General features: G+C 36.0%; 3 protein-coding genes across 4 annotated transcripts; 1 reads left to right on the top strand and 2 right to left on the bottom strand.

Moving 5' to 3' along the window:
• Positions 1-3,989: 3,989 nt before the first annotated feature.
• LOC123530549 (uncharacterized) lies at positions 3,990-5,183 on the bottom strand. Its single transcript, XM_045311323.2, has one exon. It carries the CDS (start codon positions 5,181-5,183, stop codon positions 3,990-3,992), a length of 1,194 nt encoding a protein of 397 aa, XP_045167258.2.
• A 31,302-nt stretch (positions 5,184-36,485) lies between these two features.
• On the bottom strand, positions 36,486-57,846 carry LOC123530011 (uncharacterized). 2 transcript variants are annotated; one of them, XM_045310691.2, is made up of 3 exons: positions 57,811-57,846; positions 44,597-46,568; positions 36,486-39,471 (listed from the first exon to the last, which is right to left on the bottom strand). In XM_045310691.2, the coding sequence occupies exons 2-3, from the start codon at positions 45,558-45,560 to the stop codon at positions 39,311-39,313; spliced, it is 1,125 nt and encodes a 374-aa protein (XP_045166626.2). In that variant the 5' UTR covers positions 45,561-46,568; positions 57,811-57,846; the 3' UTR covers positions 36,486-39,310. The 2 variants fall into 2 exon arrangements, with proteins under 2 accessions (XP_045166626.2, XP_045166627.2); XM_045310692.2 differs by having other exon boundaries at positions 44,597-46,565; positions 57,811-57,844.
• A 682-nt stretch (positions 57,847-58,528) lies between these two features.
• Positions 58,529-119,523, top strand: LOC123530012 (uncharacterized). Its single transcript, XM_045310693.2, has 10 exons — positions 58,529-58,717; positions 90,352-90,520; positions 95,016-95,161; positions 98,577-98,694; positions 100,882-100,940; positions 102,782-102,898; positions 111,422-111,508; positions 113,819-113,882; positions 118,078-118,164; positions 118,449-119,523. Exons 1-10 carry the CDS (start codon positions 58,610-58,612, stop codon positions 118,502-118,504), a joined length of 1,011 nt encoding a protein of 336 aa, XP_045166628.1. The 5' UTR covers positions 58,529-58,609; the 3' UTR covers positions 118,505-119,523.
• Positions 119,524-144,179: the final 24,656 nt, after the last annotated feature.

Here is a 144,179-nt window from a genome sequence, read left to right as displayed (position 1 = left end):
CAAATAAATTATAGTTGACAAGTATCATTTTTCATTTGAGACAATAATCTAAGCTTTTCTCCACCTATTCTCGGCCTCTTCTAACTTGCATCTAGAATACGAGTTGATATAGTTTCAGTTTCAGATTTATTGGCATATCGGCATATACAATATACCTTTGGCCATTTACAGAAATAAAAAGGATGGCCAAGATATCACAAAATTACAGTAAAAAACAACTATAGGTTCTAAATATATATATTAATCATTAAGAAGCAGCAATATCTGTAAGTTTTTCCTTTCTTAATTGCATAGCATAATATACATATTTGGCTGTATTTCTTATATTTTTATTATTACTTGAAGATAATGTCCTTGTAAATGTATTTATACATGGAAATGACTGAACAATACCATACTTTTGACGAAGATTTCTATAAATTGGACAGCATAACAGAAAATGATATTCAGATTCTACATTTTGTGTACAAAGTTTACAAACACGTAAGTTTCTTTCAACTCCAGAAAATCTTCCACTTTCAATTTCAAGATTATGAGAACAAAGCCTAAAACGAGACATTTCTTTTCTATGTAAATCGTTACCTACTACATCTAAATATTTTTCAAATTTGTACACCGTTTTAAACTTTCTATAATAAAACAATTTGGACTGGTTACTTATCACATCATTCCAGTCTTGTACATACTGGTCACGTAATCTTTGTTTTAACATTGGCATATAATTAATATCATAGTTCTGATTATTCCACAAATAACTATATCCTAAGATATCCAGTTGTCTTTTAACAGCTGAAGCCCAAGTAGATTCAATATTGTTATTTAACAAATCACACTGTTCTATAAAAATTTTGTGTACAAGTGACTGGGGAGTTTTCATTATATTTAACCAATACTTTAGAGATCGCTCTTTACATATAACAGAAAGAGGGAAACGACCAAGCTCACCAAGAACAGCCGCATTGGAAGTCTGAGGACGAACTCCTAGAATGATTTTACAGAACCTGAGATGAATTTTGTCGATTTCTTTGCAGTTATATATTCCCCATACTTCTGAACCATACAGAATTATTGGAGTTACAAGAGAATCGAACAAAGACAATTTTGTTTTAATGTCCATCTTAATTCGATTAAATACTGACAACAGGTTATTATATGCTTTAAGAGCCTGGTCATTTAGCGTTTTAACAGCATTTAACATAGTACCTGTGTAATTAAATTTCACTCCAAGATAGCAAAAAGAATCTACAATTTCGACATGTTCTCCATTTATAAACCATCTATAATTATTTCTAGATTTTCTCTTTTCAAATATATAAATTTTAGTTTTGTTAACATTTATTTTCAATCCCCATTTGCGTGAATATTCAAAAATATTATTGAGTTGGAGTTGAAGAGTATCAGGATTGGTAGTAAATAATGCAATATCATCAGCAAATAGTAACATATACATATATAACAAGTTTATGTCGTCATTTGTAAGTTGTGAAAAATCAACTATACTATTTATATCATTCACAAAGAGGATAAAGAGCAGAGGAGAGAGTGGCTCCCCTTGTTTCAAACCGAGTGATATGTCAAAATAATGTGAATATGACATTGTATGCAAGTCTTTTATACAGGATTTAACATTTTGATAAATGGCTTTAATCATTTTGATCATTTTACAACTTATTCCAGACTGCACTAGTTTTATCCATAGAGCGTCATGTATAATTGTATCGAAGGCTTTTTCGTAGTCAACGAAGACACAGTAGAGTTTGGCCTTGTTTAACAATACCTTTTGAATAATTGCATGTAGAAGAAAAATACAATCTGTGGTACTACGTTTATCTCTAAACCCGTATTGTACATCATTTAACACATTCTCATTTTCACAAAAAATATTGATACGATTACGTAGAGCAAGAGAATAAATCTTAGCAACAACATTTACAAGAGTTATCCCTCTATAATTAGAAGGATCTTTATGGTCACCTTTTTTATAAATAGGAACTATTGCTCCCTTACTCCATGCTTCCGGATATAAAGAAGAAATGGCGGACAGGCTTTTGCAAAGTCATTTTATTACCTCGCCAGCTTCTTGGTTTTGTTACTTATTACGACTTAACCTTACATTTTGAGAAAACAATTCAAACAACACCTAATCATAGAAAGAAAAGGTTATTTCACATGAAAATTGAACAGCATATAAAACATGTATATTACTCTACACAACAACTGTCAGTTTACTGATATACATTGAATTCCGGAAAAGGGCTGCATAAAGGGGCCACACTTTCGGACAGTTCAGCGCCTTTAAATACTCACCATTTTCAAAGATCCGTTACATATCTTCGTTTCGATGCATTTGCAGTTACATCCCAGTGTTAAAATTTCACGTAACTAGGTACACATAGATATTTTTATTTCTCATTATTAAAGGGAGACAACTTTTTGAGAATATCGTAGAACATGTAATGGTCAGGCAGACTGTTGGTAAAGATGTTCGTTTATCAAATATTTCCGAGTGTGTTTTGAAGACATACTTCTAAACCTTAGTCGGTTTGATCCTGGTAGAGACTATCTCTGTAAATAATTCGAATAATAAACATGATAAAACTCGGCGACTCATAGCTTTTCGACATATTTGACAGGTAAATAAAGACTTATTTCTCGAGAGAAATTAACCCACTGAATTTTAAAAGAAATCAAATGATTTATAATCCCAAAACCTTATTTTTGAAAATAATCTAAAATATCTTGTTAAACTATACCGGGTATAGGCTCTGTCATTGGCACCGTGGCAGGCACTATCATTAGTCAGGCGGACTATCACATTCTGTTTGAAACATTTCGGTTCAGAAATTCTCAGTTAAGCGAACGTTGACTGTCATTCTTGCAGATCAGTACCTGGACCTACGATTATAACAATTCCGATCGGCGATAAATTCCCTTAAGGGTAAGTGTCCTTTGAATTCTTCAATGCTGTTTGCTGTTGAATATCTAATCTAATGTCCAAATTGTGTTCCTTTTTACCGAATTTTTAAGTGATATACAAAAAAAAAAAACAACATTATTAATGTCATGCTTGTTATAATGAGAAATAAAAATGATCGTTTAAAAACATTTAATAGTGTTTTTGTGTTGTTGATTTATGCGGCCCAGTGGATATCTAAAATATGCTAACCGTTTCCAAGAACAACAGAATGGTAATTAAAAATTGTTACAGAATCGTAAAGTCATCAGTGCATTTTGTTTCCGTGTCATGTTTTTAAGAATGAATAGCAGCAATACACGATTGTTTTGTGTATTAAGTTCTGCAGGAGCCCTTCGGATTTAGGTGAGCTCGGCCCTTGGTTTCGGTCATCAACAATCACTCGGGCTACTGCACAATAAATGTGTATTACCCCTTTTACAGCCGTGTTTGTTTGGTGTACCGTCAAGAGCAGTCGATTAAATAGCCAGTAAGGGGCCTATAAAATATTCAGGTATACCAGTAAAGAAGGTGCCGTTTCAGTCAGTTTAATCAGATAACAGCGAATGTTGTTTCCGGCAAGTGTCGTTAGATGTGACATATACTGTAATACCAAATATCGAAATGGTGACGACCTCGTAATTTAATAGGCACATACACAGATATTCTAGAGGTAACTGAGTTCTTCCAAATCTGTATGGTAAACATACAGGTGATGTAATTGTATCATTTTCACATCAGAATCTGAAGATTACATCTTTTTTTCATAAGTAATATGTCTGTTTCAAATATGAATCCGATCCAGTACTTTATAGAAACAATTATCATGTACACAAGATTTACAAAGGTAATTTGATTATGTATTTATGACTCCTTTAGATCACAAGGTTGAATAAACAACTTACCTACTATATACAATGTGGATGCAAACCGGTAAATGTCATTTTGTCACTTGTCAGCGAAGATCAAAGCATATGAATACAGGTTTTCGAGTTCCAGTACGGCTTTCATTTCTCTCTCCAATTATAATCTGTAGTTATGGTTTACAAATCATATCTTTTGCCATTTGTCTGAATTTAGAGCTCATAAGTATGTAAAATATTGGGTTGGTCATGCCGTTGATCAAATAAATTTTTTCACTCAGGAAGAGCAGTCCAAGCGACGGCGAGGCAGTAGCTGCTTTGTAAGCAGTTGCTGACCAGAAGATTATCCATGTACCAATGTAAACTAAAGTAATAAGGAACATCATCATAGTTGTGCGATTCATCAATCGCCGGTCTCTGTCGATGGCAGTGTGTTTTGGTAACGGCTTCTCGTCTCGAATGATCTTACCTGGTAACGACACTTCGTTATTTTCGATAGATTTACTGCAAGATGGTGTAATATGTAGATTTGTTGCTGTTTGTCCTCTCGAATCGTTGTCTTTAACTGCGACAGATTGAACGATGGCGTTGTCCTGTTCATTAAATTGTATCTGTTCATTCTGCAACTTTGTTACCGCTGTGTACGTAGCGAGGATCTTTCTTCCAAACGTCGATGCTTGTGGCATATTATTGTCACCACTTAACGTAGGAACTTCTCTCGTAGTTTTTATAGTCATAGGGTTTGTTTTCAGTTTCATTCGCTGAATTCGTCTGTGATGCCGACGTAGCATAACCGCGACCCTTGTGTAGCAGACGATAACAATTACAAACATGAGTACAAAAACAAGCGCCAAGACTGAACTGAATATCGCTGTCATTGTGCTATAGCCCTTCATACCAGAGCACTTAAGCGTGGTCGAATCCAGTGTTGTCGTTAAGAGAAAGAACAAGCTGTAGATAAAACTTGAAGACAAAATCCCGACACAAATTCGTTTTGCTTTTGTTGATGCATCGAGCGGCTGTTGGGCCAATGTATTTACGGTTCTGTTGTGACGGTCATACGCAGTCGCTGCTAAGAGTGAGGTTGTTGAGATGTTTGTCAGGTATATCGTGAAAATATGCAGACGACAAAACCAGCTGGATGCCAAAAGTTCCCAAGTGTTTGGCTCGTAGCGTAGGATGTAACATGTAGTACTGACACTTGACGATATTAGGTCCATGACAGACATTGAAAGAACGTAGAAGTCCGTGCTTGTCTTGTTGCGTAACTTGAATAAAACTGATATTATGAGAGTATTTCCTGAGATTCCAAGAAGTGCTACCAGACTCATTAAACCAAAGAACGTATATCTAGTCCATTCACGCATTTCAAATTGTACCTGTTGAACAGAGTTGTTTAAAAATGTATTGTTTTCCATTTTTAGAAACAATTTATGATTTCAGTACCCAAGTTCAGATGGAAAATAAGACGACCTCTTTATGGGCTGAGTTTAAATATTCTGGTCTGTGTGAGGCTGTTTTGCTCACCTGAGCATTATTCTCAGGAAAGATTTTACGCAGTTTTAACGGTATTTGCAGTATCAGTCAGTAAACCAGTGTTGCTTGATTCCGTACCAGTACTTTGTTGTTTACTCAAAGGAACTGACTATGTGCTTCAGATTTCCGTTATAGTGTCCCCTATGAATTAGTCCCGATGGGAGATTTTCCTAGTAAGGGAATTTACTTCGTGTACTCTACTTACAGAGCTAATAACAGGGCAGTTCAACAAGGCACTGAATGATAGATTACAAATAATCAAAATAGTAGGGCATCATAAAAATGTTCGACTACTAGTATGGTGCAAATGCATTGGAAATCTATTACATCTAAGAAAAATTGAAAAGCATAGAAGAACGTTAATGATTTTTAAATAGAATTTAAACATTTTCCTAGTGATTGAGTTTTCATTTCACTACCTTTTTTGTATCAATTTTGGGGTAATCTTATTTTATATTTAGCAGTTAAATAATATTGCTTTGCAATATTGTCAAAACTGTGGTCTCCAGTAACAGTTCATCATATTCATAGTTTATCCAGGTCCTAACCAGGAAACACTTATCCCGAAAATGAATTCAATATTTGGCACTATGTACGTGTACAGTTGTTACCTTTACTTACCCATTCTCAATTATTACGGATTATTGTTCTCAAATATAGTTTAGTCGGGAGGAATAAAGACAACTTTTGATCTTTAAACGTCAAAGTTCAGTTCTAATACATTCAGGCTGAATACAAAAAAAATGTATTTGCTACATTTTACATGTGTGTAACTATACTGATATTCGCAATAATGGCTCTTTATTTAAATAGACTGAAGAAAAATCAACATTAACATTACATTTATCTGATATCAGAATTTCTGGAGAAAACCATATTTCAACAATTTGTGATTAGGTGAGCATGCAAGCTATGTACAATCATAAAAGCTAAATAAAATGCCGTTAATACCGTGGTCAATGTTAGATATTTCAATTATTTACCTCAGCAACGAAACTGCTTGAAACAACAAGATTTGACAGCAGGCAACGAAATTTTCTGCTGGAGATTTAACATTTGATTAGGACAGCCATATCCCCTGCCATCGTTTCCATTTTGAACTGGGAAATTAATTTGTAACTATTCAAGATAAAGTCATGAGTATAGCGCTCTTCTTTGCTTTTGTGAACTATCAATATTCCAGTTTTATTAAATTCATTTCAGTAGTAAAATAAAATAAAAGCTAAATTTCTTCTTATTGTACTCTATTACTATGCCATTGGTTACGGAATTCTTTTAGCTGCAATAATGTCTGAGGTTTACTGCAAAAAAATACGTACAAAAGAGGAGATATAAAGCATCATTTCTTTTTTCAGATTGAGTAAAAGTTCTAATGCTTTGTATTTCTACTTAATGCTACTTGTAAATGTATCAAGTGTCAAAGAATTTAGAATTTTCTCACAAAAATGGGTGATAAACTAAGATTTACTAGATAAACTCCATTCGAGAGTACATATAAGAGGGGAGATAAATCACTAATTATACAATGATGCGTTATAGATCTTGTGTCTTTAATTTCTGTTGTAACAGTCTACTATTATACGAAGTTCTATTGCCGCTGCGGGACAGAACATGCATGTTCCTGCAGTAGGGTACAACTCTTCCGAAAATAAAGCTACCTGTTTGCCATAGATAGCGCGTTGTGTCTTTGATGTTGAAATGCCCTCTAGAGACTGTGCAAGGTGATGCTTGTTTGTTCCGTATGTGTGGACTTTTAGTGGTTGTATATGCCATAAGATCAATCAGACGTTAAGGCGTACGAAATTCATCTTCTAATTGTAAGCCTTGGTTAAACAGCATATTAGTATTTTCATATGCGTATACATCCGTAGTTCTTAAAACATTTTCCGAAAGAAACGCTAAACACATTCCAGTCACTTCCTTTTATTACCGTATTTTACTGTATTCAGTAAACTTTACGTTCACACAATTTACTTTTCACTTCATTTTAGTAATACAATATATATTTCCTAGAAAGTGATGTCTTAGGACCAGTTGGGTGGGAAAAATAATTGAGCCGCGCCATGAGAAAACCAACATAGTGCGTTTGCGACCAGCATAATTTTATATTAAACAGAATGTCGAAACAGAACCAAACAAGTTCAAATTAGGAGTATTCCACCTTAACACGTTTGTTATTTTTGACACAATACCTCCACAAGAGCGATAGGACTATTCTGATTGTACATAATTAATGTTAAAGCCTGATGTGTATTGTTCTAAGATATTATAATTGCTTTTGACACCAAGCTGCCTCATTAGTGTTTTCACATCACCTCTGTATTCGCAGTTAATATAAAAAACAACCAAATAACCGCCGACGGTGGGAGTATAGCAGTATCTCCCCAGACTTCGTGACGGTGAGCTAATTGGTTTTGACACCAAGCTGCCGTATTAGTGCTTCCAGTCGTTCAGCATCACATCACCTCTCTGGTCGCAGTTTATACTAAAAACCATAATAATAATGATAATAATAACAATAATAATAATAATAACAACAAAAACAATAATGAAATAATGTTAAATTCTGCCTTGTCCACTAGAGCTATCACTCCAGAAAAACATGCCTTCACTAAAAGGCTTTTTTGAAAAGGTTTCTTTGTAAAAATAAAAAAATTAAAATTAAGTAAGAAAGATCACAGGTGTTTGAAGCTCTATCAATGAAATGTATGTGCAGGTTGGATCTCTTGAAGAGTATATTAGGTGGGTGGGATATGGTAATGCATATATTTATTGATAGAGCTTCAAGATTGCCTTGTAGACAAAATTGTAAGGTTATAAAGGTTACCGATCATGGCCGTAGCGAGAGGTTAAAATGAGTATGCGTATTTCTTTGAGGTTGTTAGGCAAATTTGAATGGTATAAGCATAGTGCCGACGGGGGTAGGTTTGGGAGGGTTTATTATACAGCAGTAAGATTACCTTGTTAAATGGTGGTCACGATTGGGGGTGGACGCACATTTTCAGTGCTCTGAATTTTTGTGTGAATATTATGGAATACATGTTGTTTACGGACAAAATTTTCATTGAAATATGTTGAGTGGCTAATAATGAGTTCATCAAAAAAGAAACAAGAGGGCCCTGAAGGCACTGTATCGCTCACCTGACCTAATTCTAACCCCTAATAACTAGCTTTTCCTTTGATTTGACCTAGTGAGCTAGTTTTTGACCCCACACGAACCAGAATTGACCTTGGCCTAAAAGTCATAAAAATTAACATTCTGACCAAGTTTCATGAAGATACAGTCATAAATGTGGCCTCTAGATTGTTAATAAGCTTTACCTTTGATTTGACCTGGCGACCTAGTGTTTGATCCCATCTGACCCAGATTGGAAACTGACCTTAAGATCATTAAGGTTAACATTCTGACCAAGTTTCATTAGGATATGGTCATAAATGTGGTCTCTAGAGTGTTAACTAGCTTTTCCTTTGATTTGACCTGGTGACCTAGTTCTTGATTCCACATGACCCAGATTCCAAACTTAACTAAAGATCATCAAGATTAACATTCTGACCAATTTTCATGAAGATACAATCATACAAGTGACCTCTAAAGTGTTAACAAGCTTTTCCTTTGATTTGACCTGGTGACCTAGTTTTTGACGCCAAATGACTCAGATTCGAATTCAACCTAGAGGTCATCAAGACAAACATTCTAATCAATTCTCATGAGTTTCAAACTTAAAGTTAGGTCTCTAGAGTCAAGCTTTACCTTTGATTTGACCTGGTGACTTAGATATAGACCCCACCTGACCCAGATTTGAGCTTGACCTAGAGATCATCAAGATTAACATTCTGACCAAGTTTCATAGAGGCCTGTAGATTGTTAACAAGCTTTTCCTTTGATTTGACCTGGTGACCTGATCAAGATTTGAACTTGACCTAAAGATCATAAAGATTAACATTCTGGCCAAGTTTCATTAAGATATGGTCATAAATTTGGCCTCTAGAGTGTTAACTAGCTTTTCCATTGATATGACCTGGGGACCTAGTTTTTGACCCAGATGACCCAGATTCAAATTTGACCTAAAGATCATCAAGATTAACATTCTCACCAAGTTTCATGAAGATACAGTCATAAATATGGCCTCTAGAGTGTTAACAAGCTTTTCCTTAGATTTGACCTGGTGACCTTGTTTTTAACCCCAGATGACCAGATTCAAACTTGACCTAAAGATCATCAAGATTAACATTCTGACCTGATTTTACTTGGTTCTGATTTTGATTTGACCTGGTGACCTGATCAAGATTTGAACTTGACCTAAAGATCATAAAGATTAACATTATGGCCAAGTTTCATTAAGATATGGTCATAAATTTGGCCTCTAGAGTGTTAACAAGCTTTTCCTTTGATATGACCTGGTGACCTAGTTTTTGACCCAGATGACACAGATTCAAACTTGACCTAAAGATCATAAAGATTAACATTCTCACCAAGATTCATGAAGATACAGTCATAAATGTAGCCTCTAGTGTGTTAAGAAGCTTTTCCTTAGATTTGACCTGGTGACCTAGCTTTTGATCCCAGATGACCCATATCAAATTCGTCCAAGATTTTATTGAGAGTAACATTCTGACCAAGTTTAATTAAGATTGGACCAAAATTGTGACCTCTAGAGTGTTCACAAGCTTTTTCCTTTGATATGACCTGTTGACCTAGTTTTTTAACCCAGATGACCCAATATCAAGCTCGTCCATGATTTTATTGAGAGTAACATTCTGACCAAGTTTAATTAAGATTGGACCAAAATTGTGACCTCTAGAGTGTTAACAAGCTTTTCCTTTGATTTGACCTGGTGACCTAGTTTTTGACCCAAGATGACCTAATATCGAACTCGTCCAAGATTTTATTAAGGGAAACATTCTGACCAAGTTTCATTAAGATTGGGCCAAAATTGTGACCTCTAGAGTGTTAACAGTCAAACTGTTGACGACGACCACGACGGACGGACGACGACGGACACAGGGCGATCACAAAAGCTCATCTTGAGCACTTCGTGCTCAGGTGAGCTAAAACGTGAAAAAGCGTATAAAGGGAAGTAGCAGTGGGGATGAATATAAATACGCTCAGTAAAGTGTTCAAAACAAGAGGTTCTTCCAGTGGTTCTGAGTCGGACTTTGATGGACATGCATCTGTAAGTCAAATTTTAAGTGAAACAAATAATGTTTTGTTTGATGAGTCTGTATTTGACGATTGTAAGAATATTAATACTAAAGAAACTATTCCTAAGTTGTGTCTTTCAACATGCCAGGTAATAAAGGTAGTGCTGCCGCCACGGCCAATTCTACATTAAAAGGACAACCTAGGCTGCCTTCAAACAGTGATATTATGGAGTTTCTAAAGTCGCCGGAGACTAGTAAACGTTGAATCTAGGTTGAATAAGCTCGACTCACAGATTCTGTTCTATTCTGTTCTATAAAAGTTTGTTTTAATCGTGTTTTCTGTTATGTAAACATTTATCAAATTAAATAGGTCTGGCGCGATATTCCTGATAATTTGAAAAATACTGCAATGCCATGAGACAAAAATAATCTCAAACACTAATCTGAGTAAACAAGAAATAAGAATAAAAGTTGTAGTAAAACTTGTATAACTGAACTTGTTGTCTAATACGCTATAGAGTGTTACATAATTATGGGCATATGTACAAACTACGATTTTACAAGTGAACAATTAATTTGAACATTTTTTCTTCAATCTATAAAAAGCATATGGAGTTGTGGCATATGTTAAGGCAGGGTTAGAGTGGTCAATCCTGGGAAAAAATGAAATTCTGTAAGACAAAATGGTGCATTTTAAGTTATTTCAGATTTAAAAATCTGAACAAAACAGTTTTGAAATATACACAAGTCGCCTGTAATATTGGAGTACAAGTTGAGATCGGGGGCGAACCTCCTTGAACATTTTTGACACTATACAATGCAAAGCTGTGCGTACATATCGAGTGATTTCAGACAAATCTTAGCACATCAGAGTAAAATAAACACACTACTCCCCTGCATAACTGGAGTATACATAGAGTTGGGTTCGGGGTCCTCCCTGAGAAATTATGAAATTATACAAGACAAAGCTGTGAATTTTAAGCCATCTTCGAAAAAATCTAAGCAGATAAGTTAAAGCACTAGTCACCTGCATACAGGTAAAAATGGGGTTTCAAGGTTTTGAAATTATGAAAGATAAAGCTGTGCATTTAAAGACCTCCTAAGTTTGATAAAACAAGAGCTGTCACTTTTCGTGACAAATGCCCCCATAGCGTGCCCAAAAATGCTACAGTTGTCTGCGCCATAAAAAAATCATGCATCATTTCGTGACCTTGACCCGACTCATAAGCGTGACACACCTCAATACGGTTAACATTTGTCAAATCATTTTCAAATCCCTTGATGAATTTCAAAGGACCAGACAAGAACACATTTGACTTCTAAGTGTGAGCTTCACCTTGGAGATAGGGGTCTGGGTCTTGCGCTTGACAAGTCATCTCAATATAGGGAACATTTATGTAAAGTAATTTTAAAATGCCTTCATCAGTGACAGAGTTATGGACCGGACAAGAAACAGACGGTGTTAACATTTCACCTCTAAGTGCGACCTTGACCTTAGAGCTAGTGGTCTGGACCTTGTGCATGACAGGTCGTCTCATTATGGGGAACATTTATGCCAAGTAATTTCAAAATTCCTTAATCAATAGCAGAGTTATGGACCAGACATGAAACAGACCCTGTTAACCTTTGACTTCTAATTGTGACTTTGACCTTGGAGCTAGGTGTCTGGGTCTTGCGCATGACACTTCGTCTCATTATGATGAATATTTATGCCAAGTTATTTCAAATTCCCTTAATGGATTGCAGAGTTATGGACCGGACACGAAACAGACCCTGTTAACATTTAACCTCCAAGTGTGACCTTGACCTTGGAGCTAGGGGTCTAAGTCTTGCGCACGACACTTCGTCTCATTATGTTGAACATTTATGCCAAGTAATTTCAAAATCCCTTAATGGATGGCAGAGGTACAACCAGGACAATAATTTACACAGAGTCACGGACACACGCATACACGCACAGCGCGATTTAAATAAGCCCACTTTCAGGGGCATAAAAATCTGAGAGAATCAGGTTGAAATGTACACATTACCCGCCTTCATAACTTGAGTACAGATAGAGATGAGGGTTCTGGGTCCTCCCCGGGAAATTTTAAAATTATACAACATAAAAAGGTGCATCAAAGCCGTCTATGTCAAAAATCTGAGCAAATCGGGTTAAAGGGTACCCATACGCTCTAGTCGTCTGCGTACTTTGACTAAAAGTAGAGGGGGGGCTCGGGACCCTCTTAGAGAAATTTGGAATTCAATAAAGCAAAACTATGTATTTTAAAGCCATTTCAGACAAATGAATCTGAGCAACTCAAGTCGACAGGTTTACCATACTAGACTGGTAAATCGGAGAACAGCTAGTGGGCCCAGAAATTGTTATGATCCACTAGAAAATGGTACGTTTTTTTTCAGCCAGTTAGGACATAAAATTGTGAGCAAAACATTATACGATTCACAAGTAAAAGTACAAAATTAAGTGCTTATATGGGAAATGCTTGGAGGGAAATGTGTGATTTTGTTTAGGAGTTAACGTTGACTCTACCACCGCACAAGAAACAAAACTCGATGTCTCTTCCGTAAGTCAGTATAAAATCAAAGCGTTCAAAGCGCTGATGGTGGCTGCTAATCAATGTTTAAAATATTACAAAGAAAGCGACAATGAGGAATTGTTAATATAAACCATAAGAACCTTTTTGCATTTTTTTTAATATTCGGCTTTGGTTTCAAAATTAACCCTTTTCACTGCCAGTCATTGTTTACATACACACTGATTCAGTCTTTAACGAATAGTTTTGATCCTTTTTGATTATTTGTGACGAAAACTACAACATAAATTACATCGAAGATGTTTTACTATGAATAAATAATACAAGCTTTTTCTCCAAATCATTCAGCTCTTCAGATTTCTTTTTAAAGCTTTTGGGTAGTGTCTGTCATGAATTATTATACACACTGATTTAGTCCGTATCAGATAGCTGTGGTTTTCATGAGACTTTTGTGAAAGAAAACAGCCAGTGTGTTTTAGAGGTGCATTAATTATCACCATATCTGTTATACTCAAAAGTTCGCTAGACATAACAGCAGGCTTCGCAAAAATGCTGGACATCAAGTAAGACAAACTTACAACTTTAGTCAGACCGAGAAAAACGTCGAAAAATATGTAACTGGCGAAACGAAACCGTTTTAATTTTTATACATACATTTGTATCAATGCAGATATATTGAGACATCTGCGCAGTCTGGCCAGAATCCATGCTGTTAGCTTTCAAAGCCTATTGCAACTAGAGAAACCGTTGGCGAACAGCAAGGATCCTGACCAGAGTGTTTGATCTGGGTCCATGCTGGTCACAAATGCACTATGTTGTTTTTTTTCATGGTGCGACTCGAATGAATTTAGCTGAAGTGAGCGGAATTTGTCTTGAAACAATTCAATTTTTAAGTTGGTCAAATCTGTTATCCGACGACTGCTACAGTCTGACAGATTGCCGTTTCAAAAAGGCGAGTAATATTATCATCGCTGCGCCCGCTTTCACGGGCTTACAAGCTGATGAAATCGTGATACAGTAGCATCACTTAGTCAAAGCGAGCTCGCAACATTTGTCAGCTTGGGCGGCCTATATGGGTTTCCACGTTGATAATTCGTGTTTTGTCAGACGAAATTGTACCGAATACATGTGTATCTATGCATATATATAGTACCTTATATTGTACATTTGCTGAAGGAAGATTATCCGTGAGGGAATATTATTTAGAAAACATACATGTCTTTGATTCTCACGACAGATCACATTGCAAACAATATCGAATGAATTTCAACTGAATGTTCTTTTATTTTTGTTCACTCTCGTATAGCATGTTTTAGTATATTTAGTTCTTGATATAACGGTGAACTGTGCGCTAATTAGTGTTAATTGGCAGTATCATCGCCTGAGGAAATCCATATCATCGCTGATTATCGATTTTCTATAAATAGCCTAATTAACTTGTGTTCATACTTTTGTGTGCTTGAAACGAAAACGAGACAATGCAGTCGAAAATTCAGTAATTCTTAGATCACTAATTTTGCATTAATATAATATCTTACTATTTGTTATCTATGACGAACATTTAAGTTTGTTCTGACATATTTGAAAAGTGTTACAACTTGCTGGAACAGCTGTCAGAGGTACAAACTGGTATTGCCTATGGACCGGAAATGTTTGGAAACTTTTCCGTTGAAATTCCGTTTCTATTTTTAGCCGCGGATTATTGCTAGCAGAAGTCAATGTTCTTTATCAAATAAAGCCTTAAATTTTGGGAGTTACACATGTGACACTGCGGTTAGGAAACATTTTTAAATTGTCAGTCAGGATTCCCAGGCTAGGTTTCTATATACATGTATCTAAGCTACCTTTTCTACGTTATAAGCTACGTGACCTCTGGGGCAGTACTATGCAATAGCTAATCAGTTCAGGTGACATGAGGTCATCGTTTATTCACGTGACCATAAATTTGCATATTTGGATTCATACATTTTGTTGTTTTAATTAAAACGTTGACTTCAGTTTGTATTGATTTTAGTCGCCGAATTACATTAAAAATGGTATTAAGGCATATATTGTAGCTTTGCATATTCTGCACGTTGTGTAGATAATTCTTTACCTGGAAAGCCAGGAACTATTTTTGGTTGTGTTGTTAGGATGGTCTTAAGAACTGACAAGATTTCTCAAACTGAGTATTCTTTTTAACACTGATGGCAGCAGCCACCAAAAATCAAGCCTAGGTATCATTTCCATTAAAATACATGTGATTTGGGCATTTCTTAACGGGACACATCAAAATGGATTTTCGGTACACTGAAATCCTAAAATAGACAAAGAAATATATACATTACAAAAGTAATATCCACGATGAGGATTTGAATTTAAACAAATTACAAAATAAATTTGCTTCGACTCAATTGTATAGAAGAATATATAGACTGGGTCTGCTAGACCTTGTAGTTCTCTATTGTACTTCCATGAAAACAGAGAAAACAAACAGGAGACAAATCAGGTTAGATATTTGTATTCATGTTTTGTTTAGAGCGAAAACAGAAATTGTAAATTTTGTAGATACATGTATATCAAATGTAACCAAAAAAAAAATCAAGTTGCTTAAAAAACACCGAGGCAGCTGCCTCTGTATGCCTAAACGTAGTTACGGCACTGACTACTAAATACTAATATAGCGGTAAGATTATGCTTGGACTACGGACAACATCCGTATACTATTCCGTACACTCGTATGACAAGAAATCAGGGGAGGTTATAAAATTATTAGGACATACCTTCCTGATGGCCTTGTTGAAGTTCAAGGCATTGTACTAAGGATATTCTATAACCTGTACATAAAGGTCTTCTTTCTCAACGTATTATGAAGATCAGAACTCTAGCTTTGTAGCTGTTTGTTTCTGATCATGATCTTGAAATTGACCAATGAGAAGGTTGCATTCATGCACTGGTTTCCAAACTTTTAAGAACTTTGAATCAGTTCAAGTGATTACCATTTTCAAAAACATGGCATTATAGGAAGGTCAACGGTACTTAAAGAAACATGTGTCAGATGGATGTAAACAACGTGCACACAAGAAAGCCCGTAAAACCGGAAAGGATCGCGACTGGGACAGATACAAAAGCCTGCAGAAAGAAGTACAAAACAATACATGAAAATCTGAAAAAACCGATCTTGCATGATGTTGTAAGTGGTAACCTTAAACAAGACCACAAGCGATTTTTCCAATATGTCAAAGGCAGGAAGCAAGAGCAAGTGGGTGTATCATTCTCGATTGATAAAAGCGGGTACCTGCAAAGTGACACTGCCAAAAGAGACATTTTAAATGAACAGTTTCAATCGGTTTATACTAGCGAGGACCTAAACGACATGCCTAGCAAGGGACCAAGTCCACACCCACAAATGCCGAACATCAAATTCAGAATACCTGGTGTGACTAAATTATTACAAAATCTAAATCCACATAAGGCAGCAGGACCAGACTGTATTCCAACACAAGTATTTAAGATAGCCTCAGTAGAAATTTCACCTGTCCAGACGAAGATTTTTCAACACTTTTACGACACTGGTACTGTACCAAGTGATTGGAGGGATGCCAACATTGTCCCGATCTATAAGAAAGGCGATAAAGAACAAGCCTCAAACTACAGACCGGACTCCCTCACCTCTATCTCCTGTAAAGTCATGGAACATGTAGTCCATAGCAACATCATGGGCCATTTTGAAAAGAACAAAATTTTATGTGATCAACAACACGGATTTCGGAAGAGACGGTCATGCGAGTCACAGCTGATCACTACCATCCAATGTATCGCCAGCAAACTGCGCTCTGGGAAAGATCAATTTGATGTCATTCTGCTTGATTTTTTCTAAGGCGTTTGACAAGGTCCCTCGTCAGCGATTACTACATAAGTTTGATTACTACTGGGTGAGAAGACCGAACCTTCAGTGGGTAAAGTCATTCCTCAGCTCGAGGAAACAACGTGTCCTGCTTGATGGAATTTCCTCAGCACATGCCAACGTCTCATCCGGGGTTCCACAGGGTACAGTAAATAGACCACTTTAATTCTTGGCATTCATAAACGACTTGCCCAAGTGCACCACATCAGACACTAGCTTTTTTGCTGATGGTTTTCTCTAAAGGCTCATCAAGTCTGACCACGATGCCCAGTCCCTCCAGAACGATCCTAACTCTCTAGAGATGTGGGAAGAGAAGTGGCAGATGAAGTTTCATCTGGAGAAATGCCAGGTCATTCACATCTGTACCATAGGCTCAACTACCTCCATAAAATTAAACATCATGAGGTAGACATTGATCCAGGTGATTTACTAAAGTCGGGCGAATCTCGTACTAGAGGGCCTGGACGAATACTTCAGAAAACTGTCCACTCAACAGTATACCATCAGTCCTTCTACCCAAGAACCATCAGAGTGGAACCAACTCCCGACACGCATCACTGACATCGATTCCGGCGAAGGTTTTAGATGTATAAAATGATGTTTTAAAACTTTCTGAAGATGATGGCTGTCCCATCTCCTTTCACTGGTCAACATTACAGTCGAACCCGACTCCTGACCATTTACTGGAAGAAGAAGACGACGAAGACGGATGAGGGATAGATGGAAAGGCATGACAAATAACTGATACAGCTTTCTGAACATTATATTTTAATGTACAACACAGACTAGAAAAGACGGGAGTATAACATAGAATTCTAAAACACCTAAACAGACAGTATCTGTGAAAGATATAACACATACAACATGTATTCAGTTCAGATAACAGAAATCAAACCTTTAAAGGGGCACATCATTTAAGGTCAAGGCTTACAAAATTTAAAAATATAATTTCTTTTCTATGAGAAAGTGATACACAGTGTTCTAGCCAGTATAAATTTATCTATAAAATAATTGTTTAGTTGGTATATGTAACTAACGTGTTAGTCACAGATGAAGTTATTAGCGAAATATTAATCCTCTCTATAGCATTACTATTTTAGCTATATAGTACAAAAGTTGACGTAACTTAAAAATACATGTATGTAGAAAAAAAAACACAAAATTATTCAACAATAAAAAACAAATTATGTAGAAAAACCTCTCTGAAGAGGACCTAAAAAATGATGCTACACACCATAAACAATCTGATATAAATCTGTAGATGTGCCCCATTTTACATGGATTCTTGATAACTTAAATGACAAAATACTACTTTACTAAACTGTAATCCAATTCTAATTTGCACCCATAATACAGTACACTTCACTTCAATACTTTTAATACTGTAAATATCAAATGAGATTCACCAAGAAAGTGTATTATGCCACATATATGAGTAACATTACATATAAAATTTTCTCTTGAGTATATTTTTTTATGTTGGGTTTAACATCACATAAAACACAACTATAGGTCATACTGTGACTTTTGAGCTTCTGGTGGTGGGGGGATACCCCAGGTGCCCTTCCAGGCATTATTATGATCCATTGTTTTTGTTGTTGTTGGGTTTAACATCGCACCAACACTATTATAGGTCATATGGCGATTTTCGAGCTTTAATAGTGGAGGAAGACCCCAGCTGCCCCTCCATGCATAATTCCATCAAGGGCAGGTACCTGGTTAGAACCATCAACCTTCCATAAGCCAGCTGGATGGCTTCTTCATATGAAGATTTCAATGCACCGAGTGAGGCTTGAACCCACATCAGTGAGGGGCAAGTGATTTGAAGTCAACGACCTTAACCACTCGACCACAGAGGCCCCTATTTCGGTTCTAGGAGGACACCTGGGTAAGAACCATAAAAACTTCAATTAGCCAGCTGTATGACATTGAGTATTACTATCAAGTAACAAATGGTGTTTGCAATTAAACAAAACCATGCATTTATTTCAATTTTGATAAAATATATAATTTTCTCTTGAATATGTATCATGAAGTACTGAACAGACATTAAACTTAATCATGCTTTTAATTCAACATTGATAATGTTAATCGTGTTCTATATTAACTATCATTTTCTTCATCAGTAGTCTGAATGAGGTTTGTTGCTAACCTGTTCGAATTTGCTAGTAAAACATTTTCTGAATTCAGTAAACAAATTTCTTCTTTGAAAATACTTTTTAACAAAATGTTAGCAGTACTGAATTAAAATTATGGTTTATCTGAAACCAAAGAGAGCAACATATAGTTGCAGTTTCAAAATAATATCAGTTACATAGCTGTTGTTACAGTAATCTAAACTTGTAATTTCTCAAGATTGCAAAAGTTCACAAGAAAATATTCTAAATCAAAATGATTAACAAACCATTCTTAACATAAGTAAACAATTCAAAAAGAATCCAAGATCATTAAGAAAGATACTGAACATTAAAGATAATATGGAATGAGATAAATGTTACTGCAACATAGAAGCACAACCTAACAATACTGCAAAAAATGATTAAAAAGGATCTAAGACAATATATTTTCAAAACACGCAAAATTTCTTTCAGACAGAGGACCTGTATTGCCAAATGGCAATTTACATAGCCTCTTTGCTTTGGCCATTCTCCAGTTTTAACAGAAAGTCCTGTGTGCATTCAGCTACATGTACATACAAACAAGAGCATCGCCTTGCGGGTGCTGACGCTCATCTGATTTTTTTTTGTATAATAGAAATATTGTCCTACCCATGATTTTCTAAGTCTAAAAAGGGCCATCACTCTTGCAAAAAGCAGGATAGAGTTATGTTTCTTGATGTACAGTGTCCACTTATGATGGTGAAAAACTGTTGCAAGTTTTAAAGCAATAGCTTTGATAGTTTATGAGAAAAGTTGACTTAAACATAATATTCAACCAAGAAAATGATTTTTCTAAGTCCAAAAGGGGCAATAATTATTGCAAAAAGCAAGATGGAGTTATGTTGCTTGCTGTACAGGGTCAGCTTATGATGGTGAACAAGAGTTGCAAGTTTTAAAGCAATAGCTTTGATAGTTTATGAGAAAAGTTGACTTAAACATAATATTCAACCAAGAAAATGATTTTTCTAAGTCCAAAAGGGGCAATAATTATTGCAAAAAGCAGGATGGAGTTATGTTTCTTGCTGTACAGGGTCAGCTTATGATGGTGAACAAGTGTTGCAAGTTTTAAAGGAATAGCTTTGATAGTTTAGGATAAAAGCTGACCTAAACATAAAACTTAACCAAGAAAACTGATTTTCTAAGTCCAAAAGGGGCAATAATTCTTGCAAAAAGCAAGATGGAGTTATGTTTCTTGATGTACAGGGTCTGCTTATGATGGTGAACAAGTATTCCAAGTTTCAAAGCAAAAGCTTTGATAGTTTAGGAGAAAAGTTGACCTAAACATAAAACTTAACCAAGAAATCTGATATTTTCTAAGTACAAAAGGGGCCATAAATCTTGCAAAAAGCAAGATGGAGTTATGTTTCTTGCTATACAGGGTCAGCTTATGATGGTGAACAAGTATTCCAAGTTTCAAAGCAATAGCTTTGATAGTTTAGGAGAAAAGCTGACCTAAACATAAAACTTAACCAGGCAACGCCGACGCCGACGCCGACAACCGCTCAAGTGATGACAATAACTCATCATTTTTTTTCAAAAAATCAGATGAGCTAAAAATGAAAATTACTTTACATGAATACATAATCATATCGAAATGGTGAATGTCATCTTAAGATAGAAGTCTAAAAGAAATCTATGAAACGCAGCAGACTAGATATAAAACTAGAAAATGCTTTTGTAAAAAAGTGCATGTCTCCCCAAATGCAAAGTCCTATAGGCAAGAAGTCAATAGGGGTCAGGAGCGAAAGTCAAAGAGACACTGATGGTTGGCTGCAATAGGGATCATCTACTTGGCATGTCCAGTCATCCAGCTAAATTTCAACACTCTTGGCCTAGTGGTTCTCAAGTCACTGTTCAGGCTCCTGTGACCTTGACCTTTGATCATGTGACCTCAAAATAAATAGGGGTCATCAACCCTGCATGTCCAATCATCCTATTAAGTTTCAACATTGTAGGTCAAGTGGTTCTCAAGTTATTTCCAAAAAATGATTTTACATGAACAGGCCACTGTGACCTTGACCTTTAATTGACTGACTCCAAAATCAATAGGTGTCATCTACTCTGCATGTTCAATCGTCCTATGAAGTTTCAACATTCTGGGTCAAGTGGTTCTCAAGTCAATGATCGGAACTGGTTATCAATGTTCAGGCCCCTGTGACCTTGACCTTTAATGGATTGACCCCAAAAACAATAGGGGTCATTTACTCTGCATGTTCAATCATCCTATGAAGTTTCAACATTCTGGGTCGAGAGGTTCTCAAGTTATTGATTGGAAATGGTTTTCCATGTTCAGGCCCCTGTGGCCTTGACCTTTAACAGAGTGACCCCAGAATCGTTAGGGGTCATCTACTCTGCATGACCAATCAACCTATGAAGTTTCATCATTCTGGGTCAAGTGGTTCTCAAGTTACTGACCGGAAATCGTTTTCAATGTTCAGGCCCCTGTGACCTTGACCTTTAATGGAGTGACCCAAAAATCGATAGGGGTCATCTACTTTGCATGTACAATCATCCTATGAAGTTTCAACATTCCGGGTGAAGTGGTTCTCCAGTTATTGATCGGAAATGGTTTTCCATGTTCAGGCCCCTGTGACCTTGACCTTTGATGGAGTGACCCCAAAATCAATAAGGGTCAGCTACTCTTCATGATCAATCATCCTATGAAGTTTCAACATTCTGGGTCAAGTGGTTCTCTAGTTATTGATCGGAAATGGTTTTCAATGTTCAGGCCCCTGTGACCTTGACCTTTGACGGAGTGACCCCAAAATCAATAGGGGTCATCTACTCTTCATGAACAATCATCCTATGAAGTTTCAACATTCTGGGTCAAGTGGTTCTCTAGTTATTGATCGGAAATGGTTTTCAATGTTCAGGCCCCTGTGACCTTGACCTTTGACAGAGTGACCCCAAAATCAATAGGGGTCATCTACTCTTCATGATCAATCATCCTATGAAGTTTCAACATTCTGGGTCAAGTGGTTCTCTAGTTATTGATCGGAAATGGTTTTCAATGTTCAGGCCCCTGTGACCTTGACCTTTGACAGAGTGACCCCAAAAACAATAGGGGTCGTCTACTCCAGCAGTCCTACAACCCTATAAAGTTTGAAGGTTCTAGGTCAAATGGTTCTCCAGTTATTGCTCGGAAATGAAGTGTGACGTACGGACGGACGGACAGACGGACGGACGGACAGGGCAAAAACAATATGTCTCCTGGGGAGACATAATTACTATGGCAAGCAAATGCGTACTTCATAAAATCAAATGTCACAATTTTGTTTTTTACCAGTGATCCTGTTATAAAACTTTCTTTTTCAATGATGCACAAAAAGTATTTATATGAATCACAATCTTATTACATAAATTCATATTTCTCACTAAAAAGTGAATTTTAAAAGAGAAATACTTAAGACTCCTTGACAAACATCAAACTATAGTCCTTTCAACTGTAGCTTGTTTCATTTGTCAGCTGTAAGGAGCTTCTGTTCCAAAAAGACCCGTCTGACTCACTGTTTTACCAAAGAATCCTGCCTCATCTCTGCAAAAGGCAAAAGAGTAAAACCAAAACATAGAAGCATTCAGAATGAAACTAGTCCTATCATTACAGGCAACTAATACACCCAGACACCGCTCTGATACAAGGGAAGGAGAATGTTGTGACCATGACCTTTGAGCTTCAAGCATGACCTTGACCTTAGAGACCTGATTTATGCACCCTGCATGTTCTCTTGATGTGGTTAACAATTGATACTAGATTTACTGAAATGCTTCGAACAGTTAACAACCGACAGGCAGACAGACAGAGCAATGAATGGATGGACAAGCATGTGCAACTCCAATACAGCCCCTATATACTTTGTATCTGGGTGTATAATAACTGTGACGATTTGTATCTGGGTGTATAATAACTGTGACCGATTTGTAAAATGAAGTGTCTTTCATGACCGATTTGTATCTGGGTGTATAATAACTGTGACCGATTTGTATCTGGGTGTATAATAACTGTGACCGATTTGTATCTGGGTGTATAATAACTGTGACCGATTTGTTAAAAAATGAAGCTGTCTTTCCACTATTCTATACTGTCATTTTTAGTTTCGTTGACATTAATCTTTTATAAGATTATTGAAATGAATGAGAAATTATAAGCATGTATTCAATATAGAGAATATAAAACAAGTCAACGAGATTAAACAAATGCACAACTACATGATCATGTAAGTTTTAAGATAATAAATCTTTAAGAAGGGTTTGAAAAGTCAAAATTCTGAACAATGAAATTTTTATCAAAAACTAAACATGCATGTCTAAGAAGCATTGTACTTCTTCTGTACAATCAAGCACTTGGTCAGCTTAATTAAGGTAGTTCTGCACATCCGGATCAAATTTTTTCTACAATGCAGAATTTGATTAAACTATAGATTTTTCAAAACTTTGGAATATACAAAGAAAATTCAGCAAATAACAAGAGCTGTCCGTAAGACAGCGTGCTCCACTATTCGGGGATTTGACAGTAAAATGAATATATGTCTCAATAAGAGACCTCTACTTTAAAAGGAAGATACACCAAGGTGCATAATTCCATCAAATACACAAGTTTGAGTTATTAGGATTGTTACAACACATGCAGATGATGATGATAAAGATATATTTGAGTTTCAAGTCATTATCTTATATAGTACCAAAGTTATGTCCAGAAAACGAAGTTTGTAAAAAATTTAAGTATAAAAGGGGCATAACTTGGGCAAAAATACAAATCAGAGTTATGGGGATTGTTACCACACATGCAAATGATGATGATAAAGATACATTTTAAGTTTCAAGTCTTTATCTTATATTGCATTAAAGTAATATCCAGAAAGCGAAGATTACAAAAAAAGTTTAAGTACAAACGGGGCATAATTCTGTCAAAAACACAATTAGAGTTATGGGGTATGTAGCCAAACATGCAGATAATTATAAACAAATACTTTTAATTTCAAGTCATTATCTTTTAAAGTACCAAAGATATGTTTATAAAAGGAGCTTTCGAAAAAATTTAACATGAAAATAATTCCAAGTATAACTCCTTGGTGACTTTGACCTTGGGTATAATTGGCCCAGCCCCTGCACATACTTTGTTTGTATGCTGGACAATGTTTATGTGAAGTTACAGTATGATATAAGCAAAAGTAACAAAGATATGACAGAAAAACAAAGGTTGCCGCAAAACTTTAACCTTAAAAATAACCTAAGTATAAGACCTTGGTGACCTTGACCTTAGGTATAATGGGCCCAGTCCTTATACATACTTTGTTTGTATACTGGACAATGTTTATGTGAAGTTACAGTAAGATACAAGCAAAAGTAACAAAGATATGACAGAAAAACAAAGGTTGCCGAAAAACTTAAACCTTAAAAATAACCTAAGTATAACACCTTGGTGACCTTGACATTGGGTATAATGGGCTCAGCCCCTAAACATACATTGTTTGTATACTGGACAATGTTTATGTGAAATTACAGTAAGAGATAAGCAATAGTAAAAAAGATATGACAGAAAAACAAAGGTTGCCGAAAAACTTTAACCAAGAAGGGTCATGCCGGGGCGAGTAGTATAGCCCTAAAAAGAATAGGGTCGTGTGCTTACTTTTTTGCTAGACTGCTTTAAAAAATTTGGACCTCACACAATTTTTTATAATGGGAGTGTATGGGAAAATTGTAACTTTCATAACATTTTCCCAAATAGAATTTTTTCTAAAATGTAGACTTTAATAACTTCTCACAACCGCAAATAAACATATGGCCTATAATATGGTGAAATAAAATGTATAGGTCAATGTGCTTATTTTTTGAGATATTTGGCCATGATTAAAGTGAACCTCATATTTAAAGCTAATTTTAAGACATTATTTTGAATTATTTACTGTGTCAGATGTTTTAATATCATATTCTAACTTTAGAAACAGTGCCATTTTAATAAATATACTCAAAGGGATACCATTAATTCATAACTGATTTTCATTTCCGCATGCCGTATCCAGGCTTTATTGTACGTTTTCCAGATAAATGAAGTTACTCTATCACTTCCGTTTTATCAAACGGGCAGAGCTACCTTAATACACAATATTTACCCTAACAATTAGACAAGTATTATTACGACATAAATATAGTTAAAATGAAATCTCCGCCTCTCTGAAATAATGAAATCTCTCAAAAATAATTAAATCTCCACCTCTCTACAATAATGAAATCTCTCAAAAATAATAAAAACTCCACCTCTTTAAAATAATAAAATCTCCACCTCTCTACAATAATAAAATCTCCACCTCTCTACAATAATGAAACTTCCATCTGTCTACAATAATGAGATCTCCACCTCTCTACAATAATAAATCTCCACCTCTCTGCAATAATGAAATCTTTCAAAAATAATAAAAACTCCCCCTCTTTACAATAATAAAATCTCCACCTCTCTACAATAATAAAATCTCCACCTCTCTACAATAATGAAATTTCCATCTGTCTACAATAATGAGATCTCCATCTCTCTACAATAATGAAATCTCCACGTATATCTTGATAAAATAAAACAAATACTATTACTGATTATCAACATGGGACTAACTCATTATCCAGGTTAATGCCATTTTCAACAATATTTATGCATTAGTATAATAACACTGTGGAAAAAAACTATTTCCAGGACAAATTGCCTGGAAAAAAATCACTTCCTCTGCAAAATATATTCACAAATTTCATCCATAGACTTAAAGCCACCGTTTATAGTTAGGATGAAAAAAAAAATCTAAAATCTTCATTTCAACAAATTTGTATAATTATATATCCAACATTATGGCATTAAAAGCAATATAAATTAGTATTTACCAGTTACTTTAAAACTTGATCATGTATAATAAGATAAAATTATGTCTAAACTTTCTTTAAACAAGAGCTGTCTCCGTAGGATGACACATGCCCCCGATGGCACTTTGAATGAATAGTTATGGCCAATGTTAGAGTTTAGGACCTTTGACCTACGGAGCTGGGTCTTGCTCGCGACACATCGTCTTACTGTGTCACACATTCATGCATAGTTATTTTAAAATCCATGCATGAATGACAAAGATAAGGACCGGACATGCCCATCAATGCACTATCATGAAAAATGATCTTTAACGTCTAAGTGTGACCTTGACCTTTGAGCTACGGACCTGGGTCTTGCGCATTGCATGTCGTCTTACTGTGGTACACATTCATGCCAAGTTATTTGAAAATCCATCCATCGATGACAAAGATATGGACCGGACACGCCCATCAATGCACTATCCTTTAACGTCTAAGTGTGACCTTGACCTTTGAGCTACGGACCTGGGTCTTGCGCACTGCACGTCGTCTTACTGTGGTACACATTCATGCCAAGTTATTTGAAAATCCATCCATCGATGACAAAGATATGGACCGGACACGCCCATCAATGCACTATCCTTTAACGTCTAAGTGTGACCTTGACCTTTAAGCTACGGACCTGGGTCTTGCGCACTGCACGTCGTCTTACTGTGGTACACATTCTTGCCAAGTTATTTGAAAATCCATCCATCGATGACAAAGATATGGACCGGACACGAAAATTGCGGACAGACCGACAGACTGACAGACCGACAGACAGACAGACGGTTCAAAAACTATATGCCTCCCTTCGGGGGCATAAAAATGCATTTAAAAGTGTCTCTGACACAACTTAATGCCATTTTTTCTCAAGAATCATCAGAGTACAGAATAAATTCATACTCTCAAACATCCAAACCTTAAAAATATGAATAACAAGAGATCATTGAGTGATCTTGGCACCAACCAATGTGCCATTTTTGAGTGTTCCAAATTTCAAGACTTATTGACTAGCTCAAGGTCAAATTTCATTTCGGTACACAACACTGTGCATATGGTCCATGCATGTGGTCCAAATCTGAAAGCTGTAGCTTGAGAAATGTGAAAGTAGGTCACTAGATCAATGTCAAGGACAAAGTTCTTTGTACACAAAACTATGCACGTGCATCAAGTTTGAAGGCTGTAGTTTGAGAAATTTGAAAGAAGGTCACTAGGTCAATCTTAAGGTCAAAGTTTATTTCGGTACACAAAACTACGCAAGTGGTCCAAATTTGAAGGCTGTAGCTTGAGAAATGTGCAAGTAGGTCACTAGGTCAAAATCAAGGTCAAATTTCATTTCAGAACACAAATCTATGCATGTGGTCCAAATTTGAAGCCTGTACCTTCAAAAATGTGGAAGTAGGTCACTAGGTCAATGTCAAGGTCAAAGTTTGTTTCGGTACACAATCCTATGCATGTGGTCTAAATTTGAAGCCTGTAGCTACAGAAATGTGAAAGTAGGTCACTAGGTCAATCTTAAGGTCAAAGTTCATTTCTGTATACAAAACTATGCAAGTGGTCCAAATTTGAAGGCTGTAGCTTGAGAAATGTGAAAGTAGGTCACTAGGTCAAAAATCAAGGTCAAATTTTATTTCGGAACACAGAACTATGCATGTGGTCCAAATTTGAAGCCTGTACCTTCAAAAATGAGAAAGTAGGTCACTAGGTCAATGTCAAGGTCAAAGTTTGTTTCGTTATACAAAACTATGCGAGTGGTCCAAATTTGAAGGTTGTAGCTTGGGAAATGTGAAAGTAGGTCACTAGGTCAAAATCAAGGCCAAATTTCATTTCAGAACACGAAACTATGCTTGTGGTCCAAATTTGAAGCCTGTACCTTCAACAAGAGGGCCAAGATGGCCCTAGGTCGCTCACCTAAGAAACACTCCATAACAGTGTAAAACATGTTTGACATAGTGATTTCATGGAAACAAATTATCTGACCAATTTTCATTAAGATTGGACCAAAAAATTGGTCTCTTGCGATAAAACAAGCATTTTCTTAGATATGACCTAGTTTTTGACCCTAGATGACCCATGTTCAAACTCGACCTAGATTTTATCAAGGCAATCATTCTGACCAAAATTCATGAAGATCAACTGAAAAATACAGCCTCTATCACATACAGAAGTTTTTTCTTTGATTTGACCAAGTGACCTAGTTTTTGACCTCAGATGACCCATATTCAAATTCGACCTAGATTTCATTAAGGCAATCAACCTGACCAAATTTCATAAACAGTCTCTATCGCATACACAAGACTTTTCTTTAATTTGACCTAGTGACCTAGTTTTTGACCTCAGATAACCCATATTCAAAACCGACCTAGTTTTCATCAAGGCAATCACTCTGAAACTGAAACTGGGTTTATTTGCTTAAACGCCTATTTCTACATTTAAAACATATTCAATGGCGTTTTACAAATGTTTTACTCTGACCAAATTTCATGAAGATCAATTGAACAAGAGCTGTCCATAAGACAGCCAAGCTCGACTATTCGAAATATTGTCCCAGAAGCAGGAAAATATTACCCAAAAAGGTTAAATATCAAAAGAGTTTTAAGTTCAAAAGGGGAAATAACTTGACCAAAATGCATATCAGTTATGGGACTTGCTGCTCTTAACTAGTTTTATAACCTTGAAGGCACATGTGAAGTTTCAATTCAATATCTGCATTAGTTTGGAGATAGAAACCTTGCATGTCAAAACTTTACACCACGAATTTTGCTGTAAGTCACAAAGAAAGGTGTGCAGCTTAATTTTGGCCAAAATGAAGGTCAGAGTTATGGGACTTGCTGCTATCAACTAGTTTTATTACCCCGAAGACACATGTGAAGTTTCAAATCAATATCTGCATTAGTTTTGGAGATAATAACTTGGATGTAAAACTTTAACCAAAGTTTTCTAAATCTAAATGGGGGCATAATTTGCTCGAAAAACATGTCAGAGTTATGGGACTTAACCCAGTGAGGTTGGTAATTGATCTAGAAAAAGAAAAAATAAGTTTCAAATCTATATGCCTTTTAGAAATAGCTGTATGTACTTACACGCAAAACTTTAACCAGAATTTTCTAAGTCTTAAAGGGGGCATAATTTGGCCAAAATGAAGGTCAGAGTTATGGGACTTGCTGCTATCAACTAGTTTTATAACCCTGAAGACACATGTGAAGTTTCAAATCAATATCTACATTAGTTTTAGAGATAGTCACTTGCATGTAAAACTTTAACCAAAATTTTCTAAGTCTAAATGGGGGCATAATTTGCTCGAAAAACATGTCAGAGTTATGGGACTTAACCCAGTGAGGTTGGTAATTGATCTAGAAAAAGAAAAAATAAGTTTCAAATCTATATGCCTTTTAGAAATAGCTGTATGTACTTGCACGCAAAACTTTAACCAGAATTTTCTAAGTCTTAAAGGGGGCATAATTTGGCCAAAATGAAGGTCAGAGTTATGGGACTTGCTGCTATCAACTAGTTTTATTACCCCGAAGACACATGTGAAGTTTCAAATCAATATCTGCATTAGTTTTGGAGATAATAACTTGCATGTAAAACTTTAACCAAAATTTTCTAAGTCTAAAAGGGGGTATATTTTCCTCAAAATACATGTCAGAGTTATGGGTCTTGACCCAGTGAGGTTGGTAATTGATCTAGAAAAAGAAAAAATAAGTTTCAAATCTATATGCCTTTTAGAAATAGCTGTATGTACTTGCACGCAAAACTTTAACCAGAATTTTCTAAGTCCAAAAGGGGGCATAATTTGGCCAAAATGAAAGTCAGAGTTATTGGACTTGCTGCTATCAACTAGTTTTATAACCCCGAAGACACATGTGAAGTTTCAAATCAATATCTGCATTAGTTTTGGAGATAGTAACTTGCATGTAAAACTTTAACCAAAATTTTCTAAGTCCAAAAGGGGGCATAATTTGCTCAAAATACATGTCAGAGTTATGGGACTTGACCCAGAGAGGTTGGTAATTGACCTAGAAAAAGAAAAAATAAGTTTCAAAGCTATATGCCTTTAATTGATGGCTGTATGTACTTGCATGCAAAAACTTAACCAAGGTGTGACGCCGACGCTGACGCCAGGGTGAGTAGAATAGCAAGACTATTCTTCGAATAGTCGAGCTAAAAAATACATCCTCTATTGCATACACAATGTTTTTCTTCGATTTGACCTAGTGACCTAGTTTTTGACCCCAGATGACCCATTTTCGAAATCAGCCTAGATTTTATCAAGGCAAGCATTCTGGCTAAATTTCATGAAGATCAGTTGAAAAATACAGCCTCTATTGCATACACAAGGTTTTTCTTTGATTTGACCTAGTGACTGAGTTTTTGACCCCAGATGACCCATTTTCGAACTTGGTCTAAATTTCATCAAGGCAATCATTCTGACCAAAATTCATGAAGATCAATTGAAAAATACAGCCTCTATGGCATACACAAGGTTTTTACGTGATATGACCTAGTGACCTAGTTTTTGACCCCAGATGACCCATTTTCGAACTCGGCCTAGATTTCATCAAGGTAATCATTCTGACCAAAATTCATGAAGATCAATTGAAAAATACCGCCTCTATCGCATACACAAGGTTTTTCTTTGATTTGACCTAGTGACCTCGTTTTTGACCCAGATGACCCATTTTCGAACTCGGCCTAGATTTCATCAAGGCAATCATTCTGACCAAAATTCATGAAGATCAATTGAAAAATACAGCCTCTATCGCATACACAAGGTTTTTCTTTGATTTGACCTAGTGACCTAGTTTTTGACCAGAGATGACCCACTTTCGAACTCGGCCTAGATTTCATCAAGGTTATCATTCTGACCAATATTCATGAAGAAGAATTGAAAAATACAGCCTCTATCGCATATACAAGGTTTTTCTTTGATTTGACCTAGTGACCTAGTTTTTGACCCGAGATGACCCATTTTCAAACTCAGCTTAGATTTCATCAAGGTTATCATTCTGACCAATATTCATGAAGATTAATTGAAAAATACCACCTCTATCGCATACACAAGGTTTTTCTTTGATTTGACCTAGTGACCTAGTTTTTGACCCGAGATGACCCATTTTCGAACTCGGCCTAGATTTCATCAAAGTTATCATTCTGACCAATATTCATGAAGATTAAATGAAAAATACAGCCTCTATTGCATACACAAGGTTTTTCTTTGATTTGACCTAGTGACCTAGTTTTTGACCCGAGATGACCCATTTTCGAACTCGGCCTAGATTTCATCAAGGTTATCATTCTGACCAATATTCATGAAGATTAATTGAAAAATACAGCCTCTATCGCATACACAAGCTAAATGTTGACAGACGACGGACGACAGACGACGGACGCCGGACATCGAGCGATCAGAAAAACTCACCTGAGCATTGCTCAGGTGAGCTAAAAATGTGAAAGTTGGTCACTAGGTCAATGTCAAGGTCAAGGTTTTTTCGGTGCACAAAACTATGCATGTGGTCCAAATTTGAAGGCTGTAGCTGCAGAAATGTGAAAGTAGGTCACTAGGTCAAAATCAAGGTCAACTCATGTCAAGGTTCATCTTGCCACTCAAAACCATATATGTGGTCCAAATTTGAATGTTGTAGGTTATTGACAAGAAGATTTTAAAAGCTTTTCCCTATATAAGTCTATGTGAACCATGTGACCCCCAGGGCAGGGCCATACTTGACCCCAGGGAAATAATCTGAATAATCTTGGTAGAGGACCACTAGATGATGCTTCGTACCAAATATCAAAGCCCTAGGCCCTGTTGTTTTGAACAAGAAGATTTTTAAAGTTTTTCCCTATATAAATCTATGTAAATTATAACAAGAGGGCCATGATGGCCCTATATCGCTCACCTGTTATCATTGCACTTGAGGACAAGAAGGTCCTCAGAAAAAATATCTAGTTCCAAAGGACAGGAACAACAAAGGAAAGAAATTTAACCAAAATGAAGAACAAAATTCTTACAAGGTACAGATATGTCAAAATACACCTAAAAATTGGAGGTACCATCCATGTTGTACCACAGAAAAGTGGTCTTGGTTTTTCCCTACGGCCAATAATAAAAAAGTTACTAAAAATAGGCTATTTATAGTAACGTAAAAGGGAAGTAATTCAAAAGACAATTATTGTAAGTTAACAAAAGAAGGATCTGCCAAATAAATCTGTTGACATAAATGAAATTTCAGATCAGTATCTTCATTAGTTACGGAGATATACCCATTTTAATTTGAAATAAAGGGAGGTAATTTGACATAAAATCAGTCCATACTTATCTACCCTGATTGGCTCGGTCCAACTAATGACAATAATGAAATTTCAAATAAGTCCTGTAAGTACTTACTAATATAAATCCATTTTGACTACAATCAGGGGAGGAAATCAGATATAAAATAACTCTGGAACTATGATTGGATCTGATTTGTCATGGAATCCAAGATTTATTGTTGTTGAAGATATTTTGGAAGTTTGTATCAAATAAACCATAAATGAAGTCTCTATATAGCTGCAAAAGCCAAAATTGGACATTTAAGGGGCCATAACTCTGGAATCCATGATGGAACCTGGCCAGTTTAAGAAAGGAACCAAGATCTTGTGGTGATACAAGTTGTGTGCAAGTTTGGTTAAAATCAAATCATAAATGAAGTTGCTATTGTGCAGACAAGGTCAAAATAGCTAATTCTGGCCCTTTCAGGGGCCATAATTCCGGAACCCATTAGGGGATCTGACCGGTTCAACAAAGGAACTGAGATCTTATAGCACAAGTTTTGTGCAAGTTTGATTAAATTCAAATCATAAATGAAGCTGCTATTGTGCAGACAAGGGCAAAATAGCTAATTCTGGTCCTTTCAGGGGCCATAACTCTGGAACCCATAATGGAATCTCGCCAGTTCAAGAAAGGAACCAAGATCTATGGTGATACAAGTTGTGTGCCAGTTTGGTAAAAATCAAATCATAAATAAAGCTGCTATTGTGCAGACAAGGTGCAGGGGGACACAACTAGGGTATCAATACATCATTCTGACAAAGTTTGGTCAAAATCCCCCTAGTAGTTTCTGAGGAGATGCGATAACGAGAAATTGTTAACGGACGGAAGGACGGATGGACGGAAGGACGACGGACCACGGACGCAGAGTGATTTGAATAGCCCACCATCTGATGATGGTGGGCTAAAAATAGATCAATGTACTTATCTGCCAACAATTAATACAGGTTTTCACTTAATTTGTTTAATTCAAAGTAAGATATATAATACATGTGAAACTGAAAATTTACTATGATACTGAATGCTTCATCCATACTGTGACTGAGTAGCTTTAATTAATGGATGTGTACACAAAAATGCATAATCACAAATACTTATAAATACTGATATAACATAAACACAGAGTAAAAGGATATGGACATCCCTTTCAGTCTAAACAAAATTTACAAGTCTCAAACCTCAGACATTAAATAAGACATCTCACTTTACTAGTTCTCATATCTCGTCTTATCAGTTCTAATTTCTCATTTTAATAATTCTAATATCTCATTTTTCTAATTCTAATATCTCATTTTAATAATACTAAATATCTCAATTTAAAATTTTAGAGATCTCATTTTTCTATTTCTTATATCTCATTTTACACATTTGAATATCTCATTTTACACATATGAATATCTCATTTTACAAATTCAAATATGTATGATGTCAAAAGAATTTTGCTATATCTCTAACCGGTATGATTTTAAAATCTAACCGGTATGATATTAAAATCTAACAGGTATGATATTAAAACATTTATTGCATAAAAAAAGAAACAAATGAACTATTATTACAACACAAAAAGAAATTATTCAAATTGCACAAAATCATAAAATCATTTCAGTCTGTAATGAAAAACATTATTTATAAATTATTAGAAATAGCATTTTTTTTCCTATAATAAAGCACCAAAAAAAACAAAACAATCCAGCAGACCCAAAGCTTCAACACTGGCAGCTCAAAATAAACAATTGCACAATAACTTTGATTCTAATATATAAGAGTAAAAAGCAACATATGCACCATTAAATATTGCATCAAAATAAAAACAATACTACTCAATAAATCTACTTTATAAAAAAAAGAGCAGACGCAGTGGTCTCCAATAGTAACACTTCGTGACAACAATATCAGTTGTGAGTTCAAAAATAACTTAACATTTGCATAAAAGTCCTATGTATGGGTGTTTCACCCCTGGAACATTAAAGAACCAGGGAAGTTTCTGAAATTTGGAGCATCTTCAGGACCTTGCACTATCCTCCCACTAAAATTGCTCACAATCTTCTGAGAGAGTCACCCATATGGGTTAACGGTGGTCTATATAAATAAGCTTAAATAAAAACAAAATTTTTACAAAAAACATGCATCATGAGTATCCCTTTTACAAACAAGCACCCTTCTCCATAGCTAGATCTGGCAAAAGTACCAGAACATATTCTACTTCACATTTTAAAACAAAAATCATAATTTAAAAACATGAAACTAAAAATAAGAGCTATGTTAACATCCAATCATTAAGGAGATATTGCACTTACTCAAAAAATGCTTCTCTGGTGTAGTTAATAAACAGTCTGTAATAAAGACCCTTTTCCTTTTTAGTGCGTTTTCATGTGAACAGGGGCTAACGTGACAAGATTTTGTTTGCAAGATTGCAATTTGCCTAAAAATAAATCATTTTCACCCTTGTAAGTTGTTTCCTTGAAAATGGAAGTTACATGTTTATTCTGTGGACTGACTGTATTTATTTATTTGGGGTTTACGGCGCACCAACACAGTATAGGTTATATGGCGCCAAACAGGATTACAAAGTGGACTGACTGTGGGATAGCAAAGTAATCACATCCTGGAATGTTATAGTAAGTATTTTATAATGTTGATTATTATTAATACTGTATCCCTTAACCTTTACCCTGCTAATTTTCTAAAATAGACTGGTCCATCTGTCAATTTGGGCAGTACCACTTGTTTATCAAAGGGGTGTTCACTGAAATTTTACTGACTGAATACTGATCAGACTGCACGGATGTGCAGGCTGATCTTGGTCTGCACTGGTCGCAAAGGCCAAATCACTTGCAGCCAGCAGGCTAAAGGTTAATAATGCACCTGGGGAAGTTCAATTTGCAAAATGGAACATTTCTTAAGGCCCTATAAAGCCCTATGTTTTTTTTAGTTACTTTAGTTACTATAAACTATAAATCCAATGAATAAATCTTATCAATTAGAACACTACCAGAGTACTGGTATTCACTTATGGCCCTAATCAATGAAAAAGAATTTCTCGTGTTATGGAATATACCGTACCTTTCAAATTGTAACTAACACTGACATAAAATGTATCTGTATTTGCTTTATATGATTCAAAATTACATCATTTTAAGAAAAAATTTCATTTAATTTGTTCTTTAAAAACATGATTTAATACTATGACTAGGCCTAAAATATCAAGAACACAGGCCTTACCCGGGGCCCAAACTCAAGATCCCGCACTCCATAGATCTCCGACAGTTACAGTTTGCTGGAGAAATATCATATTGAAGTATTGTTTATACAGAGATCTCTTTTTCCAACAGATATTGGTTATATAAGCTTTAGTCATTTATTTTTACAAATATTTCTTGATTCTGTAACAGGTTTCAAACTGGTCTTCACAAATAACTGCCAACTTCCCCACATGAATCAGAGTTGCAGAAAAAATGACTCTGGAGTAGAGAAATCAGAATACTCCCAAGCCAGGATTCTGACCTACAAACTCCTTACCAGATGTTGTCTTATCCTGTTTCTAATAAACTAAATGGACAGACATAAAAATACTGTAAGTGTAGAAATATTCGTGGGCTTCAAATTTACAGGATATTCGCGGTGACTGGCAGTTTGCGAATTCATGATTACGGCAAAAATTTCTACTTATAAGTCATATTTTTGCACAAATGTGAACCATCTCAATCTAGTCTGTAAAAGTATGCATAAGCTGTCATTTACATTTGTACCTTCATGATAACATGGTGTAATAGCCATATTTCATATCTTGTAACTGGATGGTAATATCTAAATGAAATTTAGTCACTGTAAAGACATTCAAAATTGAAAACTTTTCACTGGAGATTTTTCAAATTTTATCTTTTTTGGGGGAGATAATCGGTATTGAAGTTAACATTGATGCCTATGGGAAATATATAATTTCTTTGATTATGAGAATCTGAACTTGAGTTTCGAGAAAATGTTGCGGTAGAAAGCTGCTTTATATAGATTCTGGTACAAATATCAAAAAGAAATCAAAATTCCCGTAGGAAAAGGAAAACCACTTTTCGTTAGGGAAATCAAAAAACAAATTATCAGGGAGGTAATCTAAGGAAAATTTTTGAAAACTAGTCACTATTGATTTGTCAATATCACTATTTCTATGTTGACATTTAAAGCTAAAATTATCAAGTGTATGTAAGCTTGGTGAAATAGAGGCTATTACACATGTTTCCTTAATATATACAACTTGTTAGTTGTTGTAATTTTTTAAAATATTGAAAAACCTTGTTGTTTGGTGTTATGTTTTACTAAAACACTTGCAAACATGCACAAATAACAAGAGCTGTCCATAAGACAGCACGCTCCACTATTCGGTGATTTGACAGTAAAATGAATATATGTCTCAATAAAAGACCTCTAATTTTGAAAGGAAGATACACCAAGGGGCATAATTCTGTCAAGAACACAAATTAGAGTTATTGGGATTGTTACCACACATGCAGATAATGATGGTAAAGATATATTTTGAGTTTCAAGTCATTATCTTATATAGTACCAAAGTTATGTCTAGAAAACGAAGTTTGTCAAAAAATTTAAGTATGAAAGGGGCATAATTTGGTCAAAAATACAAATCAGAGTTATGGGGATCGTTACCACACATGCAGATGATGATGATAAAGATACGTTTTAAGTTTCAAGTCTTTATCTTATATTGCATTAAAGTAATATCCAGAAAGCAAAGATTACAAAAAAACTTTAAGTACAAAAGGGGCATAATTCTGTCAAAAATACAATTAGTTATGGGGTTTGTAACCACACATGCAGATGATGGTTATAAAGAATCATTTTTAATTTCAAGTCATTATCATTTAAAGTACCAAAGATATGTCTATAAACAAAGCTTTCGAAAAAATTTAACTTGAATAATTCCAAGTATAACAACTTTGTGACCTTGACCTTGGGTATAATGGGCCCAGCCCCTGCACATAATTTGTTTGTATGCTGAACAATGCTTATGCGAACTTTAACCAAGAAAGGTCACGCCAACGCCAGGGCGAGTAGAATAGCCCCCCTATTCTCTGAATAGTAGAGCTAAAAGTAAAACACGGCATTCATTAGATCACTTTCTATCAACTGTGAAAACCTTCACTATTCAGATATAATTTCTGTTGCTGATTTAATCGGTTTTCAGTTCATTCCTTTTATATACTGCCCAGGTATTTTTGTTTGCATATGTTTTGATGATGCTCGACAGATGCTGACTTTAATCAATTAGTCTTTCATTGTTTGTATTTGTAGGTATTGATTGAAACACAATAACTATTGTTATGTCTATAAACTATCAGAGGCATATAGCGTGTCACGGCTTGGCTGACTATGTACTGTTATGTACCGATGACTGATCCATGACCTTGTCCCGATTCGTCAGTGTTTTACGAGTTAAAACTCTTGTAGTAGCCTCCCTTGAGTGGATATTTTGCCCTGCGCAAATTTATCATTTTAAGCTTATGTCTCCGCGAATTATACACTTACAGTATGAGAAATGCACAGACAAGTATGGGCTCAAATTATTTTGTGAAATTTAATTTGGCACCTGGTGGTAAAATACATCACCAATAATACAAGCATATGATTGTCATGACAATATGTTGAAATTATATTTACTGACATTGTTTTATTCAAAAAGGGGTGATGTGAAATCATTTAATTTTGGGATATAAATTTGTAGATTTTGACCTTTGAATATAAAATGAAAGAGAATTTTACAGATTCACTGGGATTTAAATTTGTGGATTGAATCAAACATGAAACTAAGTCCCCCACAAATATTTATGATTTTACTGTATTGTAGAATTACTTTGAAAACTGAAGATTTTGTAGAATATTCATTACAAAAATACTCAAACAATAAACTACTGACACTGACTGTTGCACTTGACTTTAGGCAGATACCATAACAATATGTGACAAAACAAAACAACAGTTTTACAACTGGCAATTTAGATTAAAGTATCAATATATGCGATTTCAGCATTTTACTGTTGGAACGGAAAGTCATGTACTCGTATGAGCTGCATTATTGTTCTAAGAATGCTGATACATCATACAAGAATACGTGAACACACAGAAACTACAGACTGCCATTACTGGTCCACTACTTTACTGTCAACATTTGAAACTTTTATCCTTACCCTGCTAAATTTCTATAATGAACTTGTCCATCTTTCAATTTGGACAGTACCACTAAGTGTTAAAAGGGATGCTTATACAGAAGATACTGACTGAATGGCGAACAGTGCAGATCTACACTGGTTGCAAAGGCAGAATCAATCATCTCCAGCAAGATAAGGGTTAAATGGAATGATGTATCAACTATCTTTCAATTTGGACAGTACCACTGGCTGTTAAATAGGGATGCTTATAAAGAAGATACTGACTGAATGGCAAATAGTGTAGAGCTTGATCAGACTGCATGGATGTGCAAGTTAATCAAGATCTACACTGGTGGCAAAGGCAGAATTAATCATGTCCAGCATAATAAGGGTTACTACAAAATTAAAAGCATCAGGGAACTTTAAACTATTGCAGAGTAATCTTGGAAAAATCCTGTACCAGAATTGGTCTATGAAACAATAGTTAACTACAGACAATTCTTAACCCCACAAAAATGTTTCCAAAGCACTCCAAAAATGACTATTTGAACTTGAAATTGCCATTATTCCAAATAATGATAACTTAAACTATGGAAGTCTGCCTATAGAATTAGTACATAAATAACCAGCTTACGGGAGTAAAAGTTTCTATCAAGACGATATCAAGATAATAACAAATATTTCACAAATATTCAAGTATTTAGAATAGACAAAATTATTTGAATATCATTAGCAAATCCTATTCAGTTGGGACTTGATTATGGTGATGAGTGTCATGAGGATTTCCATACCTAGGTTCACAACAGGGTTACTTTTCCAGTGATGTCCAGATTATCAAGGTGGAGATTTTCTTACCCAAGTTCATGATCCAGCTATTACTGATCAAGGCTGCCATTTTAATAACTAGGTTATGAAGAGATAACTTTTCCAGCAATGTCAAGATGAACAAGTTTATCAGGGAGATTTTCATATTCTGGTTTCCATTCGGTTAACAATTTGTTCGTAACTTTTTTCACATTCTGATAATGAAGCCCGTCTTCTTGCCAATTTGTTGTAAGTCCAGCATGATCTGTAGAAAACAGAAATGTACAATCAGGTATTTTGTGAGGGTAAAAGCTTTGGCCAATTTCTTGAACATGCACGATGCCATCCTGGAGGCCCTGTAGAAAATTTTCATGTAAAGTAAGATATTTTCACAAGGCTAAAAGGTTTGCTATTTTTTAAGTTTGGATCTGATATATGTAGTAGAATAATCCCCAATATACTTATTTTTGAGAATATAGCAGTTTTACAGCAAACAAAAAGAAAAAATATATCCCTTGCATGAATTTCTGATTTTACAGTTACATATGTTCAAAAAGTAGTTATGTTACTGAAAAACTTTCAGTTTTGTTTTGAAAGTTTGATATGCTTCTTTCTCGTAATTCCGAGCCTTCTAACTGATCCGAGCCTTTGGAAAACTTGCACTTACAGCTATTTCAGCAAATCATATGACAGTTAAACAAGAATAGTTACTAAGAGGCAAATAATTTCATTTATATTAGTCAATATCAAGTTAACAGAAAATGTATGCTATTTTTTGGTGTAGGTTTTGGTGTAAGGGGGGGGGAATGCATGCTTGGGGTGGTGGGCATGACTGGGTGGAGGAGTGAGGTGGGGGAATGGTACAACTTTGTATGTTGATAAATATTCATGGAGTGGGGGGGAGGGGGAGGGTGTGTGACCAAGGCAAGGTTGTAACCAGGTGTGGGTACACAACTTCAGATGTTTATAATAAATGTTCATGGAAAAGAATGAAAGAAGTTTAATGACATTCTACCAATTGGTTGGTTTGTTATGTACAAATCTGTAGATTCTTAAACAATTAAAGGGCAATAACTCTAAGGAAAATTGACCAATTAAAAAAAAAAATGAAAGGCATCATCGAAGTATGTTGATTCATATTTATTTCAAGTTTCATGAAATTCTACCAGCTTGTTACTGAGAAATAGCTGCAGATGTGGATTTTTCATTAAATCAAGGGCAATAACTCTAAGGGAAATTGACCAATCAAAAGAAAACTTGACGGGCATCATCGCAGTATGTTGGTGCATGTTTATTTCAAGTTTTATGAAATTCTACATGATAGTTACTGAGAAATGGCTGCAGACGGACATTTTTGGGCATTTTTCATTAAATCAAGGGCAGTAACTCGTAGGAAAATTGACCAATCAAAAAAAAAAACTTGACGGGAATCATCGCAGTATGTTGGTTCATGTTTATTTCAGGTTTCATGAAATTCTACCGGCTAGTTACTGAGATATGGCTGCGGACGGACGCAGGGACGCACTGATGCTCGGATGGACAATTCCATTTCAATAACCCTCTCCCGATTTCATCAGCAGGGGATAAAAAGAAAATAGAATTACTCACATTAAAACAGAAATATACACAACAGAAAATTTTGGCACAACATTTGCTTTTCTAAAATCGCTGGGGTAATATTTAACCTTCTTATAGAAAACAGAAACCACTTATTGTAAAACTTTTTTGTCTACAAACACAATTATATCTGTTCTTAATTTTAAAAAAGAACCTTTTTGAGAGCTAGTACAAACGATCACAAATCTCGGTTCAATGAGAAAGTATCTGGCTGTTTCAGAGGGTGAGGGTCATCATGTAAAAGCCTGGATTATTCATTGACAACAATCCTTAGAATTTTTCTTCATGGGGATTGTTTAAGTTTAGATGTTGGAGTATCAAACTACACCAAAATCTCTTTTGAAACTTAAATCTGTTACTGACATGAACTGAAATACCAGTTAAGGGGCTTGGAATAATGAGAAAAGGGCATATATGTGTTAGAACACCATTTTTCAACAGTGTTTCAATTATTTTTTGTTTTTCTGATTTTGTTACATTTCACGTCACATTGTCACAATAATTATTATACCCTAGGTCATATTGCGACTTTCAATTTCGGGCTTTTGATGGTGGAGGAAAACCCCAGGTGCTCCTCTGTGCATTATTTCATCAGAAGCAGGCACCTGGGTAGAACCTCTGACCTTCAGAAAGCTAGCTGGATGGCTTGCTCATATGAAGAATTTCAATGCCCTGAGCAAGGCTCAAACCCAAATTGGAAAGGGGCAAGTGATTCTAAGACAGCGACCTCAACCACTCGGCCACAGGGAACTTCTATTTCAGTTAGAGATGCAATACAGGTCCATTAACATCATCAGTATTGTTCTGTAACTGATAACTTCTAATATGAATACATGTACAAAGGGAGGTAGAATTACATAAAACACTGTTTTCCATCAAATCTTAGAGAACACTGGCCTCATCTAAGGATCAACCTTGCAATCTCTCAATGTACAATCTTTCCATTCTACCTACTGAGCTACACATGGTTTTAATGAATACTTAAAGCACAAATGAGCCAAGAGTGATTTGGCATCAAAAAGGACAGTTAAACTTCAATTCATGAATTCACAAACTATAAAACTTCCTTATTTCAAGCAACTGTCTGAAGTTGGAACATTTTACATTATCTAACTCACTTCCTGCATCCTATTTGAGTACATGTATGCTGAAAATGCAAGCCTTGAGTCGGGGATGTGTCAGTCAATGGATGAGTGTTGGTTCAAGGTGGTGTAGGATGGGGAGGTGTACCATCAAGACACACACAGGTAAAAGAAACTGAAAGCATTATACTGTTTAGGGTGGAGTTGGTTGGTAATAAACCTCCAGATACACAACTTCACATGCTAAAAAATATTCTTGTGAAGTTTTATGACTCTAGGTCAGATAATTTTAGAGATGCCTGTGACACAAACTTTTAAGCCCTCAATGCATATTTCTAAGTACGTCAAGGGCAAAAACTCTGGTCTGACTGACTGAAATCTCAAAACAAGAGGGTCATGATGACCCTGGATCGCTCACCTGAGTAATATCAGCTACATGTTTCAAATGTCAAACTGATGCTAAAATATTAAGAAAGTAGGTCAGTAGGTCACATCCATGGTCAATGAAAGTCTGTTTTAAGATCTGTGTGCAAAACTGTATATGTCATCCAAATTTCAAGGCTGTATCTTAAAAAACAAACAAGAGGGTCGTGAAGGCCCTGTATCGCTCACCTGACCTATTGACCATTCTGACCAAGCTTCATTAAGATATGGTCATGAATGTGGCCTCTAGAGTGTTAACTAGCGTTTCTTTTGATTTGACCTGGAGACGTAGTTTCTGACCCTACCTGACCCAGATTTAAAGCTGACCTAAAGAGCATCAAAATTAACATTCTGACCAAGTTTCATTAAAATATGTTCAAAAATACAGCCTCTAGAGTGTTAACTAGCTTTTCCTTTGATTTGACCTGGTGACCTAATTTTTGACCCCAAATGACCCAGATTCTAACATTCTGACTAAGTTTCATGAAGATACAGTCATAAATGTGGCCTCTAGAGTGTTAACAAGCTTTTCCTTTGATCTGACCTGGTGACCTAGTTTTTGACCCCACCTGACCCAGATTTGAACTTGACCTAAAGACCATCAATATTAACATTCTGACTAAGTTTCATAAAGATATAGTCATAAATGTGGCCTCTAGAGTGTTAACAAGCTTTTCCTTTGATTTGACCGGGTGACCTAGTTTTTGACCCTACATGACCAGATTCGAACTTGACTTAAAGATCATCAAGGTTAACATTCTGACCAAGTTTCATGAAGATGCAGTCATAAATGTGACCTCTAGAGTGTTAACAAGCTTTTCCTTTCTCTTGACCTGGTGGCCTTAGCTTTTGATCCCAGATGACCCGATATCAAACTCGTCCAAGATTTTATTGAGGGTAACACTCCGACCAAGTTTCATTGGGCTAAAAATTGGGACCTCTAAGAGTGTTAACAGTCGAATTGTTGACGACGACGGACGGATGACTGATGACAGGGCGGTCACAAAAGCTCACCTGAGCACGAGCTAAAAAGTAGGTCAGTAGGTCAAAGTCAAGTGACCCCAAATTACTTAGGATCATCAGGTAATTATAATTCAAACAGTCTAGGAAATAAGATCAGAAAAAGTTTTGAAGTATTTTTCCCTGTATAACTCATATAACAAGTGACCCCCAGGGTGGGGCCTCTTTTCACCCCAGGGGCATAAGTTGAAGAATCTTGTTAGAGAACCACTAGGCAATGATACATACTAAGTATCAAATGCCTAGGCCTTGAACTTTCAGACATGAAGATTTTTCCTATATAAGTCTATGTAAAACTTGGGACCCTGGGGTGGGGCCTCTTTTCATCCAAGGGGCATAATCTGAATACTCTTGGTAGCGGACCACCAGGCAATGCTACATACCAAATATCAAAGACCTAGGTCTTGTGGTTTAAGACATGAAGATCTATGTAAAATTTGGGACCCCCAGGGTGGGGCCTCTTTTCACCCCTGGGGTATTATTTGAACAACCATGGTAGAAGACCACTAGATGATGTTATATACCAAATATCAAAGCCCTAGGCCCTGTGGTTTTCAACAAGAAGATTTTCAAAGTTTTCCCCATATAACTTGTGTCTTTGTAAACCATGTGATCCCCAGGGCGGGGCCATATTTGACCCTAGGGGAATAATTTGAACAATCTTGGTAGAGGACCTCTAGATGATTCTATGTGCCAAATATAAAAGCCCTATGACCTGTGGTTTTGGACAAGAATTTTTTTAAAAATTTTTCCTTTCGGTTGCCAGAGTTCTGTAAGGAATTCAATTCTTTGATTTTTTTTTTAAAGAAGACCATCCGAGGAACATCCCTGTGAAGTTTAATCAAAATTGGCCTGGTGGTTTAGGAGATGTTGTTTAAAGGAAAGTGTGGACAGACGACGGACAGATGGTGAGTGATCACAATAGCTCATGTTGTGCTCAGGTGAGCTAAAAAAAAACAAGGTGCAAAATTTCACACGCTGAATAATGTTCTTGTAAGGTTTCAAGACACTAGGTCAAACAGCACTAAAACCTAACAAATTCAATCTGGGTTTACAAGTAATTAAGGCTGGGTGGTTAAGGTTTCTTAGTTCAAATAATTGGCTCCTCATGGATGTGGGTTCAAGAACTGCTTTAATAATTAATTTCTGTTGTATAAAGAAACTATTATCAAATTGATTTTTTCTGCTTAAGTCTTGCAGCCTAGAAAAATAAACATGTTTCACATAGTATCAGAATGTCTCCCTTACCTTCAAAATTACTGTAAAGTGTATATTCATTATTCTTCCAAGCATAGTGTATATGCCATATTGACCACATACCCTGGGTTTTACCCTCCTTTTGGAAAGCCTTGTACCAGTCTGTAACAACATTATCCGGCACATACGGCTGATAATTTTTATCATTATGGGCAACGGGAAACCAGTCTAAAAACTTCATCCAGTTCTTGCGATTCGGTGAAAAACCCCAGGTACCAAGAACCGGGTACAGATAAACCAAGCTATCTTTCGGTCCCTGTAACCGTGAATTATCCTTATTGGAATGTTTAATCGATGAACCCTGCAATGCATAACCGTTCACATCTGGATATCCATCATATTTACGATGTACATTTTTTAAATATTTGTAAAAATGCGGGGACACTGTCAAATCATCTTCTAAAATAACAGCTATCTCAGAACTATTAATCTTTGGCTTCCACGTCGTGAGCCACTGTCCATAAAGACCAACATGACGTGGATGAGGTATGACACTATACTGGCCGTGGTAAAATATAAATCCACTTGCACTCTGAAATGTTAATGTATCTAGAGTCTGATCTTGAGACCTGTCAATCCAAACTTCAAGCTTCACTGAATCCGAGCCATATTCTGCTTCGTTTAATGACTTCAATAATCTCATGAGTGAATGAGCTCTATTATATACTATTACAATAATACGTAAGTCATACTCTCCATCTTGAGTATTATATGTTTTTGTAATCTTCATGCTGACATCACTGTTGCTCATATTTACTTTCGGCACTAACTGAATGTAATCATCTGTCCTTATTGCAGTGAAATTCACTTGTGTATTTTTCATGGGAACCATCTCCCAATTCAAATATACAACAAAACACAAACAAATTAGCAACACTGACCCAACTCTGAGGAAAAACGGTCCAAAATTCTTCATTTTCTTAAATAACCTCTGTCTGTAATTACAAAAGCTCATGGATTTCAAATAACAAGTGGCACTTTCAACCCAACCATCTGTCAATACTATAGAATAATTTCTTTTTATTTCATTTTCCCATTGGTAGCATGACACTGTTTATCCAGTATGCTGAATAATTCAAAACATTGATTTTCAAAAATATTCAATACTCAACATAGAACAAAGATCTAAAAAAACATGTCAGTGCAGATCCTGTTACCACAGTAATACTGTACGGCATGGTTGAGTAGAGTATAAATTGTAGATTATAGACTTCCTCATACAGGCAGTAAAACAATGCTATGAAATCAAGTTATATATCTGCACACTCTGAATTTCTATATCACAAAATCATTGTTACTGCTTGTCTTGAAGGATCAGAGCTTCCGTTGAAATTTAATTACTTTATGACTTTCAAGTGCCGCTGCACTGAGTGTCACCTGTGCCGAGTGTCACATGCACCGAGTGTTAACTGCACTGAGTGTCACCTGCACCGAGTGTCATCTGCGCCGAATGTCACCTGCGCCGAGTGTCACCTGTGCCGAGTGTCAATTGTAACTGCATACACTGAATTAAAATCACCTTGTCATACTGTAAACTTTTCTCTCTAGATCATGTAAAGCATGTTTACCAAATAAATAACTTAAGCAAGTTCAAGTGATGTATATCAAAGTATATTCATTATCAATTTTTGATTATCCACTACATCATCTCTTTCTTAAAAACTTTCATCCCACATAGATGTGATTCTGTATTCAGCTATTTCATGTTATCATTTTTCCTTTCTACTTTGTTGATTAATCCTTTCCATGCAGTTTTTTTCTATCACTTCAAGTTCATGTAGCATCTTTCATTTACATTTTGCTGATTACTTTTTTTCCATACAGCGTTCTTTTTATAAATATTGCTGATTTCTTTTTTTTCGTGCTTTCTAACATCTTTCCTCTTAGTTTACTGATTAAAATCTTCATACAATTGTCAATCCATTTCTATCAGGATTTAGGTTGGATAAGTTACCATCAGCTGCTGAAAAAAATTAAAAAATGCATAATACATCTATGTACAAAGTATACCAGTGTAATCATCCTTTGAAGATAATAAAAGTATTTTCTTTGGTTCAACCATTCATCTATTTATGGAGGTACATATATTGTTTATGAATGACAATCTCTTAGTCGGGTGATATACTGATTTTGTGCTGCCTGTCACCAAAGTTTGTCCAAACTATTTCTTTTTCACTACTTGTAGGATTTCAACCAAGTTTGGTAGAAATATTCAGTAACAAGGCTAAGTTTTGCATATATCATCTATGTTTTCCAGCTGAATGATTTCTGGCGCAGTTGTTATAGACCCTTGACTCTTATTATGCTGGACACGATTGATTCTGCCTTTGAGACCAGTGTAGATCTTGATCAGTCTGCACATCCGTGCAGTCTGATCATGATCTGCACTGTTCGCCATCCAGTCAGTATCTTTTTTTACCTCTTTTAACACTTAATGGTACTGTCCAAACTGAAAGATGGACAAGGTCATTATTGAAACTTGGTAGGGTAAGGGTTAAGCTTCAGCACTTCATTTCTTAACCAATCATATCTAAACAGAATGTCTATACCAATGAGATCCCTTCTAAGTTTGATAACTGGCCAGATCAGATTAGTAGGCTGAGAGTTATGTGCCCTTGAATTATCATAAAAATGCAATATTTCACTGTTTACAATCTAGCACCTTCATTTTCAAACAAATGCTTATTACATTTACCGGTACAAAGAATGTGTATACTTGTAAAAAACAAGTAGGATTACTGGTGAAATCAGACTACTGATTGTGGAGTTATGAACTCTAGATTTAGTAATAATTCCATGTAATATTTATATGCAGTGTAACTCTTGTATTTCTACATACATAATTATACAAGAGCTGAGTAAGTTACTGTTATATCCATCAAGCGCTCGATGACAAAAACTTCATTTAAAGGTTTTTCTGATTTCTAGCTTTGGTGAACCCTAAAAAGAGCCAGGCTAACAAATTTGAATAAAGTTTATAGAGGACCGTGCCAGGATGCTACTGATCAAGTATGATGCAATTTTGACCAGTAGATTCAGAGTAGATGTCATCTTAAGAAAATTGTGGACAGACTGATAACAGGCTGAGAGTGATCACAATAACTCTCCCACAGCACTTCATGTTCAGGTGAGCTAGTAACAAATCCAGAAATTATACATGTTTCAGTGTAATCATGAAGGCTAAACTGCCTTGGTAATTGAAACTTTGTTATGCTAATATATCAACTGAAGAAGCAGAATGAAGCATCTTTCACAAAAACAGAAATTAAATATTACAAATGTACACTTGTTTAACACTAACTTTGCAAGGAGATGCATGTCCTGCCCTAATATCTTATCCGAGAATTACATGGATATTTGAAGTATTTTTTCTTAAAAACTTGTTAATTTACACTCTATTTAGCTCTTATAACAAAACAATTACTAACATTATTTATGACTTTCATTAAAACAAGAATAAATTATTTCATACATGTATGTTACATGTATTTGCACAGGATTTTTGCCCAGCACTAACAGCAAATCAAGAATTGAGTACTTTCTATGCAGAGTTGTTAATTTCAACTTTGTTATGCCATTATAGTTTAAAGCCCTGCTCGTGCCCACACTTTAGCACGCAAAACCACAGGACTGTATTTTATATAGAATTTTATATTTTGTGTGCCATTATATTCCGAATCAACAGATAAAAACACAATGTCAACTTTAATTATCAAGAGATATTATTCTTATATTACTAGTGCAGAATGATTTACCCAACGAGCAAGGCAGTTCCACTACACATTTAAGAAATGTAAGTAAGATTGCCTGATTGTGCAAACTGCAAATTGGTTATCTAGGCTGCACAATTTACAAAATGTAGCGATAATTTCGTTATATGAGCCGAAGTGACTATTTGCACGGCAGGCATGCAAATAATTTCTCAGGGACGCGGCAGTCTTTGCCTGTTGTTCCTTATTGCCATACCATACACTCGTACTCGAGAATCATCAGATGTGTGGAGAATGGCAGAAAAGTACAGATTCCGCAATCTAATTTTTAGATAAATTGTTGTCTGGCTGTCAAGAATCTTGTTATTATATATATTGTTTAATTTGTTATTTCCAGTAATATGAAGTTTTTCTTTCGCACCTTCAAAAGGTAGTCAGGATCAATTTTAGTGAATTTGCTGGTGGTTGAATATAGTTTGTGTAAATTTATTTTGTAAAAGATGTGTACTTTGAATAAAGTGTATATTATGTAAATGTGTATTTTTATACACATTCCCGAAAATAGTTCTGCAGTGCAATTGAAAGTAGAATAGATATGGTGATAAACAACAGCTGTCACAGGAGACAGCCCACTCGACTATTTTGATGCTGGATAGTGAAACTGGGAACATCTGAGGAAGCTGGAGCTGTCACTGGAGTGTTTAATGACTCAAATGGTGAATGAAGATATATCACTTGTAATATTAAGTAATAAGAGAGATAAAGATCAAGTGTATCAAAACACTAAATAAGTATAATTCTAAGCAAAAAGGAGGCATAATTCATAAAATATTGGTGCAAGAGTTGTTGAAGTTGAAGAGTTCAAGTTTGAATCAAGTCCATTTAGTAATAACTGAGATACAATGTATAGTGAAAATGCATCAAAATTAACCTTATATTCTAAGTAAAAGGGGGCAAAATTCATTAAAAATTGGTGCCAGAGTTATGCATCTTGTGTCATATATATAATGAAGGTGATAAGGTGGAACAGCTATTTAAGTTTGAATCAAATCCATTTAGTAACTAGAAAATGCTTTTTAAAAAAGCGCATGTCTCCCCAAATGCAAAGTCCTATAGGCAAGAAGACAATAGGGGTCAGGAGCGAAAGTCAAAGAGACACTGATGGTTGGCTGCAATAAGGATCATCTACTTAGCATGTCCAGTCATCCCACTAAATTTCAACACTCTTGGCCTAGTGGTTCTCAAGTCACTGTTCAGGCTCCTGTGACCTTGACCTTTGATCAAGTGACCTCAAAATAAATAGGGGTCATCTACTCTGCATGTCCAATCATCCTATTAAGTTTCAACATTGTAGGTCAAGTGGTTCTCAAGTTATTTCCAAAAAATGATTTTACATGAACAGGCCACTGTGACCTTGACCTTTAATAGACTGACCCCAAAATCAATATGGAGTCATCTACTCTGCATGTTCAATCATCCTATGAAGTTTCAACATTCTGGGTCAAGTGGTTCTCAAGTTATTGATCGGAAATGGTTATCAATGTTCAGGCCTCTGTGACCTTGACCTTTAACGGAGTGACCCCAAAAACAATAGGGGTCATTTACTCTGCATGAACAATCATCCTATGAAGTTTCAACATTCTGGGTCGAGAGGTTCTCAAGTTATTGATTGGAAATGGTTTTCCATGTTCAGGCCCCTGTGGCCTTGACCTTTAACAGAGTGACCCTAATATTATTAGGGGTCATCTACTCTGCATGACCAATCATCCTATGAAGTTTCATCATTCTGGGTCAAGTGGTTCTCAAGTTACTGACCGGAAATGGTTTTCAATGTTCAGGCCCCTGTGACCTTGACCTTTCACAGAGTGACCCCAAAATCGTTAGGGGTCATCTACTCTGCATGACCAATCATCCTATAAAGTTTCAACATTCTGGGTCAGGTGGTTCTCAAGTTACTGACCGGAAATGGTTTTCAATGTTCAGGCCCCTGTGACCTTGACCTTTAATGGAGTGACCCCAAAATCGATAGGGGTCATTTACTCTGCATGACCAATCATCCTATGAAGTTTCAACATTCTGGGTCAAGTGGTTCTCTAGTTATTGATCGGAAATGGTTTTCAATGTTCAGGCCCCTGTGACCTTGACCTTTGACGGAGTGACCCAAAAATCAATAGGGGTCATCTACTCTTCATGACCAATCATCCTATGAAGTTTCAACATTCTGGGTCAAGTGGTTCTCTAGTTATTGATCGGAAATGGTTTTCAATGTTCAGGCCCCTGTGACCTTGACCTTTGACGGAGTGACCCCAAAATCGATAGGGGTCATCTACTCTTCATGACCAATCATCCTATGAAGTTTCAACATTCTGTGTCAAGTGGTTCTCTAGTTATTGATCGGAAATGGTTTTCAATGTTCAGGCCCCTGTGACCTTGACCTTTGACGGAGTGACCTCAAAAACAATAGGGGTCGTCTACTCCAGCAGCCCTACAACCCTATGAAGTTTGAAGGTTCTAGGTCAAATGGTTCTCCAGTTATTGCTTGGAAATGAAGTGTGACGTACGGACGGACAGGGCAAAAACAATATGTCTCCTGGGGGAGACATAATTACTGAGAAAGTGTGAAAGTGACCGGAAATTCTAAGTAAGAAGGGGAGATAATTCATTAAATATTGGTGCAAGAGTTATAGCTCTTGTGTCATATGATGTGAGTGATGATGTTGAACAACTTTTTTAAGTATGAATCAAATCCATTTAGTTATAACTGAGATAGATCATAGAATGAAAGTATACCAAAACTTTAACCTGAAATTTCAAGTAAAAAGGGGGCATAATTCATGAAAACTTGGTGGCAGATTTATGGACATCGTGTCATATGATGTGGATGGGGATGTGGAACAACTATGTTAAATTTGAATCAAATACATATAGTAATAACTGAGATAGAGTGAAAGTGCACCAAACTTTAACCTGAAATTCTAAGTAACAAAGGGCGGATAATTCATGAAATATTGATGTGAGAATTATGACTCTTATGCCAGATAATGTGGGTGATGATGAGGAATAACTATTTTAAGTTTAAAGCAAATCCATCAAGTAATTACAGAGATAAGGAGAGAAAAGAGAAAGTGTAAAAAAAACTTTAACCAAAGTGGGGATGCAGAAAGACGCCAATGCCAGGGTGAGTAGGATAGCTCTCCATATACTTTGTATCTATATAGTCAAGCTAATAAAAATACATAAATAAATAATTTAAACAAGAGTGCCAGACTGTCACAAGATACGCCCGTCATCAAACATGGCCTAATTTAAGGGCCATAATCCAGGAGTGCCTGGGGCGATTTGAATGGTTATCGAACCTGGCCAAGATATTATGCCCACAAACATTGTCAGCAAGTTTGGTGAAGATCGGATGAAAACTGTTCGACTTAGAGAGAGGAAAGGCTAAATTCGCAGTTTTTCGAGTAATTCAAGGGCCATAATCCAAGACTGCCCGGGGCAATTTGGGTGGTTATCGAACTTGGCTGAGATATTATGCCTACAAACATTGTCAGCAAGTTTGGTGAAGAACAGATGAAAACTGTTCGACTTAAGAGAGCGGACAAGGCTAAATTCACAGTTTTTCGAGTAATTCAAGGGCCATAATCCAAAAGTGCCTGTGGCGATATGGGCGGTTATCAAACTTTGCTGAGATATCATGCCCACAAACGTTGTCAGCAAGTTTGTTGAAGATCAGATGAAAACTGTTCGACTGCCTGCCTGCCATGGGTGTTTACATAATACGTTTCGCTCTTTCAGAGACGGGCATATAATAAATGAATAAATAACACATCTCAAATCTTATATTGTACAAGAGGCATTATATGTTACTTTCTTTTCGACACTGAATATTCATTTTAATATATAATTATTTTTAATGAATATAATTATACTTCCTCTGATACTCGGCCTCTTAATTCAAGTATGCTAATAAAAGCTCCTGGGTCCAGATTCTAGTAAGCTTGTAGAGTGACAAGCTACTGTGAGCTAGGGAAAAAATAATATTACCAAACTGATCAGTTTTTGCCACCTGTATTGTTCCCACCTGTATTGTTCCCACCTGTGTTGTTCAGGAGGTGTTAAATATAGCAACCTTAGGAAAGTGCCCAACACATTTTCAGGTGTTTTTTTTCCTTCTATAATAGGGGCCGTTAATAGGCCCCTTCTCCTCAGAAAATTTCTTTTAAATCATGCAATTTTCCCCCAAAACTGACTTTACATCAGGATTTTTATTCCCATTTGCCCAAATACCGAGCTATTTTTTCCCCAAATCACAGGCCTGGGCTCCTTCCCCTCCTGGTAAAAAAGACCCTGCATGATTTACATAATTCAAAATTCAAGGCCTTAAAATAAATCAAAGAATGAAAACTTATCTATTAAATATAGACTGCAAAATCCGTACTTTCAGCAGAAAAATCCTTTCCATAGGTCTCTCCATTGGTCCCTTATAATTGCTGTCTTGCGAATGTATTCAAAGGGACATGGCTGCCTTGCGAATAACCAAGTAGTGACACGGCTGTAGTGCCCGTAATATATCATTCACACGGCAGCCATGTATAGCCTTGGCTTATTTGAGCACAGCAGATATGGTATCAGACAGTGTCCAGACTTCCCCTCCCCCAAAACAGTTTGGGTTCCTCCCAAGACTTCCCCTCCCCCTCCCCTCAACATTCATTACAGTTCGTAAACATTGAAATCATACCAAATCTGCCTTGCTATGGTCCTGTATTTTCTTCTGAAATTTACAAATCTACAAAAAGACAGTTTACTAATGTATGTGCAGACATTGAAACAAGTCTCATAGTCATACACTTGCCTGACAGATCTGTTTCATTGCTTCTTTCGATCTTTTACCCTTTTCGTCTCAACTATTCGAATAATAGTCCCGAGCTATTCTACTCACCCTGGCGTTGTCTTGCCGCTTCAAAGAAAGCGGATGTCTTAAGGGGGAACTGTCGGGTAGGGAATTATGGTCCGTTATTCGTATCGGACCCTATCCACTGGCTAAAAGAATACACAATGTTATAACATACTTTAGGAAAGTTGTAAAACAAGAGGGCCATGAAGGCCCTGTATCGCTCACCTGACCTATTGACCTAAAGATCATCAAGATTGACATTCTGACCAACTTTCATTAAGATATGGTCATAAATGTGGCCTCTAGGGTGTTAACTAGCTTTTCCTTTGATTTGACCTGGTGACCTAGTTTTTGATTCCACATGACCCAGATTCGAACTTGACCTAAAGGTTATCAAGGTTAACATTCTGACCAAGTTTCATGAAGATATAGTCATAAATATGGCCTCAAAAGTGCTAACTAACTTTTCCTTTGATTTGACCCATTGACCTAGTTTTTGACCCCACAAGACCCAGATTCGAACTTGACCTAACGATCATCAAGATTAACATTCTGACCAAGTTTTATTAAGATATGGTCATAAATGTGACCTCTAGACTGTTAACTAGCTTTTCCTTTGATTTGACCTGGTGACCTAGTTTTTGACCCTACATGACCCAGATTCAAACTGGACCTAAAGATCATCAAGTTTAACTTTCTGACCAAGTTTCATGAAGATAAAGTCATAAATATGGCCTCTAAAGTGCTAACTAACTTTTCCTTTGATTTGACCCAGTGACCTAGTTTTTGATCCCACCTGACCCAGACTTGATCTTGACCTAAAGATCAACAAGATTAACATTCTGACCAAGTTTTATTAAGATATGGTCATAAATGTGACCTCTGGAGTGTTAACTAGCTTTTCCTTTTACTTGACCTGGTGACCTAGTTTTTGATCCTACATGACCCGGATTCAAACTGGACCTAAAGATCATCAAGATTAACATTCTAACCAAGTTTCATGAAGATACTGTCTTAAATGTGGCCTCTACAGTGTTAAGCTTTTCCTTTGATTTGACCTGGTGACCTAGTTTTTGACCCCAGATGACCCGATATCGAACTTATCCAAGATTTTATTGAGGGTAACATTCTGACCAAGTTTCATAAAGATTGGGCCAAAATTGTGACCTCTAGAGTGTTAACAGTCAAATTGATGATGCCGACGGACGCCGGACACAGGGCGATCATAAAAGCTCACCTTGAGCACTTTGTGCTCAGGTGAGCTAAAACTGAACGGACATTCAGTCCATCAATGCCTAATAATCTGCCAGACTGAAAAACAATTTATAAGCCAGACTGAAAAAAATGTCAGTACTTTTCTCCATCATATAGGTTTGTTTGTTGTTTTTTTCGGTTTAACGCCGTTTTCAACAGTATTTCAGTCATGTATCAGCGGGCAGTTAACCTTACCAGTGTTCCTGGATTCTGTACCAGTACAAACCTGTTCTCTGCAAGTAACTGCCAACTTCCCCACATGAATTATCAGAGATGGAGGATGAATGATTTCAGACACAATGTCTTTTAATAAATCGTCACGGAGAACATACGCCCCGCCCGAGGATCTGTAGACCAATGCTTCCCTACTGAGCTAAGCGGGCATATAAGAGCCAGCAGGGGTTCCCAGGGGTCTAGCTAGGTCCAAATTTTTGGGAGAAGTCACTTCTCCCTCAAGCTGATTTAGGGAGAAGTGGGGAGACTTTAGGGAGAAGTGGGAAGACTTTTTCTACTGCAATGATGTTGAGTGATTCGATAGGTGGCTGTAATTTTCTTGTTTCTTGATAAAAAACATTGATGTGACCATTCATTTTCTTAGTTAGATCATTTCCCATACAGTGGTTATCGTTTTGTTGCAAAATTCTGAAAAACGTCGTTTTCAAAATTCAAGCGGATGCTATAAATGTAACACGCCGAATTTTGGTTATATCTTGTACATGTATGAAGTGTTTATTATTAACACCGAGCAAAGAAGTAGAAGTGTATTTATTTTTTATAGCTCTTTGCACCGAGTCATTCACTGAAGAATGTCAGTATCTCACTCGAAATATAAAACTGAAAGTAAAATGTGTACAGTAATCTAGAAATACATATTCAAATAAATTCATCGATGGAATTCAATTTAACGTAGTTAATACATTACATGTCGTTCTTTTATCATAGATAACAAATAATTGTGTACCATATTCCAATTAATCGCATGGTTAATCAGCAGTTTCTTTAATAAAATATTGTTGTTGTTTTTTGCACTAGAACATGTTGACAATAAACGCGAAGTGTCAAAGACGTAAACGCGGCGCTGATTGGCTTAATACAATAGACTGGTGTATCGGATAATTTGATTCGCTTTCAAACTTCTCAGGATAATCTCGCAAGTACCTGAGGTAGGCGGAGCTTAAATTATGCTGCCGGCGTGTGTTTGTGTATTCGACACTCATTATGACACGGTGCAAATTGTCAACAGTCTGGGTAGCAGTAATTAGCAAGTGCGGAAATCAAAGAAAATCGGGCGACTTGCATTTCGCTTTGAGGTTAGATTTGAGCGAAGTTTGAAGTTCTAGAGCGCCTATTTCGCTCAAGTCGCCCAGTCGCGAGAGCCTTGGTTCCATTTGACCTGGGATCCCGGGTCCGGACCCGGAAGATTTTCAAAAGACGCTTAAATGACCCAGCATGATAATTGCCTGTGCATCACTCGGGACCCAGAGGCATTTTCCTTTGATAATCCTTCCTCTTATCATTCATTTCCTACAGTAAAACTATGTCCACAATAAACACGCGTATTCAAAATAAACACTCGCGGTCATGCCCTCCTGCCTTTGATCTTTTGCTAAATCCCGCCCTTTATCCTGTAGACATGCCTTGCCTATATTTTTATCAGCAAGTTACGTCATGGCGAGTGTACATAGGTAATGAGAATCAATGAAGTGTTAAGATTAATTGATAAAGCATATTGAAAGTGTACTGTCAAAAAGGCGCCAATTATTAAATCATCTGTATTAAAGCGACCAGCTGATTACCGAGCATGTGAAAAGTGCCCTGCAAGATTTCTTCATGCAAACTTTAAATTAGACCATTGTTTAGTAATTTCAACAAGAAAATCCCCAAATTTTAATGAATTTGGAAAGCAAAAATAAGTTTAGAATGTCCGTTCACGATTCTAATTACACCCGATGACATAAGCAATTTTTCCAAAATTCACTAAAAAAAACAGACTTTCTGTTTCAATTCAATTTTTAATGAAAAGTAGCATCATTATTTGAGGAACTATCTCTGGTTTACCTTAGTGGACCAAGTTAACTGAGCAAAAACAACATTTCAGACGACATTCCGAAAGTGTACCAGTATCCGGATAGTACGTTTTGGATACATTTTTACAGAGTGTTTTAGCACTTTTCTGCTAAAAAATACAAATATTGAAGAAAAACCTCATTAAATTAATATGAATTTTGATAAATCTTAATTTACAATATGAGATTATATGACCTGAAACAGACAAGTGCTGTTATTATGCTGTAACATGTTCTTGGTTTTATTGTTTTATTAGCTATTTATTACGAAGTATTACTATATAAGAAAATATAGTCAATTGTATCAACATGTTGGGACAGGATTCTTGTATTTTGGAAAAGGACCCTTCAAAATTTGGACTCAAGGGTCCTGGGACTCTTGGGTTTTCAGGTCTAGTGGAACCCCTGGCCAGGTGTGATTTTTAGTTCATTTCTCATTAAATGTTCAGTCAACCCTCTTATTTTTTTACATATTTTTCTTTTCACTACAATTGTCGGGCATTAATTTACATTTCTGTCCCGGTTCTGTCCCGACATATTATGTTCTTGATGTTTCGGTTCTCTAACGATAAATGCAGGTCAGTCAGTCCACATCCAGATTAAGAAACAGCGGACCGCGTCAAAATTTTCCGGTCATGTCCGTCAGACCAAAGAGTTATAAAAATAAATAGATAGGCAACTTGAAAAAAATATAGAGCAAATCTCGCCAACATCCCGCAGCTGCAAACGAGATCTCGTTACCGGAAGTACTCCTCGCGCCATTTTGTATGCAAAAGAATGACACTGTCAATTTATTAATTATCACCGTATAACCACGCTTTTTTTATAGTAAAAAAAGGGGTATTTTGTGCTTAAGTCTATTTCATATTAAACAAATGTTGTTTTAGAAGCTAACATGTATTTTATATGTAGTTTTAAGGTACAAATTGCAACTCCATGCTCGCTTCACTAAGATAACGTCAGATCACACCCAGTTGCTATTCTGTGTATTTTATACTTCTTTGGTCAGACCGACTTTCTGGAAGTCTGTATAAGGAATGGGTGAAATATAAGGACGCATACATTTGGCCTACTTGTGACTAAACCTGCTACATAATTTTTCATTTGGAAGATTTGTAACCATTTTTTTGTCCGAAATTGTATACACTAGGGAAGAGGTTGAAACGTCGGTTTATACTATTTTATCCACTTTTAAATTATTTAAAATGGTTGATTTTAAAAGTTTACTAGATATTTATCAAAGCATTACCCAAATTTAACATTAAATTGAATGTTTTTTACCTTTTTTCCCTGTGAAGTTCACATAATTGACTTGGGAGGCAGTAAACAGTTTTGAGCTGTTAGTGTCGAATGGCGGGGTGAAATTTACAATAGAGGCAATTTACGAATGAAGTGCATATTTGAACTCTAAAATAATAATAATTGCTAGAATTGAAGTTTCAGCGGCTAGAATTGAGTTTCACTTATTTAAGAAATCAGTTGAGTAGCCTTGATCTTGATAGTATGACGTAATGACTTGCAGGAGCGTTACATGCTTCCTCTGAGCTAGCTGAAAGTGGGTGTCATTTTAGCAGGTGCCTCAGGAAAAGTGGAATAGTGAAAAAACGGTACGGAGGGCCCATATATTTCAGCTTATTTTCAGATTTTACAGTGTTACGAGTACGGAACAGTGTAGCAATTGTGGCTATCATTTTCAGGGAATTTTCTGCAGCGATTGAAAATTGGCAAATTAGCTTTTTTCGTCATCAGTTTCCGCACGGGAGAGCACAAAATTCAGTCTTGTAAACAGAAACTGATATTAGAGATGTATTGCAGATGTTTGTAACGATAGACATACAGTGATGTTAATGTTGCAATATCTTTATTTCAGGTGTGTGGTTACAGACTTTTGTGTGAGGTTTTGAAAGTTAGGTTGGCGACTCTAGGCCGAGAAGCTCAGAAAACTGTTTACTGCCTCCTTGTGCATTCCGGTGCATTAGAATCACTCTATGTAAAAATCACTCTCCTGTTGTCACATGACAAAAGAACAAAATAGGAAGTAAATTCACTTTAACATAAAACATGTAAAAATGTAGAAAATATGGAAGAGGCAGGCAACGGGCAATACGATTCTGGCGAATCTGGAGACTATTCAAGATTTGGTATACCAGATGCCCCTAAAACTACCGTGACAACGCCGTTTGGAAAGGTATCATGATAAATAAGTTTTAAAAGTTTACAACATAATACAAGTTTACAAAATATTAAAATAGAATTTAGTAAAAAGTAAAACTATACTATTCAGATCACAGAAGTCACCAATTAGCCACATACTGTAGCTAATTACAAATTCACACCTCGGCCAGCAATTATAAGTATTCCTTCTTTCCCTATACAGTCGTTCTTTGGAATAGCCTACCCAGTACTACCATCTTAATACCTCACCTAGAGGGGTTTAAGTGTAGCCTTAGCCCATCTGTCATTTCAAACCGCCCCTGAGTACCGGAGACAGTTGTTTTTACCAGCTCGTAACCTATAAATACAAATGTACCTTCACCTTGTATTATAATTAACATCACCACACTTTTATTTCATTCTCACTATTTTTACTTTGAAGTTTTCTTTCAATGATTTTAACTACTTTTATTCTTGCACTTGACATGCAACTGCTACTAAGTCTTTACCCAAAAGGGGCTTAAGGAGTATGAAAAGATAGATAGATAGATAAATATAGCTATAAAACAGATGTAATAATTCTGAAAGGATACCAGAATCTGTTGGTAATGTTACGCGCATATACATTGATCATTTCTTACAGATCGTATTGATATTTTTTAATGTTTTGTAGTACAAGAGTAATTTTCGCCAGAACGTGAACGAAAGTTTGTTGCTGCGCAAGATGTGTCCTGCGCTAATAGAAAATCTGGAAATTACTCTGATAATATGAATAACTGCCATAAACCATGCTAACTTTTACTTTGTTTAACAATTACAGACTGATATTGCAAATCTAGATTTTAAAAATGTGTCATAAATTTATTTCAGTATCAATAAATTCATGGGAGTCGGTCACCAGGTTTCAATATCTGCAGTATGATACAATATGCAATAAAGCTCAAACATGCGTGAAGGTGTGATTTCCTTCAGATAGCCACATCGTCCTCTCTATTTTTTTTATAACTAAAGTAATTTTATTTCATTCGATCACACACAGTCATTTTATACCGGATATAGAACATAAAGGAGACTTACATAAAAGACTGAATTGCCACACACTTACCACAATTCATTATATTGAAAAAGCGCAATTCTTTTTTACCAACGTGAGCGTATCTCTTGACATGGCCAAGATTAAAAACAAAACAAAAATAAGTAGAATTAAAAGACGATTCTTACAGATCTTTTATACTTATATCATTTTTGAATGTTTTATAGTGAGACAGGTAGAATAACTAATAAGTTTCGTCAAAATGTGAAAGAAATTTTACATTGTGTAGGTGCGCAAGATGTGTGTCCTGCGTTAATAGAACTCTGAAAATTACTCCAATAACTTGAATATCTTTTATAAACCATTTTAACTTTTACTTCATTTTTCGATTACAATCTAAAAATGTAGCTTTTGAAAATCTGAATATAATGTTCATCCGTAGCCTGCGCGGGATGTTGTTCCTGCACTAATAGCAAATTATGAACTGACGCCGATATTTCAAACATATTTCAATTCTAAAAGATACTATTTATGTAACTTCATAAAAATGTTTTGGGAGTAGAATAAAAAATAGAAAGAAGCGTGATTTCCGTCATAACGAGAACGAAATATTACATGTGTTATCTGCACAAGATGTGTTTGCCCTGCGCTAATAAAAAATCTGGAAATAATCCTGATAACTTGGATATATTTCATAAACCATGCTAACTTTATCATTGTTTTGTGATTACAGGCTGAAATTGTAGCTTTTGCCAAATGAATATTTTGTTACATCTGTATCCTGCGCGGGATATCGCCCTGCGCTAATAAAAAATCTGGAAATAATCCTGATAACTTGGATATCTTTCATAAACCATGCTAAATTTAATTTTGTTTTATGGTTACAGACTAAAGTTGTAGCTTTTGCAAAGACAAATGTAATTTTAATTCTGTAACACGCGCGGTTATGACAGAAATCACTCTTTTTCTATTCATTTTTTTACAGTATTCATTTGAAAGTTACATAAATAGTATGTTTTATGAATGAAATATATTTGAAATACAGTGTAATTTCAAACTTTGCTATTAGCGCAGGACCGACCTCCCACACAAGTTACAGGTGTAATATTATAGATCCATTTAGAAAAAATTATAGTTTAAGTTTGTAATCGTAAATCAAAGTAAAAGTTAATATGATTTATAAAAGATATTCAAGTTATCAGAGTAATTTCCAGATTTATTATTAGCGCAGACACACATCTTGCGCAGATAAAAATGTAATATTTCGTTCTCGTTATGACAGAAATCACTCTTTTTCTATTCATTTTTTACAGTAAGTATTTGAAAGTTACATAAATAGTTGTTTTATGAATGAAATATATTTGAAATACAGTGTAATTTCAGACTTTGTTATTAGCGCAGGACCGACCTCCCACGCAAGTTACAGGTGTAACATTATAAATCCATTTAGATTTGTAAAAAACTATAGTTTTATTCTGTAATCGTAAATCAAAGTAAAAGTTAATATGATTTATAAAAGATATTCAAGTTATCAGAGTAATTTCCAGATTTATTATTAGCGCAGACACACATCTTGCGCAGATAAAAAATGTAATACTTCGTTCTCGTTTTGACAGAAATCACTCTTTTTCTAATCATTTTTTACAGTATTCATTTGAAAGTTACCTAAATAGTATGTTTTATGAATGAAATATATTTGAAATACAGTGTAATTTCAAACTTTGCTATTAGCGCAGAACCGACCTCCCACGCAAGTTACAGGTGTAACATTATAGATCCATTAAGAATTGTAAAAAAAACTATAGTTTTAGTCTGTAATAAAAGTTAATATGATTTATAAAAGATATTCAGGTTATCAGAGTAATTTCCAGATTTATTATTAGCGCAGACACACATCTTGCGCGGATAAAAAATGTAATATTTTGTTCTCGTTATGACAGAAATCACTCTTTTTCTAATCATTCTTTTACAGTATTCATTTAAAAGTTACATAAATAGTATGTTTTATGAATGAAATATATTTGAAATACAGTGTAATTTCAAACTTTGCTATTAGCGCAGGACCGACCTCCCACGCAAGTTACAGGTACGTGTAACATTATAGATCCATTTAGATTTGTAAAAAAACTAGTTTTAGTCTGTAATCGTAAATCTAAGTAAAGTTAATATGATTTATAAAAGATATTTAAATTATCAGAGTAATTTCCAGATTTTCATTTAGCGCAGGGCACCGAACACATATCTTGTGCAGCTACAAAATATAAAATTTCGTTTACGTTTTGATGAAAATTAGGCCTACTCTTTATTCAATCGATTTTATACTATAAAATAATAATATAGATAAGATCTGTAAAAATTTTCTTTTAATTCTGTGACTTTTTTATTTCATCTTTTATCTAAGACATGTTGAGAGATATGCTCCCGTTGGTAAAAAGAATATTATTGTGAAATTTCTAGATATTTCAATATAATAAAAACGATATTTTGCTAAGTGTGTGCTCGGGTGAAGTAGAAAATTATAAAAATAGCCTAAAACAGACCAGAGGATGACGTGTGCAAGCTGGAGGAAATCACACCTTCACGCATGTTTGGGTTTTATTGCATCGTGTATAAGATCGGAGGTATTGAAACCTGGTGACCGACTGCCGTGAATTTACTGATGTAGAAACAAATTTATGACACATAATTTAAGTACCAAGATATTCAGCATTTGACATCTATACTTATTAATAAATTGACCAACTGCATGATTTATCAAACACGAAATGCAAATTTCTGATATATAATGTTACATTTGTTATTTGCGCTGCGCATTTGGTAAATCGCGCAGATTAAATTTATCCTGCGCAACGATTGGTAAATCGTTGCGCATATAACCAACTTACAAAAATTTGTTATATGCGCTGCGCGTTTGGTAAATAGCGCAGATTGGTTATTTGCGCTCAACAGTAATACCTGAAAGGGTAGTTAACAAGTAATCAAAGATAGATTAATTTTTTTTTCTGTTTGCATGAGGGTCCTGCCAGTTAGTATCCCTATCCCAAGGACAGGTGCATCGATAGTGTTTGTCTTTTTAGAATATAAGGTATATCACAGTGAAAAGACTTGTAGTTACCTATCGGTGGAACACTGCAGGGGACTATTGGAATGCCCTCCCTCTTTTACATCTGTAAATTTGGATCCTGTGATAACTCAAAAAGTATTCAAGACATGTTCATAAAATTTGGCATGTGAATAGAGGGCAATATGTACAGTTTAATCATGGGGAACATTTCTGTGAAGTAATAAAGAAATCCTTCAATGCAATTAAAAGTTATGGAGCAGAAAGCTTTATATTTGACCTTCAATGGTTACTTTGACCTCTGATTGATAGGCATGAGTCATGCAAGTAACACAAGCAACACCACCTGGTTATGGGGAACATGTGTGTGAGTGTGTATAAAAATGCTTCAATGCATTTAAAAGCTATTAAAGGAACACAAACTATTTTTACTTTAATTTCAAGTGACATTGACCTTTGACCACCAAGCATGGGTCATGTATGCAACATATTGTCAGGTCATGAGGAACATTAAAAGTTTGCTTGTAGTTGTAAGAAAATCCTTCTATGCATATAAGAGTTATGCTGTGGAAACAAACATTTACTTGACCTGAAACAGTGACCTTGACCTTTAACTGACAAACAGATCCTGTGTTGTCACATTGTCTCATCATGTGGAAGAGTCCCCTACTGTTGGCATCATGGGGAACATTTGTGTACAGTACTAAGGTAATCAATCAATGCATGTAAAACTTATGGAGCGGAAACTATTTTACTTGACCTTCAGTAGTGACCTTGACCTTTGACCGACAACCATGGGTCATGTTTAACCAGGAAATGCCAGGAAGTAAAAAATAACATTTTGAGATCCAGGAAATCCCAGGATATCCTGGGAAGCCAAGATGGAAAAAACAGTCCTGAGGTCAGGATATCCTGGGATTTCCTGGAAGGTAGAGTCCCAGAACCAGGATATCCCAAGACAGTAGAAAGTGTCCTGGAGCCAGGATATCCTGGGATTTCCTGGCAAGTAGGAGTCCCAGGACCAGGACATCCAAGGTTATCCTGGATGCAGGACTTTACCTTATTAGAAATGATTGATTCTTGTATCTCATTTGGAAAGAATTTAATTTTTGTAGCTAGCTTCAAATTACTATTACACTGAAATGAGATTCTAAAGACAAATACAAGTTGCAAGCTTTCAAAACTTTTGGGAGAGTGGGGGGTGGGTGTGCAATTCATATTCATATCTCACAAAGACTGAAAACAGTAAACAAACTTTAAAGGTCCATTACTAAAACCCGAATGAGTATTATATGAAAACCAGTGTTTGTAGCTGAGACTTCCTATTTACTGAAAATATGGCTCACTGCATCAGATCTGACCAAATAGTCATGAATATGTTCACGAATAACTAACAAATAAACAAAAAATGTTGCCTATGTCAAACCGAAAGTATGTTTTCCGACTGCTTACAAACCTGTCGAGCATCTTCGGATTTTTGCGGAAGAATCCTCCAAATCGAGGCTATAATTTATAAATAGATGCAAAATATATTACATACCCAAACGATAACGTGATTTTTACAAACTTAGCACATGGAATTCAACAATTTTGTAACTCACAAAACCTTCATGAAAATCATTCTTATAATACAGGTAATAAACAGCTATACTACAAGTTTGCGGGAGGACAATTCAGGCCCTTCCCGAATAAAAGTGTTTTTACAACTTCGTCTGCAAACTTTTTCAGTTAATCTCTTTTCAGTATAGTTTGAAGAATATAAATGAATAACTGTCTTACACTGCCGAAACAAAATGTGATTGAAATTTACCGAAATACACAGATTTATGTACATATGGCTACATTAATTTAATAAGATTTAGACATTAAACACATTGTCTTGGCCTAATATATGTCACTGTCAATTTTAAACATAAATTTTGTACATTTCATATTTTTCGTGCAAGTCATGTTAATCACGGTGGGGAAACCAAGAATGCAACGTCATCAAAACCCAGCGCAAATGAGCTGACCACACACAAATTTACGTCGATTCAGGTCAGAAAAGTCTTGTAACTTTTTTATTACTGCAGCTTTCGACTCGAGATAAAGAGCACCGTACCCGGCCTGGAGTATACTGTTCTGCGGTAGTGTTCCATATTGTACGTATAGCTTGGTTTTTGCTCGAAAACGCGAACAGTTGGCAAAGAAGGTATGAGCTGTACCACACTTTTGTCTAAGAAAGTGAGTTTTGACCGCATTTTCGTGAAATGAGGACAGATTTGAAGCTCATTTAATATCAGTGACTAGCATAATAGTCAACCAGTGCTTTATTTTGCTCTTTTTAAGGATATCTGACGATATTTTATTCAAAACAAACACCGTTATTAAAATGAGAACATCCACACTGACGACTTTGTTGGAGAACATCCACACTCTTAATTACCATTATTGCAGTAATGCTTCCTAAAAGCTGTGTCTTAGGCAGTCAAGCTACGTTGTTCAACAACAAATGTCGTCTATACATACAATCAGCAGTTCATACCATTTACCGCAAGTCTGTAGACCAGTTAAAATAGATCTGCCAAATTATATAGCAATGGCTGAGCACGTGTTAGGCTAACATTAATATTGTTGTCATGGGATTGCCGTTCAATAAATGAATTTCGGTTCCGTATGCAGAACCCAGGCTTTAGTCTACGTAATGATAATACATTGTATGCCTTTCTACCGGTTTTTATGTATAAGGTTGGATTGTATTTGATATTTGAAAGAGACTTCCATTTGCTTAAATAAGATATAAAATATCTAACAGTTATAATATTTAGTTAAAGTACTAACTATCCGTGTTTTATGCACTTTGGGATGGATATAGTTCTAAACAAAATAACAATACAATAACTATTCCAATCCTCTATTTGCTTTTAAACTTTGTGTGCAGGACTTTTATGCGACTTTGTCTTGTTATCTTAAAATAATGTTTTTCCTAAGATGCAATCAATCTGAACACTGTGTCCTTATGCCACACTTTACACAGAGATTATATTTCTAAAGATAAAACATGATATTAGAATTGTTTGAACATTAAATAGTTCTAAATAGTGTCTTTAAATCAGCTTGATCTCTTAAAATAAAGGCAAGGTCTATAGCCAAGTGTTAGGGCGTCCGCTTTGAGTGCGTGAGGTCGTGGATTCGATTCCCGGCCGCGTCATACCAAAGACGTGAAAAATGGTACCAGTAGCTCCCTTGCTTGGCGTTCAGCATTAAAAGGGAAACTGGCCTCTTCTCTCATACCCTCGTGGCGATTGATCCCATCAGGAATGAGGGGTCGAGAGTGATTAATATAAGTTATAGAACTTCCTTCAAAATCGACCTAAAATGAATTCTGTATAAACTAAAATAAAGGCAAACATAAAAACACGGTTTTATACATTTGATTTAATCACATGTAAGACCGTAGCTTATATTTTTGACTGAGAAGATTCATTAAAAGCTTCATTGGGGACAATTTACTTTTGAAAAGATGATTTCCTATAGGCACATATTACAAAAAGTTACTTAAGATCAAAACATTTTGTTCAGCAGAAAAAGCACATGACACTATCAATTTACATTTGCCAAAAGTTGCAAGTTTATTCTATAATTTGGAAAAATCGGGAGTTTAATCAAATTTCAAATCAGTGAAGAAAACAAAAATGGATCCGAACTACCTTAAGCATCGTACGGGAAAGATTTTCATGTAACACCTTAAACTTTCGTCAGTATTTATACACCTTTCCATACTCTCTCCGCTGTGACTGTCTTAAGTGTTCCCGCAGAGCAGGTTTTCCGGCTGAAGCTTAGCCCCTAATATCGCACTTCAATCAAATGCTGATTTATTAAAATGAATTGCCCATAATTTGAAATGTTCTGCAATACCATTGGACAAAATAATTTCAATCACTAAATACTGTTACAACTGTATTAATAATTTACTAGTTGCGGACACCTATTCAGATTAGCAGATCTTAATAATTTCAAACTGTTTTATAGAGCTTGAGCCGTATTGTTCGTTAATAATAGTTCAGCCAGGAAAATTGTAAGGGTGTTTAAGTATAGGTTTGTGGTTTGGTAAAAGAAATTTACATAGACTTTGTTATCTCGCATATGTAATTGGTGCTAAAATAATTTAAATGGGATGAGAAGTTTTATTTTTCTAATTATTGGCTAACCTGTTTAGTGTTTAAAATTATTTTTTGTTTACAAATTTAAGCTCTGCGTACAGTATATGTGACTTACCGGGCTAATAAACGAATGAAAGTAAATCTTGATTTACCAAAATTAATTTCCCCATAATTCCAAAAATACTGCAATGACATTGGAGAAAAGTAATTTCAAACACTAAAAAGGTGGAAAAAAGATTTATGTTTCTTTTCCATTTTTGAGTCGGCTAAACGATGAAATCGTTTTGACGAGTCCTTGCTATCCAGCGATTCTCTAAGTCTAAGTGGACCAAATAACACAGTGAAGGGATGTAGTTCCATTAGATTTCTCAAACTTCAAACAGTTCACTGCATGATTGAAGTTAAGTTGTGTGAATTCCCTTTGCTATGAGCAATATACGATGTAATCTGTCATATTTATGACTTGTAATTGTGCAATACTCGAATGTAACTCATTAAGCATAAATGTGCATTTTATGAATTGCGCAGGCTTACAAAGCTTGCGTAACATCCAGCGAAAGACAAAAAATAGTTCCACAGGGCTCCAGATAAGATGCGTATAAGCGTAAATTACGTATAGAAATAATGCAATTACGCATGTCTAATAATTTCTAAGCGTATAAAAACGTATATAAAATTACAGAAATGCACACAATGCTTTCTTAAAAACAAAATCTGAATCGTCTGGATGCGTTAGGTAACATAGCCGATCCCGATCAGCCTTAATTCTCCCACATTGAACATATACACGCATCGTATGATTTCTATAAACTTTGCGTGGGTTTCTACACACACACATGAATTTTGCAGTCAGTAAACGGACAAATTATCGGAAGAAGAAGCTCTTACTGGTTTGTTTAGTTACTACAGATATTAAAAATGATTTTAATTCTTATTTTTCGAGAAATAAACAAATCGGCGAAACATTAAATTGTATTTTCTTGTAGTTTTTGAAATCGAAAGTAGATCGTCTATGTTTGGCAAAACGAAACAACTTTTTTATGAAAAGATTTAAATAAGAGGTAATTTAACCGTAAACTTCAATGTCAAATACTGCCAACTGCTGCTAAATGTCTTCGTATCATCACAATTTGTAAAATATATTGTTCAAACTGGAGAAAAGTGTAATTGTATCCGGATATAATATTTTGGGTAAATATCGAGCTGTGTTATGAAATTTTAAGAAAAAAACTAAAAACAATCTGAAACTGGTAGACTATACTGTCAGTACATCAATCATTAGCCGACTCAGGCCGTTCAGGCCTTTGATTATATTTTATATTATAATTATTATATATAACATGATCTTATTCATGTAGAATCTACTCTACTAAATATTTATATAGATCAAATGCCCTACGGATTGCAACAATATTTTCAAATTGACATTATTAAATTTGCAGTATGTCATAAAAAGGAACAAATACTGCCATCTGAAACAAAATAACGAATGACGCGCAGATTGAATGCAGTGAAACTTATCACTTTTACTTTACTTTTTCACATGTCAGATTTTAAAACAAAAACGGTTTTGTCTTGATTTTTCTAAATAGTGCATGATATTAGTGTGGATGTTCTCCAACAAAGTCGTCAGTGTGGATGTTCTCATTTTAATAACGGTGTTTGTTTTGAATAAAATATCGTCAGATATCCTTGAAAATAGCAAAATAAAACAATGATTGACTATTATGCTAGTCACTGATATTAAATGAGCTTCAAATTTGTCCTCATTTCACGAAAATGCGGTCAAAACTCACTTTCTTAGACAAAAGTGTGGTACAGCTCATACCTTCTTTGCCAACTGTTCGCGTTTTCGAGCAAAAACCAAGCTATACGTACAATATGGAACACTACCGCAGAATAGTATACTCCAGGCCGGGTACGGTGCTCTTTATCTCGAGTCGAAAGCTGCAGTAATAAAAAAGTTACAAGACTTTTCTGACCTGAATCAACGTAAATTTGTGTGTGGTCAGCTCATTTGCGCTGGGTTTTGATGACGTTGCATTCTTGGTTTCCCCACCGTGTTAATTACCATCATGGAAATACAGTTATTTTGTTGCGCGTCTTTAAATGGATATTTGTTTGAAACAATTTTAAAATCACGTGATCCCGAAGAATTTCCGACCGATTACGGAAAAACGATAAACATGAAAGTAGGACAAAATGACCCCCCATGTCAGTCTAAGAAAATATAGAAACAATCATTTGTTTCTCTGTTCTTGTGTTGATTTCAAGGGAATATTGCACAGCTATCATAATGTTTAGTACTATATTACAAAATGTGTAGTCTTTTTTTAAGATTTATGTCTATTCATTTGTCTTTATTTTGCACCTTTTATAAAAAAAATGTTATATGTTTTTTTTGACACTAAAATATGATCATAGTTGACAGGTTGTATCATTTTTCGTTCACAATTTGGCATACGGTAATTCAACATCTCTTTTCATACTCAATTCATTTCATCAACTGTTGAATGTAATTAGCCTTTGCCTGACCAGCTTCAGCCTGTCCCTCATTATATTTAGGCACCCAAGTAATTAAGTCAGTGGTTCAAATTTATTTATGCACTAATTACCTAAAGTATGTACAAGTATTAGATAAACTCTTGCTACAGAAGCATAATTATCTATCATTCACATAAACCTGAACAAAAAAACCTGTGACCAGGTAAAAGTTTAGGAAGTGGCTATTCCTACGGTCCCGTAAGAATAGCCTCACAGGCTATTCCTACGGCTCTCCCGTAAGAATAGTGAAATAGCCCGCAGGTGGCTATTTCTACGGCTCTAAAGACAGTTTTGTATGTCCATCTTGTATTGCATTGACTGAATTAATTCAATTAACTGGTATACATGTATTTTCAAACAAATTGTTTACTTTTCAGTAGTGAGTTCGAATATAGGAAAAGGCTAATTTATGACAAATGGGCAATATTGTTTTCATCACATAGAGTGTAATAGTTACAGAAAGCGCTTTGTTATAGTTTAATATTTAACAGTTTTCAACTCTATCCACTTGAATAGCTGTATTCAACTACATTCAGGCCATACCTCGGGGAGGTCTTATCACAGAGAAGGGAACATACAAGGTGTAACATGATATTCAAAACATGATGTAAACTTCGAATAATGACATATTTATTACCCACACTATTATCATTACATTCACTGAATTCAATGATTTGTTGCATGTATCTAAACATAGCATCATTCGATGACAACAATATTACACATAGACATAAATTAGCTTTTTCCTTTATTCGAAATCACTTTCTGTTCTCTTGATGTGATACTGAAAAGTAAACAATTTGTTCGAAAATATACCATTTGAATTTAGTAAAATGCAACATCAACTTCAACTGTCTACTGCCGAACAATCATCTAGCGATTATGACTGGCAGGCAAATGCAATTCAAGATGGAAATAAAAAACTGTCTTTAAATAGAGCCGTAGGAATAGCCACCTGCAGGCTATTTCACTATTCTTACGGGAGAGCCGTAGGAATAGCCTGTGAGGCTATTTTTATGGGACCGTAGGAATAGCCACTTCCAAAAGTTTATGCCACTGAGATGAATAAAGTTCCTGTTTTAGTCTATAATTTTTTCTAGTCCTGTGACATATTATAGGTTTAAATTACATTTAAATTTGAAAGTGTAATGTTCTTACCTTATCTCCTTCTTAAAAGCATTTTTAGTTTCCAGTTAAAATATTTAGCTCCATTCCATGTGCCACCAACAACATGAACTAAGCACTTCCTGTTTACATTCAAATTTTTGGTATTCATGAGCAATTTTCTCCAGTACAATTAGTTATATATTAGTTATAAGAAGTATCAGTTTCTTGAAGTGTTCCAGATAATCAGAAAGTGATTGTGATTGAAATCTATGTAGTTTTAGGATACATCTATGTTGCCATATGATAGGCTATATTTTAGATTTACAGCAAAAGTTGCTTCAATATTATCCCAAAATATTCATAAATTTATTTTGGTTTAGAGATTATCTTGATCATGTGATTCCCCACAGTGATCTTGAGGAAATCCTGGGATTTCCTGCTGGAAGGACATAATGATTACATTTGTTACAGCTTATTGAATCTTATTTTAGGAAGTACTGGCTTGTCCTGCTTTATCCTGTCTTCATTTATTCAGGTCCTGGCTTTTCCTGTCTTAAGCTGAGCTCTTAAAATATTTACCTGGGATATCCTGGCCTCCAAGATTTATTTCTGCACGGGAACTCAGGGTTTGCTCTTGCTCATCAGCAGTTTGCACCAGTTTTGCACGAAATTATCGAAATGTTCAAAAGATGTGTCAATCTGAAATATTTTAGTCACCAATCAGAAAATTTGTTGCCAGTTTTTCTTTGTTTTTTGTTTTAGGCATTTGGCGACCTACAGAGGTAACCCTGCATAACTCGGGTGACACTTGATTGTGCATAGGAACATTTCTGAAAATAATCTAGAAGGCCTAGAGCTAAGATATTTGACATGTTGCACTGCCAAGTTTATTCAAATCATGACCCCCTTGGTCAAATTGACACGGCCCAGGGGGTCACTTGATTGTACGTAGGAAAATCTTCCAAAATTTTCTTAAAATAAACCAATAAGCCAAGAGCTAAGATATTTGACATATAGCATTGCCTGGTGAACCTCTATTAATTTTGTTAAAAAATTGACCCAGGGTCAAAATTTACCCCACCCCGGGGGTCACTTGATTGTACATAGGAAAATCTTCAAATCTTGTAATAAACCAGAAGGCCTAGAACTAAAATATTTGACATGTAGTGTCTAGTGGAGCTCTAAAAAGAGTGTTCAATGTTTGATGACAAAGTAGGTCAAATTGACCATGTCCTGGAGGTCACTTAAATAGGAAAATAGTCAAAGTTTACTCCACCCTGATGGTCAATTGATTTAACAGAGACTTGTATATGTAGTAGGGTAGAGTAAAAGGGTGCACGGGTGCATTTATACTTCCTTGCTATTGAGCTAGCTTTTATAGCAAGGAAGTATAAGTGCACCCTTATACTCTACCCTACTACATATATAATATATAACCTTCCGTGAAAGTACATGAGCTAGAGCTTGAAGCAGTGTCTAGTGGACCTCTAAGGTAACTTGACATGAACAACCAAGATGGCGTCACGAAATTAGGGTTGGTCACATTATTTACCCCTGTAGACAATATGCTGCCACAGAGGTCTAATTTGAAGATGCATTTTAATCATTTAACACACACATAAACAATTGTAAAAATGCATTTAATTTATAAAATTATAAAATCAAATGTTCTGAAACTCACCATGAAAACTAGTCAATTTTTGTGGGTATTTTGCAAAAAAGTTATGTATCCAAACTGAAAAAAAGTTATACCATCATATGTTTGAATATGTCCTTCAGGTGCTCCACCTATGAACAAAAGAACTTATCCTCTGAGTTTTATGCTATTTGCTCGGGAATTTCATCAGTAAATTATAAATTTCAATATTTTGTTGCAAATAAATTCAGTAACAAGGGGCTATGCAATTCCAAAAATATGTTTTTTGTAAAACTCACCCAGTCCTATGAATGGAAAATGAACCAAAACATAGCTAATTTTTGGTATATTACAAATTATTTTTTATGACCCTTCATGTTCAAATGAAGAAATCCTTATCTAAACTGTCTCTATATTTTTTGGGAGGCAACAGAAAATCAAGAAAATGTACTTTATCAATTACATTAAACATATATTAATTTAGTATGGCCTAAGATCCACGCTTTCCATGAGATTTCCATGCAAGTCAGTAAAGTTTTGACATTGAGGGTTATTCAGACAGTAGCAAACACATTTGAACTAGGACACAGATTGAAAAGATTGTAAATGTTTTATAAAATTTAAATACAAACAATGTAGAATTACTAAGAAATGAACACATCACTCAAATCTCTTAATATGTGAGGATGTAAAGTCTCAGAAATAAGGACAAAGTAAACTTACATGTACTTTGAATTTATTTAATGACCCTCATACTGCAAGCAGGTTTCAACATTTTAGGGTGTAAAATATAGAAATTTATAATTTACTGATGAAATTCCAGAGCAAATAGCATAAAACTCAGTGGATAAGTTCTTTTGTTCATAGGTGGAGCACCTGAAGGACACATTCAAACATATGAGGATATAAATTATTTTCAGTTTGGATACATAACTTTTCCGCAAATACGCACAAAAATTTACTAGATTTCATGGTGATTTTCAGAACATTTGGTTTTATATTTTTATAAATTAAATGCATTTTTACAAGTGTTTATGTGTGTGTTAAATGATTAAAATGCATCTTTAGACCTCTGTAGCAGCATATCGTCTGTAAGAGTAAATAATGTGACCAACCCTAATTTCGTGACGCCATTCTGGTTTTCCCTGTCAAGTTACCTTAAATGATGGACCCAGGTCAAAATCGACTCCACCGCGGGGGTCAGTTGATTACATAGGGGTTGGTCAATTGATTTTACATACTAGGCTTGTATATGGAAATTAAAAAAGTCACAGAAGTCAACCATTACACAAGTGTTGGATGTCCATTCTTAGTGTGACTGTCTAGTTGTTCCTTGTGTGACAGTTGTGTCCATTCTTGTGTGATGGTCACACATACCCAAGAGTTGCAAAATTTCTAATCACACAAGTATTAAAAAATTTGTTTTAATATGTCACAGAAGTCAACCATCACACAAGCATTGGATGTCCATTCCTAGTGTGACTGACTAGTTTTTAGCTCACCTGTCACAAAGTGACAAGGTCAGCTTTTGTGATCGCGTGGTGTCCGTGCGTCCGTCCGTCCGTGCGTCCGTAAACTTTTCCTTGTGACATCTCTAGAGGTCACATTTTTCATGGGATCTTTATGAAAATGGGTCAGAATGTTCCTCTTGGTAAATTCTAGGTCAAGTTCGAAACTGGGTCACGTGCCATCAAAAACTAGGTCAGTAGGTCTAAAAATAGAAAAACCTTGTGACCTCTCTAGAGGCCATAGTTTTCAATGGATCTTCATGAAAATCGGTCAGAATGTTCACCTTGATGATATCTAGGTCAAGTTCGAAACTGGGTCACGTGCGGTCAAAAACTAGGTCAGGAGGTCTAAAAATAGAAAAACCTTGTGACCTCTCTAGAGGCCATATATTTCATAAGATCTTCATGAAAATTGGTCAGAATGTTCACCTTGATGATATCTAGGTCAAGGTCGAAACTGGGTCACGTGCGGTCAAAAACTAGGTCAGTAGGTCTAAAAATAGAAAAACCTTGTGACCTTTCTGGAGGCCATATATTTCACAAGATCTTCATGAAAATTGGTCAGAACATTCACCTTGATGATATCTAGGTCAAGTTTGAAACTGGGTCACTTGCCATCAAAAACTAGGTCAGTAGGTCAAATAATAGAAAAACCTTGTGACCTCTCTAAAGGCCATATTTTTCATGGGATCTGTATGAAAGTTGGTCTGAATGTTCATCTTGATGATTTCTAGGCCAAGTTCGAATCTGGGTCAACTGCGATCAAAAACTAGGTCAGTAAGTCTAAAAATAGAAAAACCTTGTGACCTCTCTAGAGGCCATATATTTCATGAAATCTTCATGAAAATTGGTGAGAATGTTCACCTTGATGATATCTAAATCAGATTCGAAAATGGGTCACGTGCCATCAAAAACTAGGTCAGTAGGTCAAATAATAGAAAAACCTTGTGACCTCTCTAGAGGCCATATTTTTCATGGGATCTGTATGAAAGTTGGTCTGAATGTTCATCTTGATGATATCTAGGTCAAGTTTGAAAGTGGGTCACGTACCATCAAAAACTAGGTCAGTAGGTCAAATAATAGAAAAACCTTGTGACCTCTCTAAAGGCCATATTTTTCAATGGATCTTCATGAAAGTTGGTCTGAATGTTCATCTTGATGATATCTAGGTCAAGTTCGAAACAGGGTCATGTGCGGTCAAAAACTAGGTCAGTAGGTCTAAAAATAGAAAAACCTTGTGACCTCTCTAGAGGCTATACTTGTGAATGGATCTCCATAAAAATTGGTCAGAATGTTCATCTTGATGATATCTAGGTCATGTTCGAAAGTGGGTCACGTGCCATCAAAAAGTAGGTCAGTAGGTCAAATAATGAAAAAACGTTGTGACCTCTCTAGAGGCCACATTTTTCATGGGATCTGTATGAAAGTTGGTCTGAGTGTTTATCTTGATGATATCTAGGTCAGTTTTGAAACTGGGTCAACTGCGACCAAAAACTAGGTCAGTAGGTCTTGAAATAGAAAAACCTTGTGACCTCTCTAGAGGCCATACCCTTTAATGGATCTTCATGAAAATTGGTCAGAATGTTCGCCTTGATGCTATCTAGGTCAAGTTTGAAACTGGGTCACATGGCTTAAAAAACTAGGTCAATAGGTCAAATAATAGAAAAACCTTGTGACCTCTCTAGAGACCATATTTTTCAATGGATCTTCATGAAAATTGGTCAGAATTTTTATCTTGATAATATCTAGGTCAAGTTCAAAACTGGGTCACATAAGCTCAAAAACTAGGTCACTATGTCAAATAATAGAAAAAACGACGTCATACTCAAAACTGGATCAAGTGGGAAGAGGTGAGCGATTCAGGACCATCATGGTCCTCTTGTTACTTTAGTTGTGTCCATTAATTGGTCAGTATGAAAAACGTAAATATACGCAAGCAGCAGGAATAATCATGGAAGTGAATCGCATCAATATACAAATGTACGTGTGTAGCATGAGAAGGGTTAATACATCACAGACGTCCACCATCACACTAGTGTTGGATGTCCATTCCTAGTGTGACTGTCTAGTTTTTACTTGTGTGGCAGTTGTGTCCATTCTTGTGTGAAGGTCAAACATACCCTTTAGCTACATATATTTTAAAGTCACGTTAGTATAAAAAATCTGTAATGACAAGTCACATAGGTGTCCCATCACACAAGTGCATCATTTTTGAAAAAAAAAAATGATGAGTTATTGTCATCACTTGATTGGCATCGGCGTTGGCGTCGGTGTCGGTGTTGCCTGGTTAAGTTTTATATTTAGGTCAGCTTTTCTCCTAAACTATCAAAGCTATTGCTTTGAAACTTGGAACACTTCTACACCATCATAAGCTGACCCTGTACAGCAAAAACATAACTCCATCCTGCTTTTTGCAAGATTTATGGCCCCTTTTGTACTTAGAAAATATCAGATTTCTTGGTTAAGTTTTATGTTTAGATCAACTTTTCTCCTAAACTATCAAAGCTATTGCTTTGAAACTTGCAACACTTGTTCACCATCATAAGCTGACCCTGTGCATCAAGAAACATAAATCCATCCTGCTTTTTGCAAGAATTATTGCCCTTTTTGGACTTAGAAAATCAGTTATCTTGGTTAAGTTTTATGTTTAGGTCAGATTTTCTCCTAAACTATCAAAGCTATTGCTTTAAAACTTGCAACACTTGTTCACCATCATAAACTGACCATGTACAGCAAAAACATAACTCCATCCTGCTTTTTGCAGGATTTATGGCCCCTTTTGGACTTAAAAAATATCAGATTTCTTGGTTAAGATTTCTCGTGCAGAAATATTTTCCTGTTCTCAGGAAATCCCAGGATTATCCTGGGATATTCTGAGATTCCTTTAGCAAGGCTGCATAAAAGTCTTGAAGACAGGACTTTAACACTGAAAGACAGGACTTTTGATAGAAATTGTCCTGTTCTCAGGAAAAAGACAGGACTTTTGATAGAAACTGTCCTGTTCACAGGAAAAAGACAGGACTTTTGATGGAAATTGTCCTGTTCACAGGAAAAAGACAGGACTTTTTCTAAAAGATACAGATTGAAAGATGGTAATTAATTTGAAACATGATCTTGTAACGGTCTAGTAAGTTAATTACATCCTGGTGTTGAAGACCCATGTTTTGGGAGAAACTGCATCATTAGGCACTTGTGCTGTGGTGTTGTAGGAGTAACAGGAATATATTCTATATTTGTGGTATGTTAGCAAATTATTTCTGTTTTAAACTTTTAGAAATAATACTAAATATACACCTTCATTCATTGATTTTACAAAACAATACCATTAAGTTATTTAGAAAAGTATTTTTCTTTAAAATCAATCAGAGCGTTAAAAAGTGGTAAGAGTGAAATATGTTAGTACTGTTTAGATTATCTGTACATCAAAGGAAGTTTCACTCTTAAAAGTAAACAGATCATAGAATGATAAGAGCTTTTTGCTCAATATGAAGCTCATAATTTGATGTTTCTAGACTAAATATTACACCTAGTGTTTTTGCCATGTATGCACATAATTTTATTTGAACTGATAAATTGATATTTCTGCTATGACAGGTTGTATGTTTCAGTGTACATGATGTATACTTTTTAACTAGAAAATATTTTTAATATTTGGAAATGATAATCCTTAATTATTATTCTTGCTGTAAATACAATTGAAATTTAACATTCATTCAATTTGTTAACTGTATTTCCCGCCAAAGAGAATTTCAAATCATGTTTACAAGGTATTCAATTACATGTTCTGGAAACTTTCCTGAAGACGTGACAATTGTCCTGAGATTTCCTGACAACAGGAATTCCTGGGATTTCCTGAAGACAGGACAGCTCTGAAATTTCCTGACATTAGGAATTCCTGGGATTTCCTGAAGACAGAACAATTGTCCTGAGATTTCCTGAAAACAGGAATTCTTGGGATTTCCTGAAGACAGGAAAATTCTCCTGAAATTTCCTGACATCAGGAATTCCTGGGATTTCCTAGGGACAGGACAATTGTCCTGGGATATCCTGACTTCAAGAATTCTCAAGACATTCCTGGGATTTCCTGAGAACAGGACAATATATACTTTTATTACCTGAAATCAGGAAATCCCAGGACATTCCTGGGATTTTCAGGATAGCAGGACAGCATAGATTTCTTGTTGTTCTGGTGTCCTGTTTTTTTCCTGTTCATAGGAAAATCCTGTGATTGTCCCATTCCCATTTAACGGTGTGAAAAGTCCCAGGAATTTCTGAGATATTTTCAGGACATTATCCCAGGATAGTCCTGGGACTTCCTGGGATAATCCCAGGATTTCCTGTTCCTTTTTCGCACGGGTTATGTTTAGGTCAGCTTTTCTCCTAAACTATCAAAGCTATAGCTTTAAAACTTGCAACAGTTTTTCACCATAATAAGTGGACGCTGTACATCAAGAAACATAACTCTATCCTGCTTTTTGCAAGAATGATGGCCCTTTTCAGACTTAGAAAATCATGGGTAGGACAATATTTCTATTATACAAAAAAAAATCAGAAACGTCAGCACCCGCAAGGCGGTGCTCTTGTTGTAAAATTTCTTTTAATAAGTCACAGAAGTCGACCATCACCTTAGTGTTGGATGTCCATTCCTAGTGTGACTGTCTAGTTGTTACTTGTGTGACAGTTGTGTCCATTCTTGTGTGATGGTCACACATACCCAAGAGTTTCAAAGTTTCTAGTCACATAAGTATTAAAAATTGGTTTTGATAAGTCACATAAGTCAATCATCACACAAGCATTGGATGTCCATTCCAAGTGTGACTGTCTAGTTTTTACTTGTGTGGCAGTTGTGTCCATTCTTGTGTGAAGGTCACACATACACTTGAGCTACATACACTTTTTTTCAAGTCACGTAAGTATAAAAAATCTGTAATGACAACACAAGTGTTCCATCAAACAAGTGCATCATTTTGTGTACGTCCGTCCATCCGTCCGTCCGAGAGCCATATCTAAGAAATGGTTGGGAATATTTATATATTACTTCATACACATGTTCACCACTATGAGTTTTTGTGGCCCGCCAAGTTTCAGTCAGATTGCCCTAATAACACCAGAGTTATGACCCTTAGAAGTTTCTAGTGTTAACTATATAGGGTACTATAAATATGGCAATTTCTGCATCATAACTTTTGATATATTTGACCTAGAACTAGGGGTGTAACGATACATCGAACTATCGATGCATTGCGATACTAAGTGTCCCGATAGCATGCATCGATAGAAAAGTCACGATCAAATAACAATCGCTGATAGTTCCTTCAACGATCGATAGTTTTGATAGTTTTGAAATTTTTGTAAATACAGAAATAATTTATAATTTATAAACCAAGAAACAGAGCCAGCTTTCATTTGCGCCTCGGAAAATGTTTACGTCTCTATTACAATAATTACCCTCACGGAATTAAACTACCATAAAGGACTGAGAAGTCAGTCTGGGAGATAATTGATAAATTTAGTTTCTTAGAAACTTTGATTAAATATATTTAAATAACCTGTTAATTTTAGATGAGAAAATATACTATGGACATGGAGAAAGAAGGCAATATACTTGTATTATACAGCAAACTGTTCGGTAGGGCCCTTCATTTAGTGCTGGTACACCTTAATCCGATCCGTTAATTTTCGTCTTTTTTGATGCTTTGGGCACAGACACTTGTGGTCTGGAACCCCCAACCCCTCCAGCCCAAACTACTACGCACCTGTATATATTTTTATCATCATCATTGTATATCCAGACACAGACTATAATCACAAAGCAATGTTAAACTTATTTGAACTAATTTGAAAATATATATAATCTCCCACTAGCTTAAAAATACACAAGATATAAATGTTCGCCAGAAATACCTCGTACACCCACCTTGAAAATTCGTCCCATGTTTACTATTTATGCAACTTTCCCATAGAATTTTGGTGTTCTTTAGTATAATACATATTTTTCTTCACGATGATGTTCAGGATAATACTTTATCTTCACTGCTGTCAACAAAATACGCGAGAAATATTACAATTGCGCAAAATTTTGTTCCATTAACAAAATCTTTCGACTACGTAAGCTGTGGCTTCTAGCTTCGTACGATGAATAAACATCGCGTAATGAATGTGGGAACCATCTGGTTCCAGTTTTCACTGAGCGAAAAATATTTACCATACGAAGCCGGCAGCCATAGCTGACGTAGTCGAAAGATTTTGTAAATGGAGCGAATTTTTTGACAATTGCAGAATTCCTCGCGTATTCTGTTGGCAGCACTGAAAATCCAGTACTATCGTGAATATCATCTTGCAGAAAAATATGTACTGTACTGAAGAACATCAAAATTCTATGGGAAAGTTGCAAAAATAGTAAACATGAGATGATTTTTCAACGTGGGTGTGCGAGATATTTCTGGCGAACATTTATATCTTGTGTATTTTTAAGCTAGTGGGAGATTATATATATTTTCAAATTAGTTCAAATAAGTTTAACATTGCTTTTGTGATTATAGTCTGTGTCTGGATATAAAATGATGATGATAAAAATATATACAGATGTGTAGTAGTTTGGGCTGGAGGGGTTGGGGGTTCCAGACCACAAGTGTCTGTGGCTTTGGGTTACTAAACATGTTGACATTCGCAACAAATTGGCCGATTCGTTTGAGTATACCTTGCATAGGTTTATTGTTTTACTTATTTTTCCGAAGCCAAGGAAGGCAAGAAATATTTAATGTTAGAATTATTTCTGTCCGTTTCAGTTATACAAACATCTCAATGTGTGTTAACAGCAATTATAAACAGTGCCGTCTCTTACACTGTGTAACAATGCCAGTTGGTAGCTTTACTGTATAAAATATGATGGCCGATAACTATTGCAATAGTATCGCAATAGTAACCTGCAATAGAATAGTATCGCAATAGTTTTTAAGCAATATCAATAGTATTGCAGTAGTCAAAATTGGCCTCAATAGTCACCCCTACCTAGAACTATGAAACTTAAACAGACTTTAGATCACCATAATGTGGTTGTGTACACACAATTTCGTTCAGATTTATTTTGTAAATTAAAAGTTACTGCCCTTTAATTGTATAAAAATCCACATATTTGTACATAACAAACTTACCATTTGGTACAATTTCATTATATTTCTTTCATTCTTTTCCATGAACATTTATTGTAAACATGTGAAGTTGTGTACCCACACCTGGGCACCCCCTTACCTTGATCACACCCCCTCCCCCTCCCGATCCCCTCCCTCAAAAAAAAAAAAAAGAAAAATTTTTGTTCAAACAAACGTCATATACATGTTCACCACTATGAGGTTATGGGGCCCATCAAGTTTCAGTCAGATTGCCCAAGTAACACCAGAGTTATGGCCCTTAGAAGTTTCTAGTGTTAACTATATAGGGTACTATAAATATGGCAATTTCTGCATCATAACTTTTGATATATTTGACCTAGAACTATGAAACTTGAGCAGAATTTAGAGCACTATTATGTGGTTGTGCACACACAGTTCCATAGGGATTTCTTTTGTAACTTCAGAGTTATTGCCCTTTAACTGTCTAAAAATCCACATATTTGTACATTACAAACTTACCGTTTGGCAGAATTTCATTAAATTTCTTTCAATTTCTTTTCCCTGAACATTTATTATTAACATATGAAGTTGTTCACCCACACCTGGTCACCAACTTGCCTTGGTCACACCCCCTCCCCCTCCCAACCCCCATTCCCCCTCTAAAAAAAAATTATTTTTTTTCATGCCTTATTTTAGATTTTTAGCTCGACATTTCGAAGAATAAGTAGAGCTATCCTACTCACCACGGCGTCGGCGTCAGCGTCACACCATGGTTAAGTTTTTCGTACCAGTCCACATTTTGACAAAGTCTTTTGAGATAAAGCTTTGAAACTTTCAACACTTGTTTACCATCATCATGGCCAGTTATAGGCAAGAGCACATAACTCCATCAAGGATTTTGGCTGAATTATGGCCCCTTTTGACTTGGAAATCATGGTTCAGTTTTTCGTACCAGTTCATATTTTGACGAAGTCTTTTAAGATAAAGCTTTGAAACTTTCAACACTTGTTTACCATCACCATGTCCAGTCATAGGCAAGAGCACATAACTCCATCATAGATTTTGGCTGAATTATGGCCCTTTTTGACTTAGAAATCTGGGTTAATATTTCGTACTAGTTCATCTTTTGACAAAGTCTTTTGAGATAAAGCTATGAAACTTTCAACACCTGTTTACCATCACCACAATCTGACTAAAGTACTTGATCTTCTAAACGAAGATCTGAGAACGACCCATTCACATTCGTCTTCTGTATATTTTGGATTTCCAGTATTGCTATTTTTATTTTATCCAATCAGACGACTTGTTCGAATGTCAAAGAGTAAGAAAAATGTGCAGTCATTCCAGGGCTCGAACCCGGAACCCCTCGCTTACAAAGCAAGTGGCCTACCGACTGAGCTAACCGGCTATCTGATACATTATGACATAAGAATTGTAAATATCAAAAGTCAATGCTACAGGTAGATTTGCAAGATGTTGTAAGTTAGGCTCTGATTGGCTAGCGAAAGGGTCGTCAGAACGAGGCAATGAATAGGTCGTTCTCAGATCCTATGCGTAGCGTAATAGGATATGTACTTTAGTCAGATTGCCATCACCATGTCCAGTTATAGGCAAGAGTACATAACTCCATCAAGGATTTTGGCTGAATTATGGCCCCTTTTGACTTAGAAATCTTGGTTTAAGTTTTTCGTACCAGTTCATATTTTATGTAAAGTGTTTGACATATGGCTTTGAAACTTTTATCACTTGTTTAGTATAATAGTCTATATCTGAAGGAAAGAGAACATAACTCTGTCATCTATTTTTTGCTGAATTATGGCCCTTTTTTGGACTGAAATTGGTTCTGTTTTCATACAAGTCCATGTTTTGTCAAAACTATTTGACATATTATGGCTTTTAAACTTTGAACACTTGTTTATCATTATGATTTCCATCTGTAGGCAAGAGTACATAACTATTTTGACTGAATTATGGCCCTTTTTGGACTTTGAAATTGGCTCATATATTGCCATTTAGTGCAAGACTTATCGAAATCAAAGTAACACAGGAACATCTGTCTGAATATCCGTGGAAATATTTTGACCCCATTCTTCAATCAGTCATCAGACAGCTCTTGTTTTCAAACCTTCCTTGAATACTTATCAACATGCAAGTTGTACCATTCCCCCACCTCGCATTTCTATTAACTGCATTTAATTTTAAAAGCAAAGCTTATTACAGTAAGCATATCCCATTCAAAATAAATTCTTTAGTCAGGATCAAAGTATCATACATTTATTATGTACTCTTTAATTGTTTTCTGTTAAATTGATTTTGACTAATGAAATTATTTGCTTCTTATTAACATCCTTAACTTTTTGCCGGATATATTTTTTTGCCATTCCTCACCACAGACCCGTTCGGTGGGGGAAACCTATTCATCGAATTTGCTTGTTTATTATAGAGTATTTCATCATGTAAACTTAATATATCATATAAGTGAAATATTAATAATTAGCTTACTGCTGTCGCCACACATTTTAAGTGGCCAGGAAGTTGAATAAAATACAATATATATCATAAAACAGACTTAGCAAACATGAAAATGCAATATTTAATGTCAGTTAAATATAACACATGTATATGAAACATACCAAATGTGGATCAGATTATTCCTGTATGACAAACTGAGTTATACTGTGCTATTGTACTCTTGCAAACCCCGCAGTGGTGATAAAAATATCAGCAGACAACAATTAGGTAACCTAACACTAAATTTTTATTTCAAAAAGAAATAGATAAACAGACTGGAAATCTGGTTACAATGATAAATTCCAGTTAGTTTAAAGGTAAATGTATGTTGGAGCTACACTAGTGAGTTGAGTCACATTAATTGTTGAATTCCAGCACATTTCTCACCAACTGCATGTTTCTATTTTGATAAACATTTTAATCACTGCAGTTAAATACATTATTATCCCCCGCCGATGAAATCGGGAGGGGGGTATTGAAATGGCGTTGTCCGTCCGTCAGTCCGTCCGTCCGTCCGTCCGTCCGTCCGCAGCCATTTCTCAGTAACTACTTGGTAGAATATCATGAAACTTGAAATAAACATGAACCAACTTACTGCAATGATGCCCGTCAAGTTTTTTTTTTGATTGGTCAATTTCCCTCAGAGTTATTGCCCTTGATTTAATAAAAAATGTCTGTCTGCACCCATTTCTCAGTAACTAACAGGTAGAATTTCATCAGATTTGAAATAGACATGAACCAAGATACTGCCCTGATGCCCGTCAAGTTTTTTTTTTGATAGGTCAATTTCCCTCAGAGTTATTGCCCTTGATTTAATGAAAAATGTCCGTCTGCAGCCATTTCTCAGTAACTAGCAGGTAGAATTTCATCAAACTTGAAATAGACATGAACCAAGATACTGCGACGATGCCCTTCAAGTTTTTTTTTGATTGGTCAATTTTCCATTTAGTTATTGCCCTTTAATTGTTTAAAAATCCACAGATCTGTACAAAACAAACCAACCAAATGGAAGAATTTCATTAAACTTCTTCCATTCTTTTCCATGCACATTTATTATAAACATGTGATGTTGTATACCTACACCTGGTCACCACCTTACATTGGTCACCCCCCTCCCTCTCACCCCCCCCCCCCCCCCCCCCCCCTTTTTTTTTTTTTTTTTTTTTTTTTTCATTTTTCATTTTCTACCAATATTTATAGCGAGCTCGAAGAGCAGGCCCAAAGGGCCTGCTCGAGAATCGAGCTTTACGGTAACGCAAGTATACTTTCACACTTGGTGATGGATTTGAAAAGTTTCGTCGGAAGTTTTAAAAAAGCGCACCCTAGCGGACTGGTTCTCACAGGAAGTACTTCTTTCCGGAGTGAATACAGAACTTCATTCAATTGCTAAAAATTATTCATCACTTAACAATAATGAAAAAATGATTTCCAGTTGTTTGAAAAAAATATTGTTTTCATTTAAAAGATCAAGCATCGGCCAGAAAATGGAAAAAATGTCATAATAAGCAAAAAGAAACGGGAACGCTGTAATGACGTCACCGTGACACCGGCTTCCCATAAATTTTGCAACGTATGATATTCACTGTTATAGGTATGGTGACACTAAATGTAGACTTTTTCAGTGAATAGGTTCTCCTGACTTCTTGTGACTAGTGAATAGTTTCTTTGTGACAAATAAATGATGCATAATATTTTTAGATAAATCCAATTTCTTTGAGCTCGCTTTGAGGCTTTGCCTTATTTCATATTAATCAACATGTAAACTGTTGTATCCTCCCCCCCCCCCCCCCCCCCACCCAAACAAACCATTCATTTTCTTTTAATTTGATTTGACTAATGAAATTATTTGCTTCTTGGTAACATTCTTAACTTTTTGCAGGATATATTTTTTTGCCGTTCCTCAACTCTGACCCTTTCGGCGGGGGATTCCAATTCATCGAATTTGCTTGTTTCTACAGCAATGACACCCCATAAGCTAGGCAATGAAAATGCTGATAAGAAATATTAGGTTTCAGACATACAATCCAGGGTTATCGTCAAGCTCTTTCAGCTGAGCACATAGCCCTGCTAAAATATCTTGGCATGTATAAATTCTAGTGTACAAATTTTATCACCTATAAATGTAACCTGTTTTTGTCATGCCCAGAGGCAAATATGTGAGAAATTGATACTGTATAGTCATACAATTACATCTTTTTACCTCCAACTGTTTTCATGCATGGAAATGTTTTGCAAAATATTCCTTATGATTTAATGAGGAATTCATCCGGTTCAAACATATTACATGACTTTTGTATATATATATATCAGTTTTTTATAATCCGCACATGATTTCATGCTCTTTTAATTGACATTTAGTGCTTCAGAAACAGCAGTTGTGGACAGAAATTTACAAATCTGTGAAGGTGAGACCAAACAAAATGGATGATGGTAGAACACCATTGTCTAGCTGTTCTGTCTCCAGCAAGCAGGAGGCTATTTTGAACAGTTAAGATACTTCCAAAAATACAACAGCTGTTAATGGAAATCGCCAAAAAAATCTTACCCGAAATGGTACCTGGTGTATATTGGACTACTCATTTTTGTGTAAATCAATACACAGTGTCAGGGAAAGTAAAATACTGCAATTATTTGATGAAATTCCTTTTATTATGTCTCCCCCCACAGGGGTTGCCCTGTCAGTGTGTCCTTCTGTCTGTCACACTTCATTTTGGATCAATAACTGAAGAACCATTTGACCTAGAACCTTCAAACTTCATAGGATGGCAGGGCTTATGGAGTAGACGACCCTTACTGATTTTGGGGTCACTGCATCAAAGGCCAAGGTCACAGGGGCCTGAACATGGAAAACCATTTCCGATCATTAACTTGAGAACCACTTTGACCCAGAATGTTTGAACTTCATAGGATAATTGGACATGCAGAGTAGATGACCCTTGAGGTAAGTTCACATCGGAGCTCTAGGGAAGGGTAAGCTGTTGTGTAAATGATACTTACTCCCACCAGTAAAGAAAGCGACCAATCAAAAATTTGGCCCTGGAAATATGTAAAACCTTTTGTTCCTGCACATTTAGCGCTGTGATGAAAAGCAAGGAACCAGTAATCCCTACCTCACCGTGGAGTTTGCAGAGTTCAGCTCTTTAACACGGAAGGTACGATTGCTGTACTAACTTATACTGTTCATGTGGGTTATGGAGTATAGAGTTGGTCTCTACTCTACCATAGAGCTTCGATGTGAACTTACCTCTATTGATTTTAGGATCACTCTGTTAAAGGTCAAGGTCACAGGCGCCTGAACATGGAAAACCATTTCCGATCAATAACTTGAGAACCACTTGATCCAGAATGTCATAGGATGATCAGACATGCAGAGTTTTTGACCCCTACTGATTTTGGGGTTACTCTGTTAAAGGTCAAGGTCACAGGAGCCTGAACATGAAAAGAACAGAGTAGATGACCCCTATTGATTTTGCGGTCACTCTATTAAAGGTCAAGGTCATAGGGGCCTGAACTTGGAAATCCATTTCCTGTCAATACACAGAGAACCATTTGACCTAGAACCTTCAAACTTCATAGGGTGATAGGACTTACATAGTAGATGACCCCTTGTGTTTTAGGGTCACTCCATGAAAGGTCAAGGTCACAGGGGCCATCTGTCCATCACACTTCATTTTTGATCAATAACTGGAGAACCATTTAACCTACAGCCTTCAAACTTCATAGGTTGATAGGGCTTACAAAGACGATGATCCGTACTATTTTTGTGGTTACTAGATCTAAGGTCAAGTTCACAGGGACCATGGAAAACCATTTCTGATCAGTAACTTCAGAACTGCTTGACCCAGAATGTTGAAACTTCATAGGATGATTTAACATGTAGAGTAGATGACCCCTAGTGCTTATTTTGGTCACTTGATTAAAAGTCAAGGTCACAGGGACCAACTTGAGAACCATTTGATCCAGAACCTTCAAACTTCATGAGATGATAGGACTTAAAGAGTAGATGACCCTTATGGTTTTTGGGGTCGCTTGAGCTAAGGTCAATGTCACAGGGGCCTGAACATAGAAAACCTCTTCCAGTCAATAACTTCAGAACCACTTGACCCAGAATGTTGAAACTTAATAGGATGATTGGACATGCAGAGTAGATGACCCCTACTATTTTGGGGTCACTCTGTTAAAGGTCAAGGTCACAGTGGCCTGAACTTGGAAAACTGTTTCTAATTCAAAACTTGAGAACCACTAGGCCCAGAATGTTGAAACTTAGTGGGATGATTGGACATGCCAATTAGATGATCCTATTGCAGCCAACCATCAGTGTCTCTTTGACTTTCGCTCCTGTCCCCTATTGACTTCTTGCCTTTACAACTATGCAGTGGGGGAGACATGCGCTTTTTTACAAAAGCATCTTCTAGTTTACACTCTTCTTTCATGCAAAGAACAAAACACGAAACACAGAATTATTGACAGGTTTAAAAGACAGATTGTGCTGATACTGTCAGGATCAAATAGACTAACAAAGATTCCTTGTAGAACAGCTGCATTTCAATGAAAACTTAATTACAACAAGGAATGTTCCCAATATATACGTGTATTTTCTTTTCTTCTCAACTTAGAAGACAATCAAGTAGAAAATATTGGGTGTTTGTTGTATGCGAGTTAGGACCATTTCCTGTCTTTGGTATGATACGGCAGAAAATATTGAATGATGATAATATTGCATTAATTATCTATCGTTGTAATACTACTTAAGCTATCTGAAAATAGCAATCTTTCTTTGTATATATTTTTCATTTTACATGCTATTTCCTATCATTCTTATAAATAATTAATGGTGTCTGTTTACTGATTTATAAATGAATTTTATGCTTCATATTATTCTGTTAGAGATTTATTTAACCTTTAGCCTGCTGGGGGCAAGTGATTCTGCCTTTGCAACCAGTGCAGACCAAGATCAGCCTGCATGTCCATGCATGGTCTGCACTGTTCAGTCAGTAAATTTTCAGTGAACATCCCTTTGAATAATAAATAGTACTGTCCAAAAAGAATGATGAACAAGTCTATTTTAGAAATTTAGCAGGGTAAAGGTTAAGAAACAAAAAGACCAATTACATAGAGTTTGATCCCCACTGGAAATATATATTGTATTACTTTTTATGAAACTTTGTAATTACCTCCCTTTATAAAAGTATTTAAAAGTGATCTATTTCTATTGATTTCAATATGATTTTTAGCTTTACATTTGTCTTTGATAAATATTGGGATATTTCAACTACCTGAAACAAAAGTCAATTTAAAAAAACAGGGTGTAGCTTTGGAATTTATCTATTTAAATCAACCTTGGTATGCACATCCAAGATAGACAAAGGGAGGTTATTTAACAAATGATCAAGGCCTTCGAGTGGTTTATCGTCTGATTTACCACGGTTCAGAGTTCAGATTGTAGGAATTGAACCACGAGGGCGTTAGCCCGAGTGGTTAAATACTGAAGCATCTGAATGATGAACCGTGGTAAATTAGATGATAAATCACAAGAAGGCCTTGATTGTTATCATTCTGACATGCTCATTGATATATTTTAATAAATATTATGCTGGACTTCATTTACACGAGGAGTAATGTATCAGACGTCATGCAGCAATTTGACGTCATAATTGACGTCATAATGCTCTCGTGCATCAACCATTGTTTATCGCAGAATATATAGAGCTTGATTTTCTTTTTTGTTTAACTGGAAATCAAATCGAGCCATGTTAGAATGTAATTTCATAAACTTGCATTTCTTATTGATTTTGGCAAAATATGTACTTGTCAATGCAAATCTTTGACAATGTTAATACAATAGTGCTTTAAATGATAGGCAACCAGGATAGGATAATCAAATTTTGAAAATTCTTCCAGTGAAAATCACAACTGTAGATAGAGACCACAACTTGTATTGGCATAATATCTCAGTTCCTTTCCAAAACTGGCCAGATCCAATCATAGGTTCCAGAGTTATTTCCCCTTAAAGGGCCAAAATTTGTAATTTTGGCTTGTGAACTCGGTAGAGTTGATTTTGTATTGGCATGATATCTTGGTTCCTTTCGAAAACTGGCCAGATCCCATCATGGGATTTTAAAGGGCCAAAATTGCTATTTTGGCTTTTACAGCCATATAGAGACATCATTTATGGTTTGATTTGATACAACTTGCAAAATATCTTGAACAACAATTGATCTTGGATTCCATGATGAATCCGTCAGATCCAATTATAGGTTCCAGAGTTACAGTCCCTGATTTACCCCTGAAAGAGCCAAAACTTGTTAATTTTTACATTGTGAACAGGATAGAAGTGACATTTTGCATTCGATTTTAACCACACTTACACACAACTTAAGTCACAATAAGATCTCGGTTCCTTTCTAAAATCGGCTAGATTTCATCATGGGTTCTAGAGTTACTGCCCCTGAAAGGTGCAGTATTTTCTGTTTTGGCCCTTTCAGCCTTATAGAGGTTTCATTTATGCTTTTATTTGATACAAACTGAATGTTTATCTTGATGATCTTTAGCTTAAGTTTGAAACTGGATCATGTGGGGTCAAAAACTAGGTCACCAGGTCAAATAAAAGGAAAAGCTTGTTAACACCCTAGACTGGCCACATTTATGTCCCTATCTTCATGAAACTCGGTCTGAATGTTTATCTTGATGATTCCTCCAGTGAAAATTCTTCCAGTGAAAATCTGACGTATTTTAAGAACTTGCTAAACACAAATAAGTGTAAATGATCAGCTGGTGAAGTTTTGAACAAATCCATTTGTTGACCAAAATTTGATTAACCACCTTTAAATTATTTTCAGTTTTCATGTATTCTGTTAGAGATTTATTTAACCTTTAGCCTGCTGGCGGTGAGTGATTTTGCCTTTGCGACCAAGATCATTACACTACAGTTACAGTTGTACACTGTTGCTCTATATGGTACAGGTACAGTTGTACTCTGTGGCATTGCATGTTTTTATTATTTTGTTATTTCAGGCAAAAACTTGTGCAGGTTTACTTCCGAAGGAAAGATGGTTTCTGGTGCTAAGTTTCATCAACATTCTTGCTGCTATCGGATTAACTGCATACAGACTCGTAGTAGTTGCGAAGGATGACCCAACGAATTCCGACTTCACTTTCACGATTCTCATCATTGTTAATGCTGGTTGGTAATTAAATCAAGACTCATTTAAGTCAATAGAAAGGAAGAGGTTTCAATAACTATTTGAGATCATTTTTAGCTCGATTTTTCGAAGAAAATGTATAGCTATTGCACTCGCCCCATAACTCTGGTTTGAATTTTGACAGATTTATGCCCCTTTTTAACTTAGAATTTTTTGGTTAAAGTTTCTGGTAAAGTCAAATATCTCTGTTACTATCAAAGCTTTTGACTTGAAATTGAAAAAGTTATTTACTATCAAAGTTTACACCAGGAGAAACAGTACCCATAACTCTGATTTTTGAATTTTGACAGAGTTATGCCCCTTTTTAACTTAGAATTTTTTAACAGAATTTTTTGGTTAAAAGTTTTATATAACGTCCAATATCTCTGTTACTATCAAAGCTATTGACTTGAAACTTTAAATAGTTATTTACTATCAAAGGCTACACCATAAGAAATAATCCCCATAACTCTGATTAGAATTTTGACAGATTTATGCCCCTTTTACTGGCAAAGCTCTATTTCAGAGTCAAGCACTGAGAAAAGTTGAGCGTGCTGTCTTACGGACAGCTCTTGTTAGATATTTCCCTTAAATGCATCTAAGGCACATTAAAACAACGTTTAATAAGATGTTTATTTCTAGGTACTCACAGTTATACAAATTTCTTGAACTCATAAGAAATAGAAATTACAAGTGCATTTCTGACATGTATTTTAATTCATAAAAGATCAATAATATTTAATTCTAACACTTTTAAGATTTTCTTTTACATCAACAAAGAAGGATTTTACTGTATATTGTCTGGTCTATTAGAACACGTTTCTCAAAATGACCTACTTTTGGGTATTCTGGTTTACTCCCTTGTATTTAAAACCGCATTTTATTCTCGATTAGTATCCCTTGTTGGTGCAATTCGAACGTGTAAGAATGAAAATAGATTTTAGTTTTGCATGCTTTGTTGGCAAAAAAACATGTTTTTTCGTTCAGATGCATTGTAATTAATCACTCAGGCCTTCTAAGTCTAAGATGCATCAAGAAATCACAAACATGTATAAAATAAATCTCAACCTCTGTAATGTATGTTATGTATTTCTCGACTGTAAAATGATAATTAAGAATTATGTAGAACTTTGCAAGTTGGGACAAAGGTTAAGTGGTTAAAGAACAGCACACCAAAACCTGTTTCCTTCCTGTCTAAATATTGTACATTTAGAATGACTGGGGAGTTGTTGTTTTTAGCTCGACTATACAAAGTATATGGAGAGCTATCCTACTCACATCGGCGTCGATGTCTTTCCGTGTCCCCACCTTGGTTAAAGTTGTTTTACACTCTCTTTTTTCTCCTTATCTCTGTAATTACTTGATGGATTTGTTTTAAGCTTAAAATAATTATACCTCATCATCACCCACATCATATGGCACAAGGGCCATAACTCTCACACAAATATTTCATGAATTATCCCCCCTTTTTACTTAGAATTTCAGGTTAAAGTTTTTATGCACGTTCACTCTATAATAGTTATTCCTTAATGGATTTGATTCAAACTGAAAGTAGTTTATCTACATCATCTCCCACATCATATGACACAAGGCCCATAACTCTGGTACCAATATTTAATAAATTATGCCCCCTTTTACTTAGAATTTCAGGTTAAAGTTTTGATGCACTTTCACTATATCTCAGTTATTATGCCCCCCTTCGAAGAAGGAGGGGTATATTGTTTTGCAAATGTCGGTTGGTCGGTATGTAGGCCAATCCGTTTCCGGATGATAACTCAAGAACGCTTGGGCCTAGGATCATGAAAATTGATAGGGAGGTTGATCATGACCAGCAGATGACCCCTATTGATTTTGAGGTCAGTAGATGAAAGGTCAAGGTCACAATGACCAGGAACAGTTGAACCGTTTGAGAAAGCTTGGGCCTAGGATCACGAAACTTGATAGGGAAGTTGATCATGATCAGCAGATGACCCCTGTTGATTTTGAGGTCAGTATGCCAGAGGTCAAGGTTACATTTACCCGGAACAGTTAAGTGGTTTTTTGGATGATAAATCAAGAACGCTTGGGCCTAGGATCATGAAAGTTGATAGGGAGGTTAATCATGACCAGCAGATGACCCCTATTGATTTTGAGGTCAGTAGGTCAAAGGTCACAGTGACCAGGAACAGTTAAACCGTTTCCGGATGATGACTTGAGAATGCTTGGGCCAAGTATCATGAAACTTAAAAGGGAGGTTGATAATGATCAGCAGATGCCCCTATTGATTTTTAGGCCAGTAGGTCAAAGGTCAAGGTCACATTGACCCAGAACAGTAGAACTTTTGTGTACAGTGACCAAATAATTTCTGTTCCTTGTGCAATTACTGAATGCATCAAGGGGGGCATTTCTTGTTCTACGAGCTCTTGTTACTAAATGGATTTGATTCGAACTTCAAATGGTTGTTCAACATCATCACTAACATTATATGACACAAGGGCCATAACTCTTGCCCCAATATTCATGAATTATCCCCCCTTTAGTTTCTACTTAGAATTTCAGGTTAAAATTTGATACACTTTCACTCTATCTCAGTTATTACTAAATAGATTTGATTCAGACTTAAAATAGTTGTTCCACCTTATCACCCACATCATATGACACAAGGTGCATAACTCTGGCACCAATTTTTCATAAATTATGCCCCCTTTTACTTAGAATTTTAGGTTAATTTTGATGCATTTTCACTATATCTCAGTTATTACGAAATGGATTTGATTCAAACTTGAAGTAGTTGTTCCACATCATCACCCACATCATATGACACAAGGTGCATAACTCTTGCACCAATATTTTATGAATTATGCCCCCTTTTTGCTTAAGAATTATACTTATATAGTGTTTTGATACACTTTATCTTTACCTCTCTTATTACTTAATATTTTTGACACAGACTCAAGCTATTGTGCAATATCTTCATTTGCCATTGGAGTCATTAAACACTCCTGTGACAGCTCCAGTTTCCTCAGATGTGCCCAGTTTCACTATCCAGCATTGAAATAGTCAAGCGCGCTGTCTCCTGTGACAGCTCTTGTTTAGCTCACCTGTCACATAGTGACAAGGTGAGCTTTGTGATCACCCTTCATTCATCGTCTGTCCATTCACAATTTCTTGTGAACACGATAGAGACCACATTTTTTAATTGATTTTTATCAAACTTGAACACAACTTGTGTTGGCATAATATCTCAGTTCCTTTCGAAAACTGGCCAGATCCAGTCATAGGTTCCAGAGTTATTTCCCCTTAAAGGGCCAAAATTTGCAATTTTGGCTTGTGAACTCGATAAAGTTGATTTTGTATTGGCACAATATCTTGGTTCCTTTTGAAAACTGGCCAGATCCCATCATGGGATTTTAAAGGGCCAAAATTGCTATTTTGGCTTTTGGAGCCATATAGAGACTTCGTTTATGGTTTGATTTGATACAACTTGCAAAATATCTTGAACAACAATTGATCTTGGATTCCATGATGAATCCGTCAGATCCAATCATAGGTTCCGGAGTTACGGTCCCTGATTGACCCCTGAAAGAGCCGAAACTTGTTAATTTTTACCTTGTGAACAGGATAGAAGTGACATTTTACATTCGATTTTAACCACACTTACACACAACTTAAGTCACAATAAGATCTCGGTTCCTTTCTAAAATCGGCTAGATTTCGTCATGGGTTCTAGAGTTACTGCCCCTGAAAGGTGCAATATTTTCTGTTTTGGCCCTTTCAGCCTTATAGAGGTTTCATTTATGCTTTTATTTGATACAAACTTGCACAGAATGTTTATCTTGATGATCTTTAGCCCAAGTTTGAAACTGGATCATGTGGGGTCAAAAACTAGGTCACCAGGTCAAATAAAAGGAAAAGCTTGTTAACACCCTAGACTGGCCACATTTATGACCGTATCTCAATGAAACTTGGTCAGAATGTTACTCTCAATAGAATCTTGGACAAGTTCGATATTGGGTCATCTGGGGTTAAAAACTAGGTCACCAGGTCAAATCAAAGGAAAAGCTTGTTAACACTGTAGAGGCCACATTTATGACCCTATCTTCATGAAACTTGGTCTGAATGTTTATCTTGATGATTCCTATGCCAAGTTTAAAACTGGGTCATCTGGGGTCAAAAACTAGATCACCCAGTCAAATTAAAGTAAAAGCTTATTAACACTGTAGAGGCCACATTTATGACCCTATCTTCATGAAACTTGGTCAGAATGTTTACCTTGATGATTCCTAGACCAAGTTTGAAACTGGGTCATGTGTGGTCAAAAACTAGGTCCTCCACTCAAATTAAAGGAAAAGTTTGTTAACAAGAGGCAGCATGGATGCCCCCAAGGGCAGTTCCCTCCAGATTTACAAATTTTTGTACATTTTAATTCAACTTTTAAGTAACGCATTGTCATTAAAAATGTTACTCATTCTTTTTCAGAATTAATTAGTGTGTAAGTTTTCAAATTGTTCATTTCAGCATTTGTTGCTTTTTATGTCCTTCATGGTGTGTTGCGAGAGAGGAAGTACGAGTTGTATGTACAGATAGTGGCCATACTAGTCATCCTTATTTACTGTATTGTGGAATATGCTGTAAAAACAGACACGAGAACCACAGTTAAATTGGTATGTTTTAAAGCAAAGTTAACACTATCAAATTGGTCAGTTTTAAAGCAGCATGCTTGCAGATGTGTATGAGAAATCTTGAAAAGAAATAAGTACTGTCATGAGTTAATAATTATATATTATGTAGTATACTGTATTATACTCCAGTATAAATGTCCCCTCCTTAATAACTCTTAATCGGAAAAAAAAAGGTTGAAAAAAGAAAACTATTACTTCATTCACAGCTAATAGGGTGAACACCAGTGCTGTATGCTGCTAGTTTTAAGTCTGTATATTGTTTAGCTCATTGTCAGTTTGTTTGTTGGTAGGCCATTTGGTTTCCAGTCAATACCTAGGGATTGCTTTGTCTGAGAATGTTCAAACTTCATGGGATGATTGCTTGTGATCAGTAGATGACCTCTATTGTTTTAGTGGTCAGTAGGTCACAGGTAAAGGTCAGAGTTTCCTCTAGATTAAAGAGAGTTTCCTCCAAATAATTGAAGAATGCTTTGGCTGTCACTCTTCCTAGAATGGTTACTTGTAGTCAGTAAAGGACTACTCTAATTTTTTAAGGTCATTTAGTCAAAGATCAGGGTCATAGCATACTGTGAAAGAGCATATTTTGCTTTGTCAAAATTGAGCGGATTTGAAATATTAAAATGCAAAAACCGCTAGGCCAAATGGTTTCTTACTTCATACAATGTCTTTGACATCATGAGATGACCTCAAAGGACAAGTAACTAATTCTGGCTTTCATTTTGGCCAAAAATATGCCCCTTTTTTAATGAAGAAAATTGGTAAAGCTTTTGTAGATAAGCTAATGTAAAAGCACATATTTTCGCTGGGTCAAAATTTCGGGAATTTGAAATTTTGAGTATGTTTGCGAGGTTTAATATACAGTTGAATATCGTTACCTCGATATCGGTTAGCTCGATACTCCGGTTAGCACGATGTGTTTTAGTCGGTCCCGATTTTTCCCTATATATTTCAATGTAATTATTTATCATTACCTCGATATGATTAGCTCGATATTTTGTTTAGCTCGATGAGATTTTCCAGTCCCGTCAACTTACCTGTACTGTTTTTACACCTGGTTTCGTCGATATCAGAGCTTGTCAAAAAATATCCATGTTATGTGTAAGGTGTGAAAATCAACCTATTGTCCGGCGATGTATTAATCATAATCAAGTTAGTTTGTGTGTTTGTTATTTAATCTTTGAATCCAATTTAAATGTCAGGAAGTTTGCATTTAATTCCCAATAATTAGTGTTATAAAACAGCGTGCATGCGGCAAACTGTTTTCCAATATAACAACTAATTTGGATGAAATAGTTTTTTCTTTTTGACGGAGTAAAAATCTGCCATTTAGTGTTGAATAATAATATGCGTATTTAACTGGCAAATTTTCGTTATCGAAGCACAGTCAAAATGACTACTCATCTAGGAATATTACCGCTACATTCAGACTTGCTTAGGGAAGGAATTAAAATGCGAATGTCTACACGTACTCTTTGACAAATTAAAAAGTTGTATGTATGTATGTACTATTTAAATAGGGTGTTCTATTTCTTAATAAAATTAAAATCGTATTTACGTTTTATATTATTTCTTTCCGCTTTCAAACCCTTTGAAAATGCATTGGATATTATGACAATATAGACGTCCGACACAGTAGTCCCAAATAGTCGATATCGTTACGTCGAACTTCGGATACGTCGATGCAATTTTTACAGTCCCTTGAATATCGAGGTAACGGTATTCGACTGTATATGTGAAATTGTAAAAATGGTATCCTACTTGAATTTGAATTATACTAATGGTGAATATTTACGTGAGGATTAATTTTCGCAGGATGAAGGGCCTCACGAATATAGTGAAAATTAAACCCTCGCGAAAATTTCTGCTTTTACAGTAGCATTAGGTGAAATGGCTTCAAGTAGTTGAGTGTACCTATTATCGACTTTGCATTTCGACCCACGTGGTCCATTTTTGAAACAACATCAACATCAAAGTGATATCACATTAGTGTAATAGCAAAAAGTATGACATGGCTTCATTTCACTTCCCAGCATAAACATGTCAGAAAGCTTGTTTAAACTTGTATAAAAAAACAAAACCTGTACAGCTGAGAACAAAAATTTAATTTGACCAATATTTCTTTATTATTTTTCGGATAAAACTGTTGGTATATTATATATATATAAAATTGTTCACAAGAATAAGGTATTTATACGTAAATGTCAGTGCATGCTTCTTTAAACAGTTTAAAGTGGATGTCTTTAGTTTTTTGTCCTTGAAAGAAGGAAACAGTTTAATTACACACTTGAATACAGGAAGAAACTTTTATGATTAACTATAAAATGTTGGCAATTTATGAATATTTATGTAGATGGAGGATATAATTTTGATATTGTGTTTATTTAACCCTTACCATGCTAAATTTCTATAATGGACTGGTCCATCTTTCAGTTTGGACAGTACCATTAACTGTTAAAAGGGGTGCTTACCTAAAAGACACTGACTGAATAGCAAACAGTGCAGATCATGATCAGACTGCACAGATGTGCAGGCTGGTCATGATCTACACTGGTCGCAAAGGCAGATCAATCATGTTTAGCATGATAAGGGTTAAATCAGAATGTACATGTATTAGGGAAGTAGTGGTCTAGCGGTTAAGGCGCGGCTGCTCAACACTGGGGTCATGGGTTCAAGCCCCACTGGGGTCATGACCACACCTTATCATATGACACCAGTACTGGTTTTGGGAAGTGGACTCATGAGTGGTTCAAATAAGCTTGAAGCTTTCATCACAATCAAGCCGAAATAAATTAGTGCAAACTAGAATGTAGGCCATATTATATGAGCAACCCAGTACCATTTGTTAATGGGAGGCATGTAGGTATGTTACTATCCAACATTCTTAAAATACAGTTAATGTCTCAGCTTATTATGTAGGACCATGAGACTAACATAATAGGCCTGACACTGACAACTGTAATGTTGTCAGCTTACCTGTTTTTAGAAGTAGCTATATAAAGTGGAACACCTCTGGATATTATTTCATGAATCAGGCACCTGGGTAAAAATACTGACCTACGAGCAAGCCATTTCGATTGCTCCCTCACTTGAAAGAGTCTGGTTGGGGTGGGGGTGGGTCCAGACTCTTTCAAGTGAGGGAGCAATCGAAATGGCTTGCTCCCTCACTTGAAAGAGTCTAGACCCACCCCCACCCCAACCCCTACTTCAGCTTAGTCTAACCCAACAAAGCTTGTACTTATAATGATGAGGAAACAGACTCAGAGACAGTGAACTTAACTTCTTTGGCCAAGGAGGCCCCTAGTATTAAGTTTATGTCCACACTGTAGAAAAGGTTAAGAAAACTTAAGATAATTTCACACAATTATATTGTTACGTCTATTTTACTTTGTTATTTCAGGTTAGGTTAATCATAGCATGTGTTTTAGCTCCTCCCAATATTATTCTCTCAGTATTTGTGGCAAGAGATTTTGGAGAACTTGAGTTTAGAATTGCTGGTGCATCAGCACACTTACAACGTAAGTTTTTTTAAATATTTACTTCTACTGAAAATGTATAGTGTGTTTATCCATACAGAGTTTTCACAATATACCTGGTGTAAACTTAAAATAATTCTTTACTATCAAAGTCTACACCAGGAGAAACAATCCCCATAACTCTGATTTGAATTTTGACAGAGTTATGCTCCTTTTTAATTTAGAATTTTTTGGTTAAAGTTTTTGATAAAGTCAGATATCTCTATTACTGTCAAAGCTTTTGACCTTGAAACTTGAAATAGTTTTTATTATCAAAGTCTACACCAGGAGAAAAAAATCCCCATATCTCTGGTTTGAATTTTGACAGAGTTATGCCCCTTTTTAACTTAGAAACTTTTTTGATAAAGTCAAATATCTCTGTTACTATCAAAGCTTTTGACTTGAAACTTACTATCAAAGTCTACACCAGGAGAAAAAATCCCCTTAACTCTGATTTGAATGTTGACAGAGTTATGCCCCTTTTTAACTTAGATTTTTTTTTAATAAAGTCAGATATCTCTGTTACTATCAAAGCTTTTGACTTGAAACTTAAAATAGTTATTTACTATCAAAGTCTACACCAGGAGAAACAATCCCCATAACTCTGATTTGAATTTTGACAGAGTTATGCCCCTTTTTAACTAAGAACTCTTTGATAAAGTCATATATCTCTGTTACTATCAAAGCTTTTGACTTGAAACTTACCATCAAAGTCTACACCAGGAGAAAAAATCCCCATAACTCTGATTTGAATGTTGACAGAGTTATGCCCCTTTTTAACTTAGACTTTTTTTAATAAAGTCAAATATCTCTGTTACTATCAAAGCTTTTGACTTGAAACTTAAAATAATTATTTACTATCAAAGTCTACACCAGGAGAGACAATCCCCATAACTCTGATTTGAATTTTGACAGAGTTATGCCCCATTTTAACTGAGAAATTTTTGGTTAGTTTTATAAAGTTTTTACTGGCAAAGCTCTAATTCAGAGTCAAGCACTGAGAAAAGTGGAGCGTGCTGTCTTACGGACATCTCTTGTTAATGTTTTTTTATGTTTGGTTTAGTGTGACACTGACCCAATTTAGGTCATATGGCGACATTTGCAGCTTTTGATGGCCTAGGAGGACCCCTGGTACCCTGCCAGGCATTGTTTTAAGCATAGGCAGGTACCTGGATTGAACCACTGACCTTTCATAAGCCAGCTGGATGGCTTCCTCTTATGGAGAATTCTGCAGTCCAAGCGAGGTTAAGGGGCAAGTGATTCGAGGTCAGTGCCCTTAACCACTCAGCCACAGAGGCCCCAATATGTAGTTTAAAAATGTAGTTTAAAGATATACTATTGTGTTTTCAGTATTTACATTTACGAAATGTAGTTTAAATATATACTATGGTGTTTTCAGTATTTACATTTACAAAATGTAGCTTAAAGATGTACTATGGTGTTTTCAGTGTTTACATTTACAAAATGAAGTTTAAAGATATATACTATGGTGTTTTCAGTGTTTACATTTATAAAATGTAGTTTTAAGATATACTATGGTGTTTTCAGTGTTTACATTTATAAAATGTAGTTTAAAGATATACTATGGTGTTTTCAGTGTTTACATTTATAAAATGTAGTTTAAAGATATACTATGGTGTTTTCAGTGTTTACATTTACAAAATGTATTTTAAAGATATACTATCGTAATCATGTTTGCAGTATTTACATTTACAAAATGTAGTTTTAAAGATATGCCATGCTCATGTTTCATTTAATAAATATTTGATCTTTCAATACTGATTTACATCTAGAAGATCTTTTAATACTGATTTACATCTAGAAGATCTTCATAAAATATTCTAAACTTGACTAAATATATAAACTGAATATGTTTTAAACGTTATTGACTTACAGCCATTGGTGAAAAAAGTTCCGGTTTTTTTAGTGGCATTACATATTATAACTGTGTTTTTTAAACATGTGTAGTGCTGTAAACATTACATATATTACTATTTATACATTTAAATATGTTTACTCATTGTTTATGTTGATATTGTTTAGTAATTGTTCATATTAATCTTGTTATGCGGTAATCACATAATCGTCATCTGCAAGAGATGTTAAAAGTTTCAGAGTTTTACAGCCCATTCATGCAATTTGTATCTTTGCCACAGTTCTTCATGTTTACATTTTAATTACTTTTCACAGGAATCTATAATGAAGCTGCCATATTTTCATGTTGGTTGAAATTTGATTTACAAGTGACAGTAAGTAATTTATAATATACCTTAGCATAAAAAGAAATCTTATACTATTTCAAAGGGGAACATGACTGCTGCACTGATAAAATTTATAAGATATTGTTTACACCATTCAAAAAACTAGAAATAAAGAAAATATTCTTATTTTTAGCTCGACTATTCGAAGAATAGTCTAGCTATTCTACTCACCCTGGCGTCGGCGTCGGCATCACACTTTGGTTAAGTTTTTGCATGCAAGTACATACAGCTATCATTTAAAGGCATATAGCTTTGAAACTTATTTTTTCTTTTTCTAGGTCAATTACCAACCTCTCTGGGTCAAGTCCCATAACTCTGACATGTATTTTGAGCAAATTATGCCCCCTTTTGGACTTTGAAAATTTTGGTTAAAGTTTTACATGCAAGTTACTATCTCCAAAACTAATGCAGATATTGAATTGAAACTTCACATGTGTCTTCAGGGTTATAAAACTAGTTGATAGCACCAAGTCCCATAACTCTGACATGTATTTTGGCCAAATTATGCCCCCTTTTGGACTTAGAAAATTCTGGTTAAAGTTTTGCGTGCAAGTACATACAGCTATTACTAAAAGGCATATAGATTTGAAACTTATTTTTTCTTTTTCTAGATCAATTACCTACCTCACTGGGTCAAGTCCCATAACTCTGACTTGTATTTTGGGCAAATTATGCCCCCTTTTGGACTTAGAAAATCCTGGTTAAAGTTTTACATGCAAGTAACTATCTCCAAAACTAATGCAGATATTGAATTGAAACTTCACATGTGTCTTCAGGGTTATAAAACTAGTTGATAGCACCAAGTCCCATAACTCTGACATGTATTTTGGGCAAATTATGCCCCCTTTTGGACTTAGAAAATCCTGGTTAAGTTTTGCGTGCAAGTATATACAGTTATTACCAAAAGGCATATAGCTTTGAAACTTATTTATTCTTTTTCTAGGTCAATTACCAACCTCACTGGGTCAAATTCCATGACTCTAACATGTATTTTGAGCAAATTATGCCCCTTTTGGACTTAGAAAATTCTGGTTAAAGTTTTACATGCAAGTTACTATCCCCAAAACTAATGCAGATATTGAATTGAAACTTAACATGTTTCTTCGGGGTTATAAAACTAGTTGATAGCATCAAGTCCCATAACTCTGATATGTATTTTGGTCAAATTATGTCCCCTTTTGAACTTAAAACTCTTTTGATATTTAACATTTTGGGTAATAATTTCCTGCTTCTGTGACAATATTTCGAATAGTCGAGCTTGGCTGTCTTACGGACAGCTCTTGTTATTAAGATGATACTATTTTTCACCTGTGAACACCAGATTTCACAAATAGAGCTGTACGCTTACTTAGCTGCACAGGGATAGAAACTTGTTGAATATGTGGATGTAAGTTTTAACATAATGGTAAATGCTTCAGTAGCTTAGTGGTAGAGCACATGCTTCCAGTGCAAGAGGTTGCAGGTTTGTGCCCTGGCCACATCCTATAATAGTCGTGAAAAAAGGTACTAGTTGCTTCCTTGCTTTAAACTCTACATTAAGAGGATAGTTCTAATGAGTTCTACTGAGTGTCCAGGTGTCAGTGTAATGTGACATGATTGGTTTCATGTTTATATGACTGAAATATTGTTGAAAAAGATGACAAACCTGAACAAGATCAAGAAGTATAACATAATTCTATGATAGCTTGTTTGTTTGCAGTGATATTCACCATTGGTTAGTTTTTGCCCATTTCCTGAGGGGAAAATATCTTTTGAAACAGTATTATATAAATTTTTAATTTGATTATTTACCCTTGAATTCAGATCTATTTTTAGATCTTCTATTCCAGGTCAGTTTGGTTATCCTAGCATTACAAGATGGTACAAAGATTGACACACTGGAGATTGTCACTCTAGCTGTTGGTATTCCCTATACATTCCTCTGGGACGTCTTTGGTTGGTTTGTTGTAAGTATATCCAGTGTGAATAGCTACATCTGCAGCATGGATACCATCATGACCAAGTGGGTAAAGTCACAAATTTTAAGTCAGTTGCCCCTCACGGCTGTGAGTTTGAAACCCTACAAAGAATTAAGAAATCTTTCACGCAAGGAAGTCATACAGCTGACATGCAGGTTGTTGGTTCTGCCTGAGCCTGATAAAATGGACAGGGGGGGGAATCTTTGGTCTTTCTTCACTGCTAAAAGCTGAAAACTCAACATAACAGAACAAACTAACAAACACTTTCTGTGCTGAACAATCAATAATGGTTATAACTGAGAGGCACTTGCCTGGGACAGACCATTTATTAAAAGTCATAGGTCTGCAAGGTGCAGTGTAAATGTGTGGAAAAAAGTCTACAGTGCTATAGGTTAAAACATGATATTGCTTTTTATACGCCCGTTTGAAAAACGGGACGTATTATGGGAACGCCCCTGGCGGGCAGGTGGGCGGCGTCCACAGACTTTGTCCGAACCGTATCTTCTACATGCATTGAGGGATTTTGATGAAACTTGGCACAGTTGTTCACTATCATGAGACGGAGTGTCCTGTGCAAGAACCAGGTCCCTAGGTCTAAGGTCAAGGTCACACTTAGAGGTCAAAGGTCAAATTCAAGAATGACTTTGTCCGGAGCATATCTTCTTCATGCATGGAGGGATTATGATGAAAGTTGGCACAATTATTCATCATCATGAGACGGAGTGTCATGCGCCAGAACCAGGTCCCTAGGTCTAAGGTCAAGGTCACACTTAGAGGTCAAAGGATACAAGAAAGAAAACTTTGTCCGGAGCATATCTTCTTCATGCATGGAGGGATTTTGATATAATTTGGCACAAATGTTCACCACCACGAGGCGGAGTGTCATGCGCAAGAACCAGGTCCCTAGGTCTAAGGTCAAGGTCACAGAGGTCAAAGGATACAAGAATGAAAACCTTGTCCGGAGCATTTTTTCTTCATGCATAGAGGGATTTTGATATAACTTGGCACAAATGTTCACCACCACGAGACGGAGTGTCATGCGCAAGAACCAGGTCCCTAGGTCTAAGGTCAAGGTCACACTTAGAGGCCAAAGGTCAGATACAAGAATGACTGTTCGAAGCATTTCTTCTTCATGCATGGAGGGATTTTGATGTAACTTGGCACAGTTATACACCATCATGAGACGAAGTGTCATGCGCAGTTCCCTTCTTTAGAATTACTTCCCTTTGTTGTTACTATAAATAGCTTATATTGTTACCTTTTCATTACTAGTCATAGGGAAAAATTGAGACCACTTTTCTGTAGTAGAACATGCATGCTACATCCAATTTTGAGGTGTATTTTGACCAGTCTCTACCTGGTAAAGATTTTTGTGTGGACATAAAATTTTTTTTTTAAGATTAACTTCCCTTAGTTGTTGCTATAAATAGCTTATATTGTAACTTTTTTATAATTGACTGTAGGGAAAAAACAAGACCACTTTTCTGTGGTACAACATAGATGTTACTTTCAAATTTTAGATGTATTTTAAGGTATCTCTACCTGGTAAGGAGTTTCTTTTTGTGGACTTAGAAAAACAAAAGTATTACAATGATTACTAAACAACCACAAAATTAAAATTCCATTTGCAAATACAGGTGCTAGAGTAAAGAAATTTGCTGGGACGGGCCTATATTGTGACATTCTGGCACTCTTGTTAAAATTAATAAGTACAGTTGCGAGTCATTTGGCAAAAAATCGACAACTGGGACTTATTGGCTTGGGAGGGAGGGGTGTAGAATTGGTAGGGCAGAGGATATTTCAGATGCTGATGTGGACAAAAGAAATAGGAATATGAATGAGTGAGTGAATATTCAGTTGCAAATATGTAGTTAAGGTTACTGGTAGGGGTGAGGTGATAGTGATCTCCTTAGGCTAAATTACTTTGTATACCTTCTGAAGTTTAGCAATCCTTGTATACCTAGAACATTTAAAAACCCACAACAACAGGAACTGTCAAGGTACAAGAAAACTTTGATACATGTGTTCTTACTTCTCAGTTGTCATCAATTATTTTCCTTTAACGCTCCAGTAGTCACAGTTTGGTCTCATCTTAATGAATCTTGATCAAAATGTTTTCCTCTAAATGTCAAAGGTCAAAATCATAAAAAGAATTGTTAACACTGTAGAGGCCACATTGTCAACCTGCACTACATGAAACCTTGTCATAGTTTATCTTAATGAAATCTATATCTGGTTTGCAGTGTAGTCATCTTGAGTCAAACACAGGGTCAGAAGGTCAAATCATAAAAAAATTATTGACACTGTAGTGGCCATATTTTCTGTCTGATCTATTTGAAAATTTTGTATTTTTTTTTTAGCTCACCTGTCACATAGTGACAGGGTGAGCTTTTGTGATCGCATTTTGTCCGTCGTCCATCCGTCATCCGTTCACATTTTCTTGTGAACACGACAGAGACCACATTTTGCTATCAATTTTAATCAAACTTGCACACGACTTGTATTGGCATAAGATCTCGATTCCTTTTGAAAACTGGCCAGATCCCTTCATGAGTTCCAGAGTTATGGTCCCTTAAAGGGCAAAAATTTGCTATTTTTGCCTTGTGAACACGATACAGACCACATTTAGCAATCAACTTTAATCAAACTTGCACACAACTTGTATTGGCATAATATCTCAGTTCCTTTCGAAAACTGGCCAGATCCCATCATGGGTTCCAGAGTTATGGTCCCTTAAAGGGCCAGAATTTGCTATTTTTGGCTTGTGAACACAATAGAGACCACATTTTGCAATCAACTTTAATCAAACTTGCACACAACTTGTATTGGCATAAGATCTCGGTTCCTTTTAAAAACTGGCCAGATCCCATTATTGGTTCCAGAGTTATGGCCCCTTAAAGGGCTAAAATTTGCTATTTTTGGCTTGTGAACACGATAGAGACCACATTTTGCAATCAACTTTAATCAGACTTGCACACAACTTGTATTGGCATAATATCTCAGTTCCTTTAGAAAACTGGCCAGATCCCATCATAGGTTCCAGAGTTATGGCCCCTTAAATGGCCAAAATTTGCTATTTTGGCTTTTGCAGCCATATAGAGACTTCATTTATGGTTTGATTTGATACAAACTTGCAAAATATCTTCAACAACAATAAATCTTGGATTCCGTGATGAACTGTCAGATCCAGTCGTAGGTTCCGGAGTTACAGCCCCTGATTGACCCCTGAAAGAGCCAAAATTTGTTAATTTTTACCTTGTGAACTCGATAGAAGTGACATTTTATATTTGATTTTAACCACACTTACACACGACTTAAGTCAAAATAAGATCTCTGTTCCTTTCGAAAACAGGCTAGATTCCTTTATGGGTTCTGGAGTTACTGCCCCTGAAAGGGGCAAAATTTTCTAGTTTGGCCCTTTCAGCCATACAGAAGTTTCATTTATGCTTTGATTTGACACAGACTTGCACAGAATGATTATCTTGATGATTTCTAGGCCTGGGTCGAAATTGGGTCATGTTGGGTTAAAAACTAGGTCATCAGGTCAAATCAAAGGAAAAGCTTGTTAACAACCTATAGGCAACATTTATAACCCTATCTTCATGAAACTAGGTCAGAATGTTTATCTTGATGATTTCTAGGCCAAATTTTAAACTGGGTCATATAGGGTCAAAAACTAGGTCAACCAGTTTAATCAAAGGAAGAGCTTGTTAACACTCTTGAGGCCACATTTATGACCCTATTTTCATGAAACTTGGTCAGAATGTTTATCTTGATGATTCTTAGGCTAAGTGCGAAACTGGGGTCAAAAACTAGGTCACCCGTTCAAATCAAAGGAATAGTTTGTTAACACTCTTGTTCATTTGATGTGCATGAAACTTGGTCAGAATGTTTGTGTGCATGAAATATTGCATGAATTTTTATCGGGTCATGTAGGGTCAAAAACTAGGTCACCAAGTCAAATCAAAGAATAAGCTTGTTTACACTCAAGAGGCCATGTTTTTTGGTCCAATCTTAATGAAAATTTGTCAGAATATTTGTCTCCATGAAATCACTTGGTAAAACATGTTTACACTGTTATTGTATGTTACTCAGGTGAGCGACTTAGGGCCATCTTGGCCCTCTTGTTTAAATCTAGTTTGAACTTGAAGCTAGGATATCTTGAGTCAAAATCCAGGTCACAAGATCAATTAAGGTAAAAGCTTAACACTTTAGAGGCCACTTATTTCTACTTGATTTTCATAAGATTTGGTCAGAATGTTTGTCCTAATGAAATCTAGATGAAGTTCATTTGCCTCATTACAACTGCAAAATAGTTTGAAACTGTGACATCTGGGATAAAAAATTAGGTTATTGTGTAATATCATAGAAAAGCTATGTTCACAATCAAGAGGCCACATTTTGTGCTTATTGTACATGAAACATGGTAGGATTTTTTTTTCTTGTTGAAAAGTCAGTTATCTGGGCTGAAAAAGTATGTCACAAGGACAGATCACAGAAAAACCATGTTAGCACTCTGTAGGCAACAGTTTTTTACCTGCTTTACATGAATGCTCAGGTCAGAATGTTTGTTTGCTTGAAATCAAGATCATGTTTGAAAATCTCTGGGGTCAAACATTAAGTGAGTGAGTCAGAAAATAGTAAATTTATGTTAATACTCTATAGTCATAGTTTCTATTCCCTCTAAGTCTTAACAGCTGATTGCACCTATTGACTTGCTGCCTTCATCGACTCTGAGGCTCCTATAGGGGTAGCCAAAGTCTGAACATTATGTATAGATAAAAATACTGTAGAGACCACATTTTCTTATTGATCTGCATGAAACATGACAAGAATGTTTGCTTTAATGAAATCTTTGTCAAGTCTAAAATTGGGTCATCTGGGGCCAAACACTAGGTAAACTTTTTGACCACTTTCACCAAGTATTGTAATGTTTTTACTTAGAAGACAAATGACTCTGTAACTCTTGAACTGCTTGAAGGATTTTAAAGAAACTTGGCACAAATGTTCATCAGATTGAGGCGATGTTCAGAGCGCATGTTTCGGATGGCTCGCTTCAAGGTCAAGGTCGCACCTAGGTCAAAGGTCATATGCCTTTGTTTCATGTGTATATTGCTCTGCATTGTGGTGCTCTTTTTTTTTTGGCAGATCCCTTCGGTTCACTTACAGTAATTTTTTTGTCGAGCCCGCTTGCGGTGAGCTCGACTTAGTTGTCTCTTTTGGCGGGTCGGTGTATGTGCGTGCGTCCGTGCGTCCTTCCGATTTTGTCTGGACCATAACTTTGACATGCATGGACCAATATTGTTTATATTTGGCATGAATGTTTACCTCAATGAGAAGGAGTGTCATGCGCAAAGCCCATGTTCCTATCTCAAAGGTCAAGGTCACAGTTGGAGGTCAAAGGACAAATTGAAGTTTGTCCGGAGCATTTCTTCTTCATGCATGGTGGGATTTTGATGTAACTTGGCATGAATGTTCTCCACTATGAGACAGAGTGTCCTGCGCAAGAACCATGTCCCTAGGTCTAAGGTCAAGGTCACACTTAGACAGCTGGCGGGCTCGACATTCTGCCCATGGGCATACTTGTATTGAATTACTTCCCTTTTATGTTTCTATGAATAGCTTATTTTGTAACTTTTTTATTAGCCCACCATCATCAGATGGTGGACTATTCAAATCACTGCGTCCGTGGTCCGTCTTCCTTCCGTCCGTCCGTCCGTCAGTCAGTCCGTGTGTCCTTCCGTCCGTTAACAATTTCTCGTTATCGCGTCTCCTCAGAAACTACTAGGGGGATTTTGACCAAACTTTGTCAGAATGATGTATTGGTACCCTAGTTGTGTCCCCCTGAAAATCAGACTGGTTCAACAATTATTTAGTAAGTTATGGCCCTTTGTTTATTTCTATAATTTACATAGATTTATATAGGGAAAAACTTCGAAAATCTTCTTGTCCAAAACCACAGAGCCTAGGGCTTTCATATTTGGTATGAAGCATCATCTAGTGGTCCTCTACCAAGATGATTCAAAATTATTTCCTTCGATTCTAATATGGCCCCGCCCTGGGGGTCACTGGTTTATATAGACTGATATAGGGAAAAACTTTGAAAAACCTCTTGTCCAAAACCACAGGTCCTAGGGCTTTGATATTTTGTATGTGACATCATCTAGTGGTCTTCTACTAAGATTGTTCAAATTATCCCCCTAGGGTCAAATATGGCCCCGCCCCGGGGTTCACATGGTTTACATAGACTTATATAGGGAAAAACTTTGAAAATCTTCTTGTCCAAACCACAAAGCCTAGGGCTTTGATATTTGTAATGTAGCATCATCTAGTGGTTCTCTACCAAGTTTGTTAAAATTATCCCCCTAGGGTCAAATATGGCCCCACCCTGATTGTCACATGGTTCATATAGACTTATATAGGGAAAAGCTTTTAAAAACTTCTTGTCAATAACTTGGACCACATGTATGGTTTTGAGCGGCAAGATGAACCTTGACATGAGTTGACATTGATTTTGACCTAGTGACCTACTTTCACATTTCTGTAGCTACAACCTTCAAATTTGGACCACATGCATAGTTTTGTGCACTGAAACAAACTTTGACATTGACATTGACCTAGTGACCTACTTCCACATTTTTGAAGGTACAGGCTTCAAATTTGGCCACATGCATAGATTTGTGTTCTGAAGTGAAATTTGACCTTGATTTTGACCTAGTGACCTACTTTCACATTTCTCAAGCTACAGCCTTCAAATTTGGACCACATGCATGGTTTTATGTACCAAAACAAACTTTGACCTTTACATTGACCTAGTGACCTACTTTCACATTTTTGAAGGTACTGGCTTCAAATTTGGACCACATGCATAGTTTTGTATTCAGAAATAAAATTTGACCTTGATTTTGACCTAGTGACCTACTTTCTTGTTTCTCAAGCTACAGCCTTCAATTTTGGACCACTTGCATAGTTTTGTGTACCGATTTGAACTTTGACCTTAAGATTGACCTAGTGACCTACTTTCACATTTCTGTAGCTACAGGCTTCAAATTTAGACCACATGCATATGATTGTGTACCGAAACAAACTTTGACCTTGACATTGACCTAGTGAGCTACTTTCACATTTTTGAAGGTACAGGCTTCAAATTTGGACCACATGCATAGCTTTGTGTTCTGAAGTGAAATTTGAACTTGATTTTGACCTAGTGACCTACTTTCACATTTCTCAAGCTACAGCCTTCAAATTTGGACCACTTGCATAATTTTGTGTACCAAAATAAACTTTGACCTTAAGATTGACCTAGTGTCCTACTTTCAAATTTCTCAAACTACAGCCTTCAGACTTGATGCACATGCATAGTTTTGTGTACAAAGAACTTTGTCCTTGAAATTGATCTAGTGACCTACTTTCACATTTCTCAAGCTACAGCTTTCGAATTTGGACCACATGCACAGTGTTGTGTACGGAAATGAAATTTAACCTTGAGCTAGTCAGTAAGTCTTGAAATTTGGAACACTCAAAAATGGCACATTGGTGGGCGCCAAGATCACTCTCTGATCTTTTGTTATTGGGAAAAACCGAGACCACTTTTCTGTGGTACAACATGGATGGTACCTTCAATTTTTAGGTGTATTTTGACATATCTGTACCTGGTAAGGATTTTTTTTGTGGACTTAGATTTTTTTTTTCTGTGGAAATTTTTTTTGAATTTCTTCCCTTTGGGCTTCAACAGTCAAATTCTTTAAATTTTGCTCCCATCCTCCTCTAATATAACACTTCGGACGTATATTGCCCTGCTTGGCGGAGCTCTTGTACAGAATATGTTTTACTGTAACATCTACATGACAGGCATGAGCTTAGCTCAATAGGGAGAGCATTGGTCTACAGATTGCGGTGTCGTGAGTTCGATTCCCGGGCGGGGCGTATGTTCTCCATGACGATTTGATGAAAGACATTGTGTCTAAAATTATTCGTCCCCCACCTCTGATTCATGAGGGGAAGTTGGCAGTTACTTGCGGAGAATGGGTTTGTACTGGTACAGAATCCAGGAACACTGGTTAGGTTAACTGCCCGCCGTTACATAACTGAAATACTGTTGAAAAACGGCGTTAAACCCAAAACAAACAAACATGACGGGCGTATATTGTGACATTCTGGCACTCTTGTTTACAGTTTTATTTCTGTACTCATATTGATTGGTTGTATTGAGAAATATGCACAACTTCTGCAGGGGAAATATTTCAACATTTTATTGCATATCTATCTACACATATTGATATTATATAAATATTATAATTGGTTCAATAGCCTGAACAAAATTGACAGTACTGATGATGATAAAAAAAATTAAACTTGGCATATACTAGTAGGTAGCTTATAGAATAAACCAATGTTGGGATTTCATATGGGGTCAGAAGGGTCAAGTTCAAGGTCAGAATAACTTGTTATATGTGCAAAATGTTTGAAAAACCTGGTTTTCATGGAATTTCCATGTCTCTTGTTTTTCAGTTACGTTTGGAGTTAGGATTCGGGGCATTTGTATTTGCAGCATTGGGTCTTGCCAAACCAGCATATTATGTATATAAATTTGTAGAGGTAAGTGAAAATTACTTATAACCCTTGTAAATTTCTTTGAACTTTATTTGTGGTTAGATATCTATAAATAGAAAAATACTTTGAAGGAATAAAAAGTGTTTAATATGTACTTTGCATTTAGAAATGAATTACTTTCGTTGCCACTGAAGTGACAGAAAGCTTAAGCCAGTGCTTTTACCCTGGATAAAGGTCAGTGTATTTCATGATCAATCGAAATACATTTGCTGTGTAAAGTTTTATTGAAGAAAATATGTTTTGAATGTAAGCATTGGAAAATACACCTTCAGAAATGTTCAGAGTAACTAAGTGTCCTGTATTCTGATTTTCATATAGTGTAAATTGAACTTGAATGTGCTTAATTAAATGAGATTGAGCTTGTTACTATGCCTCCTATGAAAAAGAATGAGTATATGAGCCGCGCCATGGGAAAACCAACATAGTGGCTTTGCGACCAGCATGGATCCAGACCAGCCTACGCAACCGCGCAGTCTGGTCAGGATCCATGCTGTTCGCTTCCAAAGCCTATTGTAATTAGAGAAACCGTTAGCGAACAGCATGGATCCTGACCAGACTGTGCGGATGCGCAGGCTGGTCTGGACCCATGCTGGCTGCAAAGCCACTATGTTGGTTTTCCCATGGCAAAGCTCAATTCAATTATAGTTTATTCATTGTCAGGTGGTCGGTCAGTAGTCCATTGGTACTAGAGAATGCTTGGTCTCACAAGTGTCAAACTTCGTAGGATGGTTGCATGTGATCAGTAGATGACTCCCTATTATTTTGGGGGTCAGTATGTCAAAGGTAGAGGTCACAGTGATCTTCAGACTGAAAATGGCTTCTGCTCAATAACTTAAGAATGCTCTGGTTTACAGTTGTGAAACTTTGTAGGATTCTTGCTTTTGGTCATTAGATGAAACTTATTAATTTTGAGGTCTCTAGGTCAAAGGTTAAGGTCACAATGAACTTGAGTCTGAAAATGGTTTCCACTCAGCTGAAGAAGGCTTTTGCATCCAGTTGTTAATTTCATAGAATGAGTGCCTCTGTCAATAGATGACTTTTATTGTTTTTGGGGTAGTAGGACATTAATATCAATCTTATAATGACCTCTAGACTGAAAATGGTATACTCTTAGTAGTGAAAAACAATTTGGCCTTCAGTCAAATTTCATAGAATGATTGGCTGTGGACATACAATGGGGGCAAAGATCAGAGTTATATTGACTTGAGAATCAAAACAATTTCCACTGAACAGCTAAGGGACCCTTGGGTCTGATGCCTTTGACGTCATATAGGGGCATAATTGTGTGTTTAACTGTATTTCTCAACAGTATTACAGTTGTGTAAAAGCATTTAGTTAACCTTATTTGTGTTTCTAAATTATGTACCAATAGTATATATATATATATAAGAAATTGTTCGTCACATGTAACTAACAATTTCTATACATTAAAGGGAAAGGCAATGTTGTTCTCATGTTAATTCTGTCTTCTAGGATTTTTTAAATCATATAAAGAAGTGAAAGAATTTTCAAAATCAGCTTAAAAATGAGAAAATTATGAGCTTTTGAATATTTGATCAAAATAGCGGCTATTTTGTTTCCATGGCAACAAAAAACAAAATGGCAGATTTATTAAATTTCTTGATACATAATATTTAAACTTAATTTACTTATTTCTGTAAAATAGTTTCTCATAATTAAAGAAATTACCATGTTTTACATCTTACACTCAAGAAACATATGAAATTAATCTATTTAAAAGGTTATTTGCTAAATGAAGAATCCAGCAGTGTGTAAATGATGTCATAAACACACTAAAATGGCTTCCTCCATGATCAGCCATTTATCTAAGTTTCAAATTGCCATATCTTTTTCAATAGTGGTCTGATTTTAAAAATTCTTTCAGCGTTATGGAAGGCTTGAGGATGGCTTTAATATAAAATTTACTTATTATCAGGCTTTTCTTGCCCTTTAGTGAGAGGTGGAGAGCATATTACTTTCAAATGCATTGACCTAATTTCAACCAACATGGAGAAAACCTTTTCAGGTGAACAAATCACAACATCCTGATTGACAGTTTGGTGCTGTCACTTGAATAAACTTTGGTGAAAAATTACTTATAAGACATAAAAGTACCTTTGAATCTATCACTAAGGTGTATGATATAAGATATTACTTTTAGATATAAAAAAATGGCTTGATATGGTACACATAAAGATCATGAAACGTGACCTAATAACAGCTTTTTAGCATTAAATACAACTTGTCATTAAGAACAGAATTGATGAACTTACATTGGTTTCTTTTTGCTTTCAGTTGTATAGAGACTTGGAGACACATACCCATAATAATATTATCACCTATTGTGTCATTATTTGTGGTAAGTGATCCAATTTTCTGTAAATAGTTGCATCATTATCTGTGTGTGTGTAATCAGGCATACACACATGAAATAGCAGGTCTTCTTTATTCTATATAAATTGAGAAACTTCCAATGGCTTCAGCAAACTCCAGGATCTATTTTAAATGTCCGTAACTTACATTTTCTTAATGCATATTGTCAGTGCTGAATAAAGATCAAAAGAAAAGTAGGTTCATTTGTGATGCAAGAAAAATATTTTCAGTCAAACAAATACACTATAAAATAAGCTAAAAAACGAGACTCCGAATTGTAGTGGTGGTGTATGACCTAAGTTTCCATCACAAATTCGGTAATGGTATACAGACACTAAATGGGAAAATGGGGTGAAAATAAACGTACTCGCATAATGGCGCATTCAAATAGTTCTCGGCATTTTTGCTCTGTAGAGCTATTTTCATTATTTTCTTTGCAATATTTTGCTGAAATCATACTGTGATGACAGAATCTGTGCTTGCCATTAAGGTAGCATTTAAGAGCATTACAGAATCTATCATGGAAACATAGGTCAGACATGACATGTAACATGGAATGTTACACTATGCTGTTTAGTTTTTGGATTAGTTGCAAATCCTGGCCAAACTCCCATTTGAAAGGTAGTACACACTGACAACTGTTTATCTTTGTTTGGGTTACCTTCACAAGGGATGTGCTGTGATACAAGGAATCGATGAATGCTGAGTAAGGTACCACTTTAAAGACAATAAATGTTTTGGTTTTGCATTTTTCATGACAGTTGCAATTAAGTTCCTGATGTTGTGGCTTTCTTCAGCATCAGAATTTCAAGGCATATTACATTTTTGCCATGTCACAGATTGCACATTTATTTGCACAGAAATGTTTGTAACACACAAAGTCCAAATAACAATACTATTAACTTATTAGATGAATTCCACCAAAGTGAGGTGGCAGTCCAGCCTTTTTTTTGTAAATTTGGGGAAGGGTACCAGGTCCCTTTTGGAGGGGAAATTTACGTTGCGAAATCATTGTTTGGAGGAATATATTTGCTGAAAAGTTGTTAAAATCAGGACTCAAAATCAAAACTAATTTCATTTTTTTTTTGCATGGGGAATTTTTGGCCAAGGTGGGGAAAAAAGTATACTTTTTAGATTGGGGAATGGGGCCGAATTTCGGCCCTAAAATCAGCATAAAGGTTTTAAGGCCTGCAGTCTTTTATTGAACAACCTTTTTGAATACTTTTAAAACATAATTTGATGATATTTTGTCTTAAATGGGTATATTAAAAATTGTTGTGGTGTCACATTTTGATGTCAATTTCAGTTTTTGAGTCTTGTTTTGAAGATGACTTTCTGCAGTTCAAAGTCACTTAATAGAAAAGGAAAATCATATTCTTAATGTTCAGCTACCATTTTGTCATATTTATATCTGATGAGCAACTGTGGATCATTTCAAAGGTCCATTTACTGTACCCCCGTTCTAGGAAGAGGGGTTACAAATTGGTACATTTGTTCTTTGTCAGTCTGATCATCTATCAATAGACCGTTTGACTTCTGATCAATAACTAGAAAATGCTGGGTATCAAAATGGTCAAGGCTCATAGGATATTTGCCTGTGGTCAGTAGATCATCCTTTTTGTTTTGTGGGTCAATAAATCAAAGGTCACAGTTACCTTGATACTTAAAACTGTTTCCACTCAATAACTAAAAAATGCTTTGACCTACAACCATCAGACTTCATACTATTAGGATGATTGCCTGTGGTTAGTTGATGACCCCTGTTATGTTGATGGTCAGTAGATCAAAGGCCAAAGTCAGTGATTTTGAGACTGGACATGGTTGCTGCAAAATACATTAAGAATACTTAGATGGTTGCCTGTAGTCAGTAAATGACCCATCATGTTTTTGAGGTTATTTGGTCAAAAGCCAAGATCCAACATACAAAAAAGCATATGGACATGCCTCCAAAAGGCCTTCAAGCGAGAGAATATATGTTTTACAAGCAGCTCTTGTTCTCCAGCAGTTTGGTTTACCTTTTTATAAACTGTAAAAGCTATAGCTTGAAACTTTGTAACATGTTTTAGGTTTAAGAACAGAACTATCTCTGATTTAATCAGAATTGTCCTTTTAATAGAGTTTATTTTGTAATGTTTTATTTACTTACTATTCAGTCTTATATGCGTTGGCCAATTCTGGCGGATTCCACGTATTTACTGGGAATTCCCATAGAAATACTTAAATTGCTAAGTGGAAATAGCGGATACTGCAAAATGACTCCAATAAAGAAAATGCTGTTTTTTTATGAAACATCAATATCTAAGTGACAAATAATATTTAAGTGAACACTTGCACGAGATAAAGTACTGTATACTTACTTAGCATATACACAGGCGCGTCGCGAGGTGTATGACATTGGGGCGATGGGAGACATTAATGGGGTGGGTATGTGAGGGGTGTCCCCTCCCAGGCAGTGAGAAAATTTTTGAAATTTGCATCAGAAATAATGCGATTTCCTTGTTTTTAGAGACCATGTAAACATTTTTATCATGGAGGCGTTTACTTCGAAATAACAAAGTGTTTACAGAAATTAATTCTAAAATTAGTTCAATGGAATTTTGAGTGTCTGCGGAAACCAGGTGTTCTAATCCTGTTATTTTGAGTTGAACTGTTCTTGTGTCAATACCGTTTAGGAGACTTTTGAACGCTTTGAAAATTATTCCGTGATTAGAATTAACTATTTCTGATTCACGACAGATGATCTGTTGATATATTAAATTCATTTTTAAAACTTATAGTAATTACCGTATTTTCCCGTATTAACGCCCCCGGGGGCCTTACATTTTCGAAAGAGGGGCCGTTTATTTCAGGTAAAAAAATAAAAAATGAAATTTTTTACAAAACTTAAAAACATCGTTCAAACTAGCTGTAAAGTGTTTCTGTGTTGTTTTATCCCCCAAAAACGTTTAAAGTCAGCAGGAAGCGTGTGCGCGAGTGGTGTAAAAACAAATCAAAAATGTATTTACCGTTTAATTTTCTGTTTGATGATTGGATACGTACCGTACTTAGTACAAATGTTTTTGGACTTACGGTACATGGACTGTTTAAAAGTGTGTTTAATTTTTAATACATTGGACTTTAGTACTGTAAATTACTTATTAGATTTATATGGACTTATAAAAATGAGGTCGGTGAATTTTTCCCATTCTTGTTGACTTTTTTTCCCTCCAAAATGGGTGGGGGGCGTTAATTAGAGTGGGGGGGCATTAATTAGAGGGGGGGGCCTTTATTCGGGAAAATGCGGTACTTATTAGCATCGGATTTGGAAACAACTTCACTCTTTACGTTCAAGTATAACCAGCTATTTGAAAATTAAACTTTCTATTTCTTACTTGACGTGTCGCCGCCCCTATGTAGACTTTCACACTCAGCAACTTTTTAATTCAATTTAAAAAAAGTTATTTCATTGGCGGCTTCTTGTTGATTCCCGCCGTTTTGCCCCTCTAACTTCGAGCGTTGGAAGATACTGAAAAAATCTGAATATTTTCAAAATTATTGAATCGTCGTATTGCCGCTCCAGGCCGAAATATTGGGGCGGCAGTCGCCGCCCCTGCCGCCCCACTCGCGACGCCTCTGATACATATAATATAACTCACTGTTGAGAAATGGACTAGTTCAACCATCATAAGACTCAATGATATCTCAAAAAATATTCATGCAGAACCTATAGGTTGCATTTTCACTATCAAATGATAACATTATGTCTGAACTAAAAACTGTGTATTTGAATTTCACTACATGAAATAATACAAACAGGTGAGCTATTAAGTTGTTTGTAACATGTGATATGGTCAATACCAGTGCCTGAGGCATACTGTATTATTGTCACTGATCCTTACCAACTAATGATTGTACTGTGTATTGTCATTGACTTCTTACCTTAATGTTAACACAAATGGATTGGTTATGAAAATAGTCTAGGGGGTATAGCTTATCTAAAGAAAAAACTATATTGGTCTGAATCATATTTCCCAGTATTGCCCGGGAATTACCCGTATTTCCCACCGTCCTCGGGAAATACGAGTATTTCCCGCTTTAATGCCAACCCTATTTAAAGCAGACTTTTTTAATTATTTTGTTTTGTTGCTTCCTTCCAAACTCTTGCATACAAACACGAAACAGTTGTGTTTGATGTATTACAGGGGCCCTGGCTGTGCTTGTTTGGTTGATATTGATGGTAGAACTTGTTCGTGTCTTCAGAAACTTTGGGAAGGGGCTGAAAGAGCGAGGTAAGAAAAAGGATAGGATCTAAACTGATTAGCCTGATATTACTATTGTTGCTATAGAAACCAGCAACATTTTACCAGCTGACATGTATGCTTTTTACTTTCACTTACTTAAATGCCTTACAACAGTGACCGTTAAGAATTTAAGCCAATTTTGGTAACCGTGAAAGGATACTGTAGACTAGCTCCCTTCTCTATGTTTGTTCTGCCATATTCCTCACAAGTTTCTTTCATTTGGTGTAGCTTCTTGTTTTTACATTGATCTTTTTTTCTTCAATAATTTTCAGGAAGGATCAGTTTTGGTGCATTCACCCTCGGACAAGCACTAGGAACACCTAATTAACTGACCACATGAATACTTATACAGGACAAACCTCAAGTTTGTACTTAACAGCTGTAGCTTTGGTTGTAGTTTTTGCAGATATCAAGGACATAGAAGCATAATGTATAAAATATATTTCAGTTATGTATATTAATTGTTGCCATAGTTACATTATCATTTATGATACTTTTATATATTATTATGTTAAACTTGATATATCTAAAATGATGTTTTGTTGCTTATCTTCTTAAAAGAAAAATACTTACCGGAGAGTGTAAGTTTGCCCTAGAATATTTATCACAACTATGTGTTCAAGTTTTGTTTTTTAAGCATAATCTTTACCTGCAAATGAAGCAGAGTAAATGGTTTGTACATTTCTTGGCCACTGTCTTAATAGGGTGGCCACATATAGTGTTACCCCAGATAGTGTGTGTGTCAGTCTGTTTGTGCATAATTTTATGTTTGTGTGTGTTTTGGAAAATTTTATTAGGTCTAAAACTTTTGTTTGCGTTGTGTGATTCAAATTTTCTTGGCTCAAGTGACTACCATAACATGAAAATGTGTTTCATGCAAGACCCATGCACCTAGTTTAATGGTCAAGGTCACACTTAGAGATCAAAGATTTCCCATCTTTTTTCTTACATGGTCTGTAACCTGTTGTATGCATGGATTGATATTCAAATAATTTCGAGAAACTATTCACCATAGTGCCACATGCAATGCTCAGGTCCCTATTTCAAAGATCATGGCCCCACTTGAAGGTCAGATGTGTTATATAATTTTTCACACAGCTAGATCGAAGGTCAGCCTCAGAGTTCGGTCTGAATGTTTTATTGTCAAAGCGTTGTTACTCACCAGACACACACTAATGACGTCACATAGCAGGGAGCCATTCTTGACCTTTGTACATATCTTTAGTTTTGTAAATATTGTGATACAATTTTAAATTACAGTTTTCACAGTTTTAATAACATCAACATTAACTATTTATCATAATAGTTTTATGCCTTAAGGAGGTAGGATACCTTGTTACAAGGGTAAATTCAAATTAGTTGAACCGCAGCATGTTTTTGTATTTCGTGTAATATGAAGTTTTAACTGCTACAATCTCAATTTCGTTTGTCTCTGTCCCTTCAAGTTCAGTTTTTATCCAGGTTTGAAGAACATGACCCTCCAAAGGTATTTCATATTGAAAGAAGAAGGAAAATACGGATATTTAACACTTTTCAGTGTATTTTAGTTTCATTGATATCCGTAGAAGTCTGCATAATTGATAATTTTACTGGTATGCACGTTATCTTTCTAACATAAGCGTAAAATGTATATGTCGCGGGGCTCGTGTTTCCATGGTAACGCATTTTCTCTCATTTTTAAACAACTATGTATAAAAATAGGGGTTTTCGACGGCTTCAGTGCCATTCTGTTAACGACCAACATGAAATATTTGGGTAATATTATAAGCAAAAATACCAAGCACTTTACATGGTACCCTATTTTTCTTAAATTTTAAAGTAACCATGGCAACAGAGATGTTTAAAATAGCTTATATCTTGCTGTTTGTCGTAATTTCTTTAAAAAAATATTGAATAAGATTATCTTTCTTGTTGATGTAGCTTTAAAATATATTATTTCTAACGTAGGTTACATTTTCGTGTTATTTGCATTTATTCAAACAAATTTCACAGCTTAGAATACGTACAGCAGTACCCCTCGTCTGCCATTTTTCATGGAAAAATCGTTCAGCGTGCTGCTATTATTCTCATGGATATTGTTGAAATGAAAATAAAAAGCCGAAGCTGTGTTTCTTAAATAGACCAGTGTCAACGCTTTTGAATTTTACATTTAGATACATAGGTCACGGGATTCGTTTCCATGGTAACATCAATTCAATTCAAGAAACCACAATTTTCTACTGAAATTTGAACAATTTTAGATCTTAGTTTTAGTATGTAAGTAACAAATTATCAATGGAACCTGAAAAATAGGTATTACAAATCAAACTGCTAGACTTTTTATTTGAAAATGGCCGTAACAAGTAACCTTTCACCCAACTATATTCCAAATAACATTGGTTGCCATCATCCATTTTCTTACATTCCGCATAACATTTCAATATAACTACATAAAAGAAGCAAAAATATTGATTATTATTCAGAGCAAAAGACTCATAAAAAATATTTCAGCAAATAATGGTTATTTGAAAAATAGTTAAAATAAAGAAAATGTACAGAATTACGTACTTTCACGATAAAAGCTATTAATTTTGCGCGGTAACTGACACGTAACGTCATGACGCCAATGACGTCATTTTAAGGCAACATTGTTTTGAAGCGTTTCTGCAGCAATTTATTCATTATTTCTGCATTATTAAACCATAAAGCATCAGACCGAAGACAAGTTCATGATTGGTTTTCAGAAGAATGAATATACAAACACATTTAGTTTGTCGTAAACGTCGTCGTATATCGTCACGTTAGCTTCCGGTTGGACATGCGCACATACAAATATGAAGGTAACCTACCTCCTTAAGTGATTTACAGGCATTATTTATTCTGTAGCCCAGTCATTTGAATTCCTGTTGTTTTTTAGCTCACCTGTCACAAAGTGACAAGGTGGGCTATTGTGACCGCTTGATGTCCGTCGTGCGTAATGTGTCGTCCGTCAACAATTTCTAAAAAAATCTTCTTCTTCAAAACCACTGGGCAGATTTACTTGAAACTTAACGGGAATGTTCCTTGGGTGAAGCTCTACAAAAATTGTTCAAAGAATTGAATTCCATGCAGAACTCTGTCATGGCAACCGAAAGGAAAATCTTAAAAAATCTTCTTCTCAAAAACCAGAAGCCCTAGAGCTTAGATATTTGGTGTGAAGCATTGCCTAGTGGACCTCTACCAAGTTTGTTCAAATCATGACCCGTCCAAGGGGTCATATGATTTTACATAGGAAAATCTTAAAATATCTTCTTCTCAAAAACCAGAAGACCTAGAGCTTAGATATTTGACATGTAGCATTGCCTAGTGGACCTCTACTAAATTTGTTCAAATCATGGCCCGGGGTCAAAACTGACCCTGCCCCAGGGGTCACTTGATTTTACATAGATTTCTATAGGAAAATCTTCAAAAAAAATTTAAAAAATAAACCAGAAGGCCTAGAGCTTAGATATTTGACATGTAGTATTGCCTAGTGGACCTCTACAAAATTTGTTCAAATCATTACCCCCATGGTCAAAATTGACCCCGCCCCAGGGGTCACTTGATTTTACATAGGAAAATCTTCAAAAATTTTCTAAAAATAAACCAGAAGGCCTAGAGCTTAGATATTTGACGTGTAGCATTGCCTAGTAGACCTCTACAAAATTTATTTAAATCATGACCCCTGGGGTCACTTGATTTTACATAGGAAAATCTTCAAAAAATCTCTAAAAATAAACCAGAAGGCCTAAATCTTAGATATTTGACTTGTAGCATTGCCTAGTAGACTTCTACAAAATTTGTTCAAATCATGACCCCCAGGGTCAAATTGACCCCGCCCCAGGGGTTACTTGATTGTACATAGGGAAATCTTCAAAAATTTGCTAAAACTAAATCAGAAGGCCTAGATCTTAGATATTTGACATGTAACATTGCCTAGTAGACTTCTACAAACTTTTTTCAAATCATGAGCCCCGAGGTCAAATTGACCCTGCCCCAGCGGTAACTTAATTGTACATCAGAAAATCTTCAAACTTGATTGTACATAGGAAAATCTTCCAAACAATGTCTAGAAATAAACTAGAAGGCCTAGAGCTTAGATATTTGGTGTGTAGTATTGCCTAGTGGATCTCTACTAAGTTTGTTCAAATCATGACCCCGGGGTCAAGCTTAAATGCAAATCTTCATAGCAACCATTTAACCAGGTGAGTGATATAGGGCAATCATGGCCCTCTTGTTAGAGTATTAGAACCTGTAAACTATAAATATAGCCTTATGGCTTAAATTTTTATATATTTCTGTTTTAATCAGTTAAATGGACTTACCTTCATTCAAGTTTATAGCAGTAGTTTTGAAATCGGAGAAACTATTTTGTGTTTGTTAGCAACTGTAAATGAAGTTATCTTAACATGTGTTTTTTTTTCCACCAAATGCGAAATCAGGGTAACACAAAAATTGTCCAATGTATAGTATAAAGTAATATATATTTGCAACAACAAGGTAACATGTAAATGTACAAAGGTTTAACTTGCAGAATTAGGTTATACAAGATTAGTTTACCTTTCATCCAAATGTGATGAAAATTTGACTATTCTAAATTTTCATGCAAACCAGCACTCACACAAACCTGTGCCTCTTTATTGTCATTTCAAAGTAAAACAAAAAAGACTGAAGTGTGACATAATTATAGGATAGAATCATTTCTGTCAGTCACAATGACTTCATAGCATTAAACGTCGCAGTGATGCACTGAAAATGAATACTGCACTAAACAAGCCAATATTTAGTGTATGTCATCAGGGATGTAGATAAAAATCCTTGATATTGTGCTAGAATTGAATTGATATATTGCAAATAGTGAATAAAATCATTGTCATTCAAATGTTTATTATCATATCATAACTTGGTGTTCACCATCTTGATATATATTCCTGTGCATCTGAACTCCAGACTGATTTCATTCCATGATAAAAGTCCAGTTTGAAAAATATCATATCTGAAATATTTCTGTTTGAAATCATAATTTTGTAAATTTGCTTGCATACATCTCTTAGAGTGTTACTCTACTCTTTTTTGTACTTTTGTATGCTACACTAAGTGCCAGTCTTTTACATTCTCCTTATCCGTAGTAAGTTGGTAAATTCAGTGATAGCTCTAGTTTAAGTTAGTTGACATACATGTATTACTATATATATGAATAGAGCTTATCAACACTCTGGAGGCAATATTGTTTACCTGGTTTTTATTAATTATTAATCCTGGTCAAATTGTTTGCTCTTATGAAATCTAAGAGTTAAAACTGGGTAGTCCGAGGTCAAAAAGTAGGACACTTTGTCAAATAAACTTGTTAACCTACTCTCAAAGGGCCAATATTTTTTATAATGTCTTTATGAAACTTTGTTGGAATGGTTGTCCGTCTGAAAGCTAGGTAAGTTTTAGGAAGTAAGTCAGATGAGCAATACATGACCTTCATGGCCCTCTTGTGAGACTTTAAAAATGGATAGAGGTCATAACCCTTACAGAAGAAAAAGGCCTGCTGCGTACTCTTGCTGTGTACATACAGCGTATATGATGCGTACTGAAATCAAGGGCTTTAAATAGTACGCAGGATATACACCACACATACACAGATAGTATGTTTGTAGTACACTTTTGATATGCAAATGAGCTCTGCCGTGTACTACTTGCTGCGTAGATGCTGTGGACTACATAGTACACAGGATGTACGCTGGAGGAATTTAGTATGCGGGAAATAGTACGCAGCATGTGCGCGGCACATGCACTTTTCACATGCAAATGAGCCTGCGGTGTACTACCCCTGCGGCGTACATGCTGTGTACTCCTGGCCCGAGTCCTGCGGCATACATGCTGTGTACTCCTGCTGCATACATGCTGTGTACTCTTGTGGCGAAACTGCTGTGATAATGTTAATTCCTTACCCCACCAACTTTCGTATGCAAATGCTGATCATTTGGACAGAAAAAAACAGAAAAAAGATAAGTGACATGCATCAATTATAAGTATTTACCTTTACCAAAATAATGTAGATTGATGTTATCAAATAAATTAGTATTCTTTTCTTCATCCACTTTTCAATGAAATAAATCAATTTTTGTAGCATGTAATTTGGTAAACATTTGAAGAAAATGGAGTAACTGCATCAAGGGGAAACAACTTTAATGCAACTAAATATAAGTGTTATGATTTATAATAGACGATGTGTGCGTAGTATGTATTTATTTTGATTAAAATCCATCTGAGAACAATCTAGGACTGGAATTATATAAGCATTTATACACTTACGTCCGTTAAAAGTAGCGCACCAAAAAATTTTGGATTGATTTTTTCCAATGGGGCGAGCGCAATTAGCCAAAAACGTTCTGAAAATATACGAGCGGCAAATCCGAATGAACAACTTTTTAATTTGGTGAGGCCTTAACGAGTTAACATAATGAGCATTAAAGCTTTATAAAACATGATAGAATGGTGTTTTGCTTAAGAGTATTCAAAAAACAGTGAGAGCTATTAATTCTTCTCATTCGGGCGCTGTTGAGGCATTATCTTGGTAATTATTTCATGTATTACAAATTGTAATGCAACGAAGTTCAAATAAGGCTTTTCAATTATCCAAGTTAGAAAGCTCCAGGATTAATTCAAAATGAAAAAGAATATATTTTTACACTGCATGCAAGGTGCAGCTCAGAAATCACTAAGATGTAAGCTTCACAAATGAACATTGCAAATAGTTTGGCAAATTTTCATTGTTCAGAATACTGGTAATCTGAACTATTCTATGCTATTAAGATAAAAGTTACTTGAAATCAAGTTCTTGCTTCCAAAAAAAAATAAAAATGTACAAATCCTTCCTGCATGAAGTGTACTTCAGACTTTTACCTAAAAAAAATTCAAAGTATAAACTCCAAAAGAAAATGAACAAGTCCTTCCCATGTATATGAAGTTTACTTCAGACTTTAACTTATAAAAAAAAACTAAGTATAAATGCCAAAAGAAATTGTACAAGTCTTTCCCACGTATATGAAGTGTACTGCACAAATTTCAAAGTATCTGCGGTGTACATGCAGTGTACTATTTTCTTGTACAAGTCCCTCCTGTGTACATGCAGTGTACTCCTTAAATTTTCTGAGTCTGTGCTGCGTACTTGAAGTGTACTAGTGGCCTCCTGCGTACATGCTGTGTACTTGTCGAAATAGTACGCGGCATGTACGCGGCATGCGGTGTATATAAAATGTACTCCTCTGGCGTACTACTGTGTTCGCGGCATATACACAGCAAATACGCAGCATGTACGCCACAGAGGCTTGCTTCTGTAAGGGAAAATGGATGAAATAATGTGTCTGCAATATTCAGTTTGTTGGAATGTTAGTAGCATGGGTGTTAATTAACTGCTTTTTTAGCCCACCATCATCAGATGGTTGGCTATTCAAATCACTCTGCGTCCAAGGTCCGTCTGTCCGTCCGTCCGTCCATTAATTTCTTGTTATCGCATCTCCTCAGAAACTACTGGGGGGATTTTGACCAAACTGTCAGAATGATGTATTGGTACCCTAGTTGTGTCCCTGTGAAAATCAGACTGGTTCAACAGTTTTTGAGTGAGTTATGGCCCTTTGTTTATTTTTATAATTTACATAGATTTATATAGGGAAAAACTTTGAAAATCTTCTTGTCAAAAACCACAGAGCCTAGGGCTTTGATATTTGGTATGAAGCATCATCTAGTCTAGTGGTCCTCTACCAAGCTGTTTCAAATTATTTCCTTGTGGTCAAATATGGCCCCGTCCTGGGGGTCACATGGTTTATATAGACTATAGGGGGAAAATTTTGAAAAACCTCTTGTCCAAAACCACAGGGCCTAGGGCTTTGATATTTTGTATGTGACATCATCTAGTGGTCTCCTACTAAGATTGTTCAAATTTTCCCCCTGGGGTCAAATATGGCCCCGCCCTAGGGGTCACATGGTTTACATAGACTTATATAGGGAAAAACTTTGAAAATCTTCTTGTCCAAACTGCAAAGCCTAGGGCTTTGCAATATTTGTAATGTAGCATCATCTAATGGTTCTCTACCAAGTTTGTTCAAGTTTTCCCCCTGGGGTCAAATATGGCCCCGCCCCGGGGGTTACATTGTTCATATAGACTTATATAGGGAAAAGCTTTTAAAATCTTCTTGTCAATAACCTACAACATTCAACTTTGGACCACATGTATAGTTTTGAGTGGCAAGATGAACTTTGACATGAGTTGACCTTGATTTTGAGCTAGTGGCCTACTTCCACATTTCTGTAGCTACAGCCTTCAAATTTGGATCACATGCATAGTTTTGTGCACTGGAAAAAACTTTGACCTTGACATTGACCTAGTGACCTACTTTCAAATTTTTGAAGGTACAGGCTGCAAATTTGGACCACATGCATAGTTCTGTGTTCCGAAATGAAATTTGACCTAGTGACCTACTTTCACATTTCGTAAGCTACAGCCTTCAGATTTGGACCACATGCATAGATTTGTGTACCGAAAAAAACTTTGCCCTTGACATTGACCTATTGACCTTCTTTCACATTTTTGAAGGTACAGGCTTCAAATTTGGACCACCTGCATAGTTTTGTGTTCTGAAATGAAATTTGACCTTGATTTTGACCTAGTGACCTACTTTCACATTTCTGAAGCTACAACCTTCAAATTTGGACCACTTGCATAGTTTCGTGTACTTAAATGAACTTTGATCTTGAGATTGACCTAGTGACCTACTTTCACATTTCTGAAGGTACAGGCTTCAAATTTGGACCACATGCATATTTTTGTATACCGAAATGAACTTTGACCTTGAAATTGATCTTGTGACCTACTTTCACATTTCTCAAGCTACAGCTTTCAAATTTGGACCACATGCATGGACCACATGCACAGTGTTGTGTACTGAAATGAAATTTGACCTTGATTTTGACCTTGAGCTAGTCTTGAAATTTGGAACATTCAAAAATGGCTCAATGGTTGGCGCCAAGATCACTCTGTGATCTCTTGTTTCTGTGGAATAATAAAAACATATTGCTAAAAATATCAAGAGACCATTACAAGTTTCATTATTTACTGGTGGAGTGCCTTTTTGTGGATTTCATAGTTACATCATACCACAATATTAAATCCTTTAAAGAACAAACTTCAGTAAAGTTCTTATTTGCTGTATCTTTAAACTTAGAAATTTCCTAATTCCTGCATCAGCCTTGGAACTTTTTGAAATACAGGTATGAAATGCTGCCATCTGATGCATTCTTGGATCTATATTTTGAGTGTAACTTTGATGAGTATAGGTCACTTCTCAGCTGACTAAGGGGCATGAGCCCGGCCCTGGATCTTGGCCTGAATTTTTATTTTGTATTTCTGAATGTAATAGAATAGTTATATTCAAGAATATTTGTTAAACTGTGAAATCTGTGATAATATAACCACTTTAGTTTATGTAAATCTTCCATATGCTCTATGTAGGAATGAATTTTCTAACTTTAAGAATGTTTTCATACTCTGTGAGCTTGAAGAACATTAGTTGCAAAGACAAATGAGAGAAGAAAAAACACTTCATTTTCAATGGAAAAAATGTATTTAGATCTACAAAATATATTCTGACGGTAAGATTTTCAAAATATTTTGCAGCTTTAATGACAAACAAAAATGCTTCAAAATGGAAAGAAAAAAAGTTGGAGTCACCATGCATCTAAGAGATTTATTAAGAAAAAACTGTTAAAAACTGATGAATTTTGATATTTTTAGCTCACCTGTCACATAGTCACAAGGTGAGCTTTTCTGATCACTCTTCGTCCATCGTCAGTCCTTCTGTGCGTCCATCCGTCAACAATTTCTTGTCTGCACGATAGTGGTTTCATTTACAATTTTATTTTAACCCAACTTGCACACAACTTGTATCACCATAAGATCTTGGTTGCTTTCTTGAACTGGTCAGATTCCATTATGGGTCCCAGAGGTATGGCCCCTGAAAGGGCCAGAATTATCTATTTTGACTTTGTCTGCACAATAGCAGCTTCATTTATGATTTTATTTTAACTAAACTTATACACAACTTGTATCACCATAAGATCTTGGTTCCTTTCTTGAACTGGTCAGATTCCATTATGGGTTCCAGAGTTATGGCCCCTTAAAGGTCCAAAATTTGCTATTTTGGCTTTTGCAGCCATATAGAGACTTCATTTAAGGGCCAGAATTAGCTATTTTAACCTTGTCTGCACAATAGCAGCTTCATTTATGATTTGAATTTAATCAAACTTAAACAAAACTTGTGTCACCATAAGATCTCAGTTCCTTTCTTGAACCAGCCAGATCCCATAATGGGTTCCAGAATTATGGCCCCTGAAAAGGCCAGAATTAGCTATTTTGACCTTGTCTGCATTTATGATTTGATTTTAACCAAACTTGCACACAACTTGTATCACCACAAGATCTTGGTTCCTTTCTTGAACTGGCCAGATTCCTTCATGGGTTCCAGAGTTATGGCCCCTTAAAAGTCCAAAAATTGGCTATTTTGGCTCTTGCAGCCATATAGAGACTTCATTTATGGTTTGATTTGAAGTCACAGGGGCCTGAACATGAAAAATCATTTCCGATCAATAACTTGAGAACCACTTGACCCAGAATGTTAAAACTTTATAGGATGTTTGGACATGCAGAGTAGATGACCCATATTGATTTTGGGGTCACTCTGTTAAGAGTCAAGGTCACAGGGGCCTGAACATGAAAAATCATTTTCGATCAATAACTTGAGAACCACTTGACCCAGAATGTTCATTGGATGGTTGGACATGCAGAGTAGATGACCCATATTGATTTTGGGGTCACTCCTTTAAAGTTCAAGGTCACAGGGGCCTGAACATGGAAAACCGTTTCCGGTCAGTAACTTGAGAACCATCTGACCCTGAATGTTGAATCTTCATAGGATGATTGGTCATGCAGAGGAGATGACCCCTATAGATTTTAGGGTCAATCTATTAAAGGTCAAGGTCACAGGGGCTTGAACATGGAAAACCATTTCCGGTCAGTAACTTGAGAACCACTTTACCAAGAATGTTGAAACTTTTTAGGATAATTGGTCATGCAGAGGAGATGATCTTATTGTTTTTGGGATCACTCTGTTATAGGTCAAGGTCACAGGGGCCTGAACATGGAAACCATTTCCGGTCAGTAACTTGAGAACCACTTGACCCAGAATGTTGAAACTTTATAGGATGATTGGTCATGCAGAGGAGATGATCTTATTGTTTTTGGGATCACTCTGTTATAGGTCAAGGTCACAGGAGCCTGGACATGGATAACCATTTCCAGTCAGTTACTTGGAACCACTAGAATGTTGAAACTTCATAGGATGATTTGACATGCACAGTAAATGACCCCTATTGATTTTGGGGGTCACTCTTTTAAAGGTCAAGGATGCAGCGGATAGAAAATGGAAATTCATTTCCGGTTTATAACTCGAGAACCACTTAACCTAGAACCTTCAGAATTCATAGGGAGATAGGAATTACAAAGTAGGTGACCCCTGTTGTTTCTGGTGTGTTACTCAGGTGAGCGACCTAGGGCCATCTTGGACCTCTTTGTTTTTTAGGTTTTTTTTACGAATCAGTCATGAAATTATCATGTCATTACTCTAGGAATTGAAAAAGAGCTACTTAATGTTAAATAGGGAATGACAGATTCCTGTGCAGAAGTTGATTCAGTAAATATTTTGTGGTGAAAAAAAACAAACAGATTCTACAATAATTGTTATGAACATACTGTAGTAACAGTTTTGTTGTTGATAGAAAGCATTTTCAACACTTAAAGATAAACTTACATCGGCTCCTGTACTGGCACTGCCTGATATGACAAAGCATCTCAGTTGGATGACCAAGGTAAGGAAAAAGTTATTTCTTATGGGGGTAGAAGCTTACGTAAACACGAGAAACATTGGGCAGTGACAGAGCTCGAGGCCCTAGCAATAATTGAAAGTGTTAAAGAATACCACCCTTACGTTGCGGGAAGTGAGTTCAAGGTATTTTCAGATCACAGAGGGCTGCAGTGGCTGAAAAATGTTAAGGATCCCCATGGTAAGATTACACAGGTTGAGTATGAAACTATCACCATATAATTTTCAAATAGTCTACAAAAGTGGATCTACAAATCACGTCGCGGATGCTTTGAGTAGACGTAGATATGACGACCAAGACAAACCACAGGTACATCTGATCATACATTACATTCTGTTTCCTCTACAGATGTTAAAGAAAGTCATGACAAAGACCAGAGTTATGATAAACCTACAGACACCATTCCAGGTAAACAAATTTACGGTGAAATTGAATTTGAACAAACATATATAGGTGATGTGCGTCTGTCTCATTCATAAATGATAAATTGCCAAATCATGAAGACAACAGTGATTTTGAATTGCCAGCTAAAGTACCTCAGGTAGGTAAATAATCTCGCAATGTTATTTCACATTATCAATGGCAGTCAGCAGACTTGCGTCCTATTCTTGAGTATGTGCGAGATGGAATTGTTCCCACAGATCAAATTAAAGCAACCAGATTGGTTGCAGAATCTGACAACTACATTCTAGATAATGGTATTTTGTATCACTTCTTATCTCTCAAGGCTAAAACTGTACTTCCTGGTTTTCAACTTGTTCAACAACTTGTAGTTCCGATTGAGTTTAGGATCTTTTAGAATGTTACCATGACGGTCCAGGTGGGTCACATTTGGCCTTTGATAAATGTTTTGCAAATAGACTTAAACTATACCACGATAGACAGTTATGGTCATCGGATAAGGAAGTCCCAGAAGAGCAAGCAAGGGTGTTTGAAAAGATAATTACTTCCAAAATGAAAAAAGGGGTTCATCAGTACAAAGTCAAACTATTAGGTCAGGATAAACCTGAATGGGAACTGTCTGTTCTTGTCCCTGACTATTTATGCAAGGATTACCATAAACATTACACAAAGCAAGGTAAACGCAAAAAGAACAGAAATAATATGAAATATTTTAAGAAAAATTAATTGAGTCTCTATATAATTACCATACCCATATTAGGAAGCAATAGATCTCACACCTACCATCTTAATGTTATCTAAATTAATGGTTACGGAACAAAGTTTCAAAATGTTGTTACTTTATAAGGAATTGCGCAATCCTTTTAGGGTGGATTTTTGTCAGTTTGTTCCCTAACAGTCGCGACATTATTTTTTTCCTTTTAGGCCATGCTCTGGTGCTGATGAACTTGCTCTTCCAATGGATAGATGGTAGCATAATAGAAGATCGTCTGAATTACGGTACTGTTTTCCGTCCCATGCCAAATCTATACAGTACTTCTGAATATTGGAGGCATACCTTTATCATAGATCTAAAGCTACAACATTTTGTGCGTGACGATTTGCCTAACTGTCAATGTCCTGAAATAGTTTCCACAATTAAACATTTAAGTTCAGTCCATAATGAAACATACATGTGCATGCAATTGGTTACAAATAGTATACTAAGTATGGTCCCACCGGCACATCAGTTACCAACACGAAAGAAACGTAGTTTACTGCCTTTTGTAGGAAAAATAGCTTCTGGTCTTTTTGGGCTAGCTACAACTTTTAGCGTTCAAAAACTTGCAGACAATATAAATGCTCTACATAGAAACAATGATAAACTAGATTTGGCTTTTCAATATGAACTTGATAAATTGTCTTCATTCATGGCAACCTCAAATGAAAGACTGACGAACGCTTTCCAAGGCATAAAAAATAATCATGAACTTATAATAGAAATGGAGCAAAATTTTGAAACCTTCGCAGAAACTTTGGCTGAAAAACAATCTTGGTTGTTTGCTAAAATTATAGATCAATCGTACAACTGTAACTTCATTAGAGAAAACTACAAAAATCTATTACTTGGTTTTACGACTTTATTACAAGGTAAACTGTCACCTTTACTTATTGGCAACTCACAATTAAGGAAAGCTTTAGAACTCATCAAATATGCTCTTCTCAAAAATAGACCAAATTTTAAATTGTTGCACCAAAATCCATCTTTTTACTATGATCTTTCTGATTTTTCAATTCATAGCAGCGAGCATGCACTTCTTATCACTGTTAAATTTCCAATTTCGTCTGTCACAACCCTTCAATCTATACGAAGTTATTCATTATCCAGTCCCCATCAATAACTCTGTCAACCATGCTACAGCGATTGAAGGCTTACCTTCATACATAGCATTCAATAAGGATTTTTATGTGACATTGCCACGGGAAGTTATTGCAAACTGTGATAAAAGTAAAGCTTTCATAAACTGCCACATAAATTTTCTAGTAAAACCTATGTCAACTCCGGACTGTGCAATGTCACTTTTCACTTCAAACAAAACAGCCACGAAAACTGAATGTCATTTCAAATACATTCCTAATGCTTTGAAAACAACTTTCAGACAGCTTAATCAAACACATTTTATAGCTGCCAACAACCCTCACCCACTTGTTACTTGTGGAGAACACTCATACTCCCTAGCAAAATGTAACTTTTGTTTAGTTCAAATCCCCTGCAACTGTAGTGTCAAAACGGATGATTTTGTTATCCCCGAAAGATATACAGACTGTCACCTTAATCAAGGTTTCACAATATTGCATCCAGTCAATTTGATAATGTTGCAACATTTCTTTAACGAAGATGCTTTAGCTGATATTAAACCAAATACTACATACCCTGAACCATTAACATCACTGTTAAACATTTTCACTTATATGAACATAAATTTGAATCGGTAGTTGCAAACAATGACGCCATTGATTTAAACTTACAAAAATTTGATAGCGTCTGCTAAAGAGGACAAAGTAATTTACAGAAATTTGGCCGAACCATTTTTGGAAAATGTATCAAAGGATAATGCGGACATTAATCCTGTTGTAATTGTATTATCCTCACTTTCACTCACAATTTCAGTAGGTCTCGGTTTGGTAGTAGTGGTCATGTATCGCAAATATGGTAAACTTTTGGCCACACTTGCACTAAGTGAAAGCATTCATACAGTATCTTCCTCCAAATTACCGTCATTCCATTATACAATGCAACCTGCAATTCCAACAACAACTGCAACATCCGTCACCGATAGAACATTTTCATTCACATTTTATGGATTTCAACGAATACATCATTGTTATACTGGCAATCATAGCGATTGCTTGCTGTACAATTCGCAAGTTCAGATCATACAAATGCCCGCAATTGTACATGGAGATTTCCAACTTCAAACATTGTGCAATCTGTCCAATCATGTCATTACCTAGGTGTATTCAGAATTGCAAGTTCGTATGGGATAGTTCTAAAATTGAGCTTTCATTGGACTCATTCGGGATGTTCTCTAGACTGAATATTAATTGGGCGAAAATGTACATGGTCATTCCTAATTTTGATAATATACCCTCCCTTCCCAAGTCAATCAGGTTAAACCCAGTGACTGCTTATTCCATGCGTAAGATCCTGGAAAATAAGAGAGCATATACTATTCAGCTCTATGTGTCCCATTATGACTTATGCATCCAAGTACCCATTTGTTCACAAAACCTACCCTCCAACATGGGAAGTGGTGATTCTGAGAGACAACCACTTTATCCCACATTATCCTAAGTTCTTCATTATCCAATGTTCTCTTTTCCAACCATGATCCTGCCTCTTATGTTAAATGCAGAATAAAGGTATGTCACAACGAGGTTACTGTCAGGAAGACCCGTAGTCGAGTGTCAACCAGATATACCAACCTACTTCGTATTGACGCTGTATTCCAGCCTTCCAGGATCGTGGACAGATGCTATATTATCTTGGATATGTGCGGACATTAACTTCACTACTAACGAAAAGAATCGTTATGCATATAGATTATTGACTCTGTTCAAATAGCTGCAATAGTTGGACATTCACAAGATTACAGCGAGAATGCATCTATTTACTGAGATAAACTCCACATACAAGTTGCTTTTCTTCGTCAGTAAAATCCATGGATTGTGTATTCAACATTTCTTCAACATGACTATATGAGTTATTTGTACAGTGTATTCACAGACATCATGTCGCATTCGAATAGTTCTACGAATGAAATAGAAAAAGTGGGAACTCCACAGACACTTACTGTTACATACAGTTCCTAGATTTTGGATGGTTGCTTAGACCTTAGACATTTCTTAGTGTCTCGAGTATTTTATTGCATCTTTCTCATGTATATACATATGTTTACTATCTCATGTTTATTTTTTAATATAGTTTAGTTTCAATGTGTAACGTATTAAACTGTTTTCCTAAGATGAAGCCCTCCAAAGAGGGGTGTGATGTAGTAACAGTTTTTGTTGTTGATACGTGGACACTAATGAATATCAATATACCAGATGTTGCCTGGACAGGTTACAACAGTAAGGTTAATTTTTCTAATAACAAGAGATAACTTAACTATTGGAAATAGTTAATATTGTTGGTTGTTCTAGCTGACATTTATTGATACTGTACATTTTTTCTTATAAATAGATAATAGAATTTATCAAACTGTTAGTAACAATGATACTATTACACAAAATTGTACTAATGGTGACATAACTTCCACTGTCCAACTAGATTTCTATTGCCACCTAGAAATACATTATTAAAACAACAACATCTGCCCATCGGCATCTTGCCTATATAAGCAGAATCCCAGAACTGAAGGACAAGTCACATTTATGCTGTTACGTGACAGACTTGTTCCTTGGATTCTGCAGGTAAGATATTTTGTTATATTTTTTGAGAAAATTATTATCATTTTATATACTTTAGTATCTTGTATATTGCGGTTAAGTATTATTAGGTATTTGAATGATTTGTTGTAATGTAATGATAATTTCAATGTTCAGTTGCTATAAAGAAATGTATTACGTGTATTTTGTGACTATAATTTCTTATTCACATACATTCAGTCATTTCTTTCCAGACACTGTATTTTGAATATTCATTTATTTATAATTGAAGTTATATTAGGGTAATCTGCGCTTGAAAAAAAGATAGTTCAAGTGTAATGAATTTCTTACTAATCATTTTGAAAGACTGTTGTAATGATAGATTAATTGTTTATTATTAGACAGTATATCTGTATTTTATAAGTATCATACTTCTTGTTTGCTCATAATATATTCAGCATTTTACATGTTTGCCCCATGTTTATTAGTAATTTATGACAAATAAATACCTTTCAGTTAGCATTCATATTTTCATATACTAGTTCACTGAATACTGTTATACTTTGTATTCTTGTTGTTTTGTATAAAATAAGGTCACATTTATGCAGTTACATGACAGACTTGTTCCTTGGATTCTGCAGGTTTTATCTCAGTGGCTTCCGTAACCCCAGAAATATAATGGTTACAATACTGATTTGATGCCTGATTGGCAGGTTGTCTATCAAATTTTTATTTGTTCATCAAATTTTTAATGTCTTGTTTGCATTGTGTTGTACTTTAGTATAATTTGAAGGTATCGCTACCATTTCATAAAAAGTAAATAAACATATTTTTATTTCAATTAGGAAAACATAATGTAGACGGAACTTGACTTCTAGATAAGTGCAAATCTTGTTTCATCGTTTTCAGACTTTTAGTTCAAATTATTAGGTTCAGACTTTTCCTATCCTTTATGTGCGGATATTTTCATACACTTGATTAGGCTTCATTTGCAGCAGTCGGGTGTCCACGAACACTAACAACCTTGCAAGATTAACAAGAGTGATCCTGGCGCCCACCATTGAGTCATTTTTTTTTGTGTGCACCCCATGAGTGGTGGGGGCATATAGATTTGCTCTTGTCCGTCCATCCATCCATCCGTCCTTCCGAGAATGTTGTGTCGCGCCTAGCTCCAAAAGTATTTGACATAGAGTCACAAAACTTTACAGGAATGTTGGTCAGCATGTGTAGTTGTGCATCTGGGGTTTCGCGTCCGGATTTATTCGGTCATGTAGGAGTTATGGCCCCTGACTTTGTAAAAACTAGTCATTTTCGTGTTGTGTCGTGCCTAGCTCCAAAAGTATTTGATGTAGAGTCACAAAACTTCACAGGAATGTTGGTCAGCATGTGTAGTTGTGAACCTGGGTTTTGCGTCCGGATTCATTCAGTCATGTAGGAGTTATTGCCCCTGACTTAGTGAAAAATTGGTCATTTTAATGTTGTGTCGCGCGTAGCTCCAAAAGTATTTGACCTAGAGTCACCAAAGTTTACAGGAATGTTAGTCAGCATGTGCAGTTGTGCACCTGGGGTTGCGCGTCCGGAATCATTCAGTTGTATATGAGTTATGGCCCCTGACTTAGTTAAAAATTGGTCATTTTAATGTTGTGTCGCGCGTAGCTCCGAAAGTATTTGACCTAGAGTCACCAAAGTTTACAGGAATGTTGGTCAGCATGTGCAGTTGTGCACCTGGGGTTTTGCGTCCGGATTCATTCAGTATTGTAGGAGTTATGGCCCCTGACCTAGGAAAAAAATTTCATTTTAATGTTTTGTCGTGCATAGCTCCGAAAATATTTCACCTACAGTCATTATCTCACTACACAAGACCAGACTTCTTGTCCAGACTTACTCAAAAAAAAAAAAAGGTTTGTGAAACATGTATGTTAAAATGTACTTTACCTAGAATCATAAAACGTGAGAGGATTGTTTTATAGCCTATGAAGTGTTCTCTTTAGGATTTTACTCCGCTAGACCAGAGTTATGGCCAACTAAGTGAAAAATACACGTAAGGTTCTTAAAAGTTTGTGTTGCAAACATCTTAAAAATTGTTTAACCTGAGTCGTGTGTGTGTGTAGGGGGGGGGGGGGGGGGGGGGGCACCTGTGTCCTATGGACATACATCTAGTTAATGTTCCAAATTTCAAGACTAGCTCATAATCCTAAAAGTAGGTAACTAATAATTAAAACTAATTAAATCCATACCCTAAAACAAGAGAGATGACACCATTAATGAGTTATATGCATTTTTTTTTTTCTTATTATGATACAAAGAATGCACATATAATTACTTATATTATAACTAATAATGAAACCCAGAAAATTGAGTACTAAACAAATTAATCATCAATCTGCTAGGGTAGTCCATTCACTGCTGAGGTGTAATAGGAAAATAATGAACAACTTGAATCATTATCTCATTAGTGTCTGCAGACTTTATGACCCTTCTACAGGTAAGGCCATAAAAATCAAACTACTTGGAGGGCCACTGGATATAAAATTGTATTAGAAATCAAAATAAACAAAAGGCCATAACTCTCTCAAATATTGTTGAACCAGTCTGATTTTCAGGGGGACACAACTAGAGTACAAATGCATCATTCTGACAAAGTTTGTTGAAAATCCCCCCAGTAGTTTATGAGGAGATGCGATAACGAGAAATTGTTAACGGACGGACCACGGACGCTGTGATTGAATAGCCTACCATCGTCACAGAAGAAAGCCGATGTCAAAGTTGAACATTCCTATATTTGATGATGTTACACCTGTGCACCAGAAATGATTTAAATCTGTCAACCCTGCAAGAAAAGTTCTACTGGTCTGGGTCAGTGTGACCTTGACCTTTGGCCTACTGACCTTAAAATCAAAATGGGTCATCTGCTGGTCATGATGAACCTCCCTATTAAGTTTTGTGATCCTAGACCTAAGCGTTCTAAAACAGTTGAACTGTTCTATGTCACTGTGACCTTGACCTTTGACACGCTGACCTCAGAAATAGGTTCATCTGCTGGTCATAACCAACATTCCTATCAACTTTCATGATCCTAGGCCCAAGTGTTCTCAAGTTATCGTCCGGAAACAGATTAACTGATCTGGGTCACTGTGACCTTCACCTTTGACTTCAGAATCAATAGGAGTCATCTGCTGGTCATGACCAACCTTACTATAAACTTTCATGATCCTAAGAACAGGAGTTCTCAAGTTATCATCTGGAAACTGTTCCGGGTCCTTGTGACCTACTGACTGGAAGGTCGAACTTGACCTGTATTTATGATCCTAGACCCAAGCATTCTTAAGTTATCATCCGGAAACCATTTAAGTGTTCTGGATCATTGTGACCTTGATCTACTGATTCAAAGTCGAACTTGAGCTGTATTTTAGATGTTACAGCTGTGTACCAAAAATTAATTAAATCTGTCAAGCCTTTCAGGAGTTATCTGGAAACCATGAAAACAAACGGATGGACAGTCAGACCGACAAGCTCACTTCTATATAAATCCCCCTCCACCTCTGATAATTCATGTGGGGAAGTTGGCAGTTACATGCAGAGAACAGGTTTGTACTGGTACAGAATCCAAGAACACTGGTTAGGTTAACTGCCCGCCGTTACATAACTGAAATACTGTTGAAAAACGGCGTTAAACCCAAAACAAACAAAACTTTCACATTTTTGAAGGTACAGCCTCTAAATTTGGACCACATGCAGTTTTGTGTACATAATGAACTTTGACCTTGAGATTGACCTAGTGACCTACTTTCGCATTTCTCAAGCTACAGGCTTCAAATTTGGACCATATGCATAGTTCTGTGTTCCGAAATGAAAATTGACCTTGATTTTGACCTAGTGACCTACTTACACATTTCTCAAGCTACAGCCTTTAAATTTGGACCACATGCATATTTTTGTGTACGGAAATGAACTTTGACCTCGAGATTGACCTAATGACTTACTTTCATATTTCTCAAGCTACAGGCTTCAACATGCATAGTTTTGTGTTCTGAAATGAAATTTGACCTTAATTTTTACCTAGTACCTACTTTCACATTTCTCAAGCTAATCTCTAGCTACAGTCTTCAATTTTGGACCACATGCATAGGTTTGTGTACCGAAATAAACTTTGACCATGACATTGACCTTGTGACCTACTTTCACATTTTTGAGGGTACAGCCTCTAAATTTGGACCACATGCAGTTTTGTGTACATAATGAACTGACCTTGAGGTTGACCTAGTGACCTACTTTCACATTTCTCAAGCTACAGCCTTTAAATTTGAAGCACATGCATGGTTTTGTGTACAGAAATGAACTTTGACGTTGAAAGTGATCTAGTGACCTACTTACACATTTCTCAAATTACAGTTTTCAAATTTGGACCACATGCACAGATTTGTGTACCAAAAAATGAACTTTGACCTTTATTTTGATTGAGCTAGTCTTGAAATTTGGAACATTCAAAAATGGCTCAATGGTGTGTGCCAAGATCACTCTTTGATCTCTTGTTTGACATAGAAATTAGTTAAGTTTTGCATACCATTCCATATTTTGTCTGAACAGTTTGATTTATGGCTTTGAAACTTTGAACACTTGCCTACCATCATGGTCACACATTGCCATATAGTGCATGATTTATCCAAATCTACACATACAGGATCATTGTTCATCTTATCTGTTTTTTTTTTTTTTTTTTTTGACAATCTCCGGGAATATTTTGACCCCATACTTCCATCAATTATTGAATAGTCGAGCGCGCTGACAACAGACAGCTCTTGTTAGTATAAACAAGAGGGCCAGGGTCATAATGGTCCTGAATTGCTCACATGGGTGAAGAATTTGGTAGAGTCACACATGGAAAATATATGTGAAACTAGAAGATGCTTTTGTAGAAAAGAGCATGTCTCCCCCAATGCATAGTCGTACAGGCAAGAAGTCAATAAGGGTCAGGAGCAAAAGTCAAAGAGACACTGATGGTTGGCTGCAATTGGTTTCAAACTTGAACTAGATTTCACAGAGAAACATTCTGACAAGTTTTATGTAAATTAGAAATAAAACATGGCCTCTAGCGTTAATGTTTTCCTATTAACTGACCTAGTGACCAAGTTTTTGGTGCCAGACGACCCTGTAATGAACTAGAGATTTTTGGAGAGAAACATTGACCAAGTTTCATTATGATTGGGCCAAAATTGTGACCTTTAGCATGTTATCTGTGAAATTATTGACATCGCACAACTATGGATATGGCGGTTATCACAATGAGCTAAAAACATAATGGGTCAAGTATCTCAATCTTAAACTAGGGAGGAAAATAGTGCCAGCATTTTCTTAATACAATATTTATTTTAGAAGTCCCTACTATATAAATATGGGTGTGCAGTGGTAATTTAGTGTGGGGTGAGGGGGAAATAGGGCAAGTGGTTTGGGGAACGATGACTTGGGCAGGCTTTCAAGTGACCCTTGATAGAAAAGTAGGAGGCTCTGACATAAAAAAGTAGGAGAAAATTAGGAATCTGATAATAAAAAGTAGGAACTTATTAGAACAAACCCGGGCCCGGATCCAAAAATATTTGATTGGGGAGGCATCAGTTTTAGAACAAAAGCGTCACAGGCAAGTGCATAGCGCCGGAAGGTTTTGAGGTACTGGAGTGATATTCCCCTCAATTTAGGGGTGGAGATCAGGGGACTGTTGGACAATTTTGAAATAAAGATATGAAACGGTGGGCTCTGGTGCATTTTTTGGTCTAAATTTTGAGGTATGGGAGGAGGCATCACAGACATTTTAGGGGGTCAGGCGTTTCTCTCCCTGGAAAATTTTTGAAATACAAGTATGAAATAGTGGGTCTCTGGTGCATTTTTTGGTCTAAATTTTTAAGGATGGGAAGAGGTATCCCAGTCATTTTAGGGGGTCAGAGGGCTTCGCCCCTGGAAAAGTTTGAAATACAGGTATGCAATGGTGGGCTCTGGTACAATTTTTGGTCTAAATTTTTAGGTATGGAGGACATATCCCAGTCATTTTAGGTGTGTGTGTGTGTTTGGCTCTGGTACATTTGTTTGGTCTGAAGTTTTCGGTATGGGAGAAGGTATCCGAGTCATTTTAGGGGAGGGGGGTTAGGGGGCCCTCCCCCTGGAAAATTTTGAAATACAGGTATGAAATGGTGGGCTCTGGTACAATTTTTGGTCTAAATTTTGAGGTATGGAGGACATATCCCAGTCATTTTAGGTGGGGGTGGGGGGCTCTCCTGGAAAATTTGAAACACAGGTATGAAATGGTGGGCTCTGGTACATTTGTTTGGTCTGAAGTTTTAGGTATGGGAGAAGGTATCCGAGTCATTTTAGGGGAGGGTGGGGGGGGGGCGGGGTTAGGGGGCCCTCCCCCTGGAAAATTTCGAAATACAGGTATGAAATGGTGGGCTCTGGTATATTTGTTTGGTCTGATGTTTTAGGTATGGGAGAAGGTATCCGAGTCATTTTAGGGGAGGGGGTTAGGAGGGCCCACCCCCTGGAAAATTTTGAAATACAGGTATGAAATGGTGGGCTCTGGTACATTTTTTGGTCTTAATTTTAAGGTACTGGGAGGAACACGTTCCTCAATCGGGTGCAGCTTTGGCGAGTGAAGGGTCACTTCTCAGCAAACTTGGGGGTCGGTGGGGGCATGGGCACTCTCTGTCTAGCCCTGGATCTGGGCCTGAATCTTGTACATTTACTCACAATTACGCAGGACATAAATCACAATATAAGGTTTGTCTATTTTCATGATCTTTTGAGGTCCCCATTGTACATAGCTACCTGCAACCTCTTATGCTTCAAAATCAAGGTCAGTCTTCAACTCGCATAACAAACTGTCAGCAGGTTTCTGCATGCATAATAGGTCACCAGCAGCATATCAAAGGTCTCTAAAGCATCACAAGTACACTGCCAGTCCTTACATTATGTAACAGAATTATTTCTATAAATAGACTTACAATATTTGTTAAAATATTTCTTCTTCTCAAGATAAAATAAATAAGTAGGAATAGTTTTTTCAAAACTAGAATGTGTCTGTAGGACACAGGGTGTGCCCCCCCCCCCCCCCCCCCCCCCCCCACTGGTACATTTGTCACAAATAAGGGGAAATCATTCAAATGTTTGCAGTCTTAATGGGGTATAGCCTCAAAAAAAATTATGAAATGAATTCAGTATTCTATACCATATACTTTTTCAGCTATGAGCATGACAAACAAAAAATCCACTATTTTGGCTATTTCAAGGACCATAACTCTGTAATAAACGCTAAAATTCTCAAAAAGAATGCCAAGTGTGCAAGGTCACATTATGATAAGCACTCAAGAAAGGTTTCATGAATTTACATTAAATATTTTTTGAGTTAGGCACATAATTAGGTGAAAATGTGCATTTTTTTACTATTTCAGGGGCCATAACTCTGGAAATAGGGGGCGGACCCAGATGAAAAATAGTGGGTGCACAAGTTCGTATCATGATAAAGATTCATGCAAGGTTTCATCAATTTATATCGAACACTTTTTGAGCTAGGCTTGTCTCAAGGTGAAAATGTGCATTTTTGACTATTTCAGGGGCCATAACTAGAAATAGGCGGACCCAGATGAAAAATAGATGGTCAAGTTCATATCATGATTAAGACTCATGCAAGGTTTCATGAACCTATATCAAATACTTTTTGAGCTAGGCGTGTCACAAGGTGAAAATGTGCATTTTTGTCTATTTCAGGGATCATAACTCTTACAAGAGATCACAGAGTGATCTTGGCGCCCACCAATGTGCCATTTTTGAGTGTTCCAAATTTCAAGACTTATTGACTAGCTCAAGGTCAAATTTCATTTCCGTACACAACACAAATCTATGAAAGTGGTCCAAATTGGAAGGCTGTAGCTTGAGAAATGTAAAAGTAGGTCACTAGGTCAAATTTTACTTCGGAATACAAAACTATGCATGTGGTCCAACTTTTAAGCCTGTACCTTCAAAAATGTGAAAGTAGGTCACTAGGTCAAAGTTTGTTTCGGTACACAAAACTATGCAGGTGGTCCAAATTTGAAGGCTGTAGCTTGAGAAATGTAAAAGTAGGTCACTAGGTCAAAATCAAGGTCAAATTTTATTTCAGAATACAAAACTATGCATGTGGTCTAAATTTGAAGCCTGTACCTTCAAAAATGTGAAAGTAGGTCACTAGGTCAAGGTCAAGGTCAAAGCTTTTTCCGGTACACAAAACTATGCATGTAGTCCAAATTTGAAGGCTGTAGCTTGAGAAATGTGAAAGTAGGTCACTAGGTCAAAATCAATGTCAAATTTCATTTTGAAACACGAAACTATGCATATGGTCCAAATTTGATGCCTGTACCTTCAAAAATGTTAAAGTAGGTCACTAGGTCAAAATAAAGGTCAAAGTTTTTTCCAGTGCACAAAATTATGCATGTGGTCCAAATTTGAAGGCTGTAGCTTCAGAAATGTGAAAGTAGGTCACTAGGTCAAAATGAAGGTCAACTCATGTCAAGGTTCATCTTGCCACTCAAAAATATACATGTGGTCCAAGTTTGAATGTTGTAGTTACTGACAAGAACATTTTAAAAGCTTTTCCCTATATAAGTCTATATGAACCATGTGACCCCCGGGGCGGGGCCATATTTAACCCTAGGAGGATAATTTGAACAAACTTGGTAGAGAACCACTAGATGATGCTACATTACAAGTATCAAAGCCCTAGGCTTTGTGGTTTGGACAAGAAGATTTTCAAAGATTTTCCCTATATAAGTCTATGTAAACCATATGACCCCCAGGGCGGGGCCATATTTGACCCTAGGGGTATAATTTGAACAATCTTAGTTAAAGACCACTAGATGATGTCACATACAAAATATCAAAGCTCTAGGCCCTGTGGTTTTGGACAAGAGGTTATTCAAAGTTTTTCCCTATATTAATCTATATAAACCATGTGACCCCCAGGGCAGGGCCATATTTGACCCCAGAGAAATAATTTGAATCATCTTAGTAGAGGACCACTAGATGATGCTTCATACCAAATATAAAAGCCCTAGGCTCTGTGGTTTTGGACAAGAAGGTTTTCAAAGTTTTTCCCTATATAAATTATAGAAATAAACAAAGGGCCATAACTCACTCATAAATTGTTGAACCAGTCTGATTTTCAGGGGGACACAACTAGGGTACCAATACATCATTCTGACAAAGTTTGGTCAAATTCCCCCCAGTAGTTTCTGAGATGTGATAACGAGAAA

This window comes from Mercenaria mercenaria, chromosome 13 (genome assembly GCF_021730395.1).
Source record: "Mercenaria mercenaria strain notata chromosome 13, MADL_Memer_1, whole genome shotgun sequence".
Classification (NCBI taxonomy): Eukaryota; Metazoa; Mollusca; class Bivalvia; order Venerida; family Veneridae; genus Mercenaria; species Mercenaria mercenaria.
This window is presented reverse-complemented; position numbering and strand designations above follow the sequence as displayed.

Bases quoted from the DNA above. Each gene is read 5' to 3' on its own strand.
- LOC123530011 (XM_045310691.2), bottom strand. From the start codon at position 45,560: ATGAGCTTTTGTAATTACAGACAGAGGTTATTTAAGAAAATGAAGAAT. The intron at 39,472-44,596 runs GTAAGGGAGACA...TGTTTTCTACAG, and splicing joins ACTTTACAGTAATTTTGAAG to ATCATGCTGGACTTACAACA.
- LOC123530012 (XM_045310693.2), top strand. From the start codon at position 58,610: ATGGAAGAGGCAGGCAACGGGCAATACGATTCTGGCGAATCTGGAGAC. The intron at 98,695-100,881 runs GTAAGTTTTTTT...TACTTTTCACAG, and splicing joins TGCATCAGCACACTTACAAC to GAATCTATAATGAAGCTGCC. The intron at 102,899-111,421 runs GTAAGTATATCC...CTTGTTTTTCAG, and splicing joins ACGTCTTTGGTTGGTTTGTT to TTACGTTTGGAGTTAGGATT.
- LOC123530549 (XM_045311323.2), bottom strand. From the start codon at position 5,183: ATGCGTGAATGGACTAGATATACGTTCTTTGGTTTAATGAGTCTGGTA.